Raw genomic sequence first — 144,179 nt, 5'->3', positions numbered from 1 at the left:
TTTCCAACTTCTTACACCTACAGCTTCAACTAGCATGCTACAGAACAGTGGTTCCCAAGGTGAGATGCATGCACCCCAGGGGGCACAATAAGACAATCGACGGGGGGTTCAGGAAGAATTATTTTTTTTTTTAATTTTTATTTTTTTTACCATTAATAAAAACATTTTTAGAAATTTTTTTGTTTGTTTTTATTTTGGTGTATATTTTATAGTTAGTCAAGTATACTTCCTATCCTGAGACTCTCCATAGGAAATATGGAAGGGAAGGTACAAGTAAGGAAGAACTGTCTGATAAACTAGATTAAAAAAGCACTTGGCTTTGCAACTGAAAATCCTGTGCAACAACTACTAAGATTTACATAAATACAACTAACTAAAGACTGAGTTTTCAATACAGTAGGCATGTCACCATTTTGAAATGAACAATTCTGATACAAAGTTACAGACCCTCTCTGGAACCTGAAGGCTGTAACAAAGATATAGGAATGGGTAAAGAACTTCCAACTTCCTTAATATACCATCACCATAACTCTGAGGTGAGATCAGAATCTGATTCCAGCAGGGTAGAGACTCATCAACATTAGGTAAAAACGAACAGTTACTGTCTGAACTGTTAGTTATCACTACCATGATGTTTGCTACGTGGAACAACTTTGGCCTCTTTTCAGATGGAGAAAGAAAACACCAAAGGAATACGAAGTCAATTCTTGAGCAAAGAACACAGGTGAAAAGCTATTCTTAGGCCTTTAAGTTCAGTGCCAGGAAGTACACTGACGCTTGCCAAGGCCTGGTGGAAAACTCATCAGAGCTAGTTTGTCTTTTGGTAGTCAAGAATTTGTTGTGCCCATTCCAGCTCAAAATCCTTACTGGTATCAGCTTCATCAGTTTCTGAGCCAGGTGCTAAAGAAAACTGTTCTATCAGAATTCAAAATTGTCAATACTGTATTTGAAATGCCTCAGAAAGATTCCAAGAAAACTCATAGATTTTGTCAAATATGATTAGCACCCCTATGTTTTTGAGAATACACAGCACACACTGAATGAGGAACTCTAACCAAGGCAAAGTTAGGCTCCACATCACAAATTATCAAGTTCCACACCAGAAATTTTCAAGTGCAACAGAAAAATACTAATACATCATTTTTTTAAGCACAAACTACTGATTATATGTCTTTTTTGTGTATGTATTTCTTTTCTGGAAACATAAGTAATTTTAACTAGCTCAGTGTACACTGCTTTAGGGTATGTATCAAAGTGCTGGGAACTGCACCATTCCTTCTCACTGCTACTCAAAGTTATAATCTGATCCGCCATGCGCAACCTTACATGGGCAGAGCTTTCAAACAGAAAGTTACAATTTGTACTAGATAATGAAAACTGCATAGATAAATTAAAAAACTAATTTGTAAAATGAGAATTTATCAGTAGAGATTATATTTTTCCTCCCCCCTAGGATCCCCAATTATCTAAGTTTTTCAACAAACAAGCATTCCGCACGCAAAGAGCCATACGTGGATTTTTGATTTCCAGCCAGCACGGTCCTTTGATCTTTCTACTCATCAAGAGAAGTTCCAAGCTAGAAGTGTTAGTTCCAAATGCATGTGAAAATGTTTCTCCTTTCAGGTCTTGAGGAAGCCGAGGGTATTCAGCCTAACAAGTAACAAAAAGCAGTGAGTCATTTCACACCACGGAAGTTTTCATGTTGACACACTATATTCAGAGAGAACCTTCACGGAACTGCGGAGTACCTGAAATCACTGTAATTTCTCCTCATGCACAGCCTTTACTTGTAACACTTTACAGCAGTTCAAGAAATTACTCTACTGACTGTACTTAAATAGCCACATAACTACTTAGAATCAGGACACTAATATAATACGCTTGAAGCAAAAGTTCCTCATCCTCACTGGATGCAGGAGAAATACTATCATCAGCAAAGACTATAGCAGAGCTCCAAGTCTGTACAAAAGCTGATCAACTGTTGTACACATCAATAGACAGCTCCAGCCTTCATATGATAGACAACAATAAAGCTGGATATTTTTGCACAGCTAAAGAAAGATTTGCAATAGCTTGCAAACCTCTATGAGACGCTGCTTTAGCAACTGAAACTTGTATTCTGGACATGGATTCAAAGAAAAGCATTTAAAGTTATTGGTTAATTTAAACCATCTTTCAGCACTTTAGGCCCTGACACAGCACAGCTAAATGCTGTTTGGCTGATTAGTTGATTTGGTGGCAAAACAACGCAATGTAAAAATAATTCTGAATATACACACACGATAGACAAATTATAACTGGGAGGGATGTGGAAAGAATGTAGCAGTTGCTAGAAATATTTCTCCTCCTTGTGACTTCTTTACACGATACAGCAAACTCTAACAAATCATCACGTCATAATTTTCCTAGTAAATAACTATTATGGCAGGGACTAACAAGCATACAAATGGTAACAAAAAACAAACAAACAAACCAGCTGCAAGCTTAGGTATTAATTAATCTCTGCATATGGAAAATAGCAAGTTAACTCCTATACCCTTAAACAACAAACAAAGCCAACAAGAAGATAATGAGCAACTATCTACACAACGCAACAAAGGAACAGACACTAGATACAAAGGGTCAAATGCTATGATTTTTATTCTTATAGAAACATAAACAATTCCCAAGTAGGTACGAAAGCAAGTTATGGTCTTTCATCAGATTGATTATACTCACCGAATATTTAACTTCTAAGTATTCAGACTTGGCTGGAACATCCGGGATCTCAAAGGCATAGTATTTTTCCACTTTCTGAATAAAACAAAGACATTACCATTTCTTCAGTATCTTCAATTTGAAGATGAATTCTGTCCCAAAAAGTGATGAAATAAAGGCCAACCAAAGCATAAAACCTCAAATACCATGGGCTTGATCACATATTACCACTATAGTAACTCATTATATCCACCTAAATATAGTAAAACTGTTTTAATTTCTGTATTTAATCTATCCAGGTTTTCATACCATGAACAGTTCTGTACTGAATAAATTTACAAGCATACTGACCGTTACAAACAAAAGCCAAACAACATAACAGCTAAGGAAACTCCAAAATATTTTGTACATTCACAGCCTGCAAAAACATTCTTGACAATTGGTGGTCGCAGGCAATCGCAAAAATCCTGAAATGGCTGAGGTGGAACAGCATCTCAAAAGGTAACTCAGCCCAATTCCCTGCCCAGAGATGGGTCAGCTAGCACTGACTTCGCAGGTTGTGTTCAGTTGGGTTTAGATCGTCTCCAAGGATGGAGACTTGTCAGCCTCTCTGAGCAATGTGCGTCATTTCTTGACATCCATTACAGTAACAAAAGGCATTTTCTTATGCTCTGAAGAAATTAAGGGTCTCACATTATACCTGCTACTCTCGTCCTCTCAATGGGTGCCAATTAGAAGTGTATCGCTGTCTACTTCCCCTGCTTCCAAAGATATTTATACACAGTGCCCCCCCCACCCCTTGCCCCTTCCCCAAGCCACCTCTTCTCCAGGCTGAGTAGCGCCAGCTCTGTTTCTCATGACAAATGTCCCTGCCCTCATGATTATCTCTCTGGCCCACTCTCTACAGAGATGCTGAGGCTATGCTCTGCACCATCATCTATATCGTTAACCCAGCTACTGCACAATATGGTACCCATCCCTACACTACACCACCAGTGACTGGCCTCCAGATGCACTTCATGCAGCGGATCACAACCTTTTCAGCACGGCATTTCAGCCACCATTCTCTACTTGACCACCAAGCCAGTCTCATCTCCTTACACATGGCTGCCAGCTTGGTTAACTTCCCCTTTGTAAACCCACACTGAGCACTGACAGGCACCTTTCTGTGTGCTTTGTGTGCCTGGCAACAGCTTTCACAGTTGTTTCCTTCAGCACCTTCTCCCAGGGTCTGAGGTGAGACTGACCATTCCCCAGAACGTCCTTCACAGAACGGTTGAGATTGGAGGTGACCTCTGAGGCCATCTTTTTGCTCATCTTGAGGACACCAACGACATTTCTGTTCTTCCAGTCCTCAGGAACCTCCCCTGATCATCATTATCTTTCACAGATGATCAAAGAGTTGCCTCACAGTGGAACAAGCCAGCTCTTTCCTCATTCATGGGTGCCACCAATCATGTGCCGTGGACTTCTATCTGTGCAGTTTAGCATTCCTAACCTGACCCTCCTCTGCTGCAGTCTTCCTTTCTACGACTCTCGTTCTGGCCTCCTGGTACCAGGGACTGCTGAAGGCTGCACTTATTAACAAAGACCAAGGTGAAAAAGGGACTGAGTATCCTGACCCCTTTCACCAGCAGGCCCACCTTTTCCATAGTTCTCCAATACCTTTAGAAGTCATTTTTGCTGCCCTTTGCCTCTCTTGCCATCTTGCCATATTCATCTTCAGGTGGGCTCTGGCCTTCCTACTTCTATCTATATATGCTTCAATGGCCACTTCAAGTGACCCATGGGTCACTTGACCCATGCTTTCTTTTTCTGTTTGAATCTATTCAGAAGTTCCTGGTTCATCCATGCAGGGCTCCTACCAGCTTTGCTGGATTTTCTGATGGTCAGGATGAATCCCTCTTGAGCACAGAAAAGGTGATCCTTAAAAAATAAACTCTCCTGAAGTCTTATTCTCTCCAGGGACATCATCCACAGGATTTGTCCTAACAGATCCCCAAGTAGGCCAAAGTCTGATCTCCAGAAGACCAGGGTTATAATTCTGATTTCTGCTTCCCTCCCTCCTTTCATGTTACTGACCTCCAACATACCGTCTCCATTGCAGTCAAAGCTGTCCCAGATTTCATATTCTTAACCAGTTCCTCCTTGTTTATAGGAACCACGTCCAGCAGTTTCTCCCCTCATCAAATCTCCAATCAGTTGTGCCCAAAAGTTGTCATCACTGCATTCCAGAAACCTCCTGTATTGCTTATGCTCTGCTGCATTGTTCTTCCAGAAGATATTGGGATTGTTAAAGCTCTCCATAAGCAAACAGGGCTGGCAGAAGTGAGGTTTCTTCCAGTCATTTGTAGAAGGCCTCTGCAGCAGACACCTCCCATGGCTTTACCCCATGAATCCGCCCTATAGTGCTGACCCAAAAGTTGCTCTTTGTCCTCCCTCAGGCAAAGCTCCATGCAGGCCCACTGCTCTCTCATACAAAAGGCACTCCCTCTTTGCCATTCCTGCTTAACCACATCCTCCCCACTATGTATCCATGATCACAACCAATACCCCTATCACTGCAACACAGTTCCTCCTTCCATACCCCATGCCTTAGCACACAGGCATTTCAGAGAGGAATCCCAAGAGAGCTGATTTCCCAACAGTCTGTCAGCTGTTTACTTTATTACAGGCTTTCTATTGTATTTCATTTTTCCATTTGAATGACTTAGGCTTTACTAGAAAGTAGTCAAGTTTGTCTATATGTAACACAGAGATAGTTAAAGCAGTCTCAGATCAGTACAACTTCACTGAAAGTATCGCTTCTGCTTTCTGCAAGAACAGTAATGATTTTCTGTTTTTCAAGAACAATTACCTCCACTTTCCAAATAATTACAATATCTTGTTCAGCAGTGCTATTGGACCTGCTGAAATGTTATGCTCTACTGTGCTACACTTTGCAATACTTCACAAACCATCTGCACCAGTTACACATCCACACTGCAGAAATGCATTACGCCATAACTATGCTGGGATGCTTCTACTCACACAAGAATTCCTGGAGCCCCTTTTAACTAAAGGTCATATTTTCTCTGGAGAGAGTCAGCATAATATAGCACTACTGTAAGTATAACAGGGAAAAATAGGCTACCAGAAATGGGAATAAACCTTAATTAAATAATTAAATGCATGCACAGTTAAGTGCATTAAGTTATTTGCTTTTGTGTTATGTTTTTGTTCTTCTTTTATTCCTCAAAATAATAGCATCAGCAATAGCTCCCTCAGAGCACTACAGTTAAGTCTGCTACTTCTCACATCACTGCAAAACTGCTGGGATTTAAGGCCACAAAACCTGGGTAAAGAAGAGAGGTCCTTCTATTGGAAGAAGGCAAATCCAGAAGCAAGTACGGCATCAACTGCTACTCAGAAGCAGAAAGAAGCACTGTAGCTCAGTGTACAAGCATCACTATGAGGTCAGAACAGTGTAAGAAATCAGCCTTCAAATGTAATCTGAATTATTTAGCCAAAGCAGCACCTCACATGAGCAGCACGTTACAGTCATAAAGCAGCAGATGGCCACACATTGCTGTTAGCACTTACCTTTTTTTTTTTTTTTTTTTTTTTTAAACTCTCAGGCTTCAAACAAGTTCTTGTTACAAATGCAAGCTGAACACAGGGTAAAAATAGTATGCGGCAGTGATTCATCTGCGTTATTCCACAGAGCTCAGCTCAATTACACAAGCCCCTGGTCATAACTGCAGTGAATGAATGCTTTGCTGCAGAGTAATCTGCCCTTGAAGTGGCCCTTCAGAGAGCAGAAATGAGCAGCAGTGATTAGCTGCTAAGTTTCTAAGTGGAGTATAAGGCTGCTTTCAAATTGATTTGTGAAGACTTGCTAACTTGGCAGCAGTGCAACCCACTGAAGCTGCAATTAGCAGCAGGTGCAGGAGGAAGTGATATGGCTTAAGTGTATCTGTTCAGAGGGACAAAGTTTGGGGCTGGCAAGGCCAAGACAGGCACACACGTGCATGCAAAGAACAACTTGCTTCAGTGTATAAATACTAGATCTCTCTGCATCATCAGAAAACGGGATACTCTGAACAAAACAACTTTGGGTGCATCAGAGGTATGCCAACAGCTCTTCTAGTTCCCAGCTAAAGATGAAAGAATGAGTTTCTCCTAGCTTCATACTGCTGTGCAAGAAGTCACACAGTACCCCAGTAGTTCCACCATTACCTTACAGGCAGCAACAGCACCCCCTGCTGCAGACATGCAGTCTGTCCTGGTTTACTTTGCGTAACCCTGTCACTGGTCACAGAAATTTTGTATTAAACTGGAAGAGCAGAGTTTACCATATTCTCCCCTCAAAAGCCTCACCAGCAGCAGTCCTTCCCCCCCCCCCTTCTAACCTTTTCTAACACCTTTTCTAACGTACCTTTTCTGACACCTTCTAACACCTTCCCCCCACATTACCACCTGCCTGCTCTGGTCCTCACTTCCTCCTGGAAGGATTTAATAACTATCAAACTCGGAAAAAAATATGCCAACAAAATAAAGCTAGAGTGCATTACACCATATTCAGTTAGTTAAAATCAGTTGTCTGGAAAGCTTGATAATTTCAAACAGTAGAAACACTGCTGTCAGGTTATTTCAGAGCTTCTGTGAACCCTCAACTCAATCCAGTCTCATTTATTCACAAATTACATTTTATAAGTATATTCTTTTGCTAAAACCGTCCTTCTAAGCAGCTCTCTTACTGCTTATCCCCTTTTGATGTTTTTAGAGAGCAAGTAGCTCTTACCATTATTCTTCAATTTACTGGACTGAAAATAACAATAAAACTCTTTCGTAGTAATCTCTGGTACAACTGACTTTCCTTTTGTCTCAACCCTCCTAATTGCCATCTTCTGTATCTACTGTCCCTTAAGTTCATTGTTCCTCATCAGGATGATCAAGCGCTGTAATATTCTAGGTAATATCTTATGTCACAGTGCTGCTGCTTCCCTGTTCCTGCTAAGGAACACCAAGGACCCCAGATGCATTGCAGTCACATGTCCTGAAAATACAGTTCAGTCGTTCCTACAAGCCCTATATAAAAAAAAGTAAAAAACTGACAAGCTTTGAACAAATATCAGAAAGAGCAGCTTACAAACTTTCTGCAATGGCTTACTTAGTTTAACTTTCAGAGATGGGTTTTAGAAATTATCTTACTCTGTTACCTTGTCCGTACTATTTTTCTGGATTATAATGGAATGGATGTTTTTTTTTAATCAAGATTCTTTTAGCAGATCTGTATCTGCTTACAAAGGTCTTTTCCCCTCTTTCCTTTTCTGAAATACAACTATTTGCAACTTCTATTTTAATCAAGAATTGATCAGCCCTGAATTTCCTTTTTCATTCCTGGAAGGGTCTTTGAACAATGAGCTATTACAAACTTGAAGCATTGCTGATGTTTTCATTTCATCAGCCTGTATTTCCCAAGTACTCACCTCCTAAAGCCTCTCCTAACACGAATTACCCCATGAACTAGCTTTTATTTTCCATCATTTTTTTTACTGTTAAAATTCCATTCTTCCTATATTTTTACTCACCATCCCAATTACTGATCACCCATCCCAGAATGAATTTCAAGTCACAAGGACTCCTCAGAAAAGTTACAACTAATTCCATGCCACCAGTAATAACAAGGAAAGCCAGCTTTACTTCACCAGTGTTACTTCAAGAAACAGAAAAGTTTCTGAGCACCACGTTGTGAACACATCTTTTCCTTCAACTTGCACGTTAGCCACCTTGCCCCCACACAAACTCCCTACCCCCACCCTCTCCCCCTGCCATCATCAAAAGATGGATGCTCTGCACAGTTAAATGAGAAAGCTTCCTCGTACTACTGTCATCCAAATCTGCAACACTTAGCAGCATCATCTGCTCTTTCCCTGTGGCTATGACAAGTTTCATATTACTGTATGTGTAGGTTTCCTAAAACAGTAACATTTTATTTTTCAGTAGTCATTTAAGAATTTGTTGAGTAAACAGCACAGCGACAATAAAGCTGCAAAGTTATTGCACATAGCAGCAAGGCCATAACAGCTGAAGTTTCAAGACTGAATGAGCCTTTAGAACATGTTATCTCCTGTGTAATTCATTACAACAATCCATGTTCCAAGCACACTCAAGAGGGCAAACATGCCAGGGTAAAGGATGAAACACGCAAAGAAAAAGCTTCAATATGATAACCAGACAAATGCAAAGACAGTCTAATCCCAGCACACTCATCTCTCTGCTGAACAAAACCATCTTTCACTTTAAATTCTAACATGATCTGATAACTGCATTTCAAAATAACCTCCCCCACTGGACTTCAACAGACTTCCCACCTTTCAAACCAGAACAGTAGAAAATGAGCAAATAAAATACTTGCATACAAACCTTGGATTTGAACTTCATAATCTTATACTTTGGTGAAATGCAGTCATTAAATTCCTTGAAAACATTCATTATGGTTACCGGAGTCTCTGTCTCTTTCCCACTGGATAGATCCATCTCCTTAAAAAGAGAAGTTTTACAAATCAGCCAGGACAAAGAAGTTGGATTTTGTTTTGATATTACAAACAATTTATCTCCTCTAAGTAAACACTGTGACACAATCAGCCAGGAAAACCTGAATTAAAAAAAAATACTATTTGAAAGAGAGTGTTAAGAAAGTTCCACTCTTTCTTGTAATACTTCGAGGCGTTTTTACTCCGTGAGCAGAACTAAACATAACAATTTGTCTGCACTTGTTAGCTACAGTCAGGGGACAGCAGCAACACTACAACTGCATTTCACACAACATATACCACGTGTGTGCTGCACATCGCTTTACCAACATCTGCATCAGTCAATACTGGCTTCAGCAGTTCATATAAACACACTACTAGAACTCACAACCTGCCACGATCAGAATGAAAGGCACTTATGTTTGACATGCTTAAAAGATACACTTACTGTTTCACGTGGCAGTAGATAAACAGTTCTCTCAATGTTTTTCACCGTCACACAACAGCTGACGTAGGTGTTTGCTGATTCGATCCAAACTTTGCCAAACAAAAATACCACACCTAAGGAAGCACAGCAGAGCAAGGCGTTCAATAGGCAACTCTTAATCTTGCTTAAAGCCACTAAGCATGTATTATTTCTACACGCACAGAAATGCAACCATTTCCTCGCTTCGGTCCTTGAACATCGAACCTTTTCTATGTAAGCAGTATATTCTAAATCGTTTTAAACACCGGCTGTGTAAATTATCTGCATAGTTCTTCACACCACGACCTCCATCACAATAGTAAAGGATTCTGATATGTGAAATTCAAAATGGCATCACCCAACCAGCCTCAGAATTCCAATCTGATATTCCACTTGTACCTACAGTAGTTTCACAAGTTGTGAGGAAAGAAAGGGAGGGAGAAGTCACTGAGAGCTGCAGATAATCAGAATGCCTGTGCTGTCAATCACTTCTGAAATACCTGTGTTATCTGCAATTGCTCATTCTTGAGCTAGACTTGTACAATTAATCCCATTTTCCTTCAGCACTGTGAGATTAAGACTATATGAGATTAAGATTAATAAAATCTGGAGAAACACATTCAGAAGACAACAACTAAAAGTTAATTGATTGCATGATTTCAATTGGCTTTTTCTTTCCTTTTTAAGTAGATGAGGACATTGAAAGATGTATTATATTGTAAGAAATATGCTATGATGCAGTTATATCGTCAGCAGACATTTCAAAAAGCTTACATGCAGCTGAACTAGAGTAACTGACTCTTCACAGTGAACCACATCATTACTGGACATCCTGAGCCATTAAGAATCTGGAACTAGCAAGAAATGCCACAAACAGCTAATCCATGATGCTAACCTTTGAAACGACAGAACAGGTGTAGCTGAATTTCAAGTACAGTTCTGAATTACGTGTAAAACAAACTTCCAGGAGCACTTAGAAAACCTGATTTCACCTGAAAACCTGATTTCACCTCCAAAGTCCATAAATAATTGGGAATTTGATTACACATGACACAGTTCCTCTACTATTAATGAAATCAGAAATATGAGAGCTGTGACCATCTCAGAAACAACGATTCAAAGAAGAAAGATTTTAAAATTTTGTAACCTACTTTGGTCTGACAATGCACAAAATAAGTCCGTTGTTAAGCACTGCAAATTATCTTTGCCATGCAATCTATCAGATGTAAAGATTCCTTCCTTACTCCATTAGACAGCAGATAAATCAGTGTAGATGCACTAAGCTGGATGACAGAATTAGAGTGACAGCCAAAGAAAAAATCATTTCTTGAGTGCTTGGAGTAGATGTGAACAAGACTGCTTTTGTCAAGGACAGAGAAGAGAATGTTGCAGTTTTGAAGATGAGAGCGAGGACGCATGCTTCAGCTGCACAAAGTGTCTGAAGAGATTTTAATACAGATACAATCTTCAAGATTTGGACAGTTAGAATAAAGGGATCTAGAAAGGGCTGAAATTACAGATCTAAGTGACAGGGAAGATGGAGTTCTTGTCCTTGGCAATCATTTCTCTTTTGAAAGACAGACAGATTTGGGTGGGTTTGTATCATAGCAGACGGCTGTTTGAACAGCACATGATATTAAGAGCAGTGGAAGTTAACCTGCAAGAGGCATACATGTAAGCAGATGAGAAGTAGAAATAAGGATACACAGGCCTGCCAAGGTCAGGATAAAGAGCCACCTGTATTGCAGAGAAACTGTCATCAACTCTAGCATGGACAAAATCGTGGCCTCAGTCCCCATATTTCACAGAAACAAAGTAATTTACAACAGAAGGAATCTTTGGAGGTCAACTGGCCTCAAACACAATACTATCTCTGAAAGAAGGGCCAACTTCAAAAGAGTTCTCAGAGATATTTCATCTGTAAAACACAGAAACAAGAGAAGACATACAGGGATCTATCCCCTGCAAGCTTGCTTGTGGAAAGAAGAAACAAAGGAAAAAAAGAAGTAAAAATGTAAAACACAAAATCTGTGAAAAGGAAGATTAGTTGTCAATGAATCAAAATGCAAGCAAGTCAAGAGACAGGGAAACTGTCTTGCTCAAGGTTAAGAAAGGTGGGGTTTTTTTTATTATTACTATTACTCTAAACTGTTAATAGGATTACAATTCTCAAGTTCTCTCCCTGAGATAGCGAAGACAGTTATGAAAAGTAAGCCTCCAAAAATGATTAAGTTTGAAAGAGTCTTATGATTACACTGTAGTATTTACCCTTCAGGCCACGCATTTGAGATCACAGCAAATGAGGCACAAAGACCATGAGCGTGTTAAACAACAAGCAGTACCAAAATTTTCCCTTTTATGCTACTAATTGAAAACAGGTGCAGTCTTTATTATTCAATCATGAAAAAGTCATAATGAGAAAAGAACACTCCTTGCAAGCGAGGAACAGAAATCCTTTCATAATTATGTTCCATTCAGCAACTACTGACTTAGAAGACAAAAAAAGGAAAAGAACAATAGCGAGGCCTTTAAAAGGAGTAATTTTACATTAGAGCCATTGATTTCATCAAGATATCTATGATTATTACCACTCCCATCACTAAGCTGTTCAATGCAGTACAGTCTCACATTTAAGTCTGGCACCCCCACTTACAGCAAAAGGTGCAACAGAGAAACATAGATTGACTCAGCTTGCAGCATCGACCCCAAAAAACCTTCAGGATATGGAAGAACCCTCTGGTAAATCTGCTCTAAGCACATATTAGAGAAATAGAGTGTTAATCTTTAAAGAGAAGGACAGACAGAAAGTGCTGAGAACGGATGTGAACACAACTTCTTTTGTCAAGGCTGATGGTCAGAGAGCTGAAGTTTTGAAGGTTTGAGAGCCAGGATTCACACTTCAGATGCACAAAAATCATTAGGATTCTAATATAGAGATAATATTCAAGAATTACACAGTTTGAACAAGAAGATCTAGATAGCATTTGTATCTTTCAGGCCACCTTCCACCCTTTCTTAACAAATCTTCTTGCATAAAATCATACAACTATTACAGGACTCCCAATAATCCACCAGAATCATAGAATGGCTTGGGTTGAAAAGGACCTCAAAGGTCTCTTGGTTTCAACCCCTCTGCCATGGGCAAGGTCGTCAACCACGAGACCAGGCTGCCAGAATCTTAAAAAGCATTTCCAGAGAATGTGAATGCTCAACTGTTGCACCACTAAGTAAGAAGTGAACAGTTCCAGCTTATTCCTAGAGCATGCATAAATGTTAAGAATATCGATAGGCCGCCAACATCAAGAGCCTTTGCATCACCTTCCTTTGTCAAGTCATACTGCTCTGCACTAAAGAGGAGGTGGCAGAGGAACAAAAGAGATTACTGCACAAGCTACAGATATAAAGGGTACCTAGACACAACTTAAGCAGTACAAAATTCCAGTTGCACAAAAAAGAATGAGAATGGCATTTTCTGCCTTTAGGTGAATAGTTACCTGGCTGACTGTACTGATCTTCATAAGCATCCAGCCAATAAAATCTTAAGACTTGATCATCATTTTCCCCATGCACAAGTGGAAGGAGATTGGGGTCCAGCTGAACATCTGTCGCCACCAGATCAGCTTCATCCTCATCTACTTTGTCCCAACATGAGATATCTGGGAGAGAATAACTTCTGCAGGTTTTGCAGAAGAAATACAACAAGAAATAAAATCATCTTTTCCATTGTTTCTCCTTTTTTCACTCCTACCAACACTCCTACTCACACCTTTTGTTACTTTTCTCACTACCAAGAAACATGCCAAGAAGTTACATTTCTTCAGACTACTTCTGAAGAGAAGGATGGAGGAAGAGAGAAATCCACACATAAGCATGGCTCTCATTACACAACACATAAGCTTTAGAAGCCACACGCCTGCTCCAGCTCCAGCTTTGGCCACTCAAGCCTTCACATAACTAAATCTATACAACTGTAAAAGTTGCTTGTGGGAACAACAAATTACTTCAGCAAAACTACCTTTGAGTCATTCAATGTTTCAGCCTACAAGAATTTTATAATTTAAAGTTATGGGAATACAAGAGTCAAGATTTTTCCCCAAACAATCAAGAAAAAACAGTAAAAACACTTCTATTTATATATTTGAGGGCATCGAGTGCACCCTCAGTAAATTCGCAGATGACACCAAATTGGCTGGAAGCGTGGATCTGCCTGGGGGTAGCGAGGCCCTACAGAGGGATCTGGACAGGCTGGAGAGCTGGGCTGAAGCCAATGGGATGAGGTTCAACAAGGCCAAATGCTGGGTCCTGCACTTCGGCTACAACAACCCCAGGCGACGCTACAGGCTTGGGGCGGTGTGGCTGGAGGACTGCGTAGAGGAAACGGACCTGGGGGTATTGATTGATGCTCGGCTGAACATGAGCCGACAGTGTGCCCAGGTGGCCAAGAAGGCCAACGGCAGCCTGGCTTGCATCAAAAACAGTGTTGCAAGCAGGAGCAGAGAGGTGATTGTTCCCCTATATTCAGCACTAGTGAGGCCGCACCTCAAGTACTGTGTCCAGTTTTGGGCCCCTCACTGCAAGAAAGACATTGAGGCCCTGGAACGTGTTCAGAGGAGGGCAACAAAGCTGGTGAGGGGTCTGGAACACAGGCCATATGAGGAGAGGCTGAAGGAGCTGGGAATGTTCAGCCTGGAGAAGAGGAGGCTCAGGGGAGACCTCATTGCTCTCTATAACTTCCTGAAGGGAGGTTGTAGTGAGCTGGGGGTCGGCCTCTTCTCTCGTGTCATTAGTGATAGGACCAGAGGGAATGGCTTCAAGCTACGGCAGGGGAGATTCAGGCTGGACATGAGGAAGTATTACTTTTCAGAAGGGGTGGTCAGGCACTGGAATGGACTGCCCAGGGAGGTGGTGGAGTCACCGAGCCTGGGAGTGTTCAAGGAAAGACTGGATGTTGTGCTGAGGGACATGGTTTAGTGGGAGCTATTGGGAATAGGTGAACGGTTGGACTGGATGATCTCTTAGGTCTTTTCCAACCTTGGTGATTCTATGATTCTATGATTTCCAAGATGCAGCTGATGAACGTGATTAATTACTTCTAGCTACAATACTTTCAACAACAACTGATCTTAGAAAATTCCCTGGGTTGCTTAGCGTAAGAATCTTCAGCAATTCCTCATTTTTGCTCGTTGGGATCAAAGTGTGTTCATACCCAAATGAAGTCACCCCACCATACTGAAATACATTGTTACGTTGTTACGTGCCAAATCCCAAAAGAATTCAGTATTTCTTAATGAAATAAGCAGCCATCAGCACGTTCAATATGATCGTTTTCAAGGTCATGATATAAACAAAAACTCACATTGGATCGTCGCTATTCTGTCTGTATCACAAACAAACTACAGGCAAAGGCAAATACAAAGACAAATCTAAGGCTTGTAGATACTGAAAAGGCTACTTGCTAGGAGTTAAAAAGAATAAAAAGAGAGATTCTTACAAGACAGATGTCTCTTTCTTCACAGATTCCAGCTGCTCTCTCTCTTTCTTTTCAACTTCTTTGTCTCTTTTTGAGGTTTCAGCTGTCTCAGGTACAGTTCCCATCAGCTCTGCTTCCATAGGTTCATCAAAGTCCTCATCATTAAAATCCATCATTCCCTGATCATCATCTGCAAGTGTTGCACATAGAACTAAAGGTTTCAATCATTAAAATGACAGGGCAGACTATACCTGTGCATGCAGATTGCAAACCATATACTTGAATGCTAACACACAGTACTAATCTACAAACTCAACATCACAGTTAAGCTATCTAAACATTTAACTAGAGCAAACTATGAGGAGTTTTAACACTAATACGATGTATTTAATGAGTTTCCAGAGTTTGGTTTTGATTTTTTTTCAATACCTTCAATAGCTTTTTCTTCTTTTGTCTTTACTATTCTCCCATTTTCTGTAGCTTTTTGCACAAACTTGATATCCTCATTCTCTTCAGAGGCTGTGACAGACTTTGCTGTGTAATTTGGATGTTTAGGATGAAATGAAGCTGGAGGAAGAGCTTCTTTCCTGAGTTGAACAGGAGCTTTCTTTGATACAGGGGTGATTACCTGAAAGACATTTTAGACATGAGTTAAAAAATTTTCTTTTAAAAGTGTGGAAAAAAAAAATATCCAGTGCTTGCTATTTGCAGAAGTAGTAACCAGGGCTACAGGGAAAGCTCCACAAATTCTGCAGCATGACAGCTAAAACTCCTCAAGATTAAGCTTTTACAACAGAAGTGATGCTAGAGAATTAAAGTGTGCCTTCTTTAGTTTAAAAAAAAAACAGTTTACAATAGGCCATAGTTGACATTTAGTTATTTTCACTGTTTTCTCACATAGTATGACCCCATTCCTAAATTAATACTTCTATCTGTGCCAACTGAGTATGTGACAATATACGTCAGGCAGAGACAGGGCCTGGAACAACTAGGGAAGGCCAATGCATTAGTCTCCATCTGCTTGGATCAGCAATGAGTTCAAGCTTTCTAAAGGACTCCATGGGACCAGACAGCAATGCCCCATGTCAGAAAGAGCGAGGGAGACAAACATACTGCATTCCAACATTGTCTGCAAGCCTGAACTCCAAGATGGTACGCACAGAGCTTATATTTCAGACAGGGTGTGACTACAAAGCAGCTACAGAACCTCCTCTAATAGATGTTTATTAGATGGTCTTCACTATGACAAACAACAGGTTTATGTATCTGCTGGCCTTTAAACTGCAACAAGAGCCCAAACCTCTTGTTTACAGATGTAGAATTTAGAGTTGCACACCAGTATTTCTAGGGTTTTCATCTCAGTTCAGCCACTTTAGTTGTGGTCACCAGAATTCAGCTCATCTTTGAACAGAAGCAAACATTATCTAATACACCCCTACTAACAATTTCTTCTGCTAACTCAGCCAGATGAATTTATTCCTACTTCCGCTCCTGCCTTCTGCCATCAAAAGCCACTGCTGTCTTGTTCTTTCATGGTCATTTATTTTCTAAGGCTGTACTCTTCATTTATTTCTCTATCCAAGTTTCCAGCTCCTCCTCCTAGGAGGAAGCTATCACAGTAACTGCCTCTCATTTCCTACAGACATGCCTTCTCTTTTGCACTACATAGACACAGATCTCCTTTCTTACTGTATCTCCCACTTTCTAAGTTATTCCCACACTCCACCACAACTGCTGAAGTGCCAGTGGTGACTATTTTTAAGAATTGATTTCAGTATAATATTAAGATATTATATATCTTAGACTAATAGATATTATATATCTTATAATAATAATTAATAATATAATAAAATTATAAAATAAATTTATAAAATTAGAAATATATAAATTATATATATTATATATTATAATATTATTATATATATTTATATATATAAATATATAAATTTATAAAATAATAAAATAATAATAATTAATAATATTAATTCACATTGTATGTTAATGGCAAATCAGATTTATCTACTCTACTCTGCTCTCTAGACTCCTAGCAAGCATCCCACTGTATCTCCAGCTATAAAGTCCTTCCATTTAGCAGAACCCTTACCACAACAGCAGCCTTCCATCCACACAGAAGCCTATTACTCCTCTCATTCTCAATCCTCCACTAAGTTCAACTTCTACCCATAGAAGTTTTGTTTTCCAGCTGTGCAGAAGAAGAGTCTCTTATGCTTTTCCACGACACTGGCACTTTCTACTGCTTCCTTTATTTCCCATCACCTTCTCTTTGCTGCAAGGTTTTTTCTACTCTTAGGGAAAAGAGACAGAAGCTCACCTTCACACGATGCACCTTACAGAAACAATTTCATCTGTCAGCTGTAACAGCTACACACACTGTGGCTCTAAGGATATAAAGAGCATTACTCTTTCTATATATTAACATGGAAGGAAAAAGAAGAAAAATGTACTGTTACAGAGTAACATGGCTTAGGAAGCTACTGAAAAAACTAATTTCTAGAAGCAGAAATAAAAGACAACAGCATTCAAATTAACCAAAACACAGATTAATAGTTAGTAATGAGAACTTTTTAAAAAAGCCTTTACTTCACCTTAGGAGCTTGAGATTGTACAGAGAAAGGATTCAGTGGCATTCCAGCAGATCTTTTCCTTTTCAGCACTAAAACTGGTGGTGGACTTAGCTGAACGCTCTGAATATTGAAAGAGACACAGACACAATGGAGAGGGATTGTTTAGTGGTTTCTTTTGCCTTGGTTCTTAACGTATTCCAACAGTAAGAAAGAAGGCCACTGATATTTCTCATTCAGCAAGCAAAGAAACTTCCAGATACACAACTCAGCTATGTAAAAAGAAAAAATTATCTGAGCAATCAGCCCATGAAGAAAGACACATTTTTTTTGGTAAATTTTGAGAGAAATATTGTCGTAAGTAATTAAAACAGCTTTCAAATAGTGGGCATTTCAAAAGCCAACCATGCCTTCAATGTACAAGTATCAGAATAACTGGTGGGATGTTCTTCATTTCTGCTAGAACAGTAGTACTGAGCACACGTGCTTTGAAGGCAGAAAGGGTTTCTAAGCACTGTCAAACTAGAGTGAAAAACAAATTTTAACGTATTTGTAAGTACAGTTATTTTGTACTCATCTTTACCAACAGATAATAACAATATAAAACGTTGGAAAATAATCAAAGACAAAACAATAGCTAGCTATTACTTAAATAGAACCTATAGTGTAATTATCAGCATTATTTCCTCTATTTAATGCATTGCAAAATTTGACAGCATTAGAATGCATTTCATTAATGATTTGAGGGTTTTGACAGCCTAAGATATTGCAACTCTCAACCACAAAGACCACAAAACTAGGAGAACAACTTTATACTGGAATCATAGAATGGCTCAGGTTGGAAAGGACCACCAAGTTCCAACCCCCTTTGCTCTTCACTGATAGAATACATTTTAATTCAGTATCTCTCCACAACAGCAATTTCACATGCTTACATGTAAGCAATTCTTCAGCTCTAAGAAATCCATCTAAAATCCATCACTGAAAACTCAGTGATGATCAGGAATGGCTTCATTAGAAAGAGTCCAACCTTGGCTGCTGTAGCAGCTATCCTGCACTCACAGTTCAGAGAAAGTAACCATCAGGTTCACCACGCAAAGGAGGTTGCAGGCAGTTCAGACTGCTGAGTCCCAGAACAAGCCTTCCTCATCTCCTCTGATGCACTCAAACACACCCAATGGATAGCCCACAGAGTGACAGAGCATGCTGATACACACGTTAGCACACGCTGTCCAGATGCACACAAGTTCTGTTTCACTCCAAGCTGATTGAAACCTAGAAAGCTGCATTAGCACAGGTTCTAGGTCACACACTATAAGCTGTCCCTAACCAGGAGATACTAGCTTTGGCTTAACTCAATAGTCATGCGACTTCTGTGTGGTACAGAAAACATGCAGACAGACTGCAAACATACACGAAATATATCAAGCAGATGTGTAGTTGCAGGTATCAACCTTAGATGACCTGATTTGGGGAAGAATTTTATTTTCTTTGCAAGTTCCACAGCAAGAAAAATAAATGGATGACGGTATCTCAGAGATTTTACCTATATACTCACTTCAGCATTTAGATCTTGAAGAATATCCCCCAGTAAATCATCCTTTGACAGGTCCACAGTTTTCTGCAAGACAACAGTTTAACCAAACAGTTTTTAGCTATTCATTTGAACCCAATCGGGAGATTAGCACCAAATAGCTAAAGGATTTCCATAAAACACAGGCACAACTTCAGAAAAGCACTACACACAAGAACTCCTGTTAGCAGCTCGACACAGGAAACTGAAATAAAACCTCACTTTATCCCACCCCCACTAAAACAACATAAAGTTAAAAAAAAACTTTAAACTTCACCATGCAGTAACTTACATCCGTGTTTTTCTTCCCAGCACTGGCAATAAACATAGATTTAATTGTGTTTGGCTTTGATACCACAGATTTTTTCACATTCTTTTTATCAGTTGTAGAAGCTTTGCCACTTTTTCCTACAGAAAAAGATAAAATTAGTTATTTCTACATCAAAAAGTTTAACGTTTAGGGGTCCACTTAGAGGCAAGAATAGACAGATGAGGTAATCACTTCGTCCACCTTTACACTGTTGCCTGAAATGAAGCCTAATGCTCCTTTGTCTGCTGCCAGTTTTCTAATGGTTGCCATGCACAAAAAAGTATGCAAAATCCTATCAAAATCCTCTCTCTGCTAGTCACATCAGGGATGATCTTTGCATACGAGTCCATAGTACAGAAAAAGGACCAAGATTCTTTGTATGGAATCTGCACAGAAGAAAGAAGTACCTAGGAGCTTGGCACTAGGCCTGGATTCTCAACAGCAGCCTCCACTGCGATCATAAAAGATGGCAAAACCATTTGATCCCAGATCCACAAACACACGGAAGAACTGTAGTGGTAAGAGAAACCACGCATCCCTCACACGTTGGCTCTGGAAGCCAAAAACATTCCCCAGATGTGTTTGCTGTAGATTTGAATATACATCCCATAGAAGACTGAGCACTAAAGTAGTTAGAAGTGATTTGACACCAGGTTGTGGACCCCTCCCTTCTGCATCACAGAGACTGAAAAAAATGTAAGTTTACAGCCATGGAACTACACTGCATGCCTTTGGCCATATTCACCATATTCTGACAGCAAGAAGTTGCCCATCTGAGAAGCAGCTGAAAACTTTCTTTCTACACTGGTTTAGTTCATCCTACCTTTCTTACTGGAAGCAAGAGCATCATCGTCCAGATCTTCATCAAAGATTTCCCGTCCATCTTCTACATAACCAATCCCATCTGTACAAAACCAAAATGTTAAACATCTGCAGTTCAAATTCTCTCTCGTGATATTTCTAAATATCTTCATAATCCAAAGCGTTACATAAACTTTTATTTCCTTTAATATAGAGCAAGTGATATAAATGCAAACATTAAAATCTATAGCACTCTCAGCTGCACCTTCTATTAGACAAAATGTATTATTATTACTTAATTAGAAATTACCAATGACAGTACTTCTTTTTGAAGTTACATGGCTGACAATTGGAAATAAAGTTTCAAAAGCAATTATTGGTGGAAGAACACATTCACTACTATCTTAATACAGTACTACGAGAACAATGCAAGACTCATTTCCATATTAAAGTTCATTCTTTTTTGTTATTCTACTAAAACGTTTCTAAGAATGCACTGATCTACAACTTACCTCAAAACAGAGGCACTATGAAATCCACCTGGTTATAATACTATAATCGAAATAATTCTCCAAATGAACCTTAACTTACCATCATCAACAATCCAGTCATCATCCTGACGTTCTCTGACTATCTTGGAGTATTGTTCTTCATCTATTTCATCATAAACACCAGTGAACTCCTCAACCTACATTTAAAGCACATTGATGATTACTTATTCATACAGACCATCAACGAAAACACAAAAGTTCTTGGGATCTGCAAGTCCTCCAGGACAGATGCAATGTTTTCATTTTGTAAGCAAAGGTATTCATTCAATTTTTCTTTTTTCTTTTTTTTTTTCTTTTTTTTCTTTTTTTTTGGCAGTGACAAAAGAACTGTTACCAATTTTTTCAATTATCACATTATACCAAATTTCCTGAAAAACCAGTGGAGATTTCATTTGAACCTAATATACTTCATTCCTCATTTCACACCAAAGAAATAAAATAATAAATGAATCCTAACAAATACAAGCTGTGATGCTCTGCTTTACTCTCAGGCACCAAGATGAGCTCGGTAAAAAGGAAGGTGATTTGCTGTGAAGAATAATGCTGAAGATGCTCGTCTGTGCCTAAGAGTGAATTTGCATCTTAATGATCGATGCATTTCAGACTTCTTCAGACTTATCCACCTCAATGTGCAAGCCACTTTCCGATAACACTACAATTAATTGGATGGTCTTGATGTCACACTGCCAAGTTTCAGTTATATCAGTTGAATACTTAAATTTTGTATTCTTTGTGGAAACAGAGTATCAGCATTCATGGACTAACAGAATTAATTTGATTTGGAAGGGACTGTAAAGGTCATCTGGTCCAACTCCTCTGCAACGAACAGGGACACCCACAATACATTACATTATATACAATCCATATTAATGGATTTTAGTCATGTAAAGCTTTGAAATTTGAAGAGAAGATCATTTGAAGTTTTTAAAAATAAAATAAAACCTATTCCTATCATAACATTAACTAATTTATATTTAAAGGTTGTTCCTTCTTTGCTCTCTGTGAGATAAGCAAAGATGCTGCATATTTGATTTGCAATTATTAAAGTTTGGTTTTGAAAACAATAAAAGCAATATGAAAGACAGTTACATTCCAAAATATACACATCATTAGAAATAGTAAGCTAAAGCTGAATGGTGCATTTTGCTTCTCATAATTTTGGGAAATGCACAAAGGGTGGTTACGCATTTCAGCTCACATTAACTTTTTATTAAAGACAAAAGAGAGGGAATTTTCACCTCATATTTTAATTTTTCCCCAGCTTTGGCCTTTTTCAGACGTTCCAGTGCTTCTTGCTGACCTCTTCTTGACTTCCTCTCACGCCTAGAGCGTGATGCTGCAAAACTCCCAGACTCAGGCATCGCTGAAAATAATTAAAAACAAGAGAAGAAATTTTAGTAATGAGCTGCTGTTATCTCTGGTACTTAGTATTCAGCGACGTATTACGAGCTGGCTGTAGGTACTCAGGTAGTTACTAAGCAAAATCATAGAATCATTAAGGCTGGAGAAGACCTCTAAAACTATCAAGTCCAACTGTCAGCCCACCACATCACACCCACTAAGCCCCCAGTGCCACATCCATCCCTTGAACACCTCCAGGGATGGTGACTGCACCACCTCCCTGGGCAGCCTGTGCCACTGCATTACCACTCTTTCTGAGATGAAATTCTTCCCAATATCCAACTTGCAGCCATTCCCTCTCATGCTATCACTGTTACCTGGGAGAAGAGACCAACCCCCACCTCACCACAACCTTCCTTCAGGCTGTTGTAGAGAGCAATAAGGCCTCTTCTGAGACTCCTCTTCTGCAGACTGAACAATTCCAGCTCCCTCAGACGCACCCACAGGACTTGTGCTCCAGACCCCTCACAGCTTCATTGCCCTTCTCCAAACACGCTCCAGGGCCTCAACGTCTCAATCAAAATAAAGACCCCGACTGTCCCGCGCTTGGCTAAAGGCACAACGTCACGGACAGCTGTTGAGAAGCAGTTCTGGCATTAGGGAACACACGGCCTCACACGCACACACACAGAGCAAGCAGGTTCCATCCCAGCCGATGTTCAGCAGGATGGGGAGAAATAACACAGAAACTGCCTCGTTTCCAAAGCACCCCTCAAATCTCATCAGCTTCCATCTGAAAAGGACCCCCGCCCCATTTCCCCGGGCACTTCCAGTTCCTTATATTTTGCACGTCTCCATGACAACTAGGGAACAGACAGGCGGCGAAGGGGCCCATACTGCTGCAAAGCAGCAATATTCCTTATGTGAATCCACAGCGCTTAGGAGCGCAGCTGCACTGAGGCAGAACCGCGCTCTGCCCACACCTGACGGCTGTCTTCCGCTTCTTTCGCACCCTCACCCACGACCAGCGGACCCTCACGAGGCGATTCCCTCCTTCTGAGAACCCCCGCCCCGAAGTCCCTTCCTCCCGCCGGGCTCGGATAGCCCCACAGACCCGCTCGCCCCGCCCAGCGTTGCAAGTGGGAGCTCTCGGCCGCGCGTTCCACAGCCCAGCCGCCCTCACGGCCCTCACCGTTCTCAGCCATGGCGCCCGCGCGCCCTCAGCGCGCGCCAAAGGCGAAAGTGGCGCGAGACGGGAGTCCCGCGAGCCGCCGCCAGGGCGGCAGCCAATCAGGAGCGGCGGCGGCTCCTCTCGTCCCCCCCTTCCCGCACGCACGCACGCACCTCCCACCCCGCCGCCCCTGATGGTGAGGGCGGGTCTTGCGCTGCTGCCCGGGGCTGGGGCTGCGCGGACAGGAAGGGCGGGATGGGGCGCAGCGGCTTCCGGTGCGAGACTGCGTGAGCGCCGGCTGCGTTAATGGCGGAGCTGCAGGAGCGGCTGAGGTGACTGAAACTTTGAGTCCTTTTCTCTGAAATGGCGTAGGACTGCCTGTGGCCTTATTTACAAAGCCTGGGAAACTCATGGGCTTTGTTACTTCTTTCCACTTGGATGTTTTTCAGACGTCGTTGTTGGCCGGTCGCTACCCGGTGATCTTTCCACCTTTATTTGCAGGATTTACTCGAGGAGCATTTGCTGCCTTTGAAAACACACGGGCGTTGACTTCGGAGTTAGGGTGTATGGCCTGTAAGAGAGGCAAATGGCACCAGCTCTAACTTACCTACCCACCTCTTGCTATAGTACTGTCTGTTACTGCTGTACTTTAATGGAACCGTAAAACCTACCATAGCAGCAGCATCAGAAGTGCTAGACATGCCCCCAACCATCCCAACTGTTCATCCCTGGGCATAGAGAGGAGACCACCCCTCTCAGCAACAGCTGTTCTAGATCAGTGAAGCTGTAGCAAACCTACAGCCCTGGAAACCTATAGCTTTGGAGGGCTGAAGCTTGATCTTTAAGGTCCTTTACAACCTAAGCCATTGTACAAAACACTGACAGCTGCAAGAAGAATGCTTATCTGACCTATAGATAATGAAATGCTGTCTCGTATATAAAATTTATAAAACAGCTATCACAAAATCATTCAGTTGGAATAAAGATACAATGATACTGCATTTCACACACATCTAAATGATTTCTTACGCATTCTTTGTAATTCTGAATTGATGGGATTTTAATTCTTTTGATTAAAATAAAACAAAAAACCCTTTGTCAGCTGTCAAACACACAGTGAAATGTTGTTCAGGTGATGCCATGATCTGAGATGATACACAATGATACAGTTAACTTATAGAACTGTACTTGTTGATGCAGCTCCACTGTGGGACAGGGCAGACTAAACAAAACCCTTTTTCATGAATGCTTGTTCAATCCTGCCATTCATCTTGGGCCATAACAAGAAGGTATCTGTTTCCTGGAGCATAGCATAATAAGCATTTAAGTGCCACAGGGAGGGGAAAAGGGGGAGGGGGGGGAATACAGTTTGCTTTGGAAAAGAAAAATAGCCCAGCAGGATCTGGGACTTCCTCTGCTAAACAGCTTTGTCACAACAGATTACCTTGAGCTGAAGTTTAGCCTCCCTTGGGACAGTAATTCAAGAACAGCTTGGTACGACCTTTGCTCAGTTGTCTTTGAAGTAAAAGAGTGGGAATTTCACTGTGCGGCTCCAAGCCACTCAAGGTTCTCTCAAGGAAAGTGTGATAAGCCTCAGAAAAAAAGCACAAGAGAAGTGCAATAATGAAGATGGTAGGCAGCCAAAAGCACAGAGCAGAAGAGGAAGCTCAGGAAACCTGCGCTCCCAGATTTCAACAAAAGGTGACAAAGATGTATTTTTCATGTTGTTTTCTTAGAGCTATGATTTAAATGTGTCAGAATCAAAACCAATATTTATGAATAGAAAATGCTGAAAACCACTGCAAGAGCTCCAAGTTAATATATCCTGCAGTATATATTAACGCACAAATGGGGTATAGTATCAAACCTATACTAAATTGACAAAGTAATTACTGTATTGAGAATAATTCTGCTCTTCCTTTTTATATCCATGCATACATGATCTGTCTCAAGGACAGCAGAGCAAAAAGTTAAAATTCTCAGATTCCAGTATTACATATTAAGCTTATGCTTGGTAATTTTTATGATGATGAAAAAAAATCTATTGAAATTAAGAGGGATTGTATAAAATACAGAATGCAAGTAGACTATGAATTGTAGCAGAGATAGCAAATTCAGCTGTACTAACTTAAAATGCCTAAGCATTGCTATATCGTTGTTAAGGACAGAGTATCTTAGTGGAGAATTGTGTGCTATTGCGCAGGATGTGGATGTGTATATAGTGTATGTACTCCACAAACACAGATTATTTCATTCTCAGACTTCTAATCCTTATGTTGGTCTGAATTAATTCATGTTATCACTCAACTTAGAGTTTATACATCTGATATGATTTAGTTCTTTTCATTTTCATTTCATTCACCATTTCATTTCAGCAGCTGGTTACTCAACTGTGCTATTCATGTGACATTTTAACATGAATTACTTTACTGCTACAGCCAGTGCTGTCTGCATAGGGGACTAAGCTACTAAAGGAGCACAGATTAAATGAATTAAAAATAAAAAAAAAATCTCAAATTATTTTCCACCAAGAGTTCTTTGATTTTAAAACTGTTCACATGTGTTTAACTTACTTATGAAGAAAGAGATGCTTCTCCTCTTATCAGTGAAAATGGTAATGCAAACATTTATGTTCAAAGAGTAGGATTGTTAACTACCAGGCCTGTAAATGCGTTTTGTTCACTGCACATCTCCTTTTAATTTCTTACTCACATTTCTTGCTAACAATAGGATAAAAAGGATAAAGATGCTGCTAGACACAAAGACTCTGAAGTGAAAACATGAAATAGAAACTTGAACAACAGCTTCCATTAATTTGCCATCTGAAAGAAGAAAGTTGGTATAGAAAGAATATCCAGAGATCTAAGAAAAATAATAACAACTGCATTAAATTCTAATTGCAGTTAAACAAATCCTAGTAACTCTACCAAAATCAGTGAAATTTACCTAATAGTAACAGAGAGCAGAATCGAATCACCTGCTTCCCTCATACAATATTCCTTTTCAAGTACAAAATATTGTAATGTAGATTAAATAGGGAAGGCAAGTTAGAGCAAACACACAGAGAATGAGCTCACATGTAATTATAATGTCTAAGAATTAAGTCTGATGCCAATGGTATTCAAAAGCATACAGTTATTGCTACAGCACAAAAGTCTCTGTTTTAACTACTTTCAGCACTCCTTACAATTTCACAAAAGTGAACCATCAATGTATAAGCAGAACATTACTGCAGAAAGGCTTTTACGTTTCAACACCTGGCTGAAGATTAAATATACTTCCAATAGTAAATATTCTGTGTTCAACCTTTTTAAGACTTTTCAGCAGGAAAGACAAAATCATCACACTATGCTGTGAAATAACTGCCAGTCTTGTTGCAGTCCCCCCAGGTCTCTTGCTGAATAAGTGCCGGTAGAATCCATGCTCAAAGTGTCAAAAGGCAGCAAGGGCTGGCTGCTTCCCAGTGGAGGGACAGAGATCCATGTCCCACACACTCTGAGTGATATCAGCAGGGCAGACACTCAGAGGCAGTCAAGTGTCCAGTCCATGCAAGTCCCTGGTAGTGAGGCAGCCCTGAGGTCAACACATAAATGTGTCTCAGGGGCAGGTCCAGAGAGTCTGGGTCAGGCATGGCCTGATTGTCTCTAGGCATGCCCATGGTGATGAGTCAAGTCAATGAGTCAAGTCAAAGTCATTCCATAGGTGAGGATCAGACCTGGTGATGGTATCTAGGGTCAGACACAGTCCCTTGTTCACCAGACGTGTGGAGTAACAGGAAAGGTCCAAAACCAAGATGGGAAGCGGGGGCATGGCAGTTGCTGAGCTGGAGGCTGGTACTACTACAACACAGCTCGTGCAAGAGTAGAGCCACTGAGCGGGGGGTAGAGACTGGTCAGGCCTATTGATATCCTTAGGGCACAAGCAGCTGCTTTCCCTCCTGAGCAGGGTGCACATCTCACAGAGCTGAGCTGGGCTTGGAAAGAAAGTCTGTAGGCTACTTCATTAACATTGACCTGGGGCAGGGACAAAGACGTGGGAAAGAGATGACATGGAGGGGACCTAAAGGCAGCAGGGATCCTGAAGGCCATGTCTCAGGTGGAAGGATTTGCTCAGGAGCCTTGGCTTGGCAAAGGCCAGCATGATGGGGAGACCAAAGCTCAGGGTCAGGCAAGGTCTCATACAGCCATGGACCAGTCCTCGCTGCACTGAATTTAGGAGTTGAGAACATCTGAGCTAACTGTCAGGGTGCAGCAAGAATCAGTTATTCCATGAGGGCGGGGATAATGACACAGCTGGTGTGAGAAGGACCTTGCCACCAATGGGCTCAGCCATAGTAGTCAGGGTCAGCCAAGAGTCCAGATCACAAAACATGATTTTGAACTTGCCTCATTATCACAGGCAAGCTAGATGTGCAAGGCATTGTCAGGTCTGGTGGCAGTAATGTGAGTAAGACAGGCGAGGGACCACCAGACAAGTCCACAGGGATGAGACAAATCCCAGGGCAGGGCAGGAAGTCAGTCCACAGGACAAAGTCCAGATCAAATGGGGACTTGGCTGAGCTTAGCAACAGCACATCTGTGTTCATCCTCTCCTAAAGCGTACTTCAGGCATTGACTGAAGGCCCAGAGGTGAACTGAATCCAATCAGTTTTGGTGGGTTGATCTGTCTTATTTTAGTCAAAATGGAAGAAGCTGTTAAAATAAGAGGTCTTCAGAGTTTCCAAGTCCCAGGATTAAACATGGGCAGTTATTCGGTAGAACTAGACAGGGGTTGCTTACTTTCACCCACACCCAGTAGGGAATGGAGTTTCCAGGTAGCTTAGTAGCTAAACTCGTGATTAAACATACTAGTACTGTACGTGTTGCCAGGGAGTAGTAGGAGTGGTGCTGCTTGTTAAGGAAAGGCAAGTCAAGAGCCAAGGGGCTGGCAGGATAGGGCATCAGCAGCCAGGGCCCAGCCCCACAGTACCCAAGCAAAGTGAGCATGGTCCAACCAAGAGTCTAGATCATAAGGCCTTGGGGCAGGTCTAACAGCAAGCCGTTTTGTCAACCTGCAGATCAGGGTTAAGTACACAAAATAGGTCTTTAGAAACAAGGAAGGGCTGGGGTCACACCAGAAAATCAGCCTGGAGTTTCAGGTCCAGATCATACTGGTGGTTAAGCAAAGCATATGATGGAGATGAGGACTCCTCCAACAGTGTTCAGAAAAGGGCTGAGGCTTAAATAAAGCTTTTGGGCCTATAGGCAGAGAGTGCAGACTGGAGGTCCCTGGTGAAGCTTCAGTGCCGTCAAGTTCATTTAGTGCTCTCAGGACTCTGGCAGATATGAAGTGACTTATATCCAAGGCTGAATTGCATGAAATTGTCGCAAGCGCCAAGTCTCCAAGAAAAAAAAAATAGTTCCTCCCAGTCACAGGAAGCAGCTACATTGTGCTGGTAGAAGTTTTCCACAAGTGCTGAATGGATGGAAGATGCCCAGCCAGTAACATGCCATATCAATAGCTTCTAAGTTGACTAAGTTATAAACAATTGAATTATGATCTCGGGGTTAAACAATCTCGATAATTAATTAAAGCTAAGCTAGATAGCAAATCCTCATTTTACAGTGCATAAGTGGATGTTTTGCTTTAAATAAGGTATGTCACTCTGCCCAGATTTATCAAATTCTACAGTTGATAAGCCTTGGTATCCAAAATTATAAACTGTGATCCCCAACTTGTGTGCAGATTAGAGTACAATTTTTCAGTGTTTTACTTAGCAGCTTGAGAAGACATTTGCATGAAAGTTTGACGAATGGGCAGATAAGGATTGACATGAATGGTATTGGAGGTTTATAATGCTGAAAAAGTCAGAGTGATGGAATACTGAAGATCAATCCAAGAAGTCTAAAATTGAGCTGGGGAGAAGGAAGGTGACAGATAGATTGAAGGTGGGTAGAAGAGAATGCAATAAAAATATAGGCAAGAAAGACAGCTTTGGCAAAGGATTTTGTGTGGATTTGAGGGAATTGGTGTGCACATCTAGAAAGGCAGAAGAGACGAAGCTGAAATTGATCCAGAAAGAGAGAAAACAATGGCTTGCAGGGAAAAAGTGAAAGGAAGGATAACAACATAGTTTAAATGTACATAGGAGAAAGATTTTTCTTAAATCATATTTTATCTGTAATGAGTATTCACTCAATAGCAGGACAGGAGAAGATGAATCATGTAGGCAAACCTTATACTGAGAAAGCAGCTACACTCAGCTTTATATTTCTCAGTAGTTGTGAAGTTGCAGCTATACTGTTCTTACACCATTCTGCAGTAATGCTTTAGAGAACCCAAAAAATGACATGAAAGATAATGACATGGTCTTTAAAATATAACCTCTGAGAAATCTTTGGAACAATTAAGACTATTTAGTGTAGAAAAGGCATATTAGATTTGTCAAAAATAAAAATCTACCTGAATCTTCACTCCAGATCCTGAAACTACTGATTCAAAGCCTTAATGAAAAAATAGTCAAGACAAAAGAGAGTGAAACTGTTATCCATGTCTGATAGAAAACCAAGCAACGGAGTTAGGCAGCATCAACAAAAACACAGGGTAGATGTTAAGAAAAAGACATTCTAATAAGAAAGTAAAAACAGTGATAAGAATGGATTGAGTAGGCTGTTGCAGCGCTGGGAAGGGAATGATGAAGAGAGGTTAGCTAATTGAAATTCTTCACAACCTCTGTGCATCCAGCAGGAAAGTCCCACTGCTGGAAAAGCTGTCCTCCCATGACAACCCAGCAATTAAAAGCTTGATTGTTAAAAATAGCAAGGACAAAAAAAAACAATTTAATGATGGGAGACACAGACCTAACATTTCTCACTCTCAGTGAATAGCTCAATGGAAATACAAAATTAAGACAGCTATTCTCTTGCTCACATACTAGCCACGATTTCTATCTATTTTCTTCAAAAGTGCTTATAAAAGCTGTTTACAAAAGAGAACGCAAAGAATCTCCTCGAAAGTGGGTAGCCCCAGTTGTTAAAGACAGATAGCACTATCAGGCATGGATGAATGGCACTTGAAAAGCCTGTGCCTTTAGGAATTTGTGATTTTCTGATCATTTGTTTATAAATCATATTGGAACTGAAATGTGCTTTTTTGGTTTGGTTTTTTTTTTTTTTCCTTTTTTTTCTTTTTTTTTTTTAATCTTATCCTGGTCTACAGCTCCTCACAAGCTCTGCTCTGTGTGACAGCGACAGGGTCCGAGGGAACGGCATGGAGCTGCGTCAAGGGAGGGGCAGCTGGGGGTTAGGGAAGGGGTCTGCACCACAGGGCGATGGGCATGGAACGGGATGCACAGGGCAGGCTGGAGTTCAAGAAGTGTTTGGACTTGGCTTTCAGTCACAGGGTTTGGATTTTAGGTGGTCTTGTGTGGAGCCAGCAGCTAGGCTTAATGATCCTTGTGGATCCCTTGTGATTCAGTATATTCTATGATTTTATGACTGTTGTTACTGAAAGACTGACTAATTTGATTCTATATATGTATTTTGAGAATATAGTACTTATTAAAAATCACACCTCTGCTACAGAGAGACAGATATAAGATGATATTACGCCAAACCTTGTGTTTTTTCTTTTAGTAATTTACAGACTGTCACCGTATATGAAGAAGTATGGATTTAATCCATATACAATTCTGTGAGATTCTCTCATAAATCAGAAACATTTTGGATTTATTCTAACAAAAAAGCGATGGTTTGTAAGCTCTGTGCATTCCACTGAAATGATGAACTACACCCTAAAAGTGAATTAAAGCAACAGAACATGGAAGCAGCAAAGAGTGTTGCAAGCCATGGTGTTGGATATCTTTCATTCTCTGCCCATGCAGGTGTGAAAAAAAATATATCACATTGTGGGGTTTTAATCTCAGTCTAAAAATCTGTCATCATAGCAATAAGATATCTTCTTCTTCTGTTTTATTGTTGTTGATGGTTATTAATTCTAGCAAGCTAGAGTTACTGTGGTATAGATAGGTAGATAGAAAGAAAGAAACAGTATTGTAACTATTCTGAACATGATGCATTCCTGCATCTTACAAAATCATGTAGCTGACAGTTATTGAAGCCTTCAGGATCCAAAATATATACACTGAAGCAAAAAACAGCTCACCCATTAAATATTCAAGAACTTATGCTGCGATTATTTGATTAGATGTTTGGCTTCAAAGTCAAACACTGTTTAAGCACGTCTCTCGCCAGTTTTCCGTAGTCTCCTGTTGACTTCTGGACAGAAAATACCTGAGGATCTCTTTTCCTTTTTTATGACTCGGTTATAAATCAGAAGACTACTTCAGCCTGTCTTATGTGCAGATCGTTTTAAATACAGCTTCTGCTGTGTTACTTAGTGCTTCAGATCCCCTGAGGCACTTCAAACGTTTGATAATGTTCTTAAGGTCTACAATACATTCCTGTCCGTGTTTTTACAAAGGACATTAGAATCATGGCTGTCTTTCATTATTACTGCAGTCCCCAGCCTGGAGAATCTGCTTAGTATTTTCAGACTTCTGTGTAGTAGTAACAGCTCTGGACAGCTGAGGGCATCTAAGCCAAATTACCTGCTGGCAAATGGCTTTGAAGTCTGTCATTACACTGCTAAAGATAGCAGGTTACATCTCTGCTGAAGAATTAAAAGCAGTATAAAGCATTCTTTGTTAACTAATTGTGAAATGCATGTCATTTTCCTTCTCAAGCAGTTTAGGGTTCTTTAAAACATTTATTCCCAGTTGCCAAATAGAGGTTTCTCTTTCAGGGATTTTGCCACGAGGCAAGAATGCAATTAGTATGCATTAAACAGCATGATCGTGACCTTGATGTAAACGGCTTGATGATGGTATGATCGTTCTCTCTTATCTTAATCCATCAAATACAGAGAAAGAAGACCCTCCCTAATGGAAGTGGCCATGTTCAGATTGCAGCCATGTTACATGATCAGTGCTACTGTGCTAGAACTAGTTTAACATGAATAATAGGCAAAAGCATGATGGAGGTTTTACAGGTGCTGATGTCTACAAGGAAATGAACTTTATTTAGTTAAAGTTGTGGGCTCTGATGAGTGCTTCACTAAAATATAATAATAATTTTAATGGCTAGATTGAAAAAAAAAGGCAGAGGAGATTTAGCTGTGATGGCCTGGAAATGCAGAGGAACCTACCACAGGATGCTTGTCTTTGTAGTATTCAGCTGCAGGAGAAGCTCAGGCAGAGACTTAAATGTAACAACTAGATATTTATTTATTTATATAAATATATATATTTCAAACTTGGAGAATTAATCGTTCCTGTTTGTAAAAAGAACTTTCATATCCAAAAAGTTCCATTACATCTCAAGGGGAACCTTGCTAGCCGTTAAGAATTTTCCCTGTTTGCTGTCTACTTGGTTCAGGTCTTGGGAATTGGATCGTGGTTTCTTGCGTTGTTTGCATAGAACATCAATTTATGCACCTGGGAAACAGGATTTTCATGCATTAGATGTCTATTCACACCCAAGCAGCTGTTGCCAAGAGCTCAGTCATTAAAAGTAGTGGTATGTATCCCTGTTATTTCTGAAGAAATGGCAGGAGAGTCCTCAGGAGACCACATTCAGCCTGATGTGAGATATTTGCTTACATACATACAAGAAATGAGATGCGATTTACAAAAGACCACAGGCTCAGCATTTCCAGTCAAATCTATTCCTTATTTATTTATTTTAGATGGTAATGAGCAGAGACTCCATTTACCTGAAAGCCTATTTTGCCTGTGCAGCTAAAAGAGGCAGTTTAGGATATGCTGTTCAAGAACATAAAACCATTACACTAAGATCATGACAGTCAAGGTGGCATGACAAATTTTGATTGGACAGACATGAGGGAATCCAAAATCTTCCCTTGCCTTCTCTCCAGAGCCTCTGCCATTCGTTCTCTCCTATTAATGAGGTACAAAACATTTTCTTACTCACGTTCTTCAAACAGAAAAAAAGAAAGCATTATTAAAAAGTTGGAAAAGTTTCCCCAAATTGGAAATAAATAGCAATAAAACTGAAATTCTGACACAACTTAGATATGTGACAACACCACTGCAAGAGAGTTTTCTTTAATGCTACATGTATATGGAAAAAAATATCATCTCTGTGGAAGGATACTATAAGGGCAATGAGGCAGTGGTTGCCCAGAGAGGTGATGGTTGTCCTGTCCCTGAAGACATTCACGTTCAGGCTGGATAGGACTCTGAGCACCCTGATCTAGCTGTAGGTGTCCCTGTTCATTGCAAGAGGAGTTGAACTAGATGGCCTTTAAACATGGCCCCTTCCAACTCAAACAATCTATAATTCTATGAGAAACATTATGAAAAACAAATTAAAATAGAGTCAGGCCTCCAATAGCAAACTCCCAGCATGAAATCAGAGATGAAATTCACCTTTTCAGGCACAAATGAAGAGAATTTTCTGTTCCAACTTGCTGGCAATCAGCCTGCTGCAAGAACATCTGTTCCCTTCTTTCTCCACCCAGAACACACACTTGGGCAGCGAGGCCTGGGCTCTGACTCCAGACATGTAGCTCACCCCACTGATCACCTGGGAACCAGCATACACCATTGGGTTTACAAAAGGGCAACCTGCTAGATCCATCTATTCAAGTCCTAGCACTGTTCGCCCAAATATCCTAATAGTGTAATGCTCCTTCAAAGCTTTTTTTATAAGAAAATGGGGGGGAAAAAAGATCAATCCTCTCACTTCTAGAAAGTGAAAGGAAGCTGCATGTTACTCTGCCAGTGCTCTCGTGTTCTAAAAAGGCATAAACCAGGTGCTCCATTGAGCTGTGCAGCTGCTATGGCTGAAAAATGAAAATGTATTATAGAATCACAGAACCATTGAGATTGGAAAAGACCTCTAAGATCATCTAGTCCAACTGTCAACTCATCACCACTGTACTCAGTAACCACATCCCTCAGTACCACAACCACATGTTTCTATGAGAAGATTCATAAGAAGGATTTAGGGAACTACAGGTGTGTCAGCCTGACCTCAGTGCCAGGGTAGGTTACAGAATAGATCATCTTGAGGAAGATCACATGGCATGTGTGGGATCAGGACCAGCTAGCATGAGTTCATGAAAGGCAGGTCCTGCTAACCAAATCTGATCTCCTTGTATGATGGGATGACTCACCTGGCAGATGAGGGAAAGGCTGTCAATGTAGTCTACCTAGACTTCAGCAAAGCCTTTGACAGTGTCTCCCACAGTATTCTCCTAGAGAAGCTGGCCACCTGTAGCTTGCACAGGTGCGTTCTTTGATGGGTAAATAAGTGGCTGTATGGCAGGGCCTAGAGAATGGTGGTGAATGGAGTTAAATCCAGATGGCACCTGGTCATGAGTGCTGTTCCCCAGGGGTCGGTATTGGACTCTGTGCTGTTCAGTATCTTAATTGATGACCTGGACAAGGGGACTGAGTGAACACTCAGTGAGTTTGCAGATGACACTAAGTTAGGAGGATTGTTGATCTGCCTGGGGGTGGGAAAGCCCTACAGAGGGGTCTGGACAGGCTGGATCACTGGGCTGAGGCCAGTGGGATGAAGTACAACGAGGCCAAAAGCTGAATACTGCCCTTCCAGACACAACAACCCCATGCAGTGCTACAGGCTTGGGGCAGAGTGTTTGGAGGACTGTGGAGGAAATGGACCTGGGAGTGTTGGTTGATTCTTGGCTGATTGTGAGCCAACAGTGTGCTCAAGTAGCCAAGAAGGCCAATGGCATCCTGGCTTTTATCAGAAATACTGATGCCAGCAGGAGCAGGGAAGTGATCATCTATCTCTCTGTGTTCAGCTCTGGTGGGGCCACACCTTAGTGCCGTGCTCAGTTCTGGGCCCCTCAGTACAGGAAAGACATGGAGGCCTTGGAGCATGTCCAGAGAAGGGCAGTGAAACTGGTGAGGGGTCTGGAGCACAAATCTTATGGGGAGCGGTTGAAGGAACTGTGATTGTTCAGTCCGGAGAAGAGGAGGATCAGGGGAGACCTTATCATTTTCTACACCTACCTGAAAAGAGGTTGTATCAAGGTGGGGGTTGGCCTTGTCTCCCACGTAACGTTGATAGGATAAGAGGGAATGACCTCAGGTTGTGCAAGGGGTGGGTTCAAGTTGGATATCAGGAAAAATCTCTGAATGAGTGGTGAGGTGCTGGCACAGGCTGTCCAGGGAGGTGAAGGAGCCACTGTCCCTGGAGGTATTCAGGAACCGTGTAGGTGTGGTACATAGGCACACAGTTAGTGGGCAAATACTGATGGTAAGTGAATGGTTGGACTGGATGACCTTGGAGGCCTTTTCTAATCTTGCTGATTCTGTGACTCTATAGTTCCTGAGCACGTTCAGGGATGATTACTCCACCACCTCCCTGAGCAGCCTGTGCCAGTACTTCATCACTCTTTCTGAGAAGTTTTTCCTGATATTCCACTTCAACAGCTGTTGGCACGGCCTGAAGCCATGACCTCTTGTCCCATCGCTGTTACTTACTCGGGAGAAGAAGCCAGCCCACATCTCATCCTCCTTTCTGGGAGGAACTTTAATTCCTTCCTCTGAAAAACGACTTTATTTTGAGCAGCAGAAATATACGAAAGCATTACCCAGAGAAGCTCAACCAGAAGCACAACGTTTTTACAGAAAGGTAACGACGACAAGTCCCCTGACTTCTTTCGGTATCCCTAACAGATGACACGTAGCACACAGACACACCCGACGGCAGCCCGGACAGGCGCTCCCAGGCAGCCCCGCGCCCCCCGCCAGCGGCTCGGCGGGTTGCGCAGCAGGGGGCGGTCCGAGCGTGGCCGTTAGGGGCCGCCGGGAGCTGTCCGTTCAGCACCGCGGACGGGACAGCGCGCCTCTGCCCTCAGAAGCGCCTCCGCGACCTCACTTTACTTTAACAACCAGACAAAAACAAACAAACCCCCCACATCTATATGTGTACATGTATCTATTTCCATTTATTGATAAACCGCACCTCTCGCAGCTCGGTCCCGCTGCCCCCTCGCCCTCCCCCGGCCGTGCTCGCCCCCCGCAGGGTGCAAGGCGGGAGGAACCGCCGAGCGGCCCGGTCTCCCGCAGTGGCGCCGCGGGACGGCAGCCAACCGGGAGGCCGCATGCAAATGAGCGCGGCGCTCCCCCAGGCGGGAGGGAGGCGCGGCTGCCGCCCGGTTGCCATGGCGACGCGAGGCGGCCGTGCCCCCGGGCTGCTCGTGGGGAGACCCCCAGCGGGGCGGGCACCCGCGTGACGGCGGAGCCCCGCGCCGGGCGGGCCCGGGCGGCGGCAGCGGCGGGGAGCGGCGGGAGCCGGCCATGCCAGTGCTCGCCGGCGGTGCTGAGTCAGAAGCAGGTATCCCGAAAGCCCCTTCTGATGAGCGGCGCCCCGGGGCCATGGAGGAGCTGGAGCACACCTGTCCGCAGCCGCGACTGGTGAGTGCGGCCCGGCCCGCGGGCGGGTCCGTGCGTGTGGGCAGCGCCGGCGCGAGGAGGACCGGGGCAGCGGAGGGCACGGACGGCTTTCCTGGCGCCTTCCCGTTAGCTCGCTGCGCGGGCCGCCTTCCTCTTGCCCTTGCGCGTTCTTTGTCGTTTCGCTGACTTTGGGAAATCGCGGTGACAGCCGAGCCAAGCGAGTTCCGGTCCTTATCCGAAAGCGAGAAAGGAAACGATAAAACACCCCGTTAAAAAAAAAAAAAAAGAAAAAAGAGAGAGAAACGAAGAACGCCGCGGTGCGATGGGCGCCGCCGGAGCGCCGTTCTGCGGCCTCAAGCGCAGGTACCGCGGCCGAGGCTGTGGGGCAGGGCAGGGCAGGGCAGGCCGCGGCGGCACCGGGCGGACCCGGCTCCCGTAGTGTCCGCAACGCCGCCCGCCCGGGCAGCGATCCGGGACCGCAGGCGTGAGGGAGCGCCCCGAGGACGCGCTGCTCTGTCCGCGACCTGCCGCACCTCCGTGTGTGCGGTCCCGGGCGGTCCTGAGCCTGGAAGCTGCCTCTTTTCGTGTGGTAATGCCAAGTACCGGAGCGTTGGCTTGCTTTTTGTGGAAAGCTTTTATTGTTCTTGCACACTCGGAGGGGCAGGAGGCAGACAAACGGCAGCAAGATGTGGAAGTGTGTGATTGATGCAACAGCTGAGCGTGGAAATCAGATCCTTCAGCTCCAGGATTCAGTCTGATTAACACATATTTAAGCATCAGACTTTGGTAATTAACTTCACCGCTATATTTGAATTAGTTGACACCATTCTAACGTGATGAGAAATAGCAACAGTTGCTGGAGTTGACCCAAATTAATGTTTCCTACTTGGTAGAGCTAGAACCAGCTTTAAAGAAAACCATTATTTCGTTCAAGGGATGTCTTTGGAGCTGTGTTGATAGGGCAGGTTAGCTCACGTGTGGTTACTGCTGCATTCCCCTACTCGCTGCCCAAGATTTCTATGTCAAAACACCCGTTTGAATAGATTACTACATTGCAGTCTGACACTTTAAAAGATTCTAAAGGAGGCAGTGACAACGTGATGCCAGTGTTTGTGGTATCGCTGACTCCAGTATAATTCTGTGGAAATTCAAGTGACAGCTGGAGTGCATTAAGAGAACAGGGATTCATTATGATGTTTTAGGTCTTCATGAGTACCAGTAAATTCATAATGGACAGTGAAAACATTTTGAATGAAGATTATGGAAAGTGCGTCCATATACAGTGGTACATTGACAGCCAGCAGATCTACCTTGTCTTCAGGCAAAACAAAAAAAAGGTCGTTGTAGTATAATGGAATGTACCTCTCTTGATTGGATAAAGAATGTTATAGACAGGTGCTTTAGATAGCTAGGTCTTGAGAAGAGTTCAGAGCTGGTGTCCTGAAGGGTCAGTCACAACTCCACAGATGCTCTAGTGACATGGGCTTTTTAATATTTTTACTACCTTCTCTGATCCCCCTCCATCACATATATACGTGGATCACTGACCAAGGCACTTATTTTATTAGTATAACTGAAAGAGGAGGTCTGAGTTACCGTCTTTGTATCATCCTGCAATGCTGGACTACAGGATGGTACCTCAGAATGATACCCATTATAGACAACTTTCTGATACTGCACTTCGGTTGTTACACAGCACGAAAATGATCTGGACCTTCAAGTTCTTAGTACAGGCTCGTTTTTAGGAAGCTATTTTTGTTAAGGAAAAAAATTTCAAAACACAAAAAGGTTAGTTGTTTTTTGAAACAGTTGTTGTCATCCTGTTCATTAAAAAAGCAATTATTTATTTTAAGCCTTACATCTGTGAATACTTTTAATGGATATCTGTCACTAGGTCCTCTGATTTTAGGCTGTGCAGTCTGCTAGCTTGGCAGGAAGTTTTTATCCTGCTCTTGTTTAGACCGAACTGCTGGCTTGGACAACTTTTCAATCTATTACTGCCCCATCTTTTTTCCTTTTTTCTTTTTCCTTTTTCTTTTTTGTGAGCATTGCTTCTCCTGCTTAGACCTCCAGACATCCATGGTTTGGTCAGCTATCCATAGGTTGGTCAGAGGGACCATCACTGTTTTAAGTGGGTAAACATTGCTGCTGGTCATATCATGACATGCATTCAAAAGGTAGCAGTTCCCCCATGCAGTGTTCAACATGTAGGCTGCTGATGAGCTGTGGATCTCAGTTAGGGAATCCTGATATGGTTTGCCTGTGTCTGCCTACACTGAAAAGGCCCATAAGTAGACAAGCTCTTAGTTTAATGTGATGGCAGAGACATCAAGGGAGGAAATAGACGAGAAGCAGAAAATTGTGTGAAGCAATATGCCTTTTTTATTATTATTTATTTCAATATTTTGGGATCATGAGTTTGACTTTGGTTCCAGAAGAAACTCTACATGAGCACCTTATGGAAGGGTTGGGGCTCACCTTGTGAATTGCTAGTCAACGTGAAATAAAGTAAAGGACACTGCAACAGCACACTTTGTTCAGGAAGACCGTTCCAGAGAGTGTCTGACCAAAAAAAAAAAAGGAGCAATGGCAATTTGTAAGTACAGTGCTGCAAATAAAGCAAAACTGAATACACATTGAAACTTAACTGAAAACATACTTAAAAATGTACCAGTTGGCCTCATCTTTCCTTCGAGGGGATCTTTTCCTCGTATTTCAAGTCCCTGTCACATAATGTAGGCCTCAGGGAGAACACCTGGAAAAATGCTGTTGGGACCTGAGTTAAAATGCATTATTTTCAAAATTGGTCAGTTAATAGGAATGAAGTATCTTGAAATGTGTATTTCCATAGCAGTACCTAGCTCATGGTACTTTGTGTCTAATGAGAGGTAATGCTTGAGTCAGGAATACAGGCTGTTCTGCAACAGGTGGGGAAAGTTAGGCACAGCTTAAGGAATCCAAAGAAGTCCAGTAACTACCTAAATTAGCCAAGGTGAACTAAAGGGGAGAAAACAAGTTGGCCTATGTGTTCAGGGATGTTGGTGAGTACAGGGCCAGCAAGGAATTAAGCAACTTTTTTCATTACTATCAGCGTGATGACCTAAAAAAGCAGGTATGTGGCTTTTGCTGTGGGCTTTTGCAGTCCCAAGAACACCAGGTTGTTCTGGGAATCACAGTTCTGTGACATCCACACTACCACAGGAAGCTATTCTCAGACATCTCAAGCTGAAGCCGGATGCCATTTGCCTGTGCAGCAAGTAATATCAGCCTTGTGTGGAAATGCCGTACTAGTTTTTTTTCTTTTATCGTTGCAAGGGCAGGGAGACTAGCTGGAGACTTTGGACCTACCAGCGAATAAAACATGTTCTGCCAAGGCACTGTAATTATCAGGGCTATTTGAGGTTTACCCTGGCAATCCCAGCAACTGCTCACAAGCCCAAGCTTCCTTCTACTGCTTTAACTTGAGATTCAGAAGCTACAAGCTTGTATGAATCAGTAAGACTTAGGCACCAGATACCCTGGGGCCACTGAATCTGTAATAATTTGGAAAATCAGATTTAGGAATGTTTGAAGAGCACAGCTTTCATGTAATTTGAGGTATCAGCTGCATTAGTTGTTCATTTTATTGTATGATTTATTTTAGAAGAAATGACAGCACAGTGAAGGCAGCATTGGGCTCCTCTAGATTCCTGTTCCTGCTGTTAAGCAATAAATTATTAAGCACAAAATCTGGGGAAAAAAAATTGCAAGAACCTTATTCATGTCTTGGCTTTCTATATTTTCATCCCTGGAAACCTTACCTCCTTCATATTTGCAGGCAGTGATTTGATAGGGTCTGATGTAACCTGTAGAATTACTTCGGATGTTTTACCTCAATGAGCCTCCATATATCTTCGTATTTACCTTTCATGTCTCACTAATATATATATGCAATTTTAACCAGAGGAGCTAATGCCAAATTTAGGGGCTTTTATTGTGATTTCAAAGCATCCCGTGTGTTTGCTCTCTCTCATCTGATGTTATGACTTAGGGGGTCTGCCATCTGTTTACTTTAAACTGGAACTAAGCATAAATGTCTACGTGAAAAGCTTGCCATGTGAGAAACCCAAAATGACTTTGTGTGATCCAATATCTTTTAGTTCCTTTACAAGTTTTGTTTCTGCTCTGGCTTAATTTTAGTTTTTATAAATGCTGCCTATTACACAAAAGCACAAACTCTTAAAAAATGCCCAATGTTTGTACTTGGAGCACGTAGCAATCTTTACCACAGTTAACAAATACATAAAAACTTGCCTGTAGGCACCAGAAATCTGCTGAAATTTCATTTGCCGCATCAAAGGACACACGTTTGGTATACATTCCAGAATGCCACAGTCTCTGCAAAAACATATTGCAATTTGAGTTGATCAGATCCACAGAACTACAGAATTCATAAGTGACCCATGAACACAGCACAGGGAGCAAGCACTACATTCTGTGTCTTTATTCCTTGTTTGCAAATACGTATCTGCAATGCAATTTTAGGAGAAGCTTTACTGGGAGAATGTTACTGAGTTCTTAAACTGTGCTGTTGTTGCTACTGTGGAGGTTTGAGTAAAAAAACCATTGCATGTGGATATCTCTACTTGCTCCCCAAAAGCGTATACAAAATTATGACACATATAAAACATAAGAAGAAACCCAGTAATACAGAAACAGGGATAAGATGTAGACTGTTACCTCACATTTAGGGCTGTGCACAGACAGCACAGCTGGAACTGTCTTCGTATGTGCTTACTTTGTTCCCAGGTAGTTTGCCCATCTTTCCTGCACGTATGGAGACAGAAGACAATAGGTGAAAAAACTCTTCTGAGAAGCACAGATAAATCAGAGGTCTGTTGTGAAAGCCCAGTGTGCTTCCCAGGTGGAAATAGTTCATCCCAGGCTGCTCTTGTGTTCCAGCTGGGGAACTGCAGAGAATACTTGCCTCGTGCTGGGGAAAATTGTTTTTTTCTTCTTTATGCTTCAACATAGCTCTATTTTGAGTAACGATCTATATTAAAAAAAAAAAGAAAAAAAAGCTATCCTACGTCTGACATAAAATAATTGATAGACATTAAGTACCTTTATGTTGAAACACGAGTAGAGATTAAATACTGAGCTAGGTTCTTCCAGAAGCTCAGCTACAGCTGATTTCAGCAGATTAACTCTTGCCTACAGTAAACCTGAAGTTAAGTGCTTTTAGGCATACATCAGGTGTATACACTAATGCAGGTGACTAAAGAAACAGGCATTAGAAGTTAAAAAAAAATATGAACCAACATCAGCAGTTTCTGCATTGGTCAATAAAACACAAAGTGGCATTGGAGCAGAGCTTGCACGTTTTGGGTCTGTGGTACCTGCTGCTCAGATTTTAATTGCAAATTCATGACAGGCAATTGGGTTCTGCAGTCTGGTTGCAGTGTCCTCCTTTTATGATGGCCTTTTCAGGCTGCAGTTTGGTAACCAGTGTCCTGCTGATGGAGCTCTGTGCTTCCTTGTCTTGAACTGTTGCATATCCCTCCTCCTGTCAGAGACCCCTGACAGCCTGAAGCTCTGTCAAGCAAGGCAGTAGGATTGAGGCTCACTGACTGCACGCTGCCTTAGCATCATTTTGTTTTTTCACTACCCAGGTCGCTTGTGTACAGCACTCCTTCCAGCTGTGCTGGGGGAAAGAGGACAGATCTGTGATTTGCAGAGGCTCTTGTTTCTTTTCCAGCTAGTGTTCACGTAGATGGAGGTGCTTCATGATTCACCTGGTTCATGCATCTCATTTCTTGTATGTATGTAAGCAAATATCTCACATCAGGCTGAATGTGGTCTCCTGAGGACTCTCCTGCCATTTCTTCAGAAATAACAGGGATACATACCACTACTTTTAATGACTGAGCTCTTGGCAACAGCTGCTTGGGTGTGAATAGACATCTAATGCATGAAAATCCTGTTTCCCAGGTGCATAAATTGATGCTTAACTTGGGATGCATCCTGCCTCTGCAAAGGATTTTAATTCTGAATACTGTGTTCCAGTTTGGTCAGAAGCTGTGGCTGTCACACAAGAATCTTGTCACAACATTATTTCTCCTTTTGCAAAAATTAGAGTGGAATATTGTTGTGCTAGTTTCATCATCTATCAAACATATTTACATCAGTGTGCTTCTTGAGAAAGCAATGGAAGCTTTTTTTCCTGCTATTATTCAGTTTCTAATTTGTAATTACATCTCGCATTTAATCATGACTGACTAAGTATTAATGACAAACAAAGTATAATTGAAGATAAAGCCACAGAAAAAGCAACTGGGAATAAGGCAATTAGGAATGCTTGCAAACAGAGGTGTTACGATTATTATTTTTTAAGTTATTATTCTTGTTAGGTTAGAATGGCCTATTTTGTTAGATCCATCTCTTTGAGTCAGCAGAATTGCTGGAGAATAAGCTAGATTTTCTTTTGATTCATGTGTCAATACTGGAGCTTTTTCCTTCTGAGAAGTTTATCTCAGGGCACCCATCAATAACATTCAGTTCAACTGTCTGGGCCAAAGTTACTGGAGGCAATAAATACATCAGACAACGGGATGTTCATTTTCTGTACTGTTCACTCCCCAGCCTTCTAGGAGAAGACCCAGGTAGGAAGCCCTTCCACTAGCAAAGGGCATTTATACTTCAGAAGCTCCACGTGTATTTTTAGTTCCTCCTAAAGAGTTTCAATAACATTTTGCTCTTAGCAAATGTTCCTTAAAGCCGATGTCAGCGTTTCCTGTTCTGTAATTACTGTTTGCTAACATCAGGAGCAGGTTCCCAAAATATTCTTTCTTCATATGAGTAGACCTCACCCACGTGACTCATTCCAGTGAAATCAGTTGTTTTAAATACTGCCTCAGAGAGGGAAGGAGATTGCAGCATCACAGAATTTCCCTGCCAGCAAAGCACAGGCCTTACAAAGCACAGCTCTGCGAAGCTTTCCGTGTCTAGCCGTACTGGGTCAAGACCTGAAATGTGCTCAGACCTTTGTTGCTGGCCAAATCCTTAGTGACATAGAAGAGTGCTCTCTATCAAGAGAACAATGTTTTTGTCTGCTATGTGGTAAGCAAGGTAGTGTAGCTGTGTTAATACAAATAGTTTTTTAAAAGTAGTGTCCCTTCTATGTACATAGGTTGCATGCAGTTACCCTCAGACACAGCTACAATGGCAGATGCAGTATCGTGTGGATGCCTCTACGTGTGCCCAGCTTCAAAAATATTTCTCTCTTCCTCGCTGCTGCGTGGGAGAAGAGAATAAAAAGAAATACATAGAACAGTCACACTACTAGTTTTTCCTCTCACAGACTGTAAACAAAATAAATGGTGTAGAGGTGCTCATACTTTTTAGGTGCTGTTTCAGTGATCTGACTCCTGTTTCTCCACAAAACATCTCCCACTTTCCTTTAAATCCATTGGAAACATAAGCTGTTCATATTTATCTGCTGAATTGCAGCTGAGTTAAATGGCTACAGTAGCCTAAGAGGCTATGAAGAGGGGTAATAGAAAGGCAGCATCAAGATACGCCTGAAAATAAACTGCTCCTAGTAGTCATATGGCATTTCTTCTGTGGTTGCATTCAGACTCAGAATGGAGTTCAGTTGGAGAGAGCTACTGCCCTGCACTCAGTCTCATTAGTTATACTTGGGGGCTGCTAACATGCTGAGTGCAAATGACGCTATCTGAGGCATTTACTTGGAAGCCACTCTTGTCCTACCTTTCCATCTCTTAATTTACTGAAGTTGATTGAACTTCATTCAATTCTTGTGTGAACATGGGAGATACTTGAAACTTGTCACCAGGTGGGTCACACCCCACATGCAGGGGCTATTCGGTATCTTATTTTCACATCCATTTGCTTTTAGGAATTCAATTTTTAATTATAATTCAGTGCAATGTCTTCATTTCCCGGAAACATGAGTTGCATTGCAAAGGTTTTTTTTTTTATTATTTTTAACATCCTCAGAAATAAATATCACTAAGGAATCCCCATTTCACAATGACTTCTCCATTTATGACAGGTAACAGGTTGTCTCTAGACTCCACAAATTAATATTACAGTAACAACATGGCATTTGGACTGCTTAAACGAAAATATGGTCTCCCTGCTGCTATCAGGTGCTTATGGCATCAGATAATGCCAGAGTGTGAGCACCATGTAAATAATTTTATATTCCTATCTGTTAAAGCTCTACAGTCATAGAATCATGAAATGAATTATAAAAATAGAATGGTTTGGGTTGGAAGAGACCCTAAAGCCCACCCAGCCCCAACCCCTGCCATGGGCAGGGCTGCCTCCCACCAGCTCAGCTGCCCAGGGCCCCATCCAGCCTGGCCTGGAGCGCCTCCAGGGATGGGGCACCACAGCTTCTCTGGCAGCTGTGCTAATAGCTCCACCATCCTCTGAGTAAAGGATTTCCTCCTAACATCTAACCTGAATCTCCCTCTTTTTGTTTAAAACTATTCTGCCCTGTCACTAGTAGACCACGTAAGAAGTCAGCCCCATCCTACTTATAAGCTCCCTTTCTAGAAATTGGAAGTTTTCAGCTTGAACAGTGTAAAAACCACCTTTAAACCACCTTGCGGCTAACAGAGAAGTGCAACAAAAATAAACAAAGCTGTGGACCAGCTGTATGAGGGAATAATTCTGTTATTTATTTAATCAGGGCAAAATTAGCCTGGGAAAAAATGACTGAGAGGAGAAAAGAGAGAAATCACAAAATAACTGAAATCCTGAGAGACATGGAATAGGTGACTATGGATGATTTCCAGTGCAAGAATATAAAACAATACAAGCAAAAGGCAGATGCTGAGCAAGCAAAAGGAGATAATTTGCCAGTGAGCTCACGCTGAGGCTGTAGAGTACCCTGCTACAGGATGATGCAGATCTCAGAAGCTTATCTTGGTCCAAAAGATGAGGGTGATTTGACTTGCTTGGCTAATTGCAAAATGAAAGTGCCCGGAAAATAATGAAGACACAGATGAAAAGTCTGTCAGAAGAAGACAGAAGTACACTTGTCTAACCATCTGATTATTAACAGAACTGAAGCAAACTTCTACAAGTACTTCAGTGCATTAACCAAAATGAAAAGGCTGCTATGTAGATTATCTCTTCTCTCAGTTCCAGTTATTACTCACAAGAAATTGGAAAGATAGAAGTAATTATAATAAAAGCAGAAAGGCGCTTGATAATTTATTTCTGGTTTTTGATCACTTCTTGAAATACTTTATCTTACACCATTGCAGACAAACCAAATTATCTTATTTTACTCATAAGATGTTCTTTTTAAGCTCTGTGGCATCTTTTCTAGGCCAGAGAAAATGGAATAGTATTATAACTGGGAGCTATTGATGTGTTTGAGTTCATCTGGCAGCACACAGTATTTATCCATTTCTCCATTTATGCATTCTGTTTTTGACAGAATTTTGCTGCTTTTAACCTGCTGTGTTTAATGCATTTTCTTATCCAGGGATTGAGAGGTCACAGAGTAACAGAAGCATGGACAAGTCTGGGTCTAAGCCCTTGGCCATGAAGTGAGCTTTAACGATGAGTGTTTACAAAAACTAGATTGATGGGAAGCTAATAGAAGCTAATAGTTGTTCTCCATTTAGCAGAGACTGAAAGAAAACCTTGGTGTCATAAAGGTGTTTAAATGGACAAAAAGCCCCACTGTGTTTGCCTGGAAAAAAAAAATCTTGCTGTGAACCAGGCCTATTTTCTTCAAATAATCTCTGAGGAAACAGCCTCTGCCAAGCTAGGATCTGATTACCAGTTGCAGGCCTCAGACCATAGCCATTATTGTTTTAACATTTCTGCCTTCCTCTTTATCTCAGCACGAACCTGGCTGTATGGGCTGTTGTGTAACTTGACCTTGCTTGGAGATAAAAAGACAGGTTAGCACTCAGGGATCACAAAGACAGAAGCAAAAAGACAGTATTTAGAAAATAAAGGAGGGAGCTCCCACTGTATGATTATGTGTAATGCCCTGTGCTGTGCTACGTGGGTGGCCAGTTGGATAGTTCCTTTCCATGAGACCCAGGCAGAAATGTGGAGCTGTTTGGCATATTTTCTCCAATTTTAACTTTGTCTGTGCAGGGAAGCTGTGATTTTCATCACCAACATATTAATGTGACCTCAGATGATTTCCAGCAGTCTTTGATCTTAGGAAAAAAAGGAAGGAAAAATGTACACGTACATATATAAAGGTCGAGTGCTGGAGGGAAACAAAACAAATAGTATATGCCAAAGCAGGAAGAGTCAAAAATGATTCTTACAGATCACTTTTTACTGTTGTTTTACTACTGTCCTCTGACCTTTGCATGCAACAAGAACAGTGAGCTTAGAGGTCAGCAGCAATTAAGCTCTACGTGTCTTTGGATTTAAGCATCTTGGGATGCTAAAGAAAATAAATGCTCAGTGATTAAGTGTTCAATATCTAAAAGCTAAAAAAGTATAAATAAACAGGAAGAGAGATTCTGTTACTACCAACAGATCAAATTTATACTGACAGCTGTGCACTGCATAAATGGTCACTGTCAAAACCAAAGCGATGGTGCAAGGCTGTGAGGTCACCGCTAAATCACAGTGGAAGCAAAGTAAGTAACACCTCATCTCTCAGAAACAGAGCAACCCAAAACTCAGCTAATTATAGCTTGTTGTTTCTATGATTCTGGAGAGACGTCAAGCCAAGAGTAAGAGAAGCATGTTTTTTTTTCATATCAGACCATATGGCAGATAATAAACGCCTGATATTCTTCCTTCCTGCATAGGCATGAACAGAAAAAAGTAATGTCTGTAGCAGGGTTTCCTGACAGATAACACCACATTATTCTTCACACATCCTCACTCTCTCACTCCTGTCTTTAATTTATAAGCTCTTCAGACCCTCGTTGTGCTCTGACGACAGTTCAAGTGTTTTAGTACTATTACAGTAAATGTCAGAAAAGAGAAGGGAATTGCAGCTCAGATAGCTCTGGCTAGGTAGGACTTCTGGTTGCAGCCCTGGCTTTATTCTGAATGGCTCCTCAAAATTGTCTGAGATTCTGGTTAAAGACACAGCAAAACTGTGTATGGTCCCAGTCATCTGTACTGCTGTTTTGTCAGTTGGAAGAACAGGTACATGTGAGGAGTGGCCTATTTGTAGTATCTAGATTCCAATTAGCTTTTCCAGCTGTTACTTACACACAGCAAAACACATCTTGTTAACTTGGGCCTTCGGACTTGTCGAGACCAAACCATTAAGCTGCCATGACCTATAGCTTCAGACCTGTCTTTGCCCTGCAAACAGAACAGTTCTGTGCCTGCTCTCTCGTCAGAATGCTTGAGCTTCTCAACTGAGACAATGAGTTAGGTTACACAGTGGAAAGCTTTGGAAAGTTTTTGGAAAGCTTTATTTTCCTCATCATTTTACAATTGTATTTGCTGAAGGGTGACCGAGAAGAAAAAGTTCATAGGGAACACACCAGCATTTAGCCTGGTTATATCATTCTGGAACAGTTCAGTGGTTCTTTTTTGACTCCTTGATGACCAAACAAATTGACTTTGTGTTTTTTCCTCTTCCAGACTCTGACAGCACCTGCCCCGTTTGCAGATGAAACAAGCTGTCAGTGCAGAGCACCCCACGAGAAGCTGACCATTGCACAAGCCCGCCTGGGAACACCAGGTATGTGTAGAGAATATCAGCAGGACCATGGGTACTCTCAAAGCATAGGCTTTCTCTTACAGATATGTATCAGTACTGGCTTTTGCCTTCTATTTGGAAGCAAAGAGGCCAGCCTGATATCTGGTGCTATCAGGTAATGGGGAAGAAACCAGTGACTAAAGGACCTTTATTATTTGCTAGAGAAAAAAAACAGGGGGGAAACGTTGCAAGCTAGAGTTTGATATTCTCATGGATGCTTGCATGTTGTTCAGAAGGAAGGCTTGCCAGCCCACTCCAGACAGCCTGAAAATTGTGTTGTGTAATGGCTACCACTGGAGTTTCTTTCACTGATTCTCTTACTGACCACATAAAAATCTGTAGTGGCTTTAATTAAAGATGGTTTGCCCTTTGTAAAGAAAACATTCCTAATTTGTGAGCTCCGTCTGAACATTTTTTCCAGGCTTACCTCTGTGTTTGGGCTGGGGAAACAGAATAATTTCACAGAAAGTCCCAAATAAATATTTCAGCCCCACTGGATTCCAGGAGTATCGTTGGTTTTTTTTAAAGCTTTTGCATACTTACTCTACGTACTTAAAATAAGCTTCTAGAGTACGTAAGCAGATCCACTGTAGAGGAGTAAATACCAGATTCCTAGTCAGTTGTTTAAGGTATTATGTGGTCCCAAATTTTTATGGACCCCAGGATGTCCTGACAGTGGAGATATCTCTCTGTAGAGCTGAAGCACGTTCCATGAATGTTAGGGCTCTGTTGTTCTAGTCTCAGTTTCCCTTTTGCTTGAAGGTAACTTCTCTGTGGCACAGCTGTCAGGCCAGTCATTTGGTAAAGAATGTTTTACCTTTTCTGCCTAAAGGCTGTTGCTGAAGATTTCATACAGGGAGAGTTATATGGGTGATAGCGGGTGTAAGACTGAAAAAAAAAAGATGAGCTCATTAATAAGAAGGAAATATGAAAAAAGGACAGTGAAGTGCTTATGTGGAAGAGGTGAGTTATGTGGAAAAAAGCCACAAACCAGAGGGAGAAAATGTGATGCAATAGTAAAAAGCAAGGAATAAAAATTTACAAATCCAGAAGACAGAACTGTCTAGAAAGGCAGAGGGAAAAGAACAAGACATATGGTGGAACTCTGAATGAGACAGGAGGATGACATTTTTGCTAAATTAGAATATGGGGATGATGGATGATAATAAATAGGCTAAGTTTGAGAGAAAACAGCAGAGTACAGAGAAGAAGAAGCAATAAGCAGGATAAAACTCCGCACGTTCACCCACAGAGAATTTTGAATATCAGAAATGGAGTAGATATTCACAATGATCTTATCTGGGAACAAAAATCTGTTCAGCTGAATTAAGTGAAACTAGTTTGGGGTCTGTAAAGTCACTGTTGTGTTTCTTTCTCCACAGTTGACAGACCTGTCAGAGTGTATGCAGATGGGATATTTGACCTCTTCCACTCTGGCCATGCTAGAGCTCTTATGCAAGCCAAAACTCTATTCCCAAATAGCTACTTATTAGTAGGAGGTAAGATCAGAGTAATTTATTGCACTGAATTTTTGCTTCTGTGCTTTAGCATTGGAGTTATTGCTGTGCTCTCACCCCCAGCTGTTAATGCACTATGACTTTGAATGCTACTTTCACTCTGAGGGCTTTCTATAGGTGATTTGCCTTGACTTACATCTTACAATTGCATCAATTAAAGTAAAAGTCAAATTCTGCCCTCAGCAGCACAGGCACAATTCCCATTCTAGTTAAAGCAGGTGTCTGCGTGACTCTGTGCTTAGAATAGCTCCACATGAATAATTTACCTTTTTCAGTTATTCGCTCAAAATTGTTCAAAGATGGAGATGAGTGAATGAGATCAGCCACTCATTTATTTCTGGCTCTTCAGTCCCTCTGCCAGTCAGGCACAGCCCACGTCCTCTTGCTGCTGGGTCAGTACTGTGTGTGTGAGCCCAGTCTTCACCATCAGCCGAGAAGCTGAATCTAGCCCGTTATCATTATAGACCTAAATGTAGATCATGACTTGAATATATTTTTCAGCTCTCAAGTGTCCGCAGGCAATTTACATTCTTTCCAGCTTTTTCCACTAATTCCTTCTTTTTTGCCGTGTGGCTTGCTAACAGATGCTCAGCACTTGGCATTTGCCAGAGAAGTCACTGGAGAGTGGCTGTTTCCTGCCCAGCTGGCTGTGCAAGCACTGTTCTCGTGAGGCCCCAAGAACATGCATTTCATTTCCAGTTTCCCTGCACCTTTGAGTTTGAGATACATCTCAGAAATATTGCACAACAATATTCAGCTGCTCAGATGTTCATAGAAATGATAATAAAGAGAATGTAGATGCAACCTCCAGATGCTTTCTAAGACACTCATTGCATCTTTGTTCCAAATCAGTTGGAAAGGGGGAAGGTTTAAAAAAAAATATAGAGGAAAAGAAAATCTCCTCTCCTTTTAAACATAATCTTCAGTTTTACTATTAAGTTTATGAATGGTGACAATTCAAAGGGAGCTTCCTCAGAGAGAAATGACAACCCTTTGTTACGAAAGAAAAATGTAGGACATCTTGTTTCCCCCTTGATCCAGATAGCTTGCAGTAGAAACAAGTGGATGTGCAAAAGTGTGAAGAATGTGAAACTTAAAAAATGGAAATTATGTAGGTTTTGTTCCTGTTTTTAAAAGGAAGAGAGGTGAAATGATTGTGTCACATATCAGGGAAGGAGCTCTGGGGCAAAAATGCAGCTTTATTGAATTTCATGGCGTAGCTCCACTGTGCCTTTTAGTTCTGGAGTGAAAGACAAAGCAGCCAGCACTCATTAGTACCTTTTCACAGCAATGCAGTGCCTTAGCATGTTTAAAGAATGGGCACTTTTCCACACCCACGTACAATTTGTGCTGCAAAAGCACTGGTGTCACGTGTGTTGCTGTGCATCACAACCGATCCCTTTTATTTCTTATTGTGAAAACAATTATTTGGAGCTAAGATGTTTTTGATAGACATTTATGCCTTCCCAAACCACTCATTAGAGCAGGATGATAGAAATAAAAGGAAGTGCAGACATACTGTGACTGCACTCTATATGAACAAGTAGTACTCAAAAATTGAAATTTCACCTTTCTACAAAATTCAAGCAAAAACTTCTGTTTCCCAATAATTTTAATAGACCCTTTCTTCCAGGAGAGGGTAACGCTAAGATTACATAAAGTTTGTAAATAAATACAAATGCAGTCTCAGAAAGGAATCTTCCAACTGCAAATGCGTTTTCTCCATTAAATCAGCAGGCATATAAAAATGATGTAATAAGAGAATAGCATTTAGCTAGCTGAAATACACATATATATTGTTATCTGAGTTTGAATTTTGCCTGAGCTCCAGGGTATTTACATTTTGCCTGCTTTAAAGGTCCTTAATGACCATACATCAAGAACATCCATTTTAAATCTCAAAAAGGACTTTGCCAGAGCCTTGTCTGATAGGTTGACGTTTTCAAATTGGAAAGAAGTGGCTGCTGTTGGGCTGCTCTCACGTGCCCCTGCAGCACTAATAATGTTGCATTTGTCATTTGTCAAGTATATTTAGTGTTTGTCCAGGTGTCACAGAAAAGTGAGACGCAAAGGCATGGGTTTGACCTGTGGTGAAGGGCAAATACTGTCAACCCAAAGGGTATACAATTATTCCATGTGGGAGTCAAATGACAATTGCAGCTATAATATTGGACAGAGTTAGAGCTGTGGGGACAGGCCACTGCATCTTATGCAACATTATGTGAGTGGAAGGATAATGGCCAACGTTTATAGTCCTCAGTAACATGGATGGTGCTTCCCCCTCATTTTAAAAGCAGTGTGACACAGTACTGGCACATCCAGAGTTAAAGATGCATTCCCAGGCTCCACCCTCTCCACTGGAGCATACGGCTTCTCCCAGTCCTTTCCACAGCATTTTTTCTTCTGTAATTTCCCCTTTGATCATGCCATAAGCCTTATTTCTCTTTCTATGAAATCTGCTGCAGTCAAAGCTAAACTCAGAGACAGATTCCTGTAAAATTTGCCCCAACTTGTTTTCTATCAGTGCTTATTTCATGAGAAACTCTTCTTTGTGATTTAGAGCTGTGTGGGCAAATTAATCATTTAGAACTTTGTTTACATAAGAGCAAACCTTTATACTGTGAGGGCGGTTGAACGCTGGAACAGGGTGCTGTGGGGTTTCCATCTTTGGTGTGCAGCCTTGCTGTAGTCAGCCCCCTCCAGGGAAGGGTTGTTGGATTAGGTGTCCAGGTATCTTCCTGTCTCAACGGTTTTGTGATACATGTACTTTGACACTGCAGTTTCCATTTATTTTAAAGCACTGTCCATAATCAGCCCTGAAATCTCTTGCTTGTAGTGGGACTCACTTGCCTCACGTGTGCTTACGGTACCATGTGAGATATCCTGCAGTATCTCACTTGGGCTCCGGCTGAAGCTCTAGAAAGGGAAGGTCTCTCATAAATCTGTGGTTGTACTTGCCAACCATGAGCAGATCTCCTAGAGGCCCTGGAGCTCCTCAAAATTAGCTAAGGCGATAGCTAAGTGCTTAGCGTAATTATGGGAAGTGAAAAATATCTGATCCAGCAAATTCTACAGCGGGTGAAGTCATTTTGATGATACTTCCATATTTTAGTTTGCAGCGATGATTTAACTCATAAGTTCAAAGGCTTCACTGTGATGAATGAAACGGAGAGATACGAAGCCCTCAGACACTGTCGCTATGTGGATGAGGTCATCAGAGATGCACCCTGGACACTAACACCAGAATTCCTTGAGAAACATAAGGTATGTTTCTCCTCTTATCCCCCTTTCCCTTATATGGGAATTGAAGGTAAACAGCAAGCGTGTGAAGTTGTGTCAGCTGGAGTAAGTTATTTAATTCAGTTCACTCCAGTATCCAAAGTTAGGAACCTACCTTGCTTGCCCTCAGTCTGCGTCAGACAATGCTGTATTTCTCTTGTCTTTTTTCCTCAGTATGTTGGGCTGATTTTTAAATGGCAAAATAACTGAAGAATCATCCATAAACTTATATTCAGGAAAGATCGACCACCAATAAGGCTATAATGTAATGACTGAAGTTCTGTTGAAGTCCTGAATTCAAGACATATTTGTTATTAATGTGAACAGGTGCAATACTTGGCCAGAAATACAAAGAAATATAATCTCTTACAGTTACTGTCTGTCATGCAGTACATCTTAACAAAAGCATAATTTACTAAATGTACTTTGGTGCCCACATGACTCGGCTCTTCCAGTAGCTGAAACAGCTATCTTAGGTTTTCTACAGAATATCACACACAGACAGCCACAGCACTGTGTTAATGACAGTGCTTCTGGAGACAAGCTTTCTGTTCTTTCATTATTATCATAGAACTTAGCAGTTTTAGGCCTAAATCTAGTGCAGTATTCTAGGTGATGGCTTTAGGATGAGAATGTCGAAAGAAAGTCAGCTGAAATCGAGAGTTGATCTTCCACAACAACCCCTCTCTGAACCAAAATTCAGTGGTGGTGGCATGTGATTCTTCTTCTGTTTACTGGCAGATTGACTTTGTAGCCCATGATGACATCCCGTACTCCTCTGCTGGCTCGGATGATGTATACAAGCACATAAAAGAGGCAGGTAAGAGCAACTTCACACTTCTAGCACCTTTCTATTCAGCCTCAGCTCAAACTCTTTTACTGCCTTTTGACCACAACTGCTGGGAGAAAAGCAGCAGAGATAACACCATGTTCTCTTACACTCTAAAATCAGGTATTGCTGATTTCAGCAGAAAGATTGATTTTGTAAAACCACAAAGGATGTCCTGTGCTGAATTCCTGCCATAGCCCCCAGGAAAACATTCAAATCTGTCATAATAACAGTCCCAACTTTTTTTCTTTAATGAATTTAGGGTGCTAAACTGATTAAATGAGTTTAGTTCCCATAACAGCCAGCCAACTGCAGTGGCTTGTTGGTAACCATAAATTGATGACTCCTTGACACAGAACAGGCCTGAATATGAGGGCACACTGTAGGCCTTCAGGAGTCATTAGGATCCACTTCTGATTCACACTGAGGGCTTTTTCACTACCCTGGCAGAGGGTTTTAATCATTACCAGAGTAATTAATTTGGCATGACCATTTAGCAGGTGGCTGACTACCATATTGCATTGAATGTGAACAAGCTGAAGTTATCACGAGTTTGTCTTCAGTTCGTGGAAGCTGATCTAAGCAGACTGAGTTAAGTCACTCTTTGCTTCTGGCAAAGTGAACAGTGCAGGAAGAGGAATTGATTATTTCTTTCTTCCACTGCTCTCTGGAAGCACTGCTTTGAACAATAGAGAATCCGTCCTCTTCCTGGTCTTAAAAGAATTCAAGAACAAATCTGCTTGATGGCAATTTGTAGCACAGAATGACATTCTCAAGCTATACAATGACAGCAGTAGAGCAGGTATTGACCCAAGCTGTACAAATAAGCTTTTTATAGCAGCAGTTCTTGATCTTTTTCCACTTGCAGATGTCACTGTGGTGTTTGACTCACAGACGTCCTCTGGGAACTGCCGTTCTGCAGGTTCAGAGCCTGCACCACTTCACTTTATTAGGCAGTGGAACAAGTATACCTATGGTATGGATGGGACATATAGAAGAGGTGCTGACAGGAAAACTATTTTGTGTTAGATCTGTGAGGTGCCAAGTTCCCTGTACAACATGACAGGAGCCCTTGGTGTCTGTTATTATCAGACTGAGCTACAGAGTGCCCAGACTTGACACGTCCTTCTCTGCTGTCACACCACACAATGTGAGCTTATAACTTCAGGGAGCTGTGTTCTGTCCTTTGTCCATCGCTGAAGGATGCTGGAGAAGTGATTTCAATTTTGTGTTACTGAACTTTGTTAGATGTAAAACAGAAATAATGCTACCTTAGTTTTGAGATCTAATAACGTAATGGTCCTAACATTCCAGAATAGCATTATCAGCGTAGTGAATTTCCCCTAGGGCATTTTGTTTTAAATAGAACAATGTTGTGGAAGCATTTGTGCATTTTCCTTAGTTTCAGTACTCCCATTTTCCCACACCAAGTTGTTAGTGAACAGAGTAGCAAATGCAAAGTTTGGAGTCGCAAGTATAGATTTCCATGCACTGCTGTTTTCCTGTGTAGTCGGTAGAGGAGAGGACATACAGACAACAGTGAGCTCTCCAGTGCTGTGCTGACTAAACCTCTGCCCATCTGTAAACAGCTGGGATTGAAAACATGAACTGGTTTAGAATATGAAGCAAATCAAAGCAAAATCAGTGACTAAAGGTAAAAGGGCTAAAGGCAAAGTGGCTTTTAACGCTTACTTGAAAACAATTCAGCATTTGGCATAGCAAGGGTAGACTTTGGCTTCTGTTAATGAATTCTTGTAGCTCCTATTTATAGAAGCTTCTGGCTTAAAGCGGGTTTCACTGCTTCCAAAAATACTTTCCTGAGTGACTGCTGCATGCCTGAAAAGCATGACTGGGGAAACCTCTCTGCTCTTGATTAGAATAATCTAACTTTGAGAAGAATACTAATTAGAGATCATAAGGAAAACATATCAAATATCATTTAGTCACAAGAGGCTGCTAAGCTTCTCGATTCCTTCCCCATTTGTTTTTCCAACCCCGTGAAATTTGCTAGCAATGCCTGCCTTCTTAAGTGAATTTGAGAATTAATTGATCAATAGCTTTTAAGACAAAGCACTACTTTTTTTTTGCAAACCTATTTCTAGTCTTAACTCACAGCTCTCTCTCATTGGCAGCTTAATGTTGCAATTACATATAAGTGATGGTAGTAATTTTTTGTGGCACTAAATAACTCGTAAGGCAAGGTGTGCTGGGTAGTATTGCCTTTGTCACTTGTTTGAACAGGTCAAGTGATCCTGTCTTGATCAGGAACAGTGAAAAACAAATACATTCCTCAGCTGTATTGAAGAAAACAATGCAGCATTAATAAAGTACCAGTTTTGTTAGGTGGAGAAGGAGAGTAATGATACAACCACTTAAGCAGCAAGATATACATGAAGGAGGGGCTGAAGAGCTTGATGGCCTCAGTCCCCACTGTATTTTTGTATTTTGTAATGTAGAGTATACATCTTCTGCCTGAAGGTGCTTTGTGGTTTTGGCCAGTGGTTTGTCTGTTTATGTTTGGTTGTTTTTGTTAAACTTAGCAGAACAAAGACTGTCAGACAGCACAACACAGGAATGGAGGGGTAAGTGAAAACACACAAGAGAGAAGCAGATTCAGTAGTGTGAGTGGAAGCAAATTGCTTCCCCCAGCGAAGGGCTGACTCAGGAGCCTCTGCCAGTCTGGTAACTTTATCAGAAGTACAGGGGGAAGGTTTTAGCCTTTCTGCAGACTGAGGAAAAATGAACCATACAGCAACCTCGCACCCTCTCACAAAGGAACAAGAAGAAAGAACTAAGAACGAGAAGGCCAGAATTGCAAGCGTCTTGACTTTGGTTAGGCTTTTTGTGTCCCTTCTCAGCTACCTGCCGCAGTGCCTGGTCCTGCCGTGCTTTCCCAGCTGGCTTTCTTTTCCCACTTTGCTCAGGAATGTTCGTACCAACGCAGAGAACTGAAGGTATTTCAACATCAGATATAATCACAAGGATTGTGCGGGACTATGATGTGTATGCCCGGCGCAACCTCCAGCGAGGATACACCGCCAAAGAGCTGAACGTTAGTTTTATAAATGTAAGTACTCTGATCCACATTTGCTTCTGAAACGTTCTTTCCTAGGACCCCAAAGGTACCATAAAGGGTAAGAAAGTGCATCTCCCCGCTGATGTTTTAAAAAGAGAAGACAGAGCTGGGAAGAACTTGATTTAAAATAGATAGGTAAGCTGAAGATAGTTTTAATTCCTCTTAGTAATTAGCAGCTTTCATTTCCATTTTTCACATTGGTAACAAAGCTGCTGCTCCTATCCCTCCTTGAGCTGTAAATGACTTAATAACATACTAGGAAGAAAATCAGCCCCATTGCTGCTGTCTTCTCAAACACTGACGCAGTGAATGATTTGTTTCTGTATTCTATTGCGAGAAGGCAGCACAGAAAGCAAAGATTTTGATATCCAAACTTTCTCTGCAGTGTGACAAGAGTAATAAAGAAATTAACGACAAAAATGCTGATCCCTGAGATAACTAGAGAAAGCTAAAATAGGTTTTAAAACACAGGGAAGCATGTTAGGAACTAAATATTTAAATGATGCTGAAATTTAATAAAAATCACAATACGTAGCACAAGAGCGTAAGTAGGGCACGAGTGCTGTTTGGAAGGATTGCTCGGAAAAATTCAGCACCTTACCCTCCAGTAAACAGTGACAGAGATGAAAGCTTATTCCTTTCATTTTCTGTTTCAAGTCCCAACTTAAGGCCTTGAGATAACCTAGATTACTGAAATCTTCCTCGTGATTGGGCTAGATCATAGGGGGCTTTACCCCTCCTTCTCTGGAGCTGGGAGGTCCCCTCATGAATGACTGAATTGTGTCATTTCTTGAGGATTTTATTTACTTGTTTCTTATCGTGAAGTCTGGCAGATAAATTACAGTAAACTGGGCATAAATATTTCACCATGTTTCTTCTCAGTCTTTTACACCTCTAAAAATCCTGCTTTAGGTGTTTTACCCATAACAATCACTATTGCAAGTATCCATTAAATTAGGGCACGCTGAGTGCCTTGGGGGTTCTTAAAGTCATTCTTTAACTGCTTTGAGGTTAAGATACTGTTACATATCTTATGCTTCCCCCAGTCTCAAACCCATGAATTCTGAAGTCCCTTCTGACATTTGGTTATTGTAGCTTACTGTAATTGAAATGCAAAAATACTACTTTTTACCAGAGACTTTTTCTGTTTCAAAACAAAAAATGAGATTTCACCAAGACAGAAAAGCATTGGTTTCCCAGGTAATGGAAGGCTGCCTGCTAGGTGCAAAGTGAGTTAGGCTTTTTGGGATTTTAATGATATTCTTTGGTCCTGTAGCCCGCAAAGACAGTTCTTGTGATTCATGAGCTAGAATAACCTCACCCCCCAGTACTAAACAGTATGTGTTTGGAAAGCAAATTAAAAGGACAATTAAATGAAGTTCACAGGAAATTAAAAGCTAGTAGTATGCTGTGCTGCTGTGGATTTGCATTCTGTTTTCAGGGCCAATGGTTTGGTTAGTTTTGGATGCTGTACTTTTGAGGAGCACAGAAGCATATCCGGACAAAAGCCCTGAAGTACTTTAGAAGCTTGGCCAAATAGTGGCTTTCTAACAGTATCTTCACTTCCGCTCTCTTTCTCTTGGCTACTAAGCAACAGGAGTTTGCTCTGTTTTCTGGCAGTCTGAAGCTCCTGTATTTGCCAGGCTCCGAGGTGAATAGAATTTTCCTTCTGCTCTGCAGAAGTCTGACCATAGAGGCATTTGGGACCGAGTCAATATCCAGGCTGGCAAGTCAGCAGCAGAATGCATTGGTCTTTTGCTTTCTATTAAGTTTGAACTGTTAATTTTTCACTTGTAGTCTTGACAAGATTCACAAAATTTTCAAAGCGCATTCAGTTTGCAAATACATACTGAGTGATGTGGTAGAATAAGCACAGTAAAAACGTAAAACATCTTTTTCAATATGCACTTTCTGTGCTTCATTACAGACACATTAAATGCATATATAAACGTAAAGCAGATACAGTCATGAGATTTGTTTTTCTTCTTTGCATTCAGTGCATAACGTTTCCCAAGTCCCTGTATATTCATCTCTGCCCACACTTTCTAAACAGGAGAAGAAATATCGCTTTCAGAACCAAGTGGACAAAATGAAAGAAAAAGTAAAGAACGTAGAGGAGAAATCAAAAGAATTTGTCAACAAGGTGGAAGAGAAGAGCCATGACCTCATTCAGAAATGGGAAGAAAAGTCCAGGGAATTTATTGGCAACTTTTTAGAGCTGTTTGGACCCGATGGAGCTCTGGTAGGTATTCTGCCATGCCAGGGAGTGTGAGCATTTTTATTTATTTATTCTCTGTAACACAGATTCAAGAGCAGATTCCTTTGCTGCAGTATTTACTTTGAAAGCCAGCACAGTAGGTTAATGCCAGACCTGCTTGCTGAATCCAATAATGCGTGCCAATACTGCAGCAGGAGGATCTGCGATGCCTGTTGCTTCTTTGCAACAATTTCTGTCTTTTTTGTTTATAATTTATAATATTTTTTTTTAACCAGTGAGATATCCTGCCATTAAGTAAGCTGTGAGAGTGGATGCGATACTACATTCAGTCACACTGCCTTACAGCCACTTCTTACTAAGCAAACAGATTTAGTACAGTCTGTTTTCTTCATTAGCACTAAATAAGAGCACACAGATAGCAGAGATAAGCTGTACACTGAAGTTGGTGAGAGAAACAGGAATATTAGAAATTTAATTGTTCTGTTCATCCTCTGTACTCAACAGTAGATGATATTTCCTAGTCGTAAGAACTACTGATTTTATGTAATGAGAAATTCTCATACATGTTTGGTGAGCTGGGTCGCCTAACTGACTGCAGTGAATTTTCAGGTAAAACTGAAGCACTTTTGAAGGTCTCCTTGGTAAGTTCTGGCTCCACATACCCCATTTACCCAGGTCTGGGTGGAAGGGTAGTTAAGGGGCTGTAACAGTATTATCTGGGGGAGAAATCCCAGTGCACCACCTTTTCAAACTAAAATCCTGCATTGAGTGGTGAGTTGGTTACAAAACAGAGTCCCAAAAGAGACCTGGCTCTCATCTTCCAGTTCTGATAGTTGTCAAACATTCTGAAGCCCTGTTTTCTTGTAATGCTTCCCATTGCTATTTTGAAATGGGGGACAAAACTTCTTCTGAAGGCAGAAGTATGTAGCTGAACGACATACCATTATGAATAGCACACTCGTGTTGAAAGGATCATAGTAGAGCTTCCGTTTATAAACAAATCCATGTCAAGATGGTGAATTAAATAGCCCATACAACAGTCATGTCAGAACTCGGTGCCACCAAGCTGCCCTTTACTGGAGTTTTCACCATCATCACCCCTCTGCCATCACTTGCCACACTGATTACAGCTCAACAGAGAAAAGCCTAAAAGGCGGCTTCAAGAACATAGACTGCACCTTTATTATCTCCTTACAGAGACGGCTGTCCCATGCAAAGGCCCGCTGAACACCACATGTCCCAGTCTAAGATGTACCTTTGTTGGCCAGGTGTTCACTAGTAATATCATTTTCCTTAGGGAAGTGCAGACCATAAACTGTTCTGAGTCTTCTGAAGAACCAGGACTATCTGCATTGACCACATCCACATAAAAAGAGCTTTGTTTGCAAGCTATTGTTCCCAATGTGGTCTTTTGGCCATAGGTGCTGAACAAGGAGACACAACCAACAAATCAAACATCACATGAAATCCACAAGAGATGAGATGCGTTTGGGTGTGTGCTGGGAGGAAGAGAATTTCAAAGCCCTGATCCTATTCCCCTGCTCTACCAAATCAAAATGCACACTAAGTACATTTAAAAACCATACGGTGATAAATATTTTACAGAATTCAGTTTATTAGAGAAAAGCTGGTCTGCAAAGATATTTTGGGGAGATGCTGTGGCTTTCAGCTCGGAAAGCAAATGGTATCCTGGGCTCCATTAGAAGAGGGGTGGCCAGCAGGGACAGGGAGGTGATTGTCCCTCTCTGCTCTGCTCTTGTGAGCCCAATCTGGAGTACTGTGTCCAGGTGTGGAGTCCCCACTACAAGAAAGACAGAGAGCTGTTGGAGAGGGTCCAGAGGAGAGCCACGAAGATGATCAGGGGGCTGGAGCACCTCCCCTACGAAGACAGGCTGAGGGAGCTGGGCTTGTTCAGCCTGGAGAAAAGAAGGCTGCGGGGTGACCTCATTGCAGCCTTTCAGTACCCAAAGGGAGCCTACAAACAGGAGGGGAATCAACTCTTTGAAAGGGTGGATAACTGCAGGACAAGGGGAAATGGTTTGAAGTTGAGGGAGGGGAGATTTAGGTTGGATATCAGGGGGAAGTTCTTTACAGAGAGAGTGGTGAGGTGCTGGAACACCAGAGAGGTTGTGGATGCCCCATCCCTGGAGGTGTTCAAGGCCAGGTTGGATGGGGCCCTGGGCAGCCTGGTCTAGTACTGAATGGGGAGGTTGGTGGCCCTGCCTGTGTCAGGGGGGTTGGAGATCCATGATCCTTGACGTGCCTTTCAACCCTGGCCATTCTGTGATTCTGTGTCCTGAGTTAATGTCCAGATCACCTAGTGGGAAATCTGATGCAATCAGAGACCTTTGCTAAGAAAAAATCTGTAAGAGTCCAGAGGGGTGTGCTCTCTTTGTACTCTTGTGAGAAAAGCATCAGTGACAGTGAGCTGAGAGGTGCTGTAGGTTTTTTAAATCAGTTTGAGCTTTGCAGCAGGAAAGACTTTTAAAATAATGATAACTTGCTATTAGTGTCAAAACTGTTATTAACATTAATTTGCCCTATCGCTGTTAGTTAGATGTTGCTTTTAATGTTGACAGTAAAAGTACAGGAATGGTTACGGGTGTGGTAGATTCTTAGATCTGTAATTTGAATTCCATTAATATGCTGTTATTATTTCACAAATAGTTATTATAATACACTTTATGTTAGCATCAATTTTCTAAAAGTAAGGGCCACATAACCCACAAAAAAACAGCAGCTTCTAAAAAAGGTCAAAACGTCAGTTTTCAAAATGAAAAGTTGTAGGCAACTCGTTTATAATTTCGTTCACCTGTACAATTCGCTGTGTGTATTTTTTGAGAGAGAGTCACAGAGGTGTCAGAAACAACGACGATTAATGAGGCACAAAACTTCTGTTCTGGTGTGAGAGAGTTCCCCAGCACGTCCTGGTGTGCAGCCCCTAATGGCAGACATGGAGCTCCACAAAAACAGAAAACAGTGGGACTAATTTCACCTCATTTCAGAAATCTATGAGCGAAAGAGCTGCATTTCAGAATAGATAAGCAGGAAGTAAAGCATACAGCGTATGACTTCTGCATGAATCTTCCTCTCAGTGGAATGAACCACTGCAGGCACCCACGGAGGTTTGGGTGAATCTCGTGTGTTGCAGCTGGAGCCAGGGCTGGTGTTAGAATACTTCGTACGGCCACAGCCTGGACCTTGAAAGTCAGCAGAAATATCAATAGCACAAAAGCATTAGTCCTCCCTAATGCCTTGTTGGTGCCTGTTTTGTAAGACAAAGGAGCATCAACACCTAGGCAATGTGATTTCTTTTGCCCAGCCTCTCATAGCATGTAGCTATCGACACAGACCCCACCCTTGAGCAGCATGAATGCAACTACGAGGTATAAAATTCAGAAGTGGGAAAAACAATTCTGTCCAGTTGTAAGTTTGGTAAATCTAAGTATTATCTCTGTAAACCATTGGATGAATCTGAATTTGCTTGAAGCAAGGCTTGAAAATTCCTTTGCTGTCTCCCCAGAAGGTCCTGGCACACAGCCTTGTCCAATCCTCCAGTGTTTCAAGCAAGTCATTAATGTTGTTTTTCCTTATTCAACGCCAGTGGCTAGAGGACTACTCCCATTAGGAACACGGGACTGCAAAGATATGAGTGTCACTTACCCTGGATGAGCAGGGCCAGGGGAAGAGGAGTCATCCTGGAGTAAGGAATAGCACCTGCCATCTCCTGCAGCTGGCCGTGGTTTTAGCTGTCAGCCTGGTGCTTCAGGCACTTCTGTGAGAGACACTGGGGACTGGCTGGGCACCCACCTCCCCAGCTGAAGGTGTGAGCACATCAGACTGTTCAGTCACCAAACCCTTTGCTCAAGCAGAGACCAGGAAAATGTCCGATGGTTCAGCTGAGGGCTTTAGCAGGAAGGTGAAATTCTCTTTTCCAGCCCAGGGGCACAGTCAAGTGCCCACTGCCAAGTGGGATAGGTAGAGGGCCAGGCTGGGCGGCTTCAGTTCCCCCCAGCACTGGTACCATACCACGAGGCATCACATTACTGAGCTTTTTGAAGCGGCCAGTAGGTGGCAGGGGCAAGAAAGCCAGAAGTGGTTTTCTTGGCCAGGATAAAAATATATCGAACACCGTGTTTTCAGTAGGGGTTATTTTCAGGGAGAGGATGAAACAGGCTAAATCATACCAACACACTGGGTGAGCAATTGGCTGACAGGGCAGGCTGAAAGGGTTTTGCAAGTGGGGTTATGTGGGACTGGCAGCCAGTCACTAGTGGGGTTCCCTGGGGCTCCGTTTTAGGGCCAGTTCTGTTTAGTGTTTTCATCAATGATCCAGTTGCAGGAGTCAGATGTACACTAAGAAAGTTTGCAGGTGATACTGAATTACGAGGAGATGTTGCCTTATGGAGAGATCTTGACAAATTAAACATGTGGTTGGAAATTAGCAACCCCATGAAGCTCAACAACAGTAAGTTCCAGATTCCACTCCTGGTACAGGGCAACTCTGGACATACATACAAACTGGAGAACAAGAGGCAAGAGAGAAGCGTTGCAGAAAGGGATCTGGGGGTTCTGGCTGGTGACAAGTTGAATCTGAGCCAGCGGTGCGCCCTGGCAGCCAGTGGGGCCAACAGGACCCAGGGATGCACCAGGCCCAGCACTGCCACTGGGTGAGGGGAGGGGTTGTCCTGCTCTGCAGCCTCACCTCCAGCACTGGCTGCAGTGTTGGGCACCGTAATTTAAGGGCAGGAAGCTACTAGAGAGTGTCTAAAGGAGGGACTAGCAGGCACGGGAAGGGAAGGAGGAACAAAATGTAACCTCAAGTTAAGAAAGACTTCAGCAACCTAAGCAGCATGCCCAGAAGCCAGAATGTATCTCTGCACAAGTATTTGGCTCTCAGACCTGAATGACAACTTAACCTTGCTGGGGATGGCTTTTCCATTCCAGCTAAGCGTCACCTATGAACTGACTCCTGGCACTCCAAGCAACACTGAGAGTTCTTGCTCCCTGTTTCCAAGAGGAGAAATGAGCCACTCTGATTCTGAGTATTCAGCATGAAGCCGACGGCCACTGCGCAGTACAAGCCCTATCACCTGTAACCGAGTCCCAGAGCTTTACTGCAAGGTCACAGCAGCACTAACCAGCAGCAGCATTTGCCTTATTGTAGCAGAACATTTGCCTGAAAATTTGGTCTGTTCCACGCCACCAGCTATGGAAGGTTCTTGCTCAACTTTAGCAAGCAAAAAACAATAAAGCCCAAAGCAGAATACACAGGCTGCGCGTGTTTCTCTTTTAAACAGACATCTAAATTCTGACATTTCCTCCCTGGCCCCAATTGTAAGGGTTTGGGTTGTGCACGTTCCAGGTACCAGGAGAAGCACTTGACAGTATTGGGCAGGCATTGGGCTGCTGCCCTTGAGAAGGGAGCAAGGAAAATGGCCTGCACTGGCCAGGCAGCTGAGCAGGAGGCAGGTGTCTGTGCAGCACAGCAAGAAGAAAAGGTCCTGGGAACAAGGGGCACCTGGAGGTCAGGCAAGGGACTTACTTTGTGAGACGGCATGACTGTCACATTTAAAATGAGCCCAAGGTAGCTCCCCTGGCTAACTCAGGACAACACACGATTTTCTAATACCAAGGCTGTCCTTGCTAAAAGGAAAATCCTGTAGCGTCAAAAACCAGCTTATTGCGAGCACACAGCCTGAGAGGTGAAGCACACATGGGATGAAGGGGCTGTGCTTCAGAGCAGAAGTCTATGCTGTGTTAGCCCCAGGTGAGGAACCACGCAGAGCTGCCCCTTTCGCCCACAGACCCTTCCTGTCTTGGTGTCCTACTCAGAGCACCTTCCCACTTTGTTTTTGCAGAAGCAGATGTTCCAGGAACGAAGCGGCCGAATGCTCCAGGCTTTCTCTCCGCGGCAGAGCCCAACCAGCAGCCCTACACGAGGCCGCTCGCCATCCCGCTCGCCATCCCCTCCGTGGGTCTTCAACAAAGCCTCCCCGCCCTCCTCTCCTAAAGCCGCCTCCGCCTCCCTCAGCAGCATGAGCGAGGGAGACGAGGATGAAAAATAAAATACAGATATATTTTTTTAACCATGAGACAGAAGAACAAGCTGTGGACTCAACCGCTGGATAGGGAGAAGCGTGAGGAACATCTGGGGTATCTCTGACAGCGGGGAACGTGCTCTGGGAGATGTTGGAAACAGACTGGAGCACAGCAAGGGAAATCTCAGGAAGAGTGTGTCCCATCCCCGCTCCCTCGCAGTGCCGTACTGGCAGAGTTTGCCTGGCATGGTGCTGGGGACTGGCAGGATAGCATCCACCTGCGAGTGAGCTCCTGTCCATGTGCTGCTGCTTCCTGCTGCTGGGGGCCGGCCGGAGTGGGGGGTAGGGGAGAGAACCTGTGCTGAGCAGGGCAGGCAGGTGCCACAGTCCTCCACAGCCCACAGATGACCCAGCATGTGGGCACACAGCTGTGGCTAGCGGTTGGAGAAACTGGACCCTGCTAACCCTGAGCTCTTCCAGCACGTGAAGGAAGGGCACTGCTGCAGCAAATATATTCAGAAACAGAAAATGAACCTTCTTTTCTGAATGAAATTCACCCCAGACCTCAAATCATGCCAGCAAAATGGAGAGTTGTCCAGCTGAGCAGACGGAAATTCATTTGATATGTTCAAACTGCTGAATGTTGCTTGTTGACCAAGCCTCTGTTCAGGGCATATGTAAAGATTCCAGCTGTACAAACACCCTGAGCTTTATCAAATCTTTCTCCATGTTCCTAGTGCCTGAACAGCTACGTCACAACCTCCGTTCCCCAGGTTTGCGCTTTGGAGACAAGAAAGTAAGCGAAGACCACCCTAGCTGGAATTTCTTGCAGTGGGAAATAACTGGTCTGAGGACTGGCATTTTCTGCTGGTGAACGGTACTAACATATGTGGAGTCCTGCTACCCAGGAACAGACCGACCTCTCCTGGAAATCCTGCTGCTCCCACACATCACCCTACGGCAGTCCCAGCAGTGCTGCTGTCCCCATGTGCTACTAATCTAGTTGAAAGAAATTTCGCATGAAGCTCTGAACCAAGTATGTCCATAGATATGCTGTCCTTGCATGGGATGCTGGGGCCATTCCTCTACCCCAGTATGGAGAAGAGGCTGGAAAAATTGATGCTACCCTCAGGCAGCCAAGGGGGTCCCAGTGACTGCTGATAGGAGGTGGGGCCTATCCATGTGGATGGGCCAAGCTCTGAGCAACCCGATCTAGCTGCCGATGCCCCGTTCATTGCATGGGAGTTGAACTAGATGATCTTTGAGGTCCTTTCCAACTCAAACAATTCTGATTCTGTGATTTCAAGTGTGCTTAGGCACTGAAATCTTCTTTCTCTTGCTGTGACATATTTACATCCCCAAGCAGAACTACAGAAGTAGCACTAAGGAAGCTTTCTCCTCTCCATGATGCACATTCTGATCACCTCCAGCTTGGCAAATAACTGACCTGCCTTCCTCCTGGCTCTACCATGCAGCCCCTCAGCTGGCACTTGTCCCCCAGCATTGGAACAGGCTGCCCAGGTGGGAATCACAGGATATGGCACTGAGGGACATGGTTAGTGGGCTTGGGGATGGGTCAGTGCTTGGACTAGATGACCTTAGCAGCCTTTTCCAATCTTAATGATTCTATGATGTGTCTTGGGGAATGCTGTGCCAAACAACCCAGACTACGACAGGACCCAGTAACTATCTCAAGGCATGCACTGCCTTCTGGAGCCCAGCTGGCTCCTCTGTCACAGAGCTGCAAAAAGAGGTGAGCAGGGAACAGCAGGGGACAGGACAAACGCCGCTTTCATGAAGAAGTGCATGAGGAAAGCCACAGCGAGCTCAGCTGCACACCTGGTGGGATGATGCAATTGAGACCTTTCTCAGCCTTAGGCAACCCGTTACTGTAATTTCATACCTGGGATGCACTTGTTAGTTTCTCTGATCCTTTGCAAGTTTAAGTCTTCCCATCACAAACCACTCCTCCACCATGGAACTGTCTGCTCGCTACTGGTGCTGTTCATACGACGAGCCATGTCCAAACACAATGGAGGTGGGCAGGTTTTTCTTGTTCTTGAGTTTTACTGTTCATTTTGATTTCATAATACTCCCTGTTCAGCAGCCATTGGTCAGTGGTTGGGGCGGAAGACAGCATCCATGACGTGTAGATGGGGCTGGAGAGAAACTCAGAGTGACCTCTGCTTGGCAGATGCTCTTTCTCGGTCCCAGGTGGTGACCCAGTGACAAAGCCATATCCTGTACCAGCCATCCTTTTCCCACATAGGAGGACATCAATAAGCCGAAGCCTTTCCCCTACTGGTACAGACAACAATATCCATAATGCTATCTCCAGCAAACCAGAACCTCATTGTCTTTGGACACGTGGAAGGCAATTTTGCACTTCTGAGTCATGGTTGGCTTTTATTTTTCATGAGTGTTGCTTTAATTCAGTCCTGTTTATTGGCCAAGCTCCACATGAAAAATAAACGGTGTACAACAGAGATTTCTGCCTCTCACCTTCATTTTACAGCATGTTGGGGCGCACCAACACAACTCCTGGCACAACCCCATTGACAGCACGGCACTTGTCACCCCATCCTTTGTATCCCCATACTTCACACCCCACAGACGCCTCCTGAGCAGCCTCTCTGACCTGCCCAACATGTGCTGTTCGGGTTCCTAGTGCTGCTCTCAGGAACCCCTCTCACCTCCGCCCCCAGCAGCAGCTGTTGGTGCTTTGTGAGCCAGGATACAGCTCACAGGTGCACCGGGCTCCTGCAGGAGTGCAGCAGCAAACCTGAGCCACAGAGCACAGCTCCTGACACTGCCCCACGCATCTGGCTCTTCTGCAGCTCGGTCAGTCTGACCCTGCATGCTCTGCCTCGCTAACCTTCTTACAGACAAGATAAAAGGGAAATAGTTCCTGATACTGCAGCAGCTGCAGAAATTTGTTTTGTGTTTGTTACTTTGTTTTCCTCTGATAGTTCTGCCTTAGGCAGAGAGCAGCTGAAGCAACAGACAGTTTGTTAGGACTTCCCAGTTGAGACATTAATTACAGAATAAGTTCAAACTTCAAAGTTGCTCAGCACAGCAGAGAACTGTTGAAAGGCCCCCACCAAACACCCACTGGCGACATGAGCTTTGTTGCTAAAGGTGGACGTGAGGCATTTTTCACAGCACCCTGCGGCCCTTGGGAGACAGAAGACATTCCCAGAGGAAGGTCTCTGCTGAACGCTCACATGAGTTCAGATAAACCTGGCAGGAGTTTCTGAAATACGAAGCAGCAGAAATGAATTTCTGCACTACATGGCAGAGAGCTCCTGTTCCAGTTCTCATGTAACACCTCAAGGATTCGCTTACTTTTAAATCCTTCTGTCCTTTAAGCATGAAATGTCATAGTCTGAGATCGCTCGTGTAAGGTTATTTAGCTCACAATACTCAAGGAAGAGAAACATTTTAAAACCAGATTATAATGTGTGCATATTAACCATTATTTCCAAATGCAGTAAGAATTCTTCTAAACTGCACCCAGCCGGACTACTGAAGAAGACAACCCTCTGTCCCTGTGTAAGCACATGAAGGCAGGAACACACAAAGGGAAAATCCTGCATGAAGGCATTAACCAGGCTGCATGCACAACTGACATCTCTCATGTATTTCAGACTCCAAACCCAGCCTTGTCACATTGAATTACGGCCTCAGCAGCAAATTCTGGAATTTTTAAGCCTGTTCTATCATTTTCTAGTCACATTTCCCCACCAGCAAATGACATTTACCAGTAAAATAGGGTAACTGAACTGCAAAGCCATTGACCACTTAGGAAAGGTGAATTATAACCTCCTCTGTACAGAGAAGCAGCTTTGAAACCCAGCAGCACTTCAATAGATGCCATGGGAACCTTGTAATTTTCTTGAAAGTTACAAGAGCTTAAAAATCTTAATGGAAATGGAACAATTTCCAGGTAGAAGCCCAGAATACAATTTCATAACAGACATCCCAAGCACCATGAACATCCCATACGTTTCAGGTTCAGGGAGATTTGCACAGCAGGAAAAGGAGGTGCTCACGTGCTTCAAGGAAAACATGTGATGATAAACCACTGCAGCGCACACACAGAGCAACCCAACAACAGGGCTTACGAAATCGACTATCGCTCCCTTTGCTCCAAACCAAGAAGTTCAAGAAGTGGGGATGAGTGGAAGAGTCAGTCCATAGCACTGAGCACTGCAGCAAACGTCCCGTTCCATGGAAATAACAGAGGTGCCTGAGGCTGCAGGCCTCACGCTCCCGTTAGTTACTGCCATTGATCAATCAGGTTCTCACTCAGTAAATGACCCACTCTTGATCAGCAGTCTTGATCAGCGAGGGCTGCAGAGATCAGGAACAAAGTGGTGAGAGCAGAGACAACAGCCTCACTAGGTTTGTAGTGAACTTCCAGATGTACTTACCATGCAGATATCAGCTCCTTAATTCTGCTCCTTTGCTTTACAATCCTAACACCTGTTCTGCTTATGAACCTGCGTTCCCTCCAAAATAAAAATCATCTGGAGAAAATTACACTCTTTTTTAAACTACTGTTTCACATTTTAAATAGTGATGTTCTCAGACACCAAATATGCTCAAAGTATAAATTACTGCAATTCAGTCTCCTCGAATTACAACTGCTTCTGGATTCCCTTACAGAAATGAGAAAAGGAGAATGTGGGGCTCCACCACAGCCCTACCGTTTGGGGCAGTTGTTCAAAACAGCACTTTCTCAGGAAGAGGCCTGATGCTTTTCTTACCTTGATGTTCTAAGAAAGGAGCAATGAATGATTGCTAAGGAGTAGAACAGCAATCACTCCATTTTCTGAGCTCAGACTACAAAACAAGAAGAAATGAAGTTTTACCCCCAAATACTTTAGGGTACACATTCCTACCTGCAGCCCCTCACCTTCCCCCATCCTGCATTTCCAAACTATAGAACTTGAGAAGCCTGTCTGTATAAGAAAAGGAGTAGAATAAAACAAGTATCTGTAAATGACTGACAATCATTTCAGAAAAGCTGTTCACCATGACATCTCCCATGTTGTGGTGTGTCTGCACTGTCATTGTTCTGTAGGGAGATGCACAACTTGCAAGGAACATCTTACATTTCAGATACTGCTCTGATGAAGCATCCATTTTATTTTCTACAGCATCGCTGTCTTTGTATGTATTTGATGCTGGGTTCTTGGCACAGCGGCAAAACCAAGACCTGCAGTTGAGCTGTATCAGCCCGTGATTTTATCCTTTCCAAAACCAAAAAATTGTACCACAACATTCACTGACATGGCAAAGCTTTAGAAAGAAAACCAGAGCTTCCTTTGAAAAGAACCATTCGAAGCCAAAATGGTATTTCACAGGAACAAAAAGCACAACATTCCTGACTTACAAGCAGATTTTTAGCTCCCAGCTCTGAGTGCCCATCAAAAGGCTGAGGCTCACGCTGTGCTGTCCAGCCATGAGAAGAGCTCCACAGTGTGCAATTCTGAATCAGTCCCTTAAAGATGTCATAGTGTTGTTTTTACATATTTTTATTTGTCAGCAATGGAAAAGAAAAGGAAAATAAGAGTGTACACAAATTATATACATGGGTATCAGACTAGAAACAATTCCAGTGCAAATTACAAGACGACTCAAAATCGGATTGAAAACATCAAGTAATCTCATGAAGAAAGACCTTCCCACTTCACTGCAACCTCAGTTGAAACCAATGCTGCTACCTCAGAGGAATGGCAGCATGTAACCCTGTGGGTGCTGGGCATGGTACATGAGCAGGCACCACAGGAATTCTGTCCGTAACAGATGCTGAAAATGAATTCAATTGATTCCCACTGTCAGAATCCCACATCAAACCCCAGTACAGCTGGCACAAACTCAGCACATTGTCAACAGCTCAGCAGAGAAGGGCAAGCCAGCAAGTTTTGGTAAGGTCAGCTCCTGCTGAAGGAGCTGGGTTCTGGCAGCAGCACCAGGAAACCTGCCCTGCCGCTGCCTGTCAGCACAGTCTGCAGACACAGCAGGTGAACTTCAAAGGATTGTCAGTCTGGCACCTCTCAGATGTATTCAATTGAAAGGAAGAAACTCAATAATGAATTTAGCGAGAGTTCGACAATGACAGAATTATCACAAATACACCGATCCTACCAAACAAGTCTCTAAACTTAAGAAATGAGTTCTCTATGTCAACTTCTGAGATCTTTTAAGGCAACTTAAGATGCTTTTAGAGTATGTGAACTTTAAATTTGCTCATTTGTTTTCAATTAAAGAGATACTTCAGTTCATGAATCTTCATTGCTTCAAATTAACACCAACAGCTGATCCTGAGAACAGATTCACCAAAGGGGGATTACTCTGATAAGCTGCTGCATGTGCAAGTATTCTGCCATGAAGTCACTGCACAGTTTATGCCTGTGTTCCTCACCTTTAGCTCAAAAATACACCATTCTGTCATGTGCATCACATTCTCCCAAGTTCTGCAAAGACACATGTAAGTATATTCATTCACGACGAGTGAGTATGGCAAAAAGAGGAGGTAAGAGCCACTAGGAGCCACAGCACCTGTACGGCAACCAAGGGAACATGCAAACTAATTGGACACCTTGCAGTCAGACCTGGGTATTGTAAGGAGATAAACACTAACTATAAACATTTTGTTTGTTTTCTACAGAATGGCTTATATCACTTAAGATCACTTAGCATTTAGCAGCATTAAACATGTACGGATCTAGAAACACTTACTAAAGGTGTTTTCTGTATGAATGAGGTCAGGGTTTCACAAAAACAGTCTGGCTTGAGGCGAACAGAGGATTGTACTACACTCCAGGATGGTCAACCTATTTACTTTGTGGACTGAGTGAACAGCTGTTTAAGCAAAGCAAACATTCCGCATGTCACCGAGGAGAAAGGAAATGACATTACCCAGTTGCAGCATCAAGTATAGTTTACATAGACAAGAAGTGGCTTGAGTTTTCCAAGAACACCAGAATTAACATATTCTTTATGCACGCCCCAAGGGAGCTGCCCTAAACGCTGCCCAAGAGATGGCACAAAGTGCAGCAGGACAAAGACTTTTGCCATCACAGCTAAGTTCAGAGACACAGACTGCACCTCAGTGTTCTAAAAGAAGCACTCCAGGATCTTTCTTGTCAAATGCCAACTCCTACAGAGATGCCTTGTTAGCCTCAAAACAAAGTGTAGAGAAAACAGGGAGCAGAGATACACATGCAATTTGGAGAGGCTTCAGTATCCATTAACATTCAGCTAGACAGGGCATTATTTCTGTACGTTCAAGACAGATGCACCAGAAAAACAGACATTGGAGGAAAACAAGTTCAACTATTCCGTCACAGTACGGCATACAGAAGTTGTTTGTAAATTCCCAGGGAGAATCAAGCAGGACACACCTCTTGCTCAGTTTGTTTCTGTTAAGCACTAAACACAAGGAATACACGGTATTTTCACGGAAAACATGTTTTCCTATTTACTGTGTCCCGTAACCCAAGACAAACAAGTTGCAGCAGCATTAACACACATCTGAAATCCATTAAAAAAGACATAGCTTGATACCATCAGAAAGTTAAGTTTGGAATTACCTGCCCCAAAATATTAAAATACATAGATATGACTGATACTAATTAAAGGTAGCAGTAAGTGAAAAAAAGAAGAGTGTGCAGTTAAGTTAGGCGTAGTTAAAAGCTACCCACCCTCATTTTTGAGGAAAATCCATTGGAAAGCATGTCAAGGCCTGCTGCTGCTGCTTCCTAAGACCATTTTCAGACTAATACTCCTGCGTAGAAGAGTGGCAAGAGGACAAGCAAAGACCAATTTACAGCATACCTGAGAGCTGCAGAACTACATACAAGCTGCTGAGTCAACGTTGGAGAGGAGTAAAGCTGTTTCTCATCTATATTCAGTGTGATGCCTGAGGGCAGACTTTGGAAAAGGGAAAGAGCACAAGGAACGCATTTTCTGTTTCCCTGTTCTGGGCAGTTTGTACACACTCAGGGTTCCTAGAAGTAGTTACCACATCAGGAGGACTTTAGCTTTCAAGTACCAGGGCACTTCAGTCCTGAAAGTCAACTAGTTGTTTTTGAGAAGAAAGAGAAGGGACTATCAAAATATAATCCTCCACTGTGTTTTTACTTTCATTTAGAGTCACTCCGCAAAATCAAACTTCAACATTTGCATCCTTTCTCTTCTTTCTGTTCCTTCTCCTCTTCGTGTATGAGGGGGGCAAATTTACTACTACAAAATCTGAGTTCTAACAAAAGCTCAGTTTCAGCTTCATATTTCTTAGAATGCTTTTGGTCACGTTTTAGGAAAAACTTACCACACGCAACTGGGAAAACGCTAGTTTCGTCACAAACGTCTGCTTTTAAGTAAGCCACCTTCTGTGATGAGTGGAAAAACACACACAGCTTGAAACAATTTCAAGAGACAGTAAGAAGTTATGGGCAAGGGCAGAAGTTAACCGGCTACATTGCAGTTGGTACAGCTTCCACCTGAAATCTCAGTTGGACTACTACACTGATTTAGCTACAGCCACATGGCTGTACCACTCCAATAGCAATCTGCCTTCCCTGCAGCCGTGCCTACAGTCATAGGAAGTTATTGCTCTGGGGATCACACGAGCTGCACCCTCACTGTGCCTGCAAGGGTTTCCCAAGAAGTGCTGTAGAAGTCTGGCTGGGAACAAACAGCCCCATCGGAGCACTCCGTTTCCAAGCTCGGAAGGGCTCTGCTCACAGCCAGCACCAGGCAGCTCCAGCAGCCACTCTGCTGTTTGGGCCTCTGAAGCAGGTTGCAGCACTCAGCAGTCACATTCAAGACCATGCTAGAGCAACCTGGCAATCCAGTGTGACTTAAATGTACAGTGCAGAGATGCTTACAATAACCCAAGCCCTGCAAATTCACGACCATCCCTATACAAATTCTTGAACTGACTGCGACAGCTGGGAGCATCAGTTTGTAAGGCAGGGCCTCTGACTTTTCAGAAATGAGTCTACATGTAACTTATTGCTCAAAGTGCTCTACTATTCTCTGATGAAGAGTGCTATGCAAATGCTAAGTACTATCATTAAGTTAAACTAAGGGTATTCTTTAAAAAAATATCTAGGAATCTCTCAGCATTTCCCTGCTTACCTAACAGGCCAGTCCTCTACAAAAGGAAATGAAATATTGGGAGGACACGGACAGTTCCCCAGAATGCTAGGAAACAAGTTTCAGTTTTCCATGCTAAAATCTTTAATGTCTTTAAAAAAAAAAAATAAAAAAAAAAATCAAAAAATCTAGAAGAAACTGAGGGTGCAGAGTTGCTTACAACTCATCTATTTTATTCCTGTGGCTATTTTATCAGCAGAACTTTGGAACCTCACAGATTCTTCTGAAAGGCCACAGTTGCAGAAATGGTATTTGGCAGAGGCCTGGTGAAGAGCAGTTTCCTAATGCTCAGCAATAAACCCTCATGAGAAATTTGAGGAGATGACACTTAGTTTTTTCCTCTTTAATTTTGTTTCCTTTCAGATGGGTACCAATTGTTTTGCCCTTCCCATTTCTGTGATAATTCCAGTTTCATTTATTCAGATCAATGACGCTTTCCAAAAGCTGGTGTACAACATCTTTATATACACTACAAATTCAGATTATCAGACTACTGTCAAACATTGAATATATAAATAACTTTGCAAACTATTTACAGGTTTTAAGCTAATCAGGTTCCAAGCAACCAACACTCTTAAGGCAAATTTATGTGTATGACTGGCTGTCTGGCCTTTCAGGTTTCTCCCCCTTTTCCCAGCTGCCCCAGAGATTACAAGCAACAAATGCAAAATTCAATTACCTCCTGCTCTCACGCCGACAGGATTTTTTTGTATGGAGAGATGATGATCTTTCATGAACAACAGGGAAAGTTTAAAAATGCTGTTGTGTTTCTGTGTCAAGAAAATCATTAAAATGTATACCAAAAAGTGGAATTCCCAATGTCTTACACCAACATTATTTCTGTATGCACTGGACAAAAATGGCTTGGGGAATTTGGGAAAAGTATTGGTTTAAAGCTGTACAACCCTTTTCAGAACTACACATTTCTAAGCTCATCAGATATGAGATCTAGAGAGCTCAAAGGGATTTTCTGTAAGAGGTGACACCGCAAAATAAAATGCAGCAAAAGGTGGATTTTCAAAGCATAAGCTTAACTAGACTAGAATCTCTCTCACACCACATTGCTGTGCAAGATGCTATTCACCATTTAAAGGGATTCTGCACAATTTGCTAATCCTTAGTGGAATAAAACTTGGCACTTAAAATAGTATCTTTTGTCACAACAGTGTATACTTAAGTGCAGTCCCTTTTGTCAATGCATGACTGAAGCAACCAAGCATATACTGGTGAAATAGGCAGGATTCACATCCCAAACGTGCTTAGTGCCTCCTGTAAGTCCCAATCATCACTTTGTTCTTACTACTTTTAATGCCCTGATTAGGTCTTTGTTTGGAAGTAATTAGCTATTGTGGTTTGGAGGATTTTGGAACAAAGCAGAGACTTGATACTGAATGCAGAGGTCATCTCCAGCAGAGACAAAAGGTGGCAAATTATCGGTTAGCTTTGTATTTAGAAGCATCCCTTGGTTCACTGCTAGGATTGCTCCAGTCATCTGCTTCAGGTGTGGTCTTGTAGTGCCGCCACGCCGACTTATTAAAAACAGGAAGTCTTTCAAATGATTCACTTGAAAGGGCCTAGGGAAAAACAAAAGCATGGTAAGATATCAGCTGGAGATACCTAAAGCCAGACGATACCCTGGGGGTTGTTCTAGTACAGAAGCTGTAACTGTGGAAGTGTCTCAAATATCGGAGCATTACACATCACAACACTGTTCTGAAAATGCTTTGGCTTTGATCAATCATTCTTATAGTATGATATGACAGTAAAAGTTAAAAGAAAATAAAATTTTAAAATATTTCCCTTCTTTTCAGGGAGGGGTGTTTAAAAAGACAGCAAGAGAAAAAGCTTTTAGTCAGATGCATTTTAGGCTTATGTACGAGTGCTACTTAAACAATAAACTCAGACTCTGTCAGCACAATTCTAGAAACAGTTAGGCCCATCCACATGCATTTTTTTTCTCTGAGAAACCATACTGTTTTCCCCTATGGATACTTGTACAAGGTTAAGATCATTAGAAAATGAAATTAGAGCACAATTCCAAAACCTGCTCACTAAATACAGCAAGACACAGTAGCAACTTAGAGTCAACGCCTGGTGCACGAGCTGATAAAATTCAAGCAGTTTGTTTTAATTGTGAGCCCCCACACAGCCTGCTACCTCCTGAAAAGTGCCAACAGGGTCAATGCAGTCTATTGGACAAAGGTCAAAGATAGGAGAAAAAACTACAAGTCAGTCTTGTTTCAGTTCTGCTGCAATCAAAAGTTTTAGAATCAATGCAGTATTATCCAAAAATTCTTTTGAAAAATTCAGCTCTTAGGATACATTAATAAAATGCAAAAATTCGACACAAGTGACCGAAGAAAAGAATTCGAGGCAAGCTGATGAGTATGAGAGTCAAGATTATGTTTTTAAGTTATTTTTACAACTCTGTTCATCGAGGTGAAACATGATAAAAATAGCAATTACAAATTTGAAAACAAATGAAGGAGTGGAAAGAGATAAAGTTCATTTGTACCAAATGGCACGTGCTATAACCTACAGAGTTGCACTGCATTGCTAGTTTATGAAAGGGTCAAATTCATACCTTCAAATAAATTACAGCATCTGATCCAACACCTTCCATTGAGTAGAGTTTTAGGTCACCCTGGAAGTACCTAGCATACAGACGAGAAATTGGCAAGCCATAGCCAAATCCAGCCTAGAAAAAACAAGAAAAAGAAGGAACAAACAAGACGTTTTAAAATAAAGAAGTGCTAAAGATCACAGTGGTTTATAAAACAGAAGATACCTAAAGATCAGGTTTGCGTCTGATTACTCTTCAAGCTTTTCTATATTCCTCAACCTGCACTATCAATACAGATTCAACACCTGGAGCATTCTTTTTGTTCTAGGCAGTTTTGTTTTTTGTTTTTGCTTTCATTTTTTTTTACTTTGAAGTACAGAAAGAGAAGAAAAAGAAACAGCACGAAGCCTTCATTAGGACTACCTTGTCCACTTTGAAGGCCAGGTTGAATGGGACCCCTGGCAGCCTGATCTGACGGGTGGCAGCCCTACATGCAGCAGCAGGGTGGGAACTGGGTGGGCTTTGAGGTCCCTTCCAACCCTTGCCATTCTGTGATTTTATATTTTCCTCAAGGAGGTAGGTAGGTGTCATACAATACATACTACCTCCAATCATTAAAGCAAACTGGTAACTGTCTGCAGCTTCCTGACTGTGATTACCGTTCTGGATTCGATAATACCATATTTTTAACAGATGCCACATTGCAACAGAGATCAGAAGACTACTGCAGAGAAACTAACTTCATTAACAACATACAAAGCAACAGAAGACAAATAGTTCTTGGTATTGTTTACTCCTCCAGCAAGAAGTCAGGATTACACAACACTGAAGATCTACTGAGAACGTGTAGATGTGCAGATTTGTCAAAGCACAATAGATGCAACTAATCACAAATCTAAGATTTGCACCTGTCATATTCATAATCACAGCCACAAATAAGTGAGCAATTCACATCTATTCCAACCCACTCATCTCAGAAGAAGTTGACACAAAAATAAATACTCTCACTGCTGACAGGGAGTAAGATTTTGGCCTACGCATCACCTCTTTCAGATGACTGGGGCCATCCTGATAAACACTGCATTTGATTATTTACTTGAACCTCCCTGGATTTTTCAGGGCTATCCAGAGCAATAAAGGAAAGATTCCAGACATACAAGAATTTGAAAGTAAGGATATATAAGGCAATGCAGTAACAGAACTTTTCCATGAAGGTGGGTTACAAGAAGAATCTGATGCTGAAGATTCAGAAAACTAGCAAACTCAATCCACTACACTATTTATACGCAAGCAACTTGAAAAATACTGGCAGAAGGGAGAGTAAGAGTAAATAAATTTTGTTGAGCCTATGCAATACTAGGCATTTAATTACTGATTATCATGCCCTGAATCTTGAAAACAAAGCCCCAGAATGACAAAAATAATAAAAAAAAAGAAGGCTAAGAAGCATGAACACAGAGCGCTATATGTGGTCTCACTTTATAATAAATCCCTTGGGGCAGAGGGGTGAGTATCACAGAGCTTTTTATTACAGTATCTGTCAGAAATTCTCTTGTTCTCATCATCTCTAGAGCAACTTTTGTCCTCTTAGCATTTTTACAGAAGTGTAAATTTAGTGATCTTCTGTGGTTTACAGGTACTTACACTGGTGATTAACAGTGCATCTGTGCCATTTCTGTTTCTTGTTTTGCTAGCATGAAGATGCCTTTTTCTATTCATAGTGCTTGTTAATAGTCATTAGTGTTCATTTCCACAATTAGAACAGCTGCTTATATGCACTTTTCCAAACAACAGTTCAAACGCTTGGAAACAATCCTCACAGACTCCCATTACAGACACTGGCATCACTTTCTCGCAACCCATTTCAAGATGCATCTCTTTGCTGATCTATAAAAGCAGGAAGTTCCAAAAAAGGTACAGAAGCTTGCCTGCATCTTTTCCAGACACAGAACAGCATGTTAGTGAAATTAAGAAACAGCTGAACTGCAGCTTGTAGGCAGTACACAGCCCCAGCTAGGGACAAGGGCAGCACCCAGCAGTTCTGAAAACATACTACACTTTCTCCTTTGCAAAACTAGACCTCCTTAAAACCCATGTCCAACTTCTGTTTGTCTCCTGCTCCTTTCGGGAAGGTCTTTGTTCACTGCATACCAGTTTGCCTAACAGTGTCATACTTCCCTCTTCCAAAAAATCTTCTGTTGTTTTTTTTCTATATTCTGTCTTCAGGTTATTTACCAAAACTGTTGATTTATAAGAAATATGAAGACTACAGATTCAAAATGAGTACCCTGTTAAGGCAAGCTTTGCTATATTTTCCAGAAAGATGATTATAAAGAACTGATTGCTACATTGGTCTGTGACCTAGAGGAAAGAGCACAGTCAGTAACGGTCCATCTGCCTTGAGAAGGGGAAACTTTGTAGGACTAGTTTTACATGAAATACTCTAGTATGTGCAATACAAATGGGAAAATATTTAATTGTGTTACTAGTGTCAGCATGTTTAATTAATCCTGATTTTCTCCCACTGCAACCAAATGCTAAAGGGAGGATCATTGGACTCCCCTCTTTTAATTAATTTTTTAAAAATTTACTTTTTAAACATTACTGTGTGTTTCTAATGTTTTCATTATGCCTACAACAGCACAAACGAGTACAAAACCTGCTAGAATCAGAATGCTGCCATGGTAACAAGGTCTCTCAGCAGATTTTAAAAAAACATTTTCAATAACAGAATTTTCATCAATCAACAAAACAATCCCTCCTTTCTTCCACTCCCCAAGTCCATGCACATTTCATAAACTAGACAGGAGAGCACATAGCAAGAAAGAGGTTACAATAGAAAAATACACCTATTTACACTGTACTGCAATTTAGTTAATGAACATCACCTAAGCCAAGAATGACAAGCGAGCACAGTGCATGGTAATTCTTCACTGGCTTTGGTCTTGCACACTAAGTGACAAAGAAACCTTCCTTCTGCACAGACTTTGGAGATGACTCATTTATGTGAAACCTTTCTGCTGAAAGATTTTTATGTCTTTACTGACATACCAAGTACGGAATAATTGCTTTTATAATTGAACCCGGACCATAATATGTACTACATATCAAGGTGCACTGTGAAAGCCCTTTTTCCTCTGTAACAATGTAATACAATGAATACAGTGTAAATCTCAAGCTGAACATCTTACAATCAGAGTCACAAAGGAGGAAACATTTTAATGGTGAATACAACTGGCAATCAAGGTTCAAGTTTACAGGACGAATAAGTTTCAGGAAATCTTTGTGAGCTCTGAGAGTAAATTGCTGATCAAAACTGAGACAGAACAAAGACAGATTAGAAATGAACAGAGCTTCCACCGTTCCTGATTTCATGAAGAAAGTTCATATTTGAATTGAAGTCTCTCCCCTAGCACTCGTCTCATTTCAGTTAGGAACTCACTTTTTTTGATATGAAAAAGGCACAGCGCCCTTTGAAACGTATTACTAAGAGGTGCTGTAAAGTTAGCAATATTGAAGGATTAATGTCAAGCCAATGTAAATACAGAACTGGGCTTCAGACCTACTCATGGTGGCATCAAGCACTTTGAGGACAAACCAGTAGGTTTACATGGCACAGTGCTATGACCTGTGGTCTAAGATAGTTCCACAAAGACTGCTCATCATCTAGAAGGAAATGTATCATCTTTGAACCGCTCTGATTTGGTTTCTACCTTCTACTCACTGCTAATTATTTTCTGTCAGAATAATACATGTATTCTGATATATACATATGTGTGCATATTCGTATGTAAATATATTTGTATGTATATATATGTGCATGCGTGTGTATATATATGTATACACACACACAGATAAGTAATTTGCTGCCTGAAGCCACTTCAACTGCAGAAGCACCATTAAAAAAAAAAAAACAAAAGCTGCCACTTAAGAACATGCTACATGAGAGCATTTTTAAAGAGAAAAAGGAAATCTCCCAAATAATAAACTTTTCCTTGACACTTAAGACAAAGAACTGCAACAGAAGCAAAACAGAACAAAGACTTCAGAAGCAAAACAGAACAAAACACAAGAATAGAGACAAGAATACAGTCACTATTAACCCACTTATTGAAGTCTGACTGACAGATCTCAAGAGACTGTATCACCTCTCCAGCTGAACACTGGAAACCATCATACCACATGTGAGTCATGGACTTCTTGTTAAATGCATTTTCACAGTCCAGAACTTAAACAGAAGTAATTTTCCAAGTTCCATATAAGCTTGTGCATTACCAGGAGGTATTTCTCAAGTGCTAGAACACGTTCTAGCGCTAGAACGTGGCTCACCTCTTCAGTACATGAAATAAACTCAGATAAACAGTAATTTATTTATCTAGGAGGGGCTTTTTAGATTATCTACCTTTTTGGTAACGCGGCAGTAGAAATCCTGCCCACCTACCTGTGATAATGCCATGCTCATGCAGGTATGCTTGTTTCCAGGAATATAACGTCAAGACAAAGAAAAGCAACTTCCTGTTCCAAAAACTAAGTGGTGATAACAGACCCCATTTTATCCTGATGTGTTTTACCTGCATAGAATTGCTAACAATAAGCAATTACTTCAATGGAAAATCTGAACCAGTAGACTGCAATGAAAGGAACGCACAAAAAGACATTTAAATATGCATTACAATTGCTTACCAAAGGAACTGCTCTTGTGGGCTCCAAACTAGGCCTGGGTGCTGTTGAGTACATGTAGTTAAACAATCTGTCTATTTTTCTTAAAGGTACACCTCCACCTTGATCACTTATCTAAGGAATGAAAAGTTAGTTTTCAGCATTATGTTCTGAAGAGACTTGTAGAACACGTGAAAGCGTTACATAAATGACTTCAAAAATACTCATGAAGATGAAGCAGAGGTCATACAGTACTTAATTTGCTTTTTCAAATTACAAGTCAAATGATTCTAAATACAGCAGGTTGGTAAGCTACAGTTGAACTTATTTTTTGGCACTTACCTTAATAGATAGATCTTCTTTCCCCAAAGTGACTAAGGTTTTGATGGATGGATATCCTTCTCTCTTACCTTCGTGCAACTCCACTGTAGCTCTCATTGAATTCTGAAGTTAAAAGAAAAAAAGTGTCTTTGATTATAAATTTACCACATTCATTTTGTGTGTCAACGTAGAACCTCGATATATTTTGTTGAATATCTTGTCCTGTGCAAAGAGAAGAAAGGTCATATTAAAAGAAACTCAAGGAGCGCTTCCAAGTCGATCAGATGTTCAGTTAGATTTCTACACCAGAACTCTACCCTATGACAGAAACTCAGAGAACCTAAAGCAAGAAAAATACTTCTGTGCAAAATCAAGGGACCATCTAAGAGACAACACCATTCTTCCAGTCTGCCTTGCAGAACACCCCTACTGATGGTAGACAGCAAAAGCTATCGTTTTTCCCAACCTAATGGTTATGGCACAGTCCATCGTTCCGACTTTATTGTACCTATTAAGAGAATTTCCACTGCCAGTCCACCGCAGATTAACATTACTTACAGCTGGAATTTACTAGTTTCCTGCTGTTTCACAACTTGTACCAAAGCATACATACGAGCACTGTACAAATCCTCATCTGGTCTTCTCTCAAAGTACCATTACAAGTGACAAAACGAGGAAAGATTTTAAACAAACATACTTGTCTAGTGCCAGAAATCAAAGCCAAAATATGATCATTCAGGAAAAATTTCTCTGACCAAGTGCACTGTTTCTCTCCTTGACTTCTCAAGTACAAGTGCACCACCCAGAGACCACCTGTCTTACTCCAGCACATACAGCAGTTCTGTTCCATTTTCATGGTTGTTTGAATGATCCAGAAAACACAAAAAACAGGACAAAGCATGTCATTTACACTACTCACAGACACATGGGCTGCTCTTAAAACAGGCAGGAGACACTGATATTTGCAATAAAAAAGCAAGCTTGTTGAAATGGTAAGATCATGTACCATTATTGCAAAGATTATCATGAGTCAAATTCATCAGTATCAAAAGGCCAAATAGAGAGGTGGGAAAACAGATTTTTTTTTAATTATACAAGAGCATAAGAGGTTTGTGAGCTTAACTTTCACCAGAATTTCAAACTCTTCGCTGGGATAAATATAAGAAAGGAAAACAGAAATAAAACTCCAGAGATGCAACTGAAAAACCCTCAATTTCAATAGTAATGGGAGTTCACAACCCCTTCCAAATATTAATAAGCACAACCTACCTTGAATAATTCAAATAACATATGAAACAAGTGAGAAGGTACATAGACTACTTGAATAGGCTTGTTTGGAGCTTTAGCTAAAACAAAAAAAAGGAAAAGGTTATTTTTTCCCCAAACACTATCCTGCAGCATTTCTATTTACAGGACTATCATGAAATTATAGGCAAAGTCATCTAAGCACGTTTTAATTTTCTAAGTGCAGAATACAATCCATGAAAAATCTTGCATAAAAACAGATTTCAGTTGCTGTTTTCATCTTAACTGATACATGGTAATGATTTTTTAAATATACAAACATCAGCAAACTTTTAGAACATTCATGAAACTTAATGAATCGGTGGTTGATTTAGTACCAAATGTATGTTATGAACAACAGCTTTCCCACTTAGATGGGGTTCACTTTTCTTAATACATACTATATTTAAGCATATTTGATGCACAAAGATTCTTAAACTAAGAAAAAAAACACTGCTTAATATTCTAAAAAGAAATATTTCCCTTAAAAGCATAGAAAACATAAGGTGTTCATAAATTTTCAAAATATATTTCAAGCTATCAAAATTCTCTTGTTCCAAATCCTAACTTGCTCTATCCACTGCTGTCCCTATTATTAGTATTTCAGTAGAGGTGTATGGCATGGCACAGCTCTGTACACCAGAGCACTAAGTGACTGCATTTAATACACTCCAGCACAGTTTAGTGCTCAAGATGCAGTCATTCTTGAAAATTCAAATATCTACTGGTGTTGAAGTTACACAGTCATAGCTTGTCAGACTCAGCAGCAGTCCATATGGAAGAAAGGTCACTTAAATTCCTGTCTCCTAAGCATAGGAAGACACAAATACACATCCAAGAAATGGCTAGAGTCAGTTTCACCCTTTATGGCACTGAGGGCTGATAATTTAAAGATCTACTTCTAAAGACAGAGAATGTATACAAAGTCTAATAATTATCAATACAAACGATGAACAAAGCAGTCAGTCAACACACTGATGAAGATCGCCTCATCAGTTTCCTAGCATATCAGCTTGTAATGATAGCAGAGGTTGCCACAGCTGAGGTGCAAGACCCTGCATTTGGATTTGTTGAATCTCAAAAGATTCACTTGGGCCCCACTGCTCCAGCCTGCCTAGGTGTCTCAGGATGGCATCCTGTCCCTTGGGCACGTCAACCACACGCCACAGGTTGGTGTCATCTGTAAATGTTCCTGTGAGCGTACACGATCCCACTGCTGATGCCACTGATGAAGGTGCTACAGAGCACTGGTCCCAGTACTGACCCCTGAGGAGCAACACTCATCACCGATCTCCATCTGGACATTGAGCCATTGACCACCACTCCCTGGGTACAATCTCACAACCAGTTCCATATCTTTCCAATTTGGAGAGGATATTATAGCAGACTGTGTCAAAGACCTTACTGAAGTCTGGACAAATGACATCAGTGGCTCTTCCCTTGCCCACTGACACACCATCACAAGAAAGTGACAAAGTTGGTCAGGCAGGACCTGCTGTTGGTGAAACCATGCTGGTTATCCCCTATTGCTTCCCTTTCTTCCATGTCCCTTAGCATAGCTTCCAGGAGGATGTGCTCTGTGATATTCCCAGCACTGAGGCAAGGCTAAATGGTCAGTAGTTCCCTGGATCATCCTTTCTACCCTTCTTAAAAATGGGTAGAATTTTGCCCTTTTTCAAGTTACACAGGACTTCACCTGACGGCCATGACTTTTCACATATCATACAGAATGGCTAGACAACTACGTCAGCCAATTCCCTCTGGATTCTGAGATGCAATACAAGCTGCAGAGTTCAAATTACGACTTAAAATTAATTAGCAAAACCAAAGCCACAGAAACGCCTTTTTCTTAAATACATTACTTAAATTAAATGAAGTTCTCAATTACCATTGAATTCTTCAACTTCCAGATCAGGTGCCACCAGATAGTACTGTTCACATAACATCTTAGCTGTTTCATAAGCATCTACAAAAAGAGAGCACCAATTTTTGAAAAGTCAGTTAAAGAAGACTAGCAAAGCACAGTCAGTATCTGAAAGACTACAAGCAGAACATTAACTGTTTTGCAAGCATGATGCTAGCATCCATTCTAATCTCTTTGTCTATAGGTTCATTGTCTATTTGTCAAGAAAGCATGAACTCTATTTAAAATTAGAAAAACAAGCTATTTTTCATTTCTCTCTTTGCTCATTTACCATGTCCCAATCACAATTTAGTACTTGTTCTTTCCAACAGATAAAAAAAGAATGAGACTGCCACCACAAATCCAGGTTTTAATTAATATGATAAGGTTTAAAATGTTTAAATTCTCAAAGTCTTCTCAGAGATAAACTGAAGTCTAAGATTCCTCATTCTCTCCTACTGAACCCAAACAAAAGGAGCTTCCACAGTGTCCAAATTAGTCTTTATGTATTGACAAAATACAGCAAGAAAGTTGAGGTGTTGGGGTTTTTTTTTGGTTTTTTTTTTTTTTGTTTGTTTGTTTTTTAAAGATTTTTAGTGATTCTAAATATTCACCAATATCTCCTTTGCAAAAAGCACTTCAGCAACAAGCACCAAACATTAGCCTAAAAAGAAATTACAAACTCAAATGTTTGCAATTACACTGCTTAAGTTACCTTAAAGAAAATGGTTTCAGGTAACGATTTTTTCCTCATTATTAGAGTTGGCTACGAGCAAGGACATGAACAGATGGGGTAGTTCTGTGGACAAAGAGTATTTTGCTAAGATACTGTAGCGGCTGCATTTGACCCAGTCCTAGGGTCTTCTACCTTCTTCCTGTCCAAAGTGGCACTACAAAACAAAATAGTCACTGCCAAGACAAGCATAACAAATAAAATCACGGAACTAATCAAAGTTGGGGACGTTCTTGATCAAATCCAAGAATGTTTCAAAATCACTCTCCAACAGGAGTCTTTTGTGCCTAGACAGTCAATTCCAAAGACCTTCTCTAGAAAGGTCCTGTCATTAGCACAACAAAATGCACCCTAGTAAAAAGGTCAAAATTCCATTTAATATCCAAACTATTGGATATAATAACACTGGATATATATCTGATGGCCTTGTGAATAATCCTGTACTTTAACTAAGAAAAACACATATGGAGCATAGTTAGCACCTTGACTCAGACAGCCATCAAAAGTTAAAGGTAACTGTGGAGCTATATTGACCGAGGGGCTCTACATGGAGAATGGACTATATAAGCACATTTCAAAGAATTTCCACATCTACGTGGAAGTGAAAATCAGACGTGGATCAAGAAAGCAGGAGTTGGATTCCTTTATTGTGGAGAAAGAATACTACTAATAAGGTGATAATACCTGAAGACATCAATATATGAATGTTCTGCAGACACATCCACTATGTAAAACTCAAGAAAATGAAGGGACTGAAAAATTCCATTTAGCCTCCCTAAACAGAATGTAAGACTCATCCATTTTCAAGAAGTAGCCACCCTGAAGTGCTTGAGATGAAAAGACAGGCACTATCACTTCATGATCCAGTTATGCATCCAGAAAAATGTCCGGGTGCAGACACTCTTCTTCTAAAAGCCACCTTCATCTTTGGCAGAGGCCTAGGACCTGTTCAAAACATTCCTCATGTTATGGCTTGAGGTACAACAGGAGTGAAGGATCTATTGGTATATATAAAGTAATAGCCTGAAGAACAAGTCCAGAGTTGCTCTCAGCTCAAATAAATAAAAAGTATTTCTGTAGGACAGTCAGTGAGATAGTGACCCACCTCAGACATTTAAAGATGCTACACTCAGTAGAGCTGCTTGAAGTGAGAAGTGGGCATGTAAATCATTTCTTTTAGGTTTGAAGGGCATACAGAGCCTGTAGCTGACACATCCAGTGCCTAAGTCACATCTTACCTCTGGCAGATTGCTCCACATAACACCTATGCACTAGGTCATTTTAGAGCTAGCATAGTATATAAAATGTATGCTAAGCCCTCTGACCACCTTGAAGATGAAACAGCCTTAATTACTCTGACTTTAGACAGGCTCTTCCTCTAATGACATTTTGTTTCCTTTAAAAGACAACAGAGCATACTGTTTTTGATGCCCTGATTTTGTTAAAGGATGTTTTCATATATAGTTTATCTACTGCAGCTACTAGCTTGAAAACTGGACTGAACATCTGTTGATACCATGCACTCCTCTGTCCACAACAGATTACAACTATGAGTTTCATGATAAAATAGATTCAAACACAACTATTAGAAGGAGCATTGAAATAAACAAGCCTGTACCATACAATGTCAAGGTCAAAGTGGGATAAGATCAATCAAATGAAAATAGAGCTGCTGGAAAACAGCCACCTTAGAAGCCAAAGAGCTAGAAGATGAGAAGCCCTGCTAACACTAAAAATCATCTGTTACAAACCAAGCTATCACGCAGGCCAAATTCTAACAAAGATCTCTCTCTTAGCTGAAAGCTGACAGAAAGAAAAAGGAAGAAACATTCTTCTCCTCTAGTAACTGCATAAACAGCAGTGAAGGACAGAGGGTGGAATTCACTCCTAGATCAAAAACTGTATTTGTAAATAGATACATCCAGAGCATGACTCTTCAACAAGCTGGTTCTTCACAGGAGACAGCATTGCCTCACGCATATTTACTACTGCTCTGAAAGCATATGAACATTCATAACATGAACATGTCTGTAGTACAAGAGAGAACGGGATGCGATGTGGTAAAATGCATGTGATTAATCGCTGGAACAACCACACATCTCAGAACACTGTACTTGAAGGCCAATAAATCAATCAGAAATTGCACTTATTCTCACATTTCTTCACTACCAGCATTAAATAAAAATAATAGTGCCTTAGAACACATTTCTGAGTATTTCAGGGGAAAAAGGATATGTAATTTTAACACAACATTTAAGTACTTAGTCTGATATTAAAAAGGACATACTGAAGTTAAAAAAAAAAATCATGTCTCCCTAGTTCTGCTAATGTATCAGAAATGTAACAGAAGTCTCACCGTTCTTAATTATGGAGACTTCAGAAATTCTCATTTAGCTCATGACTTCATCGTAAGCAACTGCAACTTTTATTTCTTGTTGTTTTTGTTTTCAATTTATTACATCAATGTACAACACCTTCAGTCTTTTGTATCAGAATAGTACATTTATTCATATTCTAAATTGCGGACTTTTCAATCAAAAAAAATTGTCAAGTTAGTTTCCTTACCTTTAACCACCTCTGCCACATTACAATTAGGATCAATACTTCCAATATGTTTGGGATGAGCAGGGTTAATGTCTCCTCCAAAAAGAAGCGCTGTAAGGAAAAACAAATGGTGATAACTTGCCTTTACACTTGAGACAGCATAGCATGTCAAACTCTGATGATACCTCAAAACTTACTGGATAGCACAACGTTCTGTGTAAAGACACTGCAGCAAACTGGCAGAAACCCTGCTGCTGAAGACAACTCTCAGCAGCACTCCCACTTGCACGTAAGGTCTGGCACTCACCAAATCCTTCGCTGAGAGCTGAACTCTCAAAGGGGCAGAAAGATCTTAAGCTTTCTTTTGCAGCAGTGACTTTCTGCTGCTACGGCAAATTAAGCAGTTCTGATAAAGAACCAGAGGCAGTATGAGCTAAGCAAATGATATGAAAGCTTTTCCTATTCCAGAAATGGTGAGGTAATATACTGGCACAATGCTCCTTGTAGAACCACGCCATAATAAACAGTGTCAATACTGAAACACAACATAAATGCAGAGTTATCTCACAGTATGCTTGACACATGAAAGTTACTTGTACACACACAGCATGGCATGTGCTAATCACATGGAAGGTAACTGGAAAGACACACAAGATGTATGAAACCTCACAACGCACTACTCTGCATTTGCTCCCCATCATCTGTGGCGCACTCACACATTAACAGGCCACAACAGCTGAACAGTGGGCAGACAGAGAAGCTCTTAGAGCTAAAAGGTACAAGATACACTCATATCACATGCTTGGCCTTAGCTTTACACACCATCACTCTCTGCACACTAGCATACAATGGTTAATAGGAGCTGTGCAAGTAACTCTTTTCACTGTGTAATGCAAGTATAACAGTTTATAAGTAACAACACAAAGGAATGAAACCTTGTTGCAAAAGATGACTAATTCTAATATTTATACTTAAATAGGAGTAGGAAGAAGAGGGAGACAAAGGTGTCATAATTTAAACCTCGAGTCAGAAATACTCAATTAGTATTAGTTAAAAGGCAAGAAAGTCTACATAACTTGATGAAAAACTAAAAAAGATGCACACAGAACACAACCTACTCAAAACCTGCATCCTCCTAGTTGATTATAAACACCAACTCTACAAATGATATTGACAGACTTCTGAGCAGAAAGATCTAAAATTATAATGCATCACCATGCAAGCTGTCTGTGCCAGCAAGATTGAAAACTGACAGCCACAATAATAACATCCCCCAGTACTGGAAGAAAACATACTGGTGCTTTGGATTCACTCCTGATAGCTGTGAAGTACCAAGTTAATCAGTTGTCAGCACAACTTTACCATCATTAGCACAGAATATTAAGAATTAGTCACGAGTTTGAAAAATACTCAAACAAAAGATATGGCTTCAGGATTACAAGCAATAACTAAAGCTCTTAAAGATGAAATAAGCAATTACTTACTGTGTTGGTTAATAAGCATACGGAAAGAGATGCGGTTGGTGTAGAATCTATCTAGAAAATACTGGATGTTACTGCTAACAAATGGGTCAAAGCCATATTTTTCCTTGTATTCAATCACCCCTTGCGCCATGGTTGGAACCACATCATTGTGTCTGTTCCTGACTTTAATTAAAACGTCTAAAAAGCTAGAAGAAAGAAAATTAGAAACAGATTGTTAAAGATATAATTAAACTCTGCCTCTCATTTCTGCTTTCAACTCTCCACAGCACAAACATTTTATCTATTTACTTTCCCACCCAGTAAACAAAACACAGTTGTACCCAAACAAGCCTATTTAAAGGGAAGTCTTACATCAAGATGTCACTCACAAGATCTGTGAAATATTTATTGCCTCGATTTGAGTCATTTCTCCTCAAAACATTTCTTTAAAATAAATATCTTCACTGTTAACAGATTTCCTTATGACCGCAGCCACATGTATCACAGTAACTCATTATCTGTAACAGTAGCTGATAGATTGGAGAGGTGATTCAGACAAAACAACTGCCCTTCACAGTTTCCTGACAAGTTTTACATTTTGTGCATTCTTCCCAACACTCCACCCCATGCAATGTAATTTCTGAAAGCATTTCTTTACCTGGCATCTATTCTGAAGTCTGAATGCTGGGATAAGTAAGTGTGATCTGTGTGACTTCAGTTTCGTTTTACACCACTGGATGGCAGAACACATACAACAGTGCTCAGAGTGACTCTTCTCCCTCTGGCAGTTTGGGGGAAGTTTGAGAATATCTCTTGCATTGTTTTTAACCAGCATTTCTCTTGGAGAATTTTTGTTGTTCCTACCAAGGCAGCTGAACACCTACCACTTTCAAAGCACTCACCCTTTTTATTCCACACACAAACTCATGCATGCTTTATGTATTAATAGCTTTCCAAAGCCTAGACACAGAAAATCAGAGCTACTCAGTCAGTGTTGCATTCTATAATGCTAAATATTGGCACCATAATGATCACATAATTTTGTTTAAAAAAAAAAAAAAACCCTCAAATGCAGTTTTTAAAAGAGAAAATTTGTTGTGCTATGTCTACATGTGCACATGTAACTTTTTTTTTTTTAAAGCTAACTATAAAGCACTCAGTAGATTTATACCAAACATGGAGTAGAAATGTATTAATTATTTGTATCAAAAGTAGAATATGCACCAACTAAGGAAGGAAGAGTAAGGTCACCAAAAGTTTAAAAAAAAAAAAAAAAAAAAAAAAGTATCAGCTATTCACCTTGTCAAATGCAGACATAAAGCAGATGCTTCCTTCCTCCTCATAACCAGACAGCTGAACCAATCATTTGACAGCAAACCATACTACTCTTACCTAGTGAGTGACCTGCTTTTAAAATGATTTTTCCCACTGTACACTGCCAGCTCCAAAGAAACGGAAAATTAATATCTAATAACTTTTTCATCATTCTTGGTCTGATCATCACATTTTGCCCATATATTAACAAAGAATTCGGTAGTCTTTATACACTGTTTTGCTGCATATAAAAGAAGTAGTCCCAGTTTAAAGACTTCCCCGTGGCTGTTCCCTATTACTTGCCAATCTTTCTTGAAATGTACTGTTCAATATCCTTATTGGGATCTGGATGAGGGGACTGAATGCTCCCTCAGGGAGTTTGCAGATGACACCAAGCTCAAAGGAACTGTTGGTCTGTCTGGGGGTAGCAAGGCCCTACAGAGGGATTTGGACAGGCTGGATAGCTGGGCTGAGGCCAGTGGGATGAAATTCAACAGGGCCAAATGCTGGGTCCTGCACTTCGGTCACAACAACCCCAGGCAATGCCTGGAAGAAATGGACCTGGGGGTGTTCAGTGATGCTTGGCTGATTGTGAGCCAGCAGTGTGCTCAAGTAGCCAACAAGGCCAATGGCATCCTGGCTTTTATCAGAAATACTGATGCCAGCAGGAGCGGGGAAGTGATCATCTCATTGTACTCAGCACCTGTGAGGCTGCACCTTGAGTGTTGCGTTCTGTTCTGGGCCCCTCACTACAAGAAAGACATGGAGGCCCTGAAGCATGTTCAGAGAAGGGCAATGAATCTGTGAAGGGTCTGAAGAACAAGTCTTATGGGGAGCAGCTGAAAGAGCTGGGATTGTTCAGTCTGGAGAAGAGAAGGCTTATCCCCTTGTAAAGGGGAGACTTTATCACTCTCTATAACTGCCTGAAAAGAGATTGTGGTGAAGTGGGGGTTAGCCTTTTCTCTTGCATAACTAGCATTAGGACAAGAGAGCGTGGCCTTAAGTTGTGTCACAGGAGGTTCAGGCTGGGCATTAGGAAATACTTCTCTGAAAGAGGGTCAGATAGTGGAATGGGCTGCCCAGGAAGATGGTAGAACAACCGTCCCTGGCTTTAATGTTGTACTGAGTGAGATGGTTTAGTGGAAAATATTGCTGATAGGTGGACAGTTGGACTGGATGATGTTGGAGGTCTTTTCTTACCTTGGTGGTTCTATGATTCTATGAAATATTTTAAAAAGTTTGAAAACCCTTTATTAACTCCTAATCCTGTGTGATTTGTAACCACTGAGCTTTCTAGACAAGACTAGTGCTTAGCTGTTGTCATCATGCTTCCTCTCTGTTTCAGAGCAACAAGACTGGCATAAAACCACAAAGTGAAAAACAGTTACAATCATATATAAAAGACAAGTGACAGCAACCTCTACTAAGTGCTAGTGCAAACAGCTTTGCTTTTTATTTTTAAGTAGTTCCACCACCCACAGTACAATGCTTACATGTTCCACAAGGGCAAGTCAGTCACTGACATCCTGCTATTGAAGGGTTCAAATGCACAATGTGTGTGTGAAGGGCAAAGAAAGGGGTAGGATGTTTACATAGCTTATAGTGTGTGAATGCATACAGGAAAGGAATCTTTCACTACTGCAATGATTGATAGGCTCCTATTCTATCTCCAAAGATCCATTCAAGCCTTTCCATTAAAAAGATGCTTTAAGGGACTAAGCATATCAAACTATGCACGCATATTTCAAAGCAGCAGGGCACACATTTCCTTAATCTTATCACTCACTCCTTACCCACTTATTGTCCTGCAAACAACTGGAAGGCATTTGAAGCTTTCACTGTACCCACAAGTCATAGAAGATTACATAATGAAATTTTTAAGCTGCTCACAGGGATTGCTTGAGAAAAACAACAGAATAGCTCTGAAACTTTTATTTAGCAATAAATCTTTGGAAAAATTCAGTGCGCTGCATTTATACAACTACAATGAATAAACAATACAGTTGGTTTGACAGATGAGAAATTACTAATATGAAGATACTATAGTCAAATAGCATCACTGGCTTCTACATTAACAAAAGAATGTTTGTTACCATAGCTATTAAATAAATTAAGCTGGCTATTAAATAAAACTGTAACTATAGTTTTATCTATAAACTTCTGCAAAGATAATTCATGAATGCCACCACACAAGTTACTTAACTCCCAAGTGACTGTTATATCATTCTGCTTTAATCTATTGTTACAGTGAAAGAAAAATTAAAAAAAAAAAAAAACAAACAAAAAAACACACTACAAGGACAAAAGGAAATTTCTGCTGTGCCCATTTAACAGATGCTGTTATCTGAAAAACTGAAGAAAAAAAAGCCATGAGTGGATAGTCAAAAAATTATTTTTAAATAGAACCAGCATGCAGTTATTACTAGCAGTTTCTCATTAACCATTCTTTTTAAGTACTAGCAGGCAGCTGAGCATCTCCAGAAACAAACTAAGTTCATGCACAGACTACTACAAAGTGCAACAGTTTTCCAAGTGCAAAACACTGACTGATACAGCATGTCATATGGTTTTCAAGTAACAAAATGGGATGTTCTTATTCTTAGTTACTGCAGCATTTATTTATTTAAAATTGTTAAAAGAGGAACAACTACTACTAATATCAACTTCTGATACTTTAATCTTTACACTGCAGAAAGGAAAGTTATCTTTGTTTACTTAGTTTCTTCTGTGTGCATTATCTGTAGACATATTCACAGTGTATTATTTCATTTACTGTCAGTTCTAGAACACTTTCTCTGACGTGCTTCCATCACAAAGGGACAAAAAAGAATTAGTGAAGAAGCTCACATGTACAGGGTGTGCAGTGTTTTCTGAACGCCTTTAACAAACATCACTTTTTACAAGCCTTCTACATATGAAAAGCAACTTCTGTCTTTGTTTATCTGGATGCACACTGACAGTATGGAAAGTTTCAAACACTTCTGCCAGCTTACAACCTCTACCAAATGGAAACACTGTCCTAATGCTTCTGCAATCACACTATTTGACAGAACTGTAGAAGGACTTCCCACCTGAAGCTGGAGGAAAGATGTTTGTGTCACCAAAACCAAAGCAACCCCAGCTTTCCCTGTGTGTCCATACTACTGGCAGCAACAGCAGTCTGCCAATGCTGTGGCATGTCTTCATCCAGTCTAGTAACTAGGAAAACCCAGCCAAGAAACTGAAGTACCTCTGAACCTCTGTTGCACAGAAATCCTGTGACAGAAATATCCCTCTGAAATATTTTTCCAGTGTTTGCAAAAGGTAACTGTCATTAACATTCATCCTTCCTCATATTTATACACTAACCGCAGAGAAGTTGGGTCACTCTGGTAAGCAATTTCTCCAGCATTAGCACTGGTTTAGTTTTATTTGTTCTGTTCATCACCTCTGTCATGTTGGCTCTGCTGTCTTTGTGGTGCTACCACAAAGTCTGGGGTCTGATGAGGATAAGAGAGCTATTTCTCTATTAGAACAATTTCCCAACTCACCTCATTACACTGCTTCACAGACAGTGCGTGTCTATAAACATCTATAATCCTGTAACACTGATAGGTAAAGTGAATTTCTCAGAAAGATACACTGGACTCTTGGAATACCCTAAGCAAGCTCCACAGGTGAGCAGAGAGATGACAGCTAGAGGACAGTCTTACATTCACCTATCTGTTATTCCACCATTTAGAACAGCATTACATGAAGATCTACTGACAACACTGACTCTTCACACACCTCACTCTCCAAAGCCATGTAATGCAGTCAGGGGGCTGGCTGTCACACACAAACACCACACTACTGCAAGAGGTCAAAACTCTGAATCAGTCTGAAATTGATTACGTGCTTGAAATCATTCCTGAGGATCCTGGAGGCACTGAGCCCAACTCAACTCTGATCACTGAAGGGTTAAGTGATATATCCACACTTTATTTACTAAAGAGCATCAGGAAACCAAAAAGCCATGAGGCAGCTGGAAAGAAAAATACAGTTTGTAGGACTGCCTCACGCAAACTGAAGAAGGCACCACTGCTCTGTTCTATCCAAGATGAGTTTGCTTCTCCTCTAACATTTTAAGTGATCGCTTTGAAGTGACAAAACGTGTAATAAGCAGCTCTGGGTCATTTAAAAAAAATAAAATAAAATCTGGTAGATCTGCAAACTGCAGCATCAAAGTCCACTTCTCAAGACTGGGACATGCAGTGTGGATATCAAACCTACCTAAAAGAGCACTTCAGCTCCTTTTACTCTCTCTTGTGCAACTGTTACCTTGCTAAGTGATAACAGAAACTTAAATCTACCTTAATCAACTAAAATGACCAGGGTGCTCATTCCATTTTCAAAAATCTGTTCCTCTAAAAGTCTTAATGTTGTCGTTTTGTTTGTTTGTTTGTTTTTGACAGCTTGAGGCTGATACCTAATTCAGCTCCCAAACAAAAGCTGCTAGACTGCTGTGGGCCAGAATCACTTCAATCAGGCAAGCCTCACATCTTGTGATAGTAATTAAACTAAAGGAAGAAAAGGTAGAGGTCTAAGTCACCTGGTACCACACAGGACACTACAAAGTGCAGCAACATGATTCTACTTACAATTAAGGTCACTATTACCCTATGGTACAATAAAAAAAACAAACATTTTAAAATAAAGTGTCACGAGGAAATAAATTACTCACTCATCCAGAACATGAGGATCCTCAGGACTTTTATTTTCATATTCTAAAAGCTCAAGGAAACTCTGCATGTACCTGAAACAAGCAAAGATGATAAAGTAGTAGTTAAAAAATTAAAACTAAAATACTTATGTATTTTTACATAAGGCCACACAATCTCATCTAAAATAACAGAAGTGTAGCACATTTGTCTGCAAAGGCTGAGATTCGCAAAGACAGCATAAACAAAGAGAAACAAAGCAAGCAAAATACATTATTTTGAGTTAAAAGTTATTGTGCTGAATTAAAAACTACATTTTATGACCCTACAGTCCACAATCCAGGAAAATAAATCATGTTTTAGTTTAGACATTCAGTGAAAACCAAGTAACTACAGATGCTTAGAGCCATGGAGGTACTGTGCAGGTCCCAAAGAAGACTAAAGGCAACTCAATACTAACACAGCTGGCCTGCTTCATAGGAAAGCCACCTAAACATCATCGTTTCACAACACTCGTCCGGAGGGCAAAGTATCACTCTCAGGAGCAGATGTACTTCATAATACTGATGTGGCTTTACAGATTAAAGAATTTGGAACTATTTCTACAAGTAAATCACACAAGGTATCAATCACACACATAACGGATAGGGTTTTGACACTACCAGAAGGGGCTGCCACTCCTCTTCCTTTTTGCTCTCTCTTCTATCTCGGGAAAGTACCACCACTGCTAATCTGACAGCTGCATAAAAAGCTGTAACTTGCTGCAGTGGCAAAACAGTCAGCCAGACTGGTGGGATTTATTTCTTTTTAATTGTTCTAGTACGTGAAAACAACTCAAAGAAAGGCCCAACTGGGTAAAACAAGCATAAGAAAGAAGAAACAACCATAAAGAGTAATTAACTGGGCTATGAAACTTCACCTGACATTTTCAAGTTGCAGCCACGTTTACAACAGCATTGCTGTCCACGTATGGGACGCCCTGTCCATGAAAACTTTCAAGGTGAGGCTGAATAAGTCCCTGGGCAACCTGATCTATCTGTGGTATTTTGCAGGGGAGTTGGATTAGGTGGCCTTCAGAGGTCCCTTCCAGCCCTAAGAATTCTACAATTATGTGACTCTAACTCCCCCCAAAACCATATACCACTCCATTTCTCATTTCAGCTTCAGTCATAGCAAACAGTGCAACTGGTATGCTGAAAGCTTTCTTTTATACTTTTTTTGTTGGGGATTTTGCTTAGTTTTAATCTGGATCAGTAACTCAACTTACCTCGGTTGGTAGACCCAAAATAGAAGAAGCACTTGAAGCATGCAGCAAAAAGCAGGCTGTCAGCAGAACGTGACTAACACCATTGATGTCAGTAGCAGTGCACTGCTATCCCCTATCACTAAATCAGCATCTTACATGTGAATGCCTCAATTTGGTAACTGTTTTAGGGCATCACTGATGGGAAGAGAAACAAGTTCTTTTTTTGGTGAACATTACACAGAGTTATTTCAAAGTGAATGTCAGGTTACAATGCCAGACACTGAAGGGAATCTCATCAGAACAAACATAATGCAACTCCACCCATTAGAAACCCAGCTTTGCTCCTAACATGTAATCTATATCTTCCCTCTTGTAGGTTAAAACCATTCTCCCTCAACCCATCACTGTATGCACCTGTAAGAAGTCAGTCTTCCTCCCATTTGAAAGCAAGCTTACGGAAAGCGTTAAGAATTGTTACAAAAGCCTTTACTAGTGAACAGAACCAACATTTGAAGTTACATATGAAATGGTGCCAAAATGCTTTGAGCACCACCAGGATTGTTATTCTGTATCAGCCCTGCTGGAACAAAGAGAAGGGAACACAACAGGAAAGCCATTGCAACTGAAAGTGATGAAGAGCAGCGATGGAAGACAGGGAAGGGGCAGCTGTGCTGGGCCGACCCCAGCCAACAGCAAATTATGCACATTGCTGCTTCTCATTCTCCTCTCCTGCTGGTTGGGGCAAAAATAGAAAGAAGGCATAAAGACTCCTGAAAGGAGGTTGTGGCAAGCGTCAGCCCCTTCTCCCATGTAATGGGACTAGAGGGAATTGCCTCAAGTTGCAGCAGAGGAGGTTCAGGTTGGATATTAGGAAAAGTCTCTCTTCCAAATGAGTGGTCAGACACTGGAATCAGCTGCCCAGGGAGGTGGTGGAGTCACCATCACTAAAGATGTTCAACAAACTTTTAGATGTTGTACTGACGGACATGTTTAATGGGAAATAGTGTGGCAGGCAGATGGTTGGACTGGACAATCTTGGAGATCTGTTCTGGTGATTCTGTGACTTACAGGTTAAGATAAAGACAGTTTGATAAGGAAAACAAAGTTGCAAGTTAAAAAAAATAAAAGAAGAATTAATTCGCTACTTCCCCCATCAGTATGCAAATATTCAGCAACATCCAGGGATGCAGAGCCTCAGCACACACAGTCACTGCTAGGGAATATGGACCTAATAACCAGTAGCATCCCCTTTTCTTCCTCCTTTGAGATCTTACAGCTAAGCACAATGGCATATTGTAATACTGAATATCCCTTCAGATACCTCAAATGAACTGTCCCAACTGTGTCCCTTTCTCACATAGTCTCTGGAGGGGGGGACAGGGTAGAATGAGGAAAAAGAGACTGTCTTGACAGTGCAGAAGCACTGCTCAGTAACACCCAACACACTGGTGTGTCACCAACACCATTTTAGATGCAAATTCAAAGCACAGCGCTATATGTTGGCTGCTATGAAAAAAGTTAATCCCATCCCAGCCAAGTTACAGCGAAATAACTGAGGTCTGTTCTATGAAGTGTTGAAAATTGAACATTCTCCCATTTCCCCACCAGAGCATGAATACTCTTTGAAAATCCACTTGTGGACAATGATTATAGTGTTGCAGAAACCTATACACAGAGGACAAGAAGTGCAACTGAGGTTACATGGGACTGAAGCCACTATCCTGCAAGGAGAGGCTGAGAGTGCTAGGACTGCTCAGCCTGAAGAAGAGGAGGCTTGGGGGGGGGAAAGGGTGGGAAAACTCATCATTCTCTATAATTTCCTGAAGGGAGGGTGCAAAGAGAACAGAGCCGGGTTCTTTTCAGCAGTGCCAAGCGTTAGGACCACAGGCAATGGGCATAAACTAGAACAAAGGAGGGTCCCTCTGAACACCAAGTAGCACTTCCATGCTGTGTGGGTGATGGAGTTCTGATACAGGCAGCCCAGAGGCTGTAGAGTCTCCTCCTTGGAGGTCTCCAAAAGCTGCCTGGACATCGGTCTGGGTACCCTGGTCAGGTAGAGACTTGATTACACGGTTTCCAGGGGGTTGCCTCCCATCTCAGCCATTCTGTAACAAGGTTATCATGCAGAGCAGTGTAAGGAAGTGAAAGTTTGTCCATGGAAGTCATGTAAGCCTTCAGAAACAATCCAGGACCACTCCAATGGAGGTGATCCTAGGCTAAAATAAGAAATTTCACCATGTACAGTAATATTTTCAACATGGTCAGCACAGTTATACTAGGTCCTGTCACACTGATTTTTATTTTTTACTAACACCAAAAATAACTACAGAACTCCATTGTTGTTTGTCTGTTCCAGGCCTGAGAAGTACTCGATGTCTCTGCTTACCTTAAAAGTTGTTCTTTTAAAATGCTAGAAGAGTGTCAATTCAGAAAAACCTCTGCAATACAGACATTTGATCCATACTCCACTGAAAACGTGTTTCTGAAAAGTGTAACATTTTCCAATTTGAAAGATACTAAAGTAGCTCTACTGACAGAGGGACTGATGAGTAGGTACTACGTGGAGGACAGAGAGGCAGGGGAAGAGCCATCAAGACTGTCAGCTGGAGGAGGGACTTGGTTTCTGAAAAAGTGGATGAAAACTAATTTCCTCTGAGAATGTGTGCTCATATGCACTCTCATATTATTAATCCTCATGGGAAAATAGCCACTTTACTTTCAGAACTCTGCTGCTTCATTTGTGAGGCTTAATGCATAACAAATGTACGAGCACCCTCACTTACTAGAAGGAATGGCCTCAAGCTGTGCCAGGGGAGATTCAGGTTGGATGTTGGGAAATACTTCTCCAAAACAGTGGTCAGGCACTGGAACAGAAGGAGCCCAAGGAGGTGGTGGAGTCACTGACCCTGGAGGCACCCAAGAAACGTTTAGATGTTGTACTGTGGGATGTGGTTAGTGGGAAATGTTGGTGAAAGGTGGATGGTTGGACTGGATGATCTTAGAGGTCTTTTCCAGCCTTGGTAATTCTATGATTTCTTTGAAGAAGTACATTTTCTTCAACATTATCTTCCTTGTATGAATCAAGATCAATCAAGCTAATCATAGGTAAGGATGACAAAAGGTACAATTATTACAGTTCGTAAAACACAGTTAAAATATAGTTAAAGTAATCTCCAAAATGAAAGATGGAGACAATGGCAGACAAAGCAACAAGACAATTCCAGGCAGAAGTTCCATCCAATCAAACCTTTCAGAAAATCAGCTTTCGACTCCTTGCCAGACTAGGCAGCCTCATGCAGAAGGAATGCTTGACACATTCTTGTGCCCAGTTTTCCCACAGATTTAGCAAACACGTGATTTTCTTGCAACCAGTCTTTGCTACCTCCTTTATTCACCATTATCCTGACAATCAGAATGCATCTGAACACTGGTCTGGCAACCCATGATTGTCTCAAAGAAGAAAATGATTTCTGGGTATATAAAGATATATACAGATAGATATATATATATATATATATATATATATACACAGGTATATAAAGATATATAGACCATTCGTGTGGTGTCCTTCTCTTGTGAATACAGTTAAGAATGAAAGAACAGCAATCGAGACCACCAAGACTGTCAGAATGGACTAGTTCCCTCATGATATATTACAGCCCATAGCAAACAAAAAAGCTAGGATCATCCTTTGTAATTAAGCACTTGCTGTCTGAATTTTCTGTGTGTGTGTGGTAAAAGGAAAAGAGGAAATTATTTAACCCTACAAAGAAAAGCAACTTACCCAGAAAATATCTGCCTGATTTCTGTGAAGGAGTCATCTTCTGTTTCTTGAATATAGGTTGATCTCTTGGAATTCAACGGCTGTGTCTAAGTTAGCATCTAAATCTAGGCCAGAAATATGGTTTTGAAATGAATTCCCCAATAACCTTCCCTTAAATGCACACTGCTTAGATCTACAAAGTGCTTTTGGCACTAAAAATCAGGTTCTTCTCAGAAGCAGCTACACTAGAAGCCTCTATAGATGAACATAAAAGTGTTGAAGACAATATAGCTATCATGATCTGAACCAATGAATGTGTCAAACTGCTCTGAAGCTTTCCAGCACAGGCATAGCACAGTATGTGCAAAGAGACACACTGAACTGTCATAAGTACCGTCCACATTGTAAAGCATTTCTTATGTTATAGAAAGGATCAAATGCTGTGTCAGTAAGTTTGTCAACAACCACCCCTTCCCTCTTCATGCTTTCCTCCCTCATCCTTCAAATCTTCTTTCTGTTCTGAATCCCTTTCTCTTCCTGCTTCCATCTATGCTGCCACCCTAATTGTTTTATGGACATCTGTATTTCTTCTTTTGTGCCCTCTCTATTTTCCCCTTACCCTCAGTATAGGGTTTTTTTTGTTTTTGTTTTTTTTTTTGTTTGTTTGTTTTTTGTTTTTTGTTTTGTTTTTTTTTGTGTGTGTGTGTGTGTGAAAGTAGCAACAGCTTTCTGCCTTCCAAAAAACCTAGGGCTTCAATTTAACTGTGCAACAAAATCAAAGATTCTTCTAAGCTGGAAATGACCTCTTGAGATCATCTTGTCCAACGCTCCAGTCAAGCATGGCCAGTTAGAGCAGGCTGTTCTACACTAAGCCTAGTTGTGTTTTGAATATCCACAGACAGACATTCCACAGCCTCTCTAGGTAACCTTCTTGGAGTGTCTGATCACCCCTGCTGAAATAAAGTTATTTCCCTTTTTCTCCCTTTAAATTCAGATAGAATTTCATGTGTTTTGAGTCTATCACCTCTTGTTCTACCACCCTCATCTTCATTCTCTTCCATGAATTATTTATTTCATTGATAACATTCAATCACCTCAAGCTTTCTCTTCTCCACGGTGAACAGCCCAGCTTCCTGAATATCTTTAAGGAGATACACAGCTCTCTGCCTCTTTCAGTATGAAAGAGTCTTCAGTAAGTCTGTTTCAGAGTTGATAGAATCTCCAGTGGCACAGTAAGAGAGAGGAGGTTATTAGGAACATGTTGATCCTTTGACACCGTACAATATCTTGAATGCCTCGTTTCTGAAGAAGCAAAATAATAACTACAGTTAAGAAGCTACAAAGATTTTTACTAGAACCATAGCATTTTTAAGGTTGGAGAAGACCACTAAGAACATCTAGCCCGACCATCAACACATCACCACCATGTCCACTAACCACGTCCTTCTGTGCCACAGCTACACAGTTCTTGAACATCTTCAGGGACAGTGACTACACCACCTCCACAGGCAGCCTGTTCCAATGTTTTACCGCTCTTTCTGAGAAGAGATTTTTTCTAATATCCAACTTGAACTTCCCCTGGTGCAACCTGAGGCTGTTCCCAGAAGAGGCAGACCCCTACCTCGCCATAACCCCCTTTCAGGCAGTTGTAGAGGCTCCCTGAGCTTCCTCTTCTCCAGACTGAACAATCCCACTTCCTTCAGCCTCTCCCCATAAGACTTGTGCTCCACAAGCTTTGTTACCCTTCTTCAGACACGCTCCAGGGCTTCAAAGTCTTTCTTACACAGCACTCAAGTTGTGGCCTCATCAGTGCCAAGTACAGCAGGACAATCACCCTGCTAGCCCTGCCAACTACACTATTTCTGATAGATGCCAGGATGCCATTGTCCTTCGCCACCTGGGCACACTGCTGGCTAGTGTTCAGCAGAGTGTCAACTAACAGCCTGAGAAGTGATGGAACACCAATCAGAAATCCTGGATATCAGCAATCCTGTAATGATGTTGAGGATAACATAGCAATGAATATTTCAGGTACTGAATGCAAGCAATACCTGATTTTTATGTAACGTGGATTTGCTTGCCTGCTCACTATTATTAGCATGCTATATTTAGATGAGTACACTCTATTTGCTCATTGGAACATCGGTCCTAAGACTGCTGCCTCTGGAGTAAACAAACATTACTAACTCTAAGCTGAAGGATCAGCACTTCTGTATTACTGGAGGATCGAGTAGGGGCAAGCCAAGTGTTTATCTCACGTAATGCAGGAGGTAACTGTGCAGAAAACAGTCTCAATCAGAAAGAAGACTAAAGCAAGTCAACCAGAAAAAAGCTGCCAAACATGGTCACCAATGCTCAGCACTGAGCAGCAGGCAGAACAGGTTCTAAGGCCACTGGTTGAGCCAACAGCATAATGAGGAACTGAGAGTTTCTGAAACCAAGGAACATTACTCAAGCTAAATGCTCTAAGCAAATCTACAAACATACTGAAGTGGTTTATCTTTAGTATCTGTGGTGATGGATAATCCATGGCACTAAACAATGTTTTTCCTTTCAAAAGAGCTAGCAACAATATTTAGATGTCTTTCTAATTCTGAACTGTTATTACTTTAATGCAAAATCATTAGCACAAGTACCAAGCAAGTTAGAGATACAAGCTCAGAGGAAAGAATATTAACATCAAATCTAAGCCATTCAAGATTCTTCTATCACTCACTCTTTTCTAAAACCCTGACTAAACGAAACTGGAAAAAATGAAAAATGTAACCTTAAGTCAAACAAATCTAACCCACTTTCCAGTGCCCATAGATCACACGTCATCCAAACAGCTGCAAAGGCTGCATTTTTTTTTTGTTTTGGTTATGATTTACATGTTCTCAAACTACTTACATCCCTTCATCCCTTACTCCTCCCCAGAAAGAGTTCAAAGCTGAAGAAACTATGAAGTAAAAACTTGTTTAAAAGGAAATTTAAAGCCATGATGATCCATTAGTAACTTATAACTCTGTCATAACGGCAATTACAGTACAGTTTCCCCAACAGTGTGGAGTCAGCAATACATTATACCCCTATGGCAGTTAGGCTTGGTAAAGAATATCATTCCCTTTTCACACAATTCATTTATTTATTTGAACTTTCTTTTTATTAGGAGCATAGAGGAGATACAGATAATTGAAGGTTTTAACTACAGGATTTACCAAGCATTGGAAATCCAAACCTGATCATATTTTCAACACACTCCAGGTAAAATTTCTACTTTCTTCTTAGCTAGAACAAAGGAGGAAAGAATAATGGACAATTTCCTACATTATTAGTGAATGAATACAACAACACAGAAGAGAAATCTACAAAAAAAAAAAAAAAAGAAAACAGCAACACAACAAACCCATAGCTTAGACGGAAAAAGACAGTGTCAGTACTTTGCCATTTTTGGTGAGTCATCAAAAGCAGAAATCAAAGCCTATGCCCTTCAAATCTGCTGTCTTTCTGGTGCTTAATTATTTAGTACAGTCCACTACAACTCACTGGGCAAGCTCTTTGGCTTCAAGCACTGTAGCTTTGTGCGTTCTCCAATTACCACAAAGTCAACTGAATTCCTGTCAGCCCGCCAAAGGCAGTAATTCCAGCATGGCACATTTCATACATGAAATCACTCTAAGTGCTCATAATGCCAACTCCAGATTTAACTACCATTCTTTTCCCCCTCCCCCAGTTTTTCTTTCCACCCCCTCCAACTCACACAAGATACTTGGCTTTTCCCCCCAGCATGAATTTCAGCAAGATTTTCTGTTAGAGTCTCTAACACCCAAGCACCGATGAGATAAAACCTATCTCCATGGTAACATAATTTTGTTAGCATCATCTGAATGTAAAAAAATAGAAAACAATTATCAATCCACGAACTACAGATTTCTCTAATGTGCCTTTCCAGGAAGGGCCCAAAGTAGATAAAAGCTAGGGTTAATTAAGATGGGAATTATAGATGTGACTGAGTAGCTCATTGTGCAACCCTCACACTCATTTTTGAGTATTTTACAAGGTTAGATCTTAGGTGCTGTAAGTTTTTATTGCAACTGTTTTTCCACATCACTGTAGTGATGATATCCTTCTAAGCAATTCTGTCACACATTCATCTTCTCTACCTGCAGAGCACTTTTAGACAGAACATCCCTCCCAAAGCTGACCTATAAAAAGTCAATTGTCCAATGGAAAATTGTCCATAAGCTGCAAATCTCTAGCATGCTGCTTGCTGATCTCTTCTTTGAAACCACTCCATTTTGAAGCCGAAGGACAGTAAGTGCATTATTAATTGTTTCCCTTTCTTCGCTTGCAACCTTCAGGCAAAACACACTCATGTTAAGTTATAAACTGTAATGGGGACAGAGCTAAAGTTTTAGTTTTGTGTAGATGTAAATGCGAAACTCTGCTTCATGTTCATAGTTCTCTATGTAGGTAAAGCCATTTTTCTTCAGAAAAGAGTAGATGTAGATGAGTACAAAGGAAGGACAGCTGTCCTGCTTATTGTCATTACTACATATATCAAGCTAAGGAACCCCAGAAAGGAGAGAGAAAGACTACACTTCTCCTGAGCAATCATTAGTTAAATCCCTGTTACGCAGTGCAGTCAGGCAGCATGCTACAGTAAGAAAAGCATCCTGAGATAGATTAGAAGGCTGGAGAACAGAGTTTGCCTGCAGCAGAGAGCATATTCTCAGAAAAGTCAGGATGAAACTGCTTCACAAGAGGCCTAAGAGACTGTGAAATTCATGCAATCTTGAATGTAACTGACTACCTGGATGCAGGACTCATGGGAAAGGATCCACTGCACAGTAGGTGAAGTTAGGTTTGGTGGAATAAGCAAGCAAAGTTCCATCTATATAGACATCTTACTCTAGTTTAAAAGTTTAATAAAATCTACCATAAGGACTAAGAGCCTTCTGAAGTTTTTGGCTGACTGATATTAATGAATATACTGGGAACTTGCAGTGTAAGGCTCCAACTAATTTGGGGTCTTCTAAAAACTACATAGAAACATGGGTTCTAGTGTAAGGTGGTAGTGCAAACAAGACATAATTATGCTGATGACAAGACAGATTATTGAAAACTGCCAAATAACAGATGAAAAAACTATCAGTTAACTGAAGATCAATGCTATCAGTTGTCTGATACTTCGGCTGACTTAACAGAAAACCAATCTACAGCTGTGATAGTACATCACATTGTCAGATAAGATACATGATTTGGACAAGCATGTTACAGTCATATTCAGGCTCATTCCAGATTTAAGTTGGCAGTATCTATCACAGCAATTAAACTCATCTCAAACCTGTAACCAAAGCACCTCTAAACACCTATTTGCCAGAAATGATGCAAACTCTGCTTGGCTCTGTGTTAGCAGGGTGGAAGCCTATGCTGCAGAACATATATTTTGACTACAGTCTGAGTCAAGTATCACACTCTACAGTTACTACAGAAAACTTACTTCAACTTCTCCATTCACCTATATTTCACTAAAGACAGTTTCACAAGTCATCTAGATCAGAAAAGCTTGAAAAGGCCAGGATATTATCCACTCTTCTACTTGGTGTAACAGCTTCTGGTAACATCAGACAGACACAAGCCTTCAGTCCCTGCAAGATGCCACTTAATCACAAAGTGATTACTACTGTGTGGTTGTACTGCATTTACATTTACCTGAAGCACTTTGTCACTACGTTTGAAGCAGTCATGAGGACGGCTAATGCTGTCTCTCATACACAAACATATTTAAACCAGGTTGTGCAATAATACATAACCTAATTTATACTTTAAGTCTGATAAAATATGAGATGATATGCAGTCAACAATTTCTTGGCTCAAGGGCTACGATCAAAACTCACAAAAGCCAGCAACATCAGTTGTAAGTATGCACCTAGCCCTTAGCTGTTATTCACAAAGGGAAGTTGGATGTATACCACAAACATATTTTCCTATAAATTCTTTGGATCAAAAATTTGGAGGGAAAGAGGCAATTATCATCTTTTGAACAAAAAAAATTAGAGCTTACTACAAGGCAGTTGTCTCTGAAATTCACAAATAGGCTAGCAACAAATTACTGTGGAAAAGATGGCAACATTTATATCATACACTATTTATTAAGAAGGAAAGTGTTACTTAACGAGCAACAGAATTTTGTCCTGTTCCATGATTTCCTCTGATTAGTAGGCTTTGTTGTTAAAGATTTAGCAGTGAGAAAAAAAGGCAAAGGTTAAACTTGCCTTCCATATTTTTGACAGAGGAAAAGTAAAGGGAAAGGACAAGCTATTCGAAGTCATGGGTGTAATACAGCAAGGAATATTTAGGATGGTTACCATCTTAAATGGTTACAATGGTTACAATCTTCCAGTTGCTGACCAATTCCAGTCACCTGGGAGACATTACAAATTTCCTCCTTAAAAATACTAACTTACAAATTCTTACCTAAGATCCATAGTAGTTATTAACATGAGACAGAAGAAAATGAAACTTCATTTGACCAGAAATCACATTATAAAGAATTCCAAACCAAAAACGGGCCAGCCTGTGAGGCCGAATGTAAAGCATCATATATAGCATTAGTTTTACACTCATTTCTCAATTCACTTTAAAAAACAAAGAAAAACTTACCAACTCTGCACTAGCCCAACTGAAGGCCTGTTAAGTAAGTTATCAGGCAACAAATTGACTTCTCTCATGGTGTTAGCTAGCCGCACGGGAAGTTCTTTCCGCAGAAACATGTAGGAAGTCTTCTCACATGCATTGTCACGACCTGTTATAGGGGAGGAAAAAAATACACATGTCCATTGCAGCAGATCAATTTTTAGACTCGCTAGTGTCAAAAGATAGGAAAAGTCACTGGAGGGGAAAAAAGTAACTTTTTTCAGTACTCGGCTTCCCTCTCAGTCCCAACACAAATTCTTGGATGCTTTTTCCTTCAGTACAAAGGATAGTACTTCTGACTTCCTAAGCTCATCCCCTTCTGTCAATGACATTAATTCCTTTTCTTACAGTTTGAGTTTCCGACTGCCTTCATCTAGTCTCTTCATTCATTCATACAGGCTTCAACCCAGCCAGCACCTCAGGAACACACCAAGGCAAAGGTACATTACAGAGAAAATTAGAAACTGTCTGTTAATCTCCAAAAGATGCTCAGTCCCTTTGATTACAATGACCTCTCGAGTTCACAGCTGCAATACCAGACGTCTCCTAACACTCTCACATTAAAAGTTTCAGATTTGAGTTTCTCCTTATTCTTTCAAATGTCCAAGGAAAGAAATGGCTTTGCAAGGAATGGCAGTGCTGATGAAGGGCATCAAGACATAACTCTTCCCTCTATTTGCTGATGTTGTCTCTGTGTCAGCTCTTGATTTTAGAGACATAGAAAATGCCAGCAAGGCAAAAGTTGAGCAGTTGTAAGCATCCCAGTAAAAACAACAAACAACAAAGCAAACAAAAAACCCTCTACAGATAGTCATTTTCTATTCTATATAGGGTTCCTTGGGCCTCATATACTACTGCTGAAAACTCCAACGTAACACAGACCTTTGTAACCCTTTTCATAAGAAAGTTACAGTACTAACTTTTTGTTGGTGTTATTTTTAAAAACCAAAATCATTTGCCTTTTTTGTAATTTACTTGTTAAATACAAAGAATTCCTTTCCACAGTTCTGAGTTCTGCAGGAGCATTAGGTGAAAGCTGAATCTGAGCTAGCAGTGTGCTCTGGCAGCCAAAGGGGCCAACTGAGCCCTGGGGAGCACCAGGCCCAGCAGTGCCAGCAGGTGAGAGAAGGGGCTGTCCTGATCTGCACTGCTGCAGGCTCACCTCCGGCACTGGGTGCAGCGTTGGGTGCTACAATGTAAGGAGGACATGAAACTAACAGAGAGCATCTGAAGTAGGACTACACAGATGGTGAAGGGTCCAGAGGGCAAGATGGGTGTGGAGAGACTGAGACCCTTGGGTTTGCCCTGGGAAAAGCAGCAAAGGTGGTGGTCCCTTCTAGGATTGGGCTACAAGGAACTCATCAGCCAGTTGGAAGGAATGCACACCTCTCAGAATCACATTCCAGTTTTGGAAAGCTGCAGCTGAGTATCTCTGACTTTCATTTTTAATATACTTCTACCCAGTACGATATTTTAAGAAGTGAAAACAAGCAAACAAACAACAACAACCCACAAAAGGGTTTTCTTCAGAAAGCAAACAAAAGACACAGAGAAACAATAACCTTTGCTGCTGACCAGCTTGGAAAAATGATAAATCACTCCTAGCCCGACAATATTCTTAAGCTAACCCAGTCACAGGCGACAAATACAAAAACAAGTATATGAAAGCATGAGATGTTAAGATTCTTGCCTAATTAGTTCAGATGGGAGATCAGACCTGACTGGACATGCTTTCCGTACTTTGCAACCTTTCCTAGAAGAGGGAATTCTTCATCAAAATTAATTTTCAAGGAGTCCAATGAAATTAACAAACAAATCTCACTCCAGTTTTACTTATAATGAGTAGTCATTGTTCTGCTTTCATCTAGAAAGCCAAATCTTGTGATTATCGCCAGTACAACCACCTGCAAAACCGATGAGCAAAGGTATAACACTAGAGCTACAAATTATGTTCAAGCAAACCAGGAAGACTTAAAAGCCCTGCTAGGCACATAATCACAGAGATTTGCAATTTGAAAGACTTGAGTACAATGTAACTGGCACAATCAATGCGCTACTTTTTAAGACAGTCCCATTATAATCAGCTGAACAGTAGAGGTATATCACTCTGCATAGGTAATGTGCCTCGATGGATTAGTTCCTAATCAAACTGCAACACAAGCATGGAGGAACTCGCAGGAAGGATTTGGGTTTCCCTCTTTTTTTTTTTTTTTAAATCATCTAAGCATCATTAATCAGTGGATCATCATTACATTCTATTGGCATCAGCAGTACCTTTACTGTTCCCCCAACAAACATTTGTGCACCCGTTTTACATATTTGCCTTTTCACCTCTCCAATTACAAAGAAGCTCATGCTGTAAAAATTAGACAAAATAAATACACTGTTACACTGTTGCTGTGAAGAACAGTAACAATTTCAGAGTTCAAGTCTTCAGTGCAGTCTGACACCTGCCACCCATAGAGAACACAACCCTTGCTTGCTTACTACTCATCCGATGGGCTGAGTCTCCAAGAAGAGTGCCTGGACAGCAGGAAAGAACACTCTGCTTTGCTCACACTCACATCTTTTGCACTGAGAAAAAAAAACTGGAATCAAGATTACAACTGCTTCTTTCCAACAGCATCTGAGAGCAAGTGTGCTAGTTTTCTAGGCAAGAAAGGGAAAAGGAATGAAAGACAGCCCAGATAGACAACAAGGAAAAAGTGGACAAGCACCCATAGCCCGTGGCAGCCTATGCAAGGACACAGAGTCCCTTCAAGGACACAGCCCCTGAGTTTGTGCAAGGAAGGCTGCAAAGCTGCTGGACTGGAAAGCAGGACTGGCAGAAAAGACCCACATCCTGTTCTCCCATGAGCAAGGGCACATTTCTACTTAATGTGTCTCACCACAGCAGTTCTCATCAGTCTCTTTAAAGAGTTGCCCTGCTTCGATTTAGCTACAGATCCCTTTGCACAGTCACTTCAGGAAAAGAAGTGTTATTTCAAGACTAACCTGAAGCCATTTCACCATTAGCCCCAGTCCATCTTTCTATTTTGTGGTGTGCTGTCAGAATGCCATCTGCATAGCTGTATGTGGTTTATCTCAGAGCCTCCACAGAACCACTTCAGCTTCTAGCCGAAGGCCAGTTGGTTACCTGCCTGCCAAGCAGCATGTGCTTGGGGACAGAAGATGGCTACGCACTGGATCAGCAATAATAAAGCATTCTTCAGCTGTCAAAACATCACAACAGCACCTCGGCTGCTGCTCCTTATGGCAACTCCTGCACTACCACATAGATCAAAATGAGTCCAAAAAATATGATTCAAGTTTAAGTTTTCGCTGTTGTTGTTGTTTGTTCTGTTTTTTTTTTTAAATGTGATTTATCATACATAAGTTCTAAAGATTTCTTCCACGAAGCAGTACTCTGCTAAGTTGCAATGCCACTTCAGAGGTTTAAATTACCATGAGACTTCTTAGTCTTTCAAAGACTGGCTTGATGTTTGCTTTATCTGTTCCACCTTGTTTCACAGCACACAGCTTTCTTTCTATATACATATATTTAATCACTCCAGCTGGGTCATTACACATTGCCAGAAACAAACTTTCATGTTGAACACCAGATGCCATATCCAGTTTCAGACCATCAATTTCAGTTCAACAGAATTTGAAGCCACATTCAGAGTTAAGGAGAAAGTGCAACTTGTAAATAATTTCACTATGATTTATCCAGCAGTTCTCAACAAGTTACTCCATAATACAAAGATGCACAATAAAGACCTGCTTACCTTGGTGTAAATTAAGTGTAAGAAAGATTACAGCAGTTCTATGCCCCAGTACAGATTGCACTGCACCAGGCATCAAGGACTATAATTAGCTTTTTTTCTAAGAACAAGGGGTGCTGTGTCAGAGTTTCCTAATTGCATCAAAGAGCAACAGCAGCAGCAGATTTCAAGACAAAAATGTAATGATAGGGAAGTATAGTGCTAGCATGGCATTATAATACACTATGAACACAGCTATTGTTATTAATTACTAATAGAGGGCACACCACTTTTATTTTTTCAAAGCAGTGCATAAAGCTATATTTGCAATGTAATCTTGTTAAATTATATGAAATTAACATCATGGAGACGTGGATTTTTGTCTACAAAGCACTGAAACATGGAACTGTAGGAAATAAAAATGCACTGTGAAAGAGATGCTGTCATTCAAGTGCTAGTGATTAATTAAGGTTCTTTCTGTCTGTCTCCTTTATTAGTGTTTTGAACTACTTTTGTCTGAGTAAAATGAACATATTCCAATTATAAACAGCTTACCAAACACTTGCTCAAAGCTTTAGACTCAGCATTCTCTGAATATTGGATGTGCTTTCATTAAAATATTACACCTGAATTATTATGGATTTTTTACATTCACGCTGCGTTTGAGTAATTTGAATAAAGGTGAGGTTAACATTTCACCCTTACCAGTGTTTCAATACAAATGCACATTAACTTCCTTTAAATAAAGACCCAGTAATGACGGCTCTTTCTGATGTACCTCTGTTTAGTGGTCATATAATTATAAGCTGGATTTCAAACACTAGCAACAAGAAAAGCGCAATAAAAAGTTGTTTGTGCAATCACTACAAAGAATAGGAGAGACAGCCCGGATGATGGTGGATTTCACTTTGCAGTGAAGTATGACACAGCTGAAGAACTGATTCAATAATCCTTCATCAACTTTGTGACAATATAGATGGATAATATAAATATGATTTAAATAAAATAGTAAGACAGACTTCATGAGAAGTTCACTCAAAAGGTGACATCTAACACTGAAACCAATTGTCTCATATGTGAAAAGGTGTCAAATATTTCTAACAAAATAAATCACACCACTTACTGAAATAAGTATCAGAAGGAAAAAAATGTAAGATAATGCATAAAGAAAACATGCTCTGGAAGCATGAAGGTAACACAGGCTGTAACAGTATAATCTTGGACACATCAGGTCTTCAAATACAGTAGCAATAGACTGACAAAGATTAAAAGAGGAAAGCTTCGTAGGGTGCACGTCAATGTTATAACCAGCACACCTTCAAAGAAAAGTCAGGAAGTAGCATTACTTCCAGTTTTCTCTCATCTTTTTATTTTCGCCTCACTGGGATTTAACTCCGCTTCAAACATTCACTCTTCTCTTCCCTTCTCATATTTTCACCGACAGTGCTAAGTATCAGCAGCTTTTCAGGACCTTCCATTGTACCAATGGAATGAGAAAACCATTGCAAAGCTGCATCTAGAGAAAAAACCCTTCAATTCTGGATCCTGCAACAGGAGGCACTAACAACGTAGAGACTATCCACGCAACTGATGCAAATAAATTGCTGCAAATTCTACAGATTGACAAAACAGCACTGTGCTGAATAAGATTCAGGTCACAAAAGGATCTGTCACAAATGGAAAGCTGCAGAAGAGGGCACGTACAAACTTCAATTCCATTTCACAAGAGGTCAAACTCAGGTTCCCCAAAACATTACCAAATGCTAACAGATCATCTGCCAGATTCCCACATTCAGGAAACACCCATTTGAGAGCAGCCTACTGGAGAATGGGTGATGACCAAAGTTACTTACTTCAGAAATCTAACACAGCTGCCACAACCCTACTGCTAGGTATTGGACTGCTGGGCTTTTATCATAGAAGCAGCAGTAGTTTTTGAGTATCAGCAATACATGATAGCAGAGACAGGGAAAGGATGAGTTAACTGTTCTTTTTAGCCTCTGCACTGCACCTCAGAGTCTAGTTCTCTCTGCTAGCTATGTATCCAACACTGAGCTGAAACATCAGCCATCACATTACTGTAAGACTCTACAGCAGGAAGGCTGCACCCGCTGTATACCAGTGAAGACAGACTCCATTCAAAATCCACAAGAACGAGGTCAGAATCCTTTCACCCCTATCCCCATGAAACTACTATTGCTTTTTTTTTTTTTTTTTTTTAATGGTAAAATGAGACACAGGAAGGTAAGAATGATTGACCATGTCTACCCTGTTTTCTTGAACTTCTAAAGTATTTTTTTAGCTCCTGTACACGCAATCCAAAAAAGAAAGCAAAACAGATGGAAAGAGAAAGCTTTAGAAGATGATACAATGAGATCAAAGCATCAGAGCAGACTGAGCAAAGGCCAGAATTAACCACTTGCTGCTGAAACCAGGAAAGCAGAACTAAAGAAGGATCTACAGTTTCCACTGCTTATACACCATTTCAGGAGTGTGAACTACATACTAAAGGTAAGCAATCTATGCTTACATACCAACAATAGCTGTGGCTACCAGAGGGGAAAAAAAAGCCAACGCTGCAAACCACCACCCTTCAGTCCTCCAAAAGCATTTATGCTCCCAAAAGGAATAGAGACACTTTCAATATACTCTCCAGCGCTCATCTCACTAACCACTAAAACCATCAATCCCACACAAAGCACACAGCATTTGTTTGCTCTGCTTAAGACAGGGCTCTGTAAAACCTAATAACGACGATGAAGCAAGAGGAAAAATAACACACACACCATAATCAGAAATGCTGACTCTCACCAACACTCACTCCCTACCAGAGGCTGCCTCTAAGAATGCTCTATGCTTAAATTGGATTCCCTTCTCCTACCTACCATGTCATGTTGGAGAACAGCAGCCACAACCCAGATAGATGTTCCAACAGGGATAGCCAGCAGAAGGCCATATTTGATGACACAGCTCCCACGAGCCTTAGGTGTTCAGCCTCTGCTTTTTAGAGGGCTTCAGCCCAAATTCTATCACTGCTCTCCAGGGCTGCTTCCACCAACATCTACAATTTTACATTCAAGTACTGTGTTTTAAGGACTTGTTTCCTCTTGGCATATATGATCTCAATATTAAGAAATTCATAGTGTCCTAATAATGAATTGGAGAATGACTGAAGTTTAATTTAAAAATCCCACCAAACATGACGAGTTAAGGACAGGACTGTACTTTTACATCTTATTCATCTTTAACAATAAATTCACTTTTTTAAAGGCTGAATAATTCAGTTTTGTTAAGTAACTACTGGCTTAAGGCAGTTCAGACTGCCATTTTATCACAAGCTAAGGACAGAGCATCAAATGGTCAGAGATGTCAACAGCACATGTGAACGTGGAAGAAACCACCATAACCATTATTACACTAACCACAGGCTAGGACACATAGCTTGCTAACTCCAAGAAGTCTATTTTAAAATAAATGGTCCTCCATACGGCCTGGAATTTGTTGGAAAGATGCTTAGATTTGAACCGGGACAGATAAATGGAATGAATAAACAGATGAACAACACGTCACTGACCAATCAAAGCCTTAGTCAAACTGCAGTCCCTTCACTGTCACTCAAGTCACAGACTTCCCTACACAGGAATGATCCAAGGGAAGGTATGCATCTGTCTCCCAAGAGGAACTGATCTTCAGCCAACCATTTGTAACAGCTGCAAACCACTACCTGTTATTAAATGAAACAACACAAAGTAACACAGATAAATCAATATTCTAAGATAAGCTTCTCTGATCTAAAAATAGCATTAATGGAATAAGTATTCTAAAGTACACACTAAGAGAAAACATGGTAGTCAAGCAATAAATACAGTTTAATTATTTACTTACTTAATTATTTACTTACTTGATACAGCAAAGGTGCTCAAACAATTACCACGGTTTGGTTTTTGTTTTGTTTTTAGAAGAATTCACATGTGCCTAGGGCTGTCTGTCCTTGGGGCAACTGGGGAGTAGCTGGAAGTGAGAGTTAAACAATTCACCTCTCTCTTTCTGTCACAAAACACAAGAGGCAGAGCGTTCTTTGGAGAAACCACAGCTCCTATCTGGTTCCTGGCCTTCGAGCTGCCCACATAACCCAAAGGCTCCCTCCACCAAGCCCAGTGAGCCTCCTGGAGAAAGCAGCTCCTCAGACATCAGCCCTCCTCCTCCAAAAGAGGAAAAGGCAGAGTAGTCCCAGCACAGAGCAGGAAGGAGGTGTGGCACATCAGTGTTTGCCTATGCTGGGAAGAGACACCATGGCTTCCAAACAGAAGCTGGACAAAAGAAATGCAGCACTTAAGTGAGACACAGAATTTTAAACTCAATGACTAAAAAACCGCTTTCAACATAGATGAGGCTTAAAACACCACGTGAAGAAACTTTCTTTTGTTTGTTGCTCTTCTATTAGATTCAATTATTAATAAACTGACTACAGAAAGGAGTGAATTTTGTTTCTTTGAGCTTATCACCACCTTTCCCTCCAATAAACGATTCAATTCACACTGTAGCCTGTAGGTGAGTATCCCAAAGCAGCTTCCCCAAATTCTCAGCTTTGACAAATTCCTCACTAACCTCAAGGGAAAAGGTCCAAAACTCTGAATAACTGTTTCACAAAAATACAAATCCCTGCATTATCTTTTAGTCCCTGTCAAAATGCTAACAGGAAAATTATTCCAAATATCCAGCCTAAATAAAATGAAAGTCTATGAGCAAAGACACACAGTATCAATAACGTAAAAATACTGCTGACAACACAGGGCCTGGATCCCCTTCATTCTCAGCAAGGTTTACTAGACTGTTATCCATCTTGTTACAAAACGCTTTCAATGCTAAGCAAACCAGGCTACAAAAAGATTAGAGGATTAATCCATGCTGCCACCAGTTACCAGGCTTGAATGCATTTACCCAGCATATATATATTTCTACGCACAGAAAGGATAAAAGTAGCAGTTCAGTCATTTGATTTTTAACTTGCCTCTTTCCCTATTTGTATTCTTAAATCTGATTTTGATTAAAAAAAAGAAGAATCAATGAAAGCTGCAACAAGCAGATGACTTATGCATGAAGGAATCAGTGAAAGTATTTATAAAACTGTTATTTGTTTTGTATTAAGTACAAACCAGTGTGCTAGTTGTTATATATACACACATACAATAATAAAAGTACTTCTTTGTAGGGAAAAGACTAATTTAAACAGGTCAAAGCAACACATAAGAGAATGTCACACTTACATAGAAAAGTTCAGAGAAAAGAAGGATCAATGTAAGTCTCTAACAGTAACAAAGAACAGCAGGAAAACGAGAAAAATCCTAAGTTTCAGAGCCACAGCTCAGTGTCTAAGAAAATAACCCTCCCTTTCAGCCTACTACACCAACTAGACACTATATAAACATGCACTGAACCATAAACATTTTTTAAAGGGCAAACAGTCTTTAAACTACTTTTACAACTTACAAAAGGCAGCTTAAAAAAAAAAAAACAACAACCCAATACGAGTGTATTTAGGATAACTGGCACCAATAAAAGCTGCTTTAATGCTGCAGGTATGGAATGAGATAAAACAACTCTTAAATTCTAAGCCAAATTCTATTATCAATTACATGGTTTTGGGCCACAGAAATACCAACTATCCATAGAAGAGTACTGGTGAAGTGTTAAGGGTGGAATATTTTCTAATAAAGATTCGTACCAGTCAGATTGGGACAGCCTTCTTCATAGCAGCCCATGTGATACTGTGCTTTGGATTTCAAGTGTTGATGACACTTTCTGAAGCATTTCTGTTACTGCTCAACAGCTCTTGCCCAGCTTCAAGGTTTTCTCCTTTCCTTTACTTGGCACAATGCTGGGATGGAGGACACAGCACAACTTCAGGCTCAGCAATAAAGAAATAACTGGTGGACTCATCTTCCAAGACAGATGCTACTCTGAGATTAAGCATCAGTCCACTAGCAGGAGTTAGTAAGTGGTTGCCTTTGCCTCACTTGTGTCTTCCTCTTTCCTTCACTTACACAACTGGCCTTAATTCACGAGTTTTCTCACTTTGGCTCTTCCTATTCTCTTCTCCTGCCCCATGAAGGAAGGTAGTGAGTGGCTGTGTGGGGTCTTAGCTCCTGGACAGTCAAGCCACCAGAACACTGCACGTCAACTATACAGCAATCTCATGCTGAGGTTACTCCACACTCTCTATTTTTATTGCCTTAACACAATTTTTTGACTGCTTTGTATCTTGATATCTTATCTGAGCATTACTTCATTATTACTTTTTTTCAGCTATTTAATTCACTATGACTCATCTAATTTTTGGCTTATCTACTGTCCTCTTCTTCGTCCTCTCTCAAACACAAGCACTGTTCCTGATCATTTCCACAATCCTGGGACTATCACTGATGATTATTGCCATGAACCCCACAAGTAACAGCCCTGCTGCTTACTAAGCCAAGAGGAACCAAACATACTTCAGCGTATCCAAATTGTGTATAAGGAACGAAGGGGAGTAAAGATTTCCTTTATTTCTCTTTTCCTGAAGATCAGATCAAAGATGAACTCAGTCTTTACCATTACGTATTTTAATGAAGTAAATGCTACACTGTAAGTTATCTTTGGATTCTTTCCTCTGCCTCTTCATCCCCTGCCTTTCAGCAGTAACCTTTGCTGTGATTGGCACTGCAACCCAAGATACATGCTACACATTCTTGTTTCGGTTGAAGAATAGTACTTCAGTTCTTAGCACTGTTATACTATCCTTATCTTTTGCCAGTTTATTTTTTTCAGAAATCATCTTATATTTCTTACATCTTAGCAAAGACTGTGTCTACTTATGTCCTTACTTGTGGAAGTTAAGCTATAGGAACGGGAAGAAAAGAAATCCTCCAATATTCCTCAGTTATCAAGAACTTCACTTTTAAACACTTCAGGCTGCTTCAACTCCACATCAATTTCAGCAAAAAAAAAAAAAAAAAAAAAAAAAAAAAAAAAAAAAAAAAAAAAAAAGTGTGAGCACATGCACATGTGAGCATCCAGTGTAACATCATATGCTCCTTCTGAGCACCTGCAGGCAGAGAACCGCAGAGCACTTAAGTTCAGCTCAAAGACAACACAGATTAAGGAAGCTTCAGCCACTTGAGGAGCAGGGGAAAAAACCACAGTGAATCCCACCTATTGGAGCATGCTCACCTGTAGACAACTAAGCTGTGCCTGCAGGCAGCAGAGCAGCTAGTGGTATAACCTACTGGATGCAGAATTTCTTTTGCCAGAATCATCAAAAATAAAATAAAATGTATTGCCTGCATAAGGCAGCTCAGCCATCCACAGCAACTCAAGGGCTGTGCAGTACAGCTATACTAAAATACTGAATTCAGGACTTATGAAGTTTTAAATACTCACAAAAATGAAGTTACTTGTTGCATAACCAAAATCATTACAAATTCAATCCAACACTATTTTTTTTTTCCTTTTTTTTTTTTTTTTTTTTTTTTTTTTTTTTTTTTTTTTTTTTGAGAATGTTGCAGAACTGAAGTACCAGAAATGAAACTACCAGCATTAGATTAATGAAAGTAAAATTTCTGAACAAGTCTCTACTGGGCAAGCAGATTTAATCCCTAGCAGCCTCCAAGAGCGACCAATACAGACAATTGTGTAAACAACCCCATTTGGTACCAGGATGGAATATTACACAGTACTCCCACACACCAAATAAATCTCTCCCTACCACATCACAGTTCAGTAGCAACAGCTGAACAAAGTTATGTAACCAGAATGACCCTTGCAGACCTTCACAAGAACCCACACCAGGACCCATAAAAAACTTCAATGTTATGGCAAGCGTTGGAATATCACTGAGTGCCAGAGCTGTAAATAGTAACAGGTTACAAGGAACAGTTGCATCACAAGAGGCTCCCAGCTGCTTGTTGAGCTGCAGCCCATGCGAAGAAAACCCCCTTTCATACAGCAGAATAAAGCAAGTCACCATCCATGCTCACATCTACAGAATGAAGGACTGGATACAGAAAAAAATAATAAATAGGCCAAGAAAAAAAAAAAAACATTTACAATTCAGCATGCACCACCAGCTTTTCACTGGATCGAGTCTTTTAATGTGAACACAAAGCCAAAATAAAGTTATTCTGTTCCACAGTTAGGCAAAACTCACATCAGGATGCTATTTAAAGCTCTAAGACATAGAGGCATACTATTAAAAATCTGGGAAAAGCCAAAGACATTTCTGTTATGGTATTCTCATAAGGCTCTACAAAATCAAGACAAAATATTCCATCCCAGCATATAAAGCTTCACAGAGAAAAAATTCCAGGCATCCAAGAATGCTCCCCAATGAGAGCTGTACCAAACGTGCTGCATGAGAGCTGAAGCCAGTCTGATTAAAACAATGGTAGTAATGTCTGACCAGAACTCCTCTTTCTGATCCAATTCAGTGGTTAGCATACTGATGGCTAACGTTTCGGCTAAGAGGGAATTTATTTTTGAAGATGCTCTTAAAATCAAACATAAGGTTTCAGGGTCAGTGCATAGACAACAGGAGAAAAATTCAGCTGCAATGCAACAAATGATAGGTCGTTATTTAATAGTCTCTTCTAGCACTGAACTCTGTGAAAGCCTCAGACACACAAACCTCTCCACTAAAGCTGTGTTTTTAAAAAATACATTATTTCTTTGTGTAAACTAACCCTGTACTGGTCACCCTTCTATCAGAAGATTAATAGTTAAGTTCAAAGCCACTCAGCTTCTTTCAGCCTCTACTTCCAACCCCCACATCTGGTTGTTTGTGTATCTCTGCTTGTTGCCTTCCCAGTTTCCTTGTTTCTAAGCACGCTTTCAGTTTCATTGCTGACAGCCCTCCTGCCACCAACGCAGCAACACAAAGTGTGAGAACTTGCAGGAATCTGGCCTAGCACTGCACACACAACTGACAACAGCAGTGCCAGTACCCGGCCTGCTCTTTCTATCAGTTTCAGAACAGGCCTGTAAACTTCCTTGACGCAGGCCAAGTTTGATAGGTACCACAGACCAATTGATCTCGTAACAAAAGTTAGATTTAAAAATGAGGAGAATCTGTTGTATATTTGTTCCTCTTTACCTCCAGGCATGCCCCAGCCACAAGCACTCACTGCAACACACTGTAGATGTTTGTGGTACGACTGCTACATCACCGTCCTCGTGATAGGCTTCAGTGCCAGTTTTTGCAGCAGCTGCCACAGACATTTTGATTATAACCTACAAAATCACAGCCTCCCAAGCCATGTTCCATAACAAGGACTCGCTCAGCCCATGATTCACTGTCCTCTCCCTTAAGTATATATTTTTCATTTTTGCTCAGTGTTGCTAGAAACTACATGGTATTTAAGATTAACATCTGACAAGTCAGAAGGAATGAGTGCCCTTTTGTTAAGTTTTACCCATACTTACAAACAGCTACACGTGTAACCTCAATTACAAAAGTCACCCAAAACATTTGGTTTGAGACTTGCAGGAAAAAAAAAGAAAAAAAAAAAGGATAGAAGCTCAACTGGTCAAGACAGCTTTGGTATTAAACAAGCTCCACAAGCACATAGTATGCATCAAACCTCAGCCCCTCACAAATCTCAGGGACATCATTACCAGAGCAGCAATAATCAGAGCATTACACCATACGTTCACAAAATACTAGTTAAAAAACTTACAGTGACTCTTTCATGAATAATCAGAGAACTGCACAAGGTATCACCTGTATCTTTATTTGTGCTCAATTATTTTATAAGCAGCCTTTTCAGTACAATCACTCTTTTCACAAAGCATTCTATCGGTATCTTTACCATCAGCTGCTTACCGTCAACATCACGACCCAAACTGCGCAGCTGCATGGAACGTGTGAGCTCAGGCACAGCTCTGTACTAGTCAGGCTGTAACGCTCTTGGCTTAAAGCCAGCCCTGACCAGCCAGGCAGAGTAAGCTCATGCCTTTCTGTGCCCTTTTTTTTTTTTTTTTTAAAGTGCTAGGACACTGCTAGACATAGAAACGTTACCTTCCCCAACAGACACAGCCAGCTGGTTACTTACCTTCTTTCCCAGACATACTTGACTGACCAGTTATCCACATAAGAAGCTGATGAGGACTGCTGGCTATTTCAGATTACCTATAGTCCTTCAAGGCACGCTTTGCACAGCTGAGGCAAACCTAAATTAGGAGGATCTATCAAACACAACTCCAATACTGATATTCCTCCCCACCCCTGGCAGTTTTGCCTTACAAGCATACCAAGATCCATTTATTTGAATGTTATTAGCATACATTTCTGTTTGAAAGTTTATTTCAGAAAAGCTATTTTAGCAATTACAGCAGACAGGGCCATTTAAGAATGTGCAAACTCGGAAATCCACTAAAATCACATCCAGAGTAACTATCAAGCTTAAAAGCACACATCTAAATCCACGTGTTCTGCTGGGTTTTTTGTGGGTTGGGTTTTTTTTCCTCTCTTTTGGCAGGGTCTGAGGGGAAGTGAGGGGAGTGTCACATGCGAATAATAGGTGTCTCTATACACCTAGAATGACACATTAACATTAATCAAGGTCTAAAGTTGTTTATAATAAACACATTTATGGCAAGTCATTCTTTTGCAAAGGATTCAAATTGCACAAGAATCTCAGGAAATGCAATTTACAACAATAAAACTAAATGAACAATATTCAAGAAGAGTCTCCAAAAGAGAAAACAAACACAGGAAAGAAAAAGAAAAGCAGCACAGACAGTCTGTGCTCTCCGATTGTGACACAGAGGTCCCAAGCCCGTGATGACACTGTAACCCCTCACACAGTTGTGGCTGCTATGAAAATAGCTGCAAGCTTGACAGAAAATGCATCACAAACAGAGCTGGAGATACTGCTTCAAGCATTGTTTTCGGATTATCTTCATAGGGCTTCAATATTAACAAGCTATTAAGTAGTCAAACTGTCTTTCATAGAAGTTCAAGTTAATTAAGCTACCTGAGCAACTTTTAAAATAAATAGCATCACGAATTTCTATCATTGGAAAGGAATAGAGACTGCCGTTACACACACATCTGTATTCCATACAACCCATGCTTTGTCTGACCCAGTAAGAAAAGAGCTGTTAAACTGAACGTTAATGAGCATTGCTATAAACTGTGTTTGAACAGACTCTTTGGTCATCAAGAAACGTAACGCTTTTCTCCCCTTACTCACCAGAATTTTACAAAGAGAAAAATCAAACCAACACAATCAATACATAATCAAGAGCATAAAGACCACGTTACAGTTTTGCATGGACAGAAATTAAAAATAAAATCTTCCAAAAACAAATGCGCGGTACACTAAGTACAAATTCCTTTTTACAAGAAACATACATGAGAAAACAAGATCCCAGACTGCCCTTCACAAGTCTCCTCAGGGCTTACTCTTCTTCAAAACCTGTTCGAAGGTTTTAAGTCTGTTCATGTTTTTGTAACACAAGCACTACATTTACACAGCTTAGCAAAAAAATATACATTGTTTTTTTCTAAATGCAAGATCAGTCAGCTCATAGAAGCTACCTAAAACCAGAATTTCTTCTTTCCATCAAGCAATCAGACTAGGTAAACATAATCGAGCTGCACCTTTACTATCTCACCGTGCCTGGCATATTTGCTCACTTGAGCGCTTGTGTCCAGTGCCGTCAGTGAACTCTTTCAGAGTTCGGGCAGCAGGATTGTATCTCCTGACGCAGCGCTATATATCAGAGTGCCAAGTGACCAAGCCTTCCATGCCTAGCACATCACAATTGCTGTCCCTACATTTGCCGTCAGGGCATTTGTTGGAAATTTCTCCTCAAAGTCTCTGAGGTCTCCCTTGGAACCTAGAATTATCCAAAGCCATCTACACCCAGGGCTGGACAGGTTAAGTAACTGTACTGTTTTTGACCTGTTGGATTAGACTGCTCTTATCTTCCTACTCAGGTTTCCTCAGTAAACACACGTGCCAGAGAGAAAGTTAATGGAGATGTAAGCAGGCTGTGAGGCTTATTAAGATCAAGCTGACAGTTTTAGCAAGACACAATATCAGTTTCTAATCTTACGAACTCATGAAAACATCCCATGGTGATTATAGGAGCCTAAACCATAGTTGTATTTTTTCTTCTTCTTCAGAGGTTTTAAATGACAGATCATATAGCTTCCTGTCACTTGTGATATATGACTACACTAAAACACAGTGTAATCACACACAGTGTTCCACAGGCACATCCAGGGATGGCAGCTGGGACCCCATCCAGGGAACAGCACTGGCCAGGCTCTCACTGGCCCCTCCTGTTTTCTGCACTTCAGCTAACAGAAATCGGACTTAGAATGAAGAAATAGGACTACCTCCACCTAGAGAATCCAGAGACATTTTTCAAACCTCAAAGTGACACAGAAACTACATGGTGAAAAAAAATAAATAAATCAGCATTGTGAAAAGGCTGCCACACAAGTGGTGTCCAACAGTCCTGCAGAGACAACTTCAAATGGTGGAAATGCTCACCACGAAGTGAAGTTTTCCCAGAACACACAAGTCATTAGGATAAAAACTGACACCTCTACAGCCCTCTAATCACAACTCAAACGCCTCATAAACGTTAACGCTTCCTCAGCAATAATCTACAAATTGAACATTCGGTCACATCGTGGTGAAATAAATTATTTATGTCAGGTCTAAAATAGCAATACTCTTAAGTTTCAGGGCTTTGTTTGTGCCAGTGCAGAAAGACACTGTGAGGAGCACAAATGCTAGGCACGGCAAGCACAGCAGCAAAGGCACAAGTGGGGATGCAAAGTCAGACTCGTGAGGAGGAAAGCAGAGGTTCTATAGTCAGATTATCATCTTAATGATAAGATGGACATGGTGGGGTGTTGGGCCTTGTTTTAATGGCAGAACACCCCGTGTGCAGAGATATGGCAGCAAGAACACCCCCACTGCTGGCTCTTTGTAGTTACAGCCCTTTTTTCACTAATGCCACTGCCATAAATGTGCCACTGTTTCCACTTTTAATTGCTTTTAGGCTTAACACCTCCTTCCTGTCTCCTTGTATCTTTAATATAACACTGGAATGAAGGAGAACTATATTAAGCCTCGTGGTGTTACGCATGACCTTTCCATTTACTTCAGCTGCAGCATTTATAGTACAATAAAATGTAAACAGCGCTGGTGTCAGAAGAGGGAGCCAATAACCTCTGACCCAGATAGGAGAAGCGCATTGTTACCTAGATCAGAATCAGCCCTCCAACAACACAAGGCACACCCGGCTCTCCACTCAACAGAGCAACGCTACCTGTTCATCAGCGGCGCTTCCTAAAGCACGAACTTCCCACCAGCAGGTCTCCTGAAGCACGACGGCTGTCAACGCTCGTGCTTCAGCTGTGGCTAAGCCAATCACCGCACAGGGGGAACACAACTCCCACATCCAAGCTCAGCGCCGGATCCCCGTCCCACGTGAGAAGCGCTCCCCCCGACGCCTCCCCGTTTCCCCCCGCTCCGCGGCTGAGCCCCGCAGTGCCTCCCGCCCCGCGCCGTGACGGAGCACCCCGAGGCCTCCGCGGGACGCGGGGCCCGGGCCTCGCTCCGGGCGCGCCCCGATCTAGGCGGGCGGACCCTCAGAGGACACCGGCCCGCTCGCCCCGCCCGCCCCGGGCCCGCCGAGCCGCTCACCGAAGTCGAGGAACTGCTTGATGGAGAGCGGCGAGGGGGAGAAGCGCGAGTAGTACTCGATCTGCTTGGGGATGGGGCTCTTCAGCAGCGCCCCGCACAGCCTCATGGCGCAACGCTAACGCGCTGAGGAAGCGGCGGCGGCGGCGCAGCCACCCGCGCTCATGCCAAGGAGCGAACGACCCGGCGGAGCCCGTAGCGTTCTGCGGCCCTGCCCTGCCCGGCCAGGCTCGGCCCGGCGGGAGGGGCGAGCGGAGGGAGCCCTCCGCCCCCTCCGCCCCGCCCTACTGCGCAGGCGCGCAGGCGCCAGCCCCGCCCCGAAAAGCCGCGCACGCGTATAGCCCTAACCCCCAACCGTCGGGGCGCGTGGCGCGCATGCGCAGAGCGGCCAAGCGCGGGCTGCTGTGCGGACGTGCTAAGGGAGGGCGGAACCTGTGGGTGGTCCGCCGTGGAACCCGGGGTTGGGTTCCGTGGTCGCTGTGGCTCCCTTCCAACTCAAGATGCACTGTTCTAAAAATAACGAACAAAGCCTCGTGCTTATCGTGCTGCGTTCCCTCAGTTCTTCTCATGGCAGCTTGCCTGCCCTCTGCAAAATTGAATTACCAGTGTCTGGGTGGCATTTGGGATTTATTTCCTGCAGTTCAACTTCTTTTGATCAGTCTGAAACGTTACATGTATGGTTAGCTTCAGCTTCAAATTCAGCCTCGGCAGTAGTATTCAATGGGATCTGCAGCCAGAAATGGCAAAAGAAAGACATCTTCCATTTTGTGCAATAGAGCAAGTTTTAAGAAGTTTGAGAGAAAGAATTGAAAGTAGGAGACTTGAATAGGTTGGATATTAGGAGCAATTTCTTCTTGGCGAGTGTGGTGAGGCAAAGGCACGGCTGCCCAGAGAGGTGGTGCAGTCACTGTCCATGGAGGTGATGCATGTGTGGCTCTGAGGGATGCGGTCAGTGGGCACAGTGTGACGGCTCATAGTTGGACCAGGTGGTCTTAGAGGTCTTTCCGACCTCTGTGATTCTGGGATTCTACTATTCTGTGACTAGACTACATCACGCCACCAGACCTACTTTGGTTATACGTGGTTATCCCTTAGAGCTCAATATTCCTCATAAAAAGAACTCGCACTGTCTCTGTCAAATTTCAGCTCTCTGGTAATTCCTGGAAAGTCAACTCTTAGCTGAGAAATGTGCCTGAATAAAAATAATTTTGATTGCTAAATCCAAAAGTATACCCAAGGAATTTGAGAACTACGTTGTACCAACAAATGCTACGTTGCTATCATTATTTTAGATACGTTTATGACAATTTCATGAAATGACAAGTCACAAATTCCCTTATTTTTTTCTCAAATGAGCTTAATGCAAACTTCAATATATAGGAAATATTACTTTAATTTCATAACTGAATCCCAAGAGAAACAGGGATTCTTCAGTTACTGAAGTCTCTCTTCAGCCTTCCTATTGTGATTGTCCTTAAAGAATTTGAGACTGAGAAATCCTAACTTAATGTATAAATCGTTTTCTAATAGTTGGAAAATGTTTTAAAATCACTTGAATTGCAGGTTAGAGGAATGACTGCCTTGAAGAAACATGTAGTGTAACCAAGGCTAACAAAATGAAATATCTTCTGCAATTCTGGAACATTTTTTGGCAGATGACAAAAACTGTTTTTTAACTTTTGCTGGATGCACACTGTTCAGGATTTGGTTTTGATTTATCTACAGCTTTCCTTATGAAATGAGTTGGAGAATTATGTGATACCAAGTAGTGTCATTTTGCATTACAGACAGAGGAATGTTTCCCCAAATTAGCATGAACATCAGCAGCTGCAAAGGATAATACACCATCAAAATTTAAGCCACATGATTGTATATACCATTCACATTTTTAAGTAATACTAGTGTTATTTCACTTCTGCCTTGAAAACATCTAAGACAAGAGTTACTCAGTGAGTTATCTTTTAAATGCAAACTTTTTTTTTTTTCCCAATATAAATGATGTCACAACATTGCTTTGTTGGGACACCAATAAACATGTAAATCTAGATCTTAATCTGCCCAAACAAAGAGAAATTGGGCATGAACTGTTAAGAAGAGAACATCACCGAGATCAATAGATGTGAAGTATAAACTCCTGATTTTGTCTCCTCAAGAAACTTTGCACATGTAATGAAACGTCTAAGAAGTGTGCAATGACTGTGCAAGGCGCTACAGTGAAGAGATTTTATTTGGGAACTGGTTTGTTGTTTTGCCTCCTAGAATCACCAGCATTCCTGCTCAAATTGAGATATCCCTCTGCGGTACATAATGGAGTAATCAGAAGTCTATGACATTATTTAGAAAATAATGATATAAGGTAAGGAATAGTAAATAGAGTTTGATTTAATAGCTATCCTCCTGTGTGGAATGAAGTGGAGTAACCAGAGGAAAAGGCGTATGGAATTGATACCATAATAATTTGCATGACTGGCTTTCACATTTAGAAAATGAAGGAAGTAATGGAAATGATGCAAATATGCTTTGAGCAGAAATGAGAAGCCAGAGCTCATCTATAAGGTAAGGAGTTTAGATGAGACTATAGCTATTTATTAAAACATTCATAATGTGTTGGTCAAAAGAAACTCCTGCAGTCATCTTACTTGGAGCTTTGTTTCCTGAATGGTCACTGAAGTAAATATCTGTGAACATAAACAGTGGTAGGATCTTACTGTAAACTATGATCAGGCCAAAATAATTTTCAAGCTAATATTTTCGAAAGTATCTTTAACCTTTGAAATAACAAAAAAAAAAACAAACTTCAAAATTTTCTTTAACCATTTCACTATTTCCCTTTTTTGTTGTTGTTGTTGTTTGTCAGTTGTCTGACTCTTCATTTTCTAGTCATTTCATTTCCTAGCTCAAAACACATGGGTGTATTTTCTACGTAAAAAAACAATTCTTTGCCATAACTTGTGCTCAGAAAATTCCTGAGGAACCTGAGCATAATGCTCAGATTGGTGTATAGCAGAGCCAACTTTGCTAGGATCCCTTCCTTTAAACTCTCAGTGGTTGGTTTTCACTAGTCATCTAGCATTTCTGTATTAGTGCTGGAGGGAAAGGGGGCCAGAAATACTCTCTTGCTAAAACATGAGATTCTTTGTTTTGCTTCTCCCTGCCCCATCCACTGGCTCCAGTGAGTGCCTTTACAAACCAGTCCATGGCTCCCCTAGAGTAGTGAGCGTGGAGGAGCCTCTGCTGCTCAATCTCCACATATGTGAGTATTCTTGATACATGAGTTCAGTGCAGTCACGGGGATGGAGAATGAACCTTTGTATGACTAGTAGTGAGAAAATATCCTTACTAGAAATGAAATGTCTCCCTAGATTTATTAGTGTTTGTCAGCAGTTCGGGAATCATTCCTGTTCTGATAGAAATTTGTTGCAAAATTTCATCTAGGCAATTCAGAAGTCACGTTTGTGTTGTATTTTCAGATCTTGTTCTTTCACAGCCTTTATGTTACATATGCTTCCATTTTCAGGGAGCAAAGATTTTGCATGTAAAGTTTTATCCAATTAAGATTTATTCTCAGTGAACATTTTGGATTGTTAAAACACCAGAGCCGTAATCTCCTTAACAAAGCTTGTTTTTCTTCACTGCAGAATACTTGCTAGCTGCAGGGGATTCAGCATAATGAACTTCTTTGTATAGGTGTCAGAGGAGGAGAAGAGGAATGTTAAACCGCAAACTAAGAAAACATGGTTAGTAAGTGTTTTCTAGACATTGACTTCATGGGATTCATAGCAATTTTTTAATAACGAAAAAAGAAGCTATGTTCAAGTTATTGTACCCCTATATCCTAAAGTTCAGAAGCACTCACTGAGAATAATACAATTGAAACACAATCAATAACAGTAACAAATATGTTATTTTGGGGAAATTCACACAGAGAATTACAGTCCCAAAGCACATTCTACAAAATGACAGAAAAAAAACCAACACGGCATGGGAAAAACTGGTATAGTAGTGTGATGTTTCATACAAATTACTTCTGCTCACAGAACTAATTTTTCACAGTAACAATGCTGTGTTTTCCTGCTTGCCATTATGTGTTTGCAAGGGCCAATTAAAGCAGTGGGTCATGTACAGCTGTGTTGGAAACATGGGGTTAGAAGGGGATAAGAGCTTTTGATGAAACTTTCCTAAACTTGAAAAGAAACTTGTTTTCATTTGTAATATTTTATCTCTTCGTGGTATTTATGCACTCAGGTGGTAAGCTTCAATGGGCTGCTACTCATAATGGTCAGAAGATAGATAACACTCAATGCATGAGATTAAAGTCAATGTCGTTACATCTGGGGTCACATGTATTGAATTAGATTCTATCACTATCATTGTCTACCTTTTCAGGCATTCTTGTCTGTTTCTCACCAAGCTTCTTTACCAGGCTTTATTTCTGCCAGCAAATGCTGGTTGTCATTGCATTTATCATTCCACATCCTAGTTAGCTAAACAGCAGAGCTCAGCAATCTTACAAAAAGCAACAACAGGGACTATCAAAATTATATTCAGTGAATCTAAGAGATTGGAGTTTTGAACTCTTTCTTTGTAGATAAGAATACGTAGATAACAAAAAGGCTTGCAAAAGCGTTCATAATTAGTTGGCTTGGAAGTACAAAGATTTTTTAGGGTACAAACTCCACGTCTCTCTTAATTACCTCGCCTTCCACAGTAATTTGGAGTATGTAAGGCTGGCTGCCATTGTGTGGTGATGTGAGCTCTGTCAGACGACACCATCTGTTTGTTCAATATTAATGACAAAGCTACATTATTCCATAACAGCTCTTACAGATTTAATCTCTGGGGAAAACAAATCAGTGATTTCCTTTTGAAATTGTTCAGGAGATGCAGGAGAGGAAACCGTTGCCACTAGATAACTGAGAGTAAATACAGAGAAAAAGAGTTTTCCTACTTCTCTCTGTCAGTGAGGAAAGATCACTTTATGAGTTTAGCTACTCAAACCTAACACTATAACATTAGTCACACTTTTTCCTTTAGTTTCATGGGAGTTTCTCTCTTTTCCTTCCCCCATTAGAGTTTCACACTGCCCTTTTCTCCAGTACATTTTAGGGGAAGGAAAGCAGGGAACCTGGCTGGAGCAGGATTTGTAGTTATCCAAGTGGCTGTCAGTTCACTATGATGTGAAGAGCATTCTGAAACCGTCAGGGAGAACAGTCAGAAGGATGAAAAGTCACATTTTAACCACACATTTGTCAGAAAGAAACAATGCTTTAACCCTAAAAACTGCCTAAGAGGAATATCCTTCCTGCCACAGCATTTTGTAGCCTAAGGACGACCCCTGAAACAAGTGAGTTAGAGCTATGATCATGTTGCAGAGAACTGTACCAATACAACCTCTTCCCCATATGTATATGTCTTACTGTTACTTCTATAAATGTTACTTCTATAAATGTATAAAACCAACACAACTCTGCATTTAAAACATATGGACAACTGAATCTAATCAGTACACTTATTCCACGGATTTGCGTTTTAATCTTCTCTTCCAGAAACAGCTTGCACAAACTCTAGGGAAGAGTCACTAGACAAACACGAGAAATACATCTCTGTATTTTGTACTAATATCCTAGATCCATTAAATTGGAATTGTCAGCCTCCTCCAAGGAAGATGACAGCACTAGTTTGGCATTAGAAAGAAGACAGTGTCTCTAACACAAACTCTCCTCCTTGTTTCTTTTTTCTTTCTTTGCAGTCACTCACCACCTTGTTGGGTAATCTCCTTGGGGAAGTTCAAATATTTCTTTCATACTGAGTTGATGTAACCATATCCTGGCATAGCTTACCACTGGGAAAATCATCTCAGCATCTTTCTATTTGCAGAAATTGAAGGTTTTAGAGACCATACAAGGAAACAGCTAAAAAAGTGCTAGGTCTTGCTACATGAAATTTGCCACGTTCGGCAGCAGCAGTTCTTGTGTCCTCAGATGTAATATATCTGCAATTTAGGGGAGCAGATTTGAGTTGCCTTTGGCTCTGAATGTTCTCAGCTGGAGAATAAAGTAGTTTACTTTCATTTCACACTGAACATTTGTTTTCCACACACTCAGTTCTTCAAAAAGAAAATTAGTTTTGCCTGAAAATTGCCATAATCTCATCAGAGGTTGTCCCCATCTATACTTGTACACCCACTGCTTGATACCCTATCAAGTAGGCTCGTGGAGGACTGGAGAAGCAAGTTTACCAGGCTTTTCATGCCCCAGTCTCCACAGCTCTACCATATGGACTGTCCTGAACCTGGGGCTTTCTGGTTTTGCTGCAAAATATGAAGTGAGAACTGTAGATGATAGGAAAAGCTCCATTTTTCTTACAGAAACTTCAAAACATTAAACATCAAAATATTCTTGTTTGAGAATCCACCTATTTTGTGGGATTCTTTAAACCATATAGTATACAAGTTTAGTTCCAGATACACAGGGAATAAGCATTTGTCATAGTGGAACTTTGTGAATGTTAAAAATCTTCTACAGTGTAATTCCTGTTCCTGAGCTTAACTTCCCAGAAGTAGTAGCTCTGAGCCACAAGACAAACAAATTAATCTAAAATTCTAAGTGCCTTTGTAATGAATTGTCAGCCATTTTTGGAAAAAGAGAAAGAGAGAAAGAGAAATAGAATAGTTTGGGTTAAAAGGGACCTTTAAGATCATCTAGTTTCAACCCCCTTACAATAGGCAAAGACACCTCCCTGCCTATGGGAAGGGAAAATACATTTTCTATTTGCTTCATCCCTCAGATCTTGGCAGTTGAACGTGGGGTGAGAGGAGTCTCTGTTCCATCAGCAGCTCTGCCCATTGAGGATGCAGTGATACAACACTTTGTTCCTCCACATCGATTAGTCTCCTTTTCATCCCATTATGACATTTCCCTGAATTTCATGCACCAAATGCTGAAAGTTTTATAATTCAGTAGCATATGAAGTGCTTTATCTGAAATCAATAGGCATTACTTCCACCAGAAGGTCTTATATAATGAACATGCAATTACAGCAGTTTTAGTTATCAGGTCTGTCTGACCTGCCATGTTCTACTAACCATTGATTCCTAGTGTTCATCAGGCTTTTTTACTCTATGTATTTACACATAAATTGGTTACTTTTTTTTTTATCTTATCCCAAGCCTATGAAAAGCTTAAATTAATGATTGTAGTTTCTTCCATTTCTCTGTGAAAAACACTTTTCTGCATTTACTTAACCAATAAGCTCTTATAGTTCCATTTTTCATACATTTATTCTGTTTATTTATTACATGTTCGCAAGCAAGCAGTAAAGAAACTGAACTGGCTTACATACTACAAGTAAAACATGATCTTTAAACTTTCTGTAATATTGTGAACCTCAAAGGCACCTTCTGTTGATACTGCTTTTTGCCAGATCCTGGAGTTCTTCTTCACCATAGAGTAAGCATCAAGATATATTTTGCTTGACTTTCTGGAGTGTTTTCCAAACAGTAGCATGTAGACTAGCCTAAGTGAGAAAATAGGCAAACCAAATGATTGTGTCTACTTACAGTGAGTTAAGAAGTCGGCCCTGAACATAACTTCCAACAGATGAAATTCTGCAAGGAGAAATAAAATAACCATTAAAGAAAGATTACGTCTCCTCACTAACACAAGAAACCTTTGTTGGGTTTGTAACAGCACAATAGTTTTTGTTTAGAGATCGTGCATTGTATCCCTGGTTTCCACTCCCTTTTGACAGCAGGGAGTCACACCTGGATGTCAGTGTAGCTGCTCAGACCAAGGCCTGTAATGGGACACAACTCCAAGGCCAAATGAGAATCCCACATTTTTATTCATCTTTAAAAACTTACACCGAGGAAGAAGTAAATATATCATGTTCATATGCTTTATCTGTGCATCTCATCTTGGTAAAAGAAGCAAACCTCAACTCAGGCTTGAAGGCCTGTTGTCAACAACTGCTGGCTTTTCCAAGAGTTTCATCTGGCAAAATTTGCTGAGTCTCTATAGAGAGAAGAATGATGACTGAAAATTAGTGCAATTTAACAAGAGAAACAAATTTATACACACACATATATATACACACCCATATATATAAACCATTCTACCTACTAAGCATTTTGCAAACTCTTAGCAGGAAGGCATAGCCCAAGAGTTTCGTGGGTAGGGAGAAAACTTTCATTTCAGTGTTCCTGGTAGATGTTTGTTTTGAGATAACAGGAGTGATAAAATGTCACTATTTAGGTGAGAAATGGATCCTGTGCTGAGATCTTGCTAAATAGAAGTCTTACTTTCTCCACATTTCACCTAAGTAAGCACAGTTCTCCACCCTTGTAGTGAGATGGATTAGCTTTGAGAGATTAGATATGGGTATGGATAAGAACAGAAACACTGGTGGGCCAAGGTCCTCTTTACACTTCATTAAGCAATCAAACATGAAGTATGAAGTTCTTATACTCAAATGATTAACATTTTGACATCCATGTAGTTTTAATGTTTTTCTGCTGAATTTTTGAGCACACTGAAAATCAAAATGACTTTCTATTATTAGAATTGCCAAATGCTTGCCTTCAGAAGCCATTTTCAGTTCTGTTCAACAGACGTTCTCCAGCCAAGATGAGACCCCCATAATGAGGAGAGGCTGAGAGAGCTGGGACTGCTCAGCCTGGAGAAGAGCAGGTTCAGGCATGATGTCAACAATGTCTAAAAATTCCTGAAGGGAGGATGCAATGAAGGTGGAGCCAGGCTCTTTTCAGAGAAAGAACCAAGGGAATGGGTGCAAACTGGAGTAGAAGAGGTTCTCTCTGAACACCAGGCAGCAATTCTGCGTTGTGCAGGTGACGGAACACTGGCACGGGCCACTCAGAGGCTGTGCAGTGTTTTCCTTGGACATCTGCAGAAGTTGCCTGGATGTGGGCCTGGGCACCCTGCTCTGGGTGTCCCTGCTGGGGCAGGGCTTGGTTCAGATGGATGCAGAGGGCCCTGCTAACATCAACCATCCTTCAATTCTATCATTATGAAACAAGAACGCTGAAATTTATTTTCGTGTTTATTGGTACTCAGCATTAACATACAGAAAAACTCACAAAATGTTTGTGTATTTATTTATTGTCCCAACCTGTTCTACCACCAAGGAATATGAATATGTATTTCTTTCAACTTATTGATTTTTTATTTGATCTAGTTCCATTAAAAAAGAAAAACAAAATGAATGTGAGGCACATTAGCATAAGGCTTGCAGGACGTGGGAGAAGAGTACATTAAAAAACATTCAGCTTAGTACAGCACAGTATTCTGCCTTGGCACACTGAGCAGATCAAAAGGAGCTCCTTAAGAACAGTACTCATGATATGGATAAATGGCTTGAGACATCTCCTGCAAACAATTTCAAGGAAGGTCAAAGCTGAAAAAGCTCTGAGAAACAATCTCCATCCTGGCGCAAGCTGCAAGTTGCCCAGCTGGATTGCTAATGAATGTTCAGGCATTGGAACCAAAGGGCACTCACTGATTAATAGCAGCTCTAGATAAGCCAGTAATGAGTTGTCATGGAGTACTGTTCACAAAAGGCTGGACTTTGCAATTCCTTCCAATTTTGATTCTCCTAGTCTAGGCTTGCAACTGCTCCCATGGTGCCACGAGCACTTCCACAAGCACCTTTCCCACCTCTCCTCCTGCCTTTCCTGGGGATACCTTTGTGCCCTGCTGTGGGCACGAGCCTGACCTCAGGGTGCCCCAGCATAGAGAGCTCAATCTGCAGGAGCTCATTTAAATCACATAACATGTAAAGCAGATTTAGGAATGTGACACCTAAATGAGAAAGCTCAATTGAACTGAAAAATGCTGTATTCCGTCCTGTCAGTTACCACCTAAACTGCCTTCTCTTGAGAAGACGGCTAATGTCTTATAACAAATCCTTCAGTGAGATGTTACATCTCATTACAAAAAAGTAACAGAAGCAGACCTGCACCAGTCAAGATTTTCTCTGAACTGATTAGGGAATTTTCATTGCCCAGTAGGGCAATCAAGACAAGTACCCATCTCATCCATTAAAAATAAACAAAAACAAACAACTTTTGTAATCTCATTACTGTAAACACTTGTTTTATTGCTTGAATTACATTTCCCACTAGGAGCAAAGTAGCTATTGAATCAAAATTCAGTCATTTAGTCAGAAAGGCAAATACTGGCATTGCCTGGAGAAAGAAGAGCTTTATAACCTTTAAAACAGCACAATCTGCCTGAACCTCCTGCTACTTTTTCAACAGGCAGTGCAGAAAAAGTGGATTTCGGACACTGCTCTATGGTATTGAAACTGGAGCGTCCCATTGCTACAGAGTTCAAAATAGTTTTACATCATTAAGACTGCAGTCTGCCATAATTGCCCCAAGAAGTCAAAGAGCTATGGCTGAAAAATCTCCATGCTCCTATCAAAGAAGATCTTGTTTTCATAATACCATGGGTAGATTTGCATACTACAGCAGCCCTGGAGCTGTGTCTGGACATCCAAGCAGCCCACACCCATGCTGGCAGAGGCAAAGAGAGTAATAAAATTACTAGAGTAGGAAAAGACAGCTAAGATCAGATGAACTGTCCAACCATCAGTTCACCATCACTATGCTCACTAACCATGTTTCTCAATGCCACATCTCAGCGGTTCCTGAACAGCTTCAGGGACAGTGATTTGGGGGTTGGACTCAGTGATCTCTGGATCCCTTCCAACCCCTACAGTTCCGTGATTCTGTGATTCCACCACCTCCCTGGGCAGTCTATGCCAGTGTTTCACTACACTTTCTGAGAAGAAAATTTTCTTAATATCCAACCTGAACCTCCCTGGCACAGCTTGAGGCCATTCATCCTTATTGCTGTTGCCTGGGAGAAGAGGCCAATCCTCACTTCACTACTGCTTCCTTTCAGGCAGTTGTAGAAAGTGATAAGGTCTCCCCTGAACCTCCTCTTGGTGACACCAGAGTCATGTCACCAAGGCAAGCTTACTGCAAGCTCTCCTTTCTGCTGAAGGAGGCATTAAAACACCCATGATGGTTTTGTTTTAATCATTAATCAAGGGCAAATATAATGCAATGAAGGAAAGCAAACACACACATCATAGCACAAATGCAAACAGGTGTGTTAAATGGTGGGGCAGGTTTCCCTGGTTAAATCAGAAGAATGGAGGTGAAAGAGAGGAACTTGAACAGTGCAAACATTTTCATTGTAGAATCATATTCACAGCAGAGTTCCTTCCTCAGGTCAGCTACGAAGGCCCCAGTCTGAGCTGTAGGTGGCCTGACACATTGCAGTACGTGCCTAGGCAGTTTGCTCTGTGTGCATTTAGCCACCTGGATAGCTGCTTGTGCTGGAAACGTTGCTGAAACTACCTCCACAGGTCTTCTGCCTTCATCAGGCACTGATTCTCCTGTGTCACTGCTACCCAGCTTACTCAGCAGCGTCCTGCTGCCAGCTTGCTTTGTTAGGGAGGAATCATCCCCCTCAGATGCCAGCTGCTCTGGCACGACTGAGGATGCAGTCCTTAAAAAAAACAGCTTTGGTGAGAGGAAGAAGGGAATCTGGGCTGGTCTCTCAGTCGAGTTCCTACTTTTTAAGTATTTCTCTAATTGTTAGTCCTGAAAACTGGCACTCAGATCAGAACTTTTAGGAAGAGAGAGAGAAAACAGACTGCTTCACTGGTTGTTAGATTTGTAGGTTATTGCTAGTAATTAAAATTACAGAACCTGTAGCCCAATGGTGTACAGGCTGAAAGACTGTTAATGTGCTGCGAGTAATATGATTTAGGGAGATGAAAAGAAAAAAATCAGTGTGATTTATATCCCCATTTCTATTCTGAAAGCTGCCTTTTCAAGAGGAAGAAGCCCAAAACTTCCCAACCACAAGCTAAACCCCTGGTTTCAACAAACTGAAGGCATTCTCCTTCACCTGTTTACATTAGTGTAAATCAGGGGCTTGAATCTGCATTTTCCATAGGCTTCAGAAGACAGCCGGCTTTCCAAATGCGGCTGTTCAGGAATAGCTCATACACGCAAAATGCCAAAGGACCATAGATGCAATATTCATTTACCTCCCGCATCCAGAATGTCATTTCAGTTTTTATTCTAACCACTGGCGATTCGTTGTTCCAAATTCCTTTCAGTAAATGTCCCCCGCTGCTACCCATAGCTTCTGCAGAAACTATTTCGAATATTTTGCAGGCAAAAAATAGCAGAAGCACTGAAAATCAGACAGTTCCTCTCCAGAGTGGATGACTGATGAAAGGCACATTTCGAAGCCTGTGAAAATATGAGCCAGAAATAAGTAGCAAATGAGATTATCTTCTCATTGATTTCTCTGCAGTACATTCTGATTAATTGGCAAATCAAAGGAGCAGTTTCCAGCTGCCCAACAAGATGACATTCTTCATCCTCTGTATGTGTGGCTTCCGATAAGTAAGCGGTTCCCTTAGTTATCGGATGCCTGGGGCTTTTCTATTCTCCTATCCAAAAACCTTGATCTTTGTCCTATATATCTGAGCTTTCAAAAGGTGGATTCTAATCCTCTCTTTGTTCTCTCCAAAAGAATCCACCACAACATTTCTTTTTGAAATCTTCTACAGCTTACTTCAGAACCACATCTTGTTGACAGTGTTGTGGTGCACCCAGCCCCTCCAGACTTGTTACAGCCACCACTGGGACAACCTACTGATGACTGGGAGAAATTTCCTACCACTAGAATATACTTTTTTTTTTAATTCAGAAATCAGTATCACCATTTTTATCTTAAAGGCTTTATGTGTTGCAGTGAATGGCTGGATCAGAAACTGCTGCCAGTGTTGATATGAGCTGATCGGCCTGAACTTCTCCATGGTATTACCAAAATATCTGAAGAGCTGGTAGTTTAACCTGCCCTAATCATAATCAAAGAATGTTAATGAGGAGCAGCTAAGAGAACTGAGGTTGTTTAGTCTGGAGAAGAGGGGGCTCACAGAAGGTCTTAGCACTCCATACAACTGCCTGAAAGGAGGTTATAGCAAGGAGGGGGTCAGCCTCCTCTCATAGGTAACAGTGACAGGATGAGGGGTAATAGCATTAAGATTCACCAGGGAAGGTTCAAGTTGGATATTAGGAAAAAAATTTTCCTGAGGCATTGGAACAGACTGCCCAGGGAGGTTCTGGAGGTGCGCAAGAAACGTGTAGATGTGGCACTGAGAGCCATGGTTACCGGGCATGGCAGCTGTGGGTTGATGGGACTAGATGATCTTGGTCTTGGAGGTCTTTTCCAACCTTAATGATTCTATGATCAGCCTAGGGCTTACAGCAGAGAGTAACACTCTGTCTTTAGCTTTATTCTGATGGGAACAGGCATTTCATTTTCAAACACCAACCTGCAGCCCAGGTGTTCAGCTCTCTGTGCCCTTGTGCTGTTCAAAATGGGCTGAGTTTTGGTAAATAAACTGTTGTCCAGCTACAAGAATGAGTGCAAATGTGAAATTAAGTATGTACGCAAAAGTGAAATTGTAGTGGCAGTAATAGCTAGCAGATCGGGGATTCAAAAGGAAAAATACCAGAGAAAATGAGCAAAGACATAACACACATGGAAAAAAAATCAGAGAATCAGCAGATAACAATCAGTGGAGAGAGGGACCATAGCCCAAAGAGCCCAGAAGCAGAAACTTCCTCTTTGGATCAGCAACCCAACAGAGATGTTTGAGGTGCCTTGCTGGCAGTGAGCATCATCAACACCTCCCTGGGTGGTTTGCTGGTCATACTTACATGCTATATATAGCTGCCATGTTTTTAAATGTTGCAGCCTTTCAGTATAATGCAAGGTGAGCAAACAAAAACAAAAAAGACCCCTTGAGAACCCCTGAGGTTGCATGTCTGAGTGCCAGTCCTGTTCCTCCTGGCCCTGCTTTCATTCTTTCTCACCACGCTGTAACACTTCAAGGTCTAAAGCCAAGAGCGAGCAGCAACTAAAACAGAGCTGCATAAGATGACTATGCATCACTATGACCATAAGATCCCTATTTATCAGAAGGGGTTACTATGAAGTGCTGAAGCATTTATTTTTTTTCCACTAGTAAGTGCTATCTGAATGCTCTCTCCAGCTGTCTTTAAAGGAGAACAAACCAGGATGCTAAGAGATGTCTGACGGTGGCTCTTTAATGTGTTTAGGAAGGAATCGGCTCTCGCTAGAGGGCACATGAGCCCAGATTTTTATACACCCTATTCCGGACATGAACGATAAGCTGCAAACCAGCAAGGCTTAAAACAGCCACTCTGTGTGACCGAATCCTCTCAGAAAGCAAATTATAGCATGACTTTAAAATGTTCCGACCCCCAGGCACCACAGACCATGGGGCAGGGCAATGGCTTATGTCATTTTGCTGTGAAAGGACTTCTCCTGCTGCCGGTACTGCGGCCATCAGCACTGCAGAGGGACAAATCTCTGTGCCAGGCACAGCAGGCATTTCTTGGGGGGCAAAGAGAAGGGAGGAAGGAACAATACACGTATGCACGTTTTCTTTGATCGCTGACAATGTTCTCAAAAAGCTTTCATTTAAAGGGACAACATTCAGTATGGAGAAAGGGACAGATTTAAGGACTGCTATTGGAAAAATAAAAAGAGGGTTGGTGAAAATTTCATACTAAGTCGCAGGAACAGTGACTCCGCAGACATCTGGCAAGTAGTGTGGCACAACAGGAGTAAATCCGTACAGCGCACGGCTTTGTTTTGAAGCCTTGCTGTCTGCATTACTGACATTCTGGCATAGCTCTGGGCTGCTCCCACAGACCAGGGGCAGGGGTTGGGCTGCAGCCTGAGGTATGGAACCAGCCGGAGGCTCATGGAGGGAAGGGCACGGGAAGGGTGTGCCTATTAAAGCTTTGAGTCCCATAAGGGGCCTCGTGTTGGCAAGATGGAGAGAGCCAAAGATACAACAGCAGTAACTTCAAATGCCAGTGTGATTTTTGCAGCACAGAGGCATCCGTATAGCAGGACATTCAGCATGTTGGAGCCTCCCAAGAGCTGCGGCCCTCAGCCCCATCACACAGCATGGTTTGTGGTGCCACTCCCCTGCTGTTAGCACCTCTGCACGTGCAGGTCTGGAAGCTAAATGTATCAGCTGCAGTAGTAACCAAGTTCACTTATTTTACATCTTGCTGACATATCAGAACACTGGAGGCTTGACCATACTGCCTTGATGTGGGAATGGGCATGATGAGAATAGCATGGGCATTACCTGCAGGGAAAGAAGTGAGGTACTTTGCTCACTGAAAGCATCTTGGGGGATCATTTGTCATGGGAAAAAGTATTCATTTCTGAGAATTGCTTTCAAAATGTTAAGTTTTATGTCACATCTGGCATAATGTAACCTTTACCTTTCCTAGAAAACTGGAAGTGTTCTCTGATTAAAAAAAAAAATAATAATAATTACAGAAGAAGAAAAAAAGAGTGAGGAACACAAATTCTGTAACAAAAGACAGCTAAAAAGAGGTGCAAGAGGCAGGGAAACACCACACTGCACACTGCCTATTACCTTAGAAGAGTTGGAAAAGAGAAATCCCTCAGAGGCTCAGGGATGAGGACTGCCTACAGCTTTCCCACAGGACAGGAACACACAGAGGAGCAGGAGGGGAAGGTGGCAGGTCAAGTCACCAAAAAGAGTGGTAATGCACTGGAAGAAGCTGTCTAGGAAAGCGATGGAGTCACAGCCTCTGGAGGTTGCTGATTCTCTCTCAGATTTGGTACCCAGCTGCAAGTGGCAGAAGAATATAGATAGAAAATAAGAAAAAAATGTAATAGAAGTACGTGAGAGCAGATACTGCATACCAGCATGGAAAGGAAGTATCAGCAGCAAGGCTTGTCTCAGGCAGCTGTAGCTGCTCACAGGGAAGAATTTGCTCAGTGCCTGGAAATTTGCTCAGACTCTTAGTGGAAGTCAGCCCAAGGATGGGATAAGGTCAGTAATCTTAGCTAAATCCTATTAAACTTAATAAAGTACTTCAGTTGTCTTCTCAAAAACGCAAATCAAAGGGTGGTTTCAATATTAGAAAATTAAGGAAGATAAATCCAAACTAAATCCTTTTAATTTCCCTCCATTTATCAGCATTATTTTTCTCAAGAGAGGGACGGGCCAAGGATGTTGACAGAGGTGTAGGCATGACACTAGTGTTGTCTTCTGTTTCAAACCACAAAAGCAATTTAAAATCTTATTAAAATCATTACAAGAAAAAAGATTGAATTAGGTTTTTTTTTGTAGTGATCTGCTAATGTGGTTTTAAGATGAGAGGGAATGGCCTCAAGCTGTGCCAGGAGAGGTTCAGGTTGGCTATTAGAAAACATTTTTTCTCAGAAAAAGTGATGAGGCAGTGGCACAAGCTGCCCAGGGAGGTAGTAAAATCACTGTCCCTGGAGGTGTTCAAAAACCATGGAGACGTGGCATGAAGAATGTGGTTAGTGGGAATGGTGTGATGAGTTAGTGGTTGGACTCCATGATCTTGGTAGTCTTTTCCAACCTAAATGATTCTGCGGTTCTACCGTAGAAGCCAAAGCTGAAGGCACAGCATGGCAGCAGCACTCACTTGATGCCAGCTCCTCATGCTGCCCAGCTACTCCTTGTTCCTTGGAGCTGAAGGGTTACACCGGCTCACATAAGCCGCAGTGTGCAGGGTCAGCACCTCACACCAGGACGATCCACGCAACAGATAGGGATTGTTGCCATGGCCCAGGTGGCAACCAGGTGAAATGTTGTGAAAATTATAGTCAAATTGTTTTCATGGTGACTTGTACAAAACTAACTCACCCAAATCCATCCTTTGGCATTCTCTGCCTAGTATATGTGGGTTTTTCTTCTTACAGGATTGATACCAGCTTTGTGTGCAACTAGCAGACAGCAAAGCATAAGCTAAAGCAACAGCTCACCAACAGATTTTCACAGAACTTCAGGTGTTAGAAGGAACGTCTGGAGGTCATCTAATCCAAACCCCCGCTAAAGCAGATTCCCTACAACAACTGTGCTCAAGAACCTCTTCACCAGCCAGTTTTTAGGTTGGAGCCTGTTTGCTGTGAATGCACAGCTGCTGTGGTGCTGGACTCCAGGGATGCCAGAGGAGCCACTCCCTTAAGAAGGTTCTGGTGAAGGCAGAATTCTCAGCTAGGAAAGAGGAAGGACCAGGCTAAAGGGCAAAGAGTTACAGTCCTGTTGTGCATGTGTTGGTGATATCCTGGCTATTTTGACATTCAAGTCATTAAAGAAGAGAATTCCCCCAAATACGAGAATTCCAAAGGGAGGAAGAGCATGAAAGAAGAGGTTACCTCTAGAAAGCAGCCCATATCCACCAGGTAAGGGAGGAAGAAAAAAGCAGGAGGAGCTGGGTGAGCTTTACCTCCTTAGCATCATCCGCAAGCAGACAGATGACATGGCAGCTTTGTTCCTCCTTCCCCAGCAGTGCAGGATCCCATCAGCTCCCAGAGCAACAGGCACAGCAGAACACCTTCTTCCCCAGCTACCAAGTGTGTCATTTGTAACTCAGCAGCTGCTCATTAAGAACAAGAGCGAAATGGTCAGTGTTTTTCCCATGAAATAAGGGTTACTTGACCAGAGCTTGAAATGTGATCCTTTTTGGAAATAAGAGATAGTACACGTAGGGAAAATAAATAGGTTTTGAAAAATGAAGGAACATCTCCTATCAAACCCATGAATCATAATGCATTAGCCTCTGAGGCTTGCCTGCTCAGGCTCTTTTTCACATTGCATATGAGCAGCAGGGGGGATGTTCCTTAAGAGGGAGGGAGGGGAAGATGCTCTCACAGCTCTGGGGATCTGACATACAAAATATCGCCTCTAACCAAAACAACCAATTCAGGTGTGAGCAATTTCTACTGAAGCACAGAAATAGCAACAGCTGATGTCATTAACAAAAGTAGGAAGGTGAATAGCAACAGGGAAAAAAAAAAAAGATGGAAATGAGAACTACAGCCCAGAAGAGATGGTAATACATAAGCAAAGAACTATAAAAAGCAAAACTGAGAAAGGGAGTAATTGTCATCTTGAATAAAAATGCAAATATGTACCAACTGCGAGGAGCCTTCCATCATTGTGAATGCTGCCTGGCAGGCATGCAACACATAGCAAAAACGCTCGTTCTGTGAAGGAAGAAATCCAAGCCATCCACAAACTCGCTAAGAAAAAGCCCCAAACAATTAACATAGTGGAAGCGTTCAAAACAGATTACCTAAGTCAAGGATTGATCCAAGGACAGAATTCCCTTTGACGAGTCATGTACACCTCAAGCACAACCATATCCAAGTCTGTGAGCATGAGAGAAGACAAGCCAGAAAGAGAAGCCCCTTTCCTCCTCAGGCCTTGCAGGCAGGCCTTCTGCTTGAGTGCCTCTGGCAGGTACCATACAGCCTTGGCAGATCAGACGACACTTAAAGACACCCTACCCTCGCTTGCTTTTCTGTGAGAGGTTTTAGGGGTAGGAAGACAATAAGAAGCACTGCACACTAGCAGTGAGCAGGCAGAGCTTACTTGCTGTACTCTGGTCACTGCAACTGTGCCCAGAACCAGCGTACTTGCAGGTTAGTCTGGATAACGCCAGTGCCCTGCAGCACACTACCTGCTCATGGGGTGTGGGCTCCTTTCCCTGTTTGCAGTGGCCAGGTCACACCCTGATTGTCACCAGGCTGCACTATATTTGCACCAGCAAGGCCATCCAGTGAGGCTGAGCAGGTCTGGCCTGGCCGTGGGGAGCAAAACACTCCTCTTCCTTGTAGGCACTGTGGAGAAATGTGGAGAGTTTCGTTAGTGCCATGCACTGAGCTATAGGGGCAGGA

The 144,179-nt window shown here is 41.4% G+C and overlaps 3 protein-coding genes across 3 annotated transcripts in view; 1 reads left to right on the top strand and 2 right to left on the bottom strand.

Annotated features, from left to right (window-relative positions):
• Window positions 1-22,329, bottom strand: part of POLA1 (DNA polymerase alpha 1, catalytic subunit) — a gene marked incomplete at both ends in the record, with an annotated part of 192,185 nt that extends 169,856 nt beyond the window's left edge. The window contains 13 exons of the mRNA XM_079545479.1: window positions 1,512-1,650; window positions 2,719-2,793; window positions 9,106-9,222; window positions 9,664-9,776; window positions 13,176-13,354; window positions 15,173-15,341; window positions 15,581-15,779; window positions 17,758-17,856; window positions 19,292-19,354; window positions 19,599-19,714; window positions 20,440-20,520; window positions 21,009-21,105; window positions 22,207-22,329. Coding sequence (XP_079401605.1) covers window positions 1,512-1,650; window positions 2,719-2,793; window positions 9,106-9,222; window positions 9,664-9,776; window positions 13,176-13,354; window positions 15,173-15,341; window positions 15,581-15,779; window positions 17,758-17,856; window positions 19,292-19,354; window positions 19,599-19,714; window positions 20,440-20,520; window positions 21,009-21,105; window positions 22,207-22,329 — 1,570 coding nt within the window. The remainder of the gene's footprint in view (window positions 1-1,511; window positions 1,651-2,718; window positions 2,794-9,105; window positions 9,223-9,663; window positions 9,777-13,175; window positions 13,355-15,172; window positions 15,342-15,580; window positions 15,780-17,757; window positions 17,857-19,291; window positions 19,355-19,598; window positions 19,715-20,439; window positions 20,521-21,008; window positions 21,106-22,206) is intronic.
• A 14,484-nt stretch (window positions 22,330-36,813) lies between these two features.
• PCYT1B (phosphate cytidylyltransferase 1B, choline) lies at window positions 36,814-65,609 on the top strand (the record flags this gene model as incomplete). Its single annotated transcript, XM_079542263.1, has 8 exons — window positions 36,814-36,930; window positions 48,505-48,604; window positions 50,005-50,121; window positions 53,252-53,403; window positions 54,160-54,238; window positions 57,172-57,314; window positions 59,377-59,565; window positions 65,403-65,609. The coding sequence occupies 8 exons, from the start codon at window positions 36,814-36,816 to the stop codon at window positions 65,607-65,609; spliced, it is 1,104 nt and encodes a 367-aa protein (XP_079398389.1).
• A 10,571-nt stretch (window positions 65,610-76,180) lies between these two features.
• On the bottom strand, window positions 76,181-125,452 carry PDK3 (pyruvate dehydrogenase kinase 3; the record flags this gene model as incomplete). Its single annotated transcript, XM_079549153.1, has 11 exons — window positions 76,181-76,324; window positions 77,335-77,448; window positions 81,997-82,107; window positions 82,315-82,416; window positions 83,563-83,639; window positions 85,466-85,543; window positions 88,779-88,868; window positions 90,242-90,426; window positions 96,237-96,308; window positions 107,868-108,009; window positions 125,347-125,452. The coding sequence occupies 11 exons, from the start codon at window positions 125,450-125,452 to the stop codon at window positions 76,181-76,183; spliced, it is 1,221 nt and encodes a 406-aa protein (XP_079405279.1).
• Between the last annotated feature and the right edge of the window lie 18,727 nt (window positions 125,453-144,179).

This window comes from Tetrao urogallus (assembly GCF_951394365.1).
Source record: "Tetrao urogallus genome assembly, chromosome: 1".
NCBI classification, from domain to species: Eukaryota; Metazoa; Chordata; class Aves; order Galliformes; family Phasianidae; genus Tetrao; species Tetrao urogallus.
Note: the sequence above shows the minus strand (reverse complement) of the source record. Positions and strands in the feature narration are given on the sequence as shown.